The following is a 144,179-nucleotide window of genomic DNA, read 5'->3' as shown; positions in this document are numbered from 1 at the left end:
CACTTAAAGGCCAATGTGCCTTTAAGAAAGATCTACTAGTGTACAACTAATAGAAGGTGAGATATTCTCTCAACCTATTCCCATTGACTCTCGATGAGCTAGTGCATCCGGCTCTATTGATAGACAAACATCCCGCTGCGGAAGCCACACAGAGCTAGCTCCAAGCTCTGCAAAGAGTCTACAAGAGCTCATGCACTCCTGCAAGTATCGGTCCAATACCTGCAAACCTCCCCTATGCTCTATGCCGAGATCAGTCATTGAACAACTAATCAACCCTGCTGCAAATGCTCCCACTACAGTTACTATGTCGGGCCTCGAGATCAGCATCTCGTACATGAGGACACCGAACGTTGATGCAACCCTGGCAAGCTCTACCACCTCCAACTCAGAACTCAACTCATGGCAATCCTGTCCCCTATCATAGAGACCATGGCACTCTGACTCCGAGCTTTGGAGTGACTCCTCATGCCCACCACATATCACATGTGTACCAAGAGTATCCATCTGTCCTGAATCTGCATCAAGCTCTAGCATAAGCATATCAAGAAATGACTCCACAATAGCCGACATCTCAGCATCCATGTGAGTCATCTCTGTCATCACCTCTGATGACTCATCCTGCTGTGACTCACTAGAGCTGTCCCGCTCTACCTGTGCATCCGTAGACGCAACCTGCACAACAAGGTCACTGCTCTGCACTCCATGCAAAGCATCCTACAACCCACAAGCAAAAGAGACTCGCTTGCTCTCTCGCTCTCTACCTGGCTGCATGATCATAGAGATAACACCGTCTCTAGCATGATCCACATGCAATGGGTAACCTGTACCACTCCTGGCACCTCTCGCAATCACTAGCGAACCCAAATGCATCACAAAATCTCGCTCTCGTAGCGAAATCTGACATCCACTATCCCGTAACTGTCTGACTGAGATCAAATCCCGTCTCAGATCTGGCACATAACGCACATGACACAGGGTAAATCTCATACCACTGGGCAAGGACAAACATATGTCTCCTACACCCTCAATGTCATACACAAAACCATCAGCCATGTGCACACAACCAAGTCTCCCACTAGAAAACGTGCTAAACCACTCACGATGCGACGTGACATGGAAAGTAGCATCTGAATCTAGTAACCAATGTGAAGACAATGTGCAATCCGATATGCAATCCATAGACATAAGATCGTCTGAAGACAAGCTAGATGTAAATGTGACATCGCCGTCACAAGCATACTCAGTAACCACCGTACTGATCTCACTAGCATCTGTCATGCCCAAATTTGCATCACGCATCTGTTGCCTCCGTTGTCTCAAACACCTGAAACATCGACACCTAATGTGCCCTCTATGTCCACAATGCCAACATGTCAAGTCTCTATGCCGTTGAGACTTGCGTGTGGGACCAATCTCTCCCATGGACATAGAAGTGGGACTAGACTCCCCTGTAGACATGGATGTCGCGTACATAGCATGTAAACTCTGCCATAAAGTATGAGTTGTAGTCTCCCTCGATACCTGACAGTAAACAGACTCAACCAGATGCAAACAAATCGTAGACATGGCTAACTCATCAAGATCCTGCCAATCATCATCACGCATAGACTTGGGCTTCGCCGATAAACCACGCAAGGGTTTATCCTGCCCCAAATCTCTCAATGCAACAAGCATATGCTCCTTCCAAGGAACAAAATCTGCACCATCAAACTATGTCAGACCATAACGCTGGAAGTCAAATGAAAAATCAGCCATAATGCTCGCAAAAGAGCAACCAACAATGAGTAGCAAATGCCAACCAAATCAGCCCTAAACTGGCTCGAATCGCATCAACAAAAGTCTGCAAATATGGTTGTAAAATATGGCTGCAAATCAGGCTCAAAACAGCCCCAAATTTCAGCTCTTAAACAATTGCATAAACAAGTCACAAACGTGTCCCAGATCAGCCTACAACTGAGCCATACATGGACACCTGCAAAGAGGAAACAATGGTTGAAAATTCAGCGCCCAAATAAGCCCTCAAACCTGCCTGTAAACTTGTAAACCTATAGCTGAAACCTGCTGAAAAACCTCAAGCCATTAGTGCTCGAATCCGGCTACCTAGCTCGTAGCCACACAAGCATACATCACAATACTCACTCCTGTGAGTGTGCCAAGATAATTGTACGCCTGTCAAACCGTGAGCTAATCACCAAGCCCACACTGTGCGGTAATCACCAAGCCCACACTATGCGGTATCGATGCATATACACGCATAAATCTCCCACCTGCAGAGAACACCGCACGCAAATGCTGAGTGCAACCCGCAATCTCTACCTAGATCGCATAAATGATGCGCATAAAACTCCTTGGAAAATTTAGCCAGAGTTTCGTCAATAAAACAGCCACAAAACCAGTAACCAAACTGACTGCACGCTCAAAACCATGAGCAACCAAAGCGCATCAAACCGCACTCCAAATGCATACACCAATCTCCACACTTTGCATACATCATTGCAAACACCTGCAAATCTAGTACACAAATATCTGCTCTATCTGTGACTGCCAAAAAACATGCTCGAGGCATACATTGCCGAGCTCAAAATGCAATCACATTAGTCTCCCTAAGCATCAAACCACATAAGGCATACATCGTATCCTCCCACCTGTGAGGAAACTTGCAGCAAATATCACTCTCACATTTGAGAGCAAACCATGTGTGGAATCCTCGACACACAATAAACAACTGCTGCTGCAGAAAATTCAGCATTCAGAATTTTAAAATTGTGATATGACGAGCGCGTCCGAAGCATGCCAAAATCCCAAGGTAAACTCCTGGATCACGTGTATCCGAGTCCAGGTATGAAAGCTATGCCAAAAAACGTTGTTTTCGGCCCAAAAACGCAGCAAAAACTTGCTGCTGCTGCAGAAATTTCAGAGGTTAAAATCAGCTCAAATGGACATCACCATTGCGTCCGGAGCGTGCCAAAACCCCAGGTTACACCTTAACCTTACATAAATCGCATTCCGTATGCAAAAGTTATGCAAAAAACACTGTTTTTAGGGCCCGAAAAATGACCTGCAAAAATGAAAATCTGCATTTTTTCTGCAAGTAAAGCTGCAAATAACCATACACACTTGCAATACACTCTTCCCTCAAGCTTGGGAATGCCCCTCAAGCCTCCATGAGCACAGATCTGGTGGTTGCTCACCGATCTCAAGCTTCCACCGAAAGCGAGCTCACCAAAGCCGAAAGCTCACTCCTCTATAGCACTCCATCTGTTGCGAAGCCAAAGCTCTGATACCAATTGAAGGGGATCGGGGAGCACCACAGACGGAGAGTGAGAGAGAGAAGGAGACACACACACCATGTGGGTCGGGAGGCTGTGAAGTGTGGCAGCTCCCCCTATACAGTATACTCACTATAAGTATAGGGTAATAGTGGGCGGGCCCGCCCATCACCTGGGCGACCGGTCAAGGCACATAGGCCTTAACCACCACACGGTCCCCCCTCCAATAGGCATTTGTATTATGATTTCTCCCATTAAGAGAGACTTGTTACAATACAATCTTTGTGTTCCTTGTGACCTAGGTGATGCAATGAAGATGGAAAGCTTCATGCATCACAAAAATAACATAAACTTGAAGAAAGCTTTAACTATCCCAAGCTTCAGTCCCAAGACCTCAAACACCTTCGAAGGTGGAGAGAGCTAGCAGGGAATGAGGGTAGGGAAGAAGAAGAAGAAACATTTCTTAGGAGAAAGAATTAGTTCCTCACTTATCATAACTCTTGTTGCTAGCATACATAATAGCATAGTAATGAAGAAGAAGGAGATGGCAAGCTTAAGCATTGAAGCAAGGCTCTTGGTTGGATTTGCACTCCATATCCAAGAGTGTCGGTGTAGGCTCTCAACCTCTACTTGCTTGGAGAAGGAGAGGGAGCTCTTGCACTTTGCATAGCACACAATGAGAGTGTTTGTGAGTGTGTGGGTGAGTATACCCCCTAAGCAACCCCCTAACTTGCTTGGGTCGACCCCCCCTTGTAGCTCATTGGACCCCTCCAGGCCTAGCCAATCACAAGCAGGAGGCCTTACAAGCAGCAAGGGTAGCCTTGAAACAAGTGTCCCCCTTTCCCCTTTGAGAGAGAGGGCTAGATAAATGCTAAATCATTTAATTAAATCTCCTAAATTATTATTGGACCCCTTGGGTGGCCAACCAATAGACTTTAGGCACACCGTGAGGGCAACATGAGGAGGAACTTGACAAGTGTCCCTTTTGCTTTATTTGTACCATGCATGCCTTGTGTGAGTGTGTGGGTGTTCTCTCTCATCCCCCCTCATGTAGGGCTCGCCCCCTCCTTGTAGGGATTGAATCTTTTACTTTTTGACACCTCAAGCCCCTCATGCATAGGCCCGGTTCCCACCACAAGCTTGGCTCATAAGCACTTTAAGCTTGGGCTGGGTTCTCACCTCAAGTGCAACCCTAGCATCTCAAGTATGTCAAGCACCTCAAGCATCTCAATAATTAAGCACCTCAATCATCAAGCACCTCAGGCACCTTAGTCATCAAGCATGACACGCAGGAGAAGCACCTTGAGCTAGGTCGGGTTCCCGCGCCTCAAGCTCAGCCCTAGCTTACCTAAGGTCAAAGGCCTTTTACACACATTATTGGAGGTCTTCAATGAAGCTAACCCTAAGGTCTTATGCTCCATGTGTTAGCCTTGCTCTTTGATCGACCATCTCTCATTTGGGCCCCTTTACCATTGGCCCCGTGTTGAGATAGATCTATAAGCACATGTCTATATCTTAACACTTGTTCCCGTTTATTCTCCCACATTAAGTGATCAATTTAATATGAGAAAATCATTTGGGTTGGTTAGATATGAGATATTTGATTTTATGACATTACCTCTCTCTTGAAATCATAGTCGTCCTCGACTATGAGGTAGAAGAGATAAAGCCTTAGTCATTAGTCAATTTTACTTAGCGGGTAGAGGATCCCTTTTTACCCTACGACATCTTTCTAAGATGGATGACTAATCCATTTGGTGCTTGGGAGACATAGCTGCCGCAAGCATGTCTGCTCTTTAGTCCATTTCATTCTCCCAAAGTAGAGTGACAAATTCTACTTGGTGTTTGAGAGACGTCGTCATCACAAACATGATTCTAAGCATGCATACTAGTTAAATTTGTGCACAATTAAAAAGAGGACTAGTCTTATAAGACAAAAACATGAGTCATTTAAAAGAAATTTGTACATTTGCTTACTCTAATGTAGCATTGTAAGCATTGACAAGGTTCATACTATCCTTAAGTTGTATTCCTTTCATCCAGCTAGCATCTTCAAAAGGATAATTTTTGAACTTCATAAGATACCATCGGATAATCTTACCATGTCGTAGTACCTTGTCTTCATGCCAAAGAACAGCTTCGGGTTGTAGCACCTCTTCTTGGTCTTCAACGTCAGGAGGGTCTTCAATAATTGGTTCAGTTGGTGGCTCTCCTTTGTAGGGCTTGAGTAGGCTTACATGAAAGGCATTGTGTATGAGCCAATGGTTGGGCAACTTGAGTTGATAAGCCATCTCATTGATGGGCTTCAAGATTTGGAAAGGACCATAGTATCTTTTTGATAGTTTAGCATAATACTTTTGATGGCCCGTAGGATTTTTGCCCGTCATTTGCCTTAATTGAGCCTTAGTAAACTTGAGATAAGAACCAATCATTTTCTTTGAACATTAAGGCTCTTCTGTGCTTATCAGCAGCAGCTTTTTTTCCTTTGTTGAGAGATCGATATAGCCTCCTTAATCTTTTGAAAAGATTCTTGTAGGTCACGTCTATACTCATCGGCGGCGAAGATCTTCCCATGTACTTTGAGTAGCAATGGACTTTTAGGTCTTCCCTCAATGATCTCAAAAGGTGCTTTTCTCGTAGAAGTATGTACAGTATTATTACTCTACAAGAGGTAAGTACTTTTCCCATTGTGAGCGTTGATCTACTTCGGTAACATAAGTCTTGAGTAGATCGAGTATCGTAAGATTGGCTATCTCACTTTGGCCATCCGTTTGTGGATGATAGGCCGAAGAGAAATTCAATCTTGTTCCTAGATTTTCAAAGAGACCTTTCCAGAAATTACTGGTCATTCTAGGATCTCTATCTGACACGGTGGATGTGGGTAATCCATGGTGCTTGAAAATCTGAGATATGAAGAGAGTTGCCATTTGATGTGCCTTAATAGTCTTTTTGACAGGAATAAAATGTGCTTGCTTGCTAAACCTGTCGACTATTGTCCATATTCCTGTATTCCCATGGATAGACTTGGGTAATCCAAAGATGAAATCCATGGATATACTCTCCCATGGTGAATTTGGAATAGACAATGGCTGGAGTAATCCAGGTTGCTTCCCTCTATCATACTTGGTCTTTTGGCATACTACACATTTTGAAACATACTCTTGTATGTCCACTTTCATGGTAGGCCAATAGAAATACGTCTCTACTCCTCGGAGAGTAGGTTGAATACCTCTATGCCCTGCATATGGAGGAGCATGGGATTCATACATAACCTTCGCACGAAGGGAATGGGTAACACATAGCCTATTGCCATGGAGAAGATAACCATCCTGCAAGGTGAATGGTTCCTCTTTCTTCCCCAAAGCAAGGGATGACATTATGTCTCTAAAGTCAGGGTCAGTAGCATACTCATCTATCATAGAGGATATATCATTGTGAGTAGCTATAGACACCGCATTAACTTTGGGTCGTCCCTAAAGTGCATCGGCCACTTGATTGTGCTTACCAGCTATGTGAGCAATATGGAAATTAAATTGCAAAAGAAAATTTGCCCACCTCATTTGTTTGTCGGAAAGCTTGGTTTGCGTCATGAAATACTTGAGACTTTGGTGGTCAGTTTGTAGGATAAATGGAGTCCCCAATAGGTAGTGCTTCCATGTGTCTAGGGCATGTAGAACAGCTAAAAGCTCTTTCTCATAAATGCCCAAGACTCGTTCATCAATATTGAGCCTTCGGCTCTCATATGCTATGGCATGCCCTTCTTGAAGGAAAACTGCTCCAAGGCAATCACCACAAGCATCACATTGGACCTCAAATGGCTTTGAGAGATCCGGAAGCACAAGGACTGGTTAGGAAGTAAGCTTCTCTTTGAGCTTTTCAAAAGCATTTTTCTCCTTAGCAGTCCATACAAACTTAACGTTCTTCTTAGTTAAGTCGTGTAGTGGTCCTGCTACTTGAGAGAATTTTGCTATGAAGCGTCTATAGTATGCGCACATACCAACAAAGCTTCTTAGCTCATGTAGATTTCTTGGGTTAGGCCATGCTTTTATTACCTCTAACTTTGATGGATCCATTTGGATACCTTCTTTAGAGATAATATGACCTAGGTATTGAATCTCTTGAAGGAAGAATTCGCTTTTCTTTTGGTTGAGAAAAAGCTTGTTCTCCCTCAATGCTTGAAAAATCACTTGGAGATGTTGCTTATGTTCCTCCAAAGATTTGGAGTAGATGATGATATCATCAAAGAATACTCCAGTGAATTTGCGGTATGGTCTAAAAATTTTCTCCATCAAACGATTGAACGTAGCTGGTGCATTAGTCAAGCCAAAAGGCATGACTAGATATTCATAAAGACCAAACGTTGTGCGAAACGCGGTCTTTAAGATATCTTCATCCACTATCCTTATTTGATGATAGCCACTCTTAAGGTCAATCCTACTGAATTAGGTCGAGCCTTGTAGCTTATCAAACAGATCTTCTACCCGAGATACGAGAAATCTATTTTTGATAATTATATGGTTTAGTGCTCGATAGTCCACACACATACGGTATGTACCATCTTTCGTTTGCACTAAAAGGACTGGAGAACAAAAGGGAGAGGAACTAGGCCTCACCATCCCTTTGTCTACCAGCTCTTGTACTTGCCTCATGATCTCCTCTTGTTGAGCTTGTGAGACTCGATAAGGAGGCTTGTTAGGTGGTGAGCTTCCAGGAAGGAGCTCAATATGATGGTCATCATCCTCTCGTTTTGGAGGTAAGTCCATAGGGATATCATCGATGAACACATCTTGGAATCCTTTTAGAAAATTAGACAATTCTAACTCTTCTTGATTCCTACCATTTACATTTGATGAAACATTAATATCTTTTAGAGACTCTTTGACAAAAATCATGTACGCAGAAACTGAGCTCTTCATTGACTTATAAAAAGCAAGAGGATTTACAAGTGGAATAGTGCGACCACGCTCACTAGCATCTATATACATGTTCTTTCCCCTGTAGGTGAAGTAGATTCTCCTTTCAGGGAACTTCATGTTGGCAGCCATGCGATCAAACCATGGTGCCCCGAGGATAACATCCTCATGTTGGAGAGGAGAGATGAAGAAGTCTTCCTTCTCGACATAGCTTTGGACATGAAGCCTCAACTTCCCAATCAAGGGAGTAACGGAGGCTCGTTGTCCCTTGAAAGCTGTATCAGCCACTACTATATCTCCCATCTCAAAATCTTGAATGCCCAACTTGGTGGCCAACTCCATTGATATGAAGTTAAGAGTAGAGCCACGGTCAAACAAGATGAAAGCATCATGCTCTCTTACCTTTCCCCAAGCATAGGAAAGTGATGATCCTTTGCAATGAGCATCCTCTTTTGGAGTTTCGATGGTGGAAGCCCTAGGAGTCTCATTGCAAGTATTCTTCTTGGGGCAAGAACGATAGCCATGTCCTTGCTCCCCAGACTTGAAACACTTATGGTCCTTGTGAAAAGCTTCAAGCTCTTCAGGAGAGAGTTTGTTTTTACCTTTGTAAACTCCCTTCTCCTGGGACCAATTGTTGTTGTTGTTGGAATTGACTTGGGAAGTATTTTGAACATTGGTTTTCCCCTTTGCATCATTTTTGTCTTTGTTTTCCATGGGCTTGACATTACGTCTAGCCCCTTAATGGAAATTGATGCGTGAAGCAACCATGGTGTGATGGATTACTTCGCTAATAGTACTAGGCCGTTGAGAGTTGATGTATTCGGCCATCTCTTCAGGTAATCCCGCACAGAATTGATGCCTTTGCTCGGCAAAGTCTATCTTTTGAAAGACAGTACCCTTGAGATGTAAATCCCAAAACTTGTCTACATATTTGTGGATAGACACATGGGAGAGAAGCTTCAAGCTGCGCCATTCGGTAAGCACTTTGTCCTTTGCATCAATTGCAAGGAATTGCTTCAGATGGAAACTCGTAGAGTTTTCCATGTCTTTGGGGCTTCACCATTTCCATGAAGGCTAGCCCACCATTGACGAGCTGATTTTTGGAAGTGCATAGCTACATGGTGTAGCTTAGAGGATTCTGTGAAGCCCTCATCTCCAAAGGCCGCATGAAGTTGCTGGATGAAGGCCAACACTTTGTCGGTAGCACCGAAGGTTCCATCATAGGTGAGAAAAGAGATACTCTTTCCTCCCTCCTTGAACTTCTTTAGCTTTTGTGACCTTCACCATGCAGGAAATGATTTGCGATGTCCTCCCCTCTTGTACTCTCTAGGAGAATAACCATAATTTTCGTCAGAAGAGGAGGAATGTGAAGAAGAAGGAGAAGAGGGTGACCTCTTCCTAGCCCTTTCCTTCCTTTGTTTCCTCTCTTGCCTTTCAGAGTGATGAGGAGAAGGACTATGTGTTGATCTTTTCCTCTTGGGAGGAGTGGGCGATCGTCTAGATCGTCGTCTTCGTGGAGCCACATCTTCAGAGGAACTTAAACTTTCATTTCTTTCTTGCTCTTTGGATTCCTCCTCTCAAATGGGATAGAGTCTTCTTTTGGGGGTCTCTTCAAGAGGCCTCCTAAGCTCTCTCTCCTCTTGGAGAGGAAGGGAAATTCCATAAGCACGAAGTTGTTGAGTAACTTCGGCTTGCAAAGCAGGGTTGCCCATAGCTTGCTGCAACCTAGTGACGAGATAATTCACAAACATGGGAGCATCATCATTAGCACCTTCATGTGCAAAATCAAAGCTATCAATGTTCATTCTACTCTCTTGATTATTGTCAGCCATGTTAACAAAATTTATGTATGTACTTAGTGTATGCTTTGGCAATTCAAAACCTTAGTTGCCACTTCTCTTAGCCTTTGAAAATCGGCTCTTAAGTATCTACACCCACGTCTCGAAGTGGTTAATTATAGAGAGTAGAGGAGTAGGTCTAACATAGCAGAGTTTCCAAGGGCTAGCTCCTTTCGGACTTCTTATGGCTCAATAATGGTAAAGCCGTAGGCAAGTCTAAAAAGACTCCATTATTAAGTCCAAAGCTCCCAAGGTGTGCACCATCCCCCACATAGTGGGCTCCACAAAACCGATAATAGATCCCAGTTCCACTTACCCTAATATAATTAACAACATCAACCATTTATACGCTACTTAAGGACCTCTTTTCTTAAGCAAGAAAAGGAAATCAAATGCTCTGATACCAATGTAATGAAATTGGCCTATTTAATTTCAGAGTGGCGGAAATTAATGAGAGTACTTTTGAGAACTGACTTTGTGAGCATAGCGGGTGAACATAATTGAAGATAGCAACATAATCATAGAAATTTGTTAACTTGGCATGAACAATACTTTTGCAAGAGAGATAATTTAGAGAACATGACAACAGTTGAGGACCGGATTTATGTGGAGCCGGTCCCCCCTCCAATAGGCATTTGTATTATGATTTGTCCCATTAAGAGAGACTTGTTACAATACAATCTTTGTGTTCCTTGTGACCTAGGTGATGCAATGAAGATGGAAAGCTTCATGCATCACAAAAATAACATAAACTTGAAGAAAGCTTTAACTATCCCAAGCCTCAGTCCCAAGACCTCAAACACCTTCGAAGGTGGAGAGAGCTAGCAGGGAATGAGGGTAGGGAAGAGGAAGAAGAAACATTTCGTAGGAGAAAGAATTAGTTCCTCACTTATCATAACTCTTGTTGCTAGCATACATAATAGCATAGTAATGAAGAAGAAGGAGATGGCAAGATTAAGCATTGAAGCATGGCTCTTGGTTGGATTTGCACTCCATATCCAAGAGTGTTGGTGTAGGCTCTCAACCTCTACTTGCTTGGAGAAGGAGAGGGAGCTCTTGCACTTTGCATAGCACACAATGAGAGTGTTTGTGAGTGTGTGGGTGAGTATACCCCCTAAGCAACCCCCTAGCTTGCTTGGGTCGACCCCCCCTTGTAGCTCATTGGACCCCTCCAGGCCTAGCCAATCACAAGCAGGAGGCCTTACAAGCAGCAAGGGTAGCCTTGAAACAAGTGTCCCCCTTTCCCCTTTGAGAGAGAGGGCTAGATAAATGCTAAATCATTTAATTAAATCTCCTAAATTATTATTGGACCCCTTGGGTGGCCAACCAATAGGATTTAGGCACACCGTGAGGGCAACATGAGGAGGAACTTGACAAGTGTCCCTTTTGCTTTATTTGTACCATGCATGCCTTGTGTGAGTGTGTGGGTGTTCTCTCTCATCCCCCCTCATGTAGGGCTTGCCCCCTCCTTGTAGAGATTGAATCTTTTACTTTTTGACACCTCAAGGCCCTCATGCATAGTCCCGGTTCCCACCACAAGCTTGGCTCATAAGCACTTTAAGCTTGGGCTGGGTTCTCACCTCAAGTGCAACCCTAGCATCTCAAGCATGTCAAGCACCTCAAGCATCTCAATAATTAAGCACCTCAATCATCAAGCACCTCAGGCACCTTAGTCATCAAGCATGACAAACAGGACAAGCACCTCGAGCTGGGTCGGGTTCCCGCGCCTCAAGCTCAGCCCTAGCTTACCTAAGGTCAAAGGCCTTTTACACACATTATTGGAGGTCTTCAATGAAGCTAACCCTAAGGTCTTATGCTCCATTTGTTAGCCTTGCTCTTTGATAGACCATCTCTCATTTGGGCCCCTTTACCATTGGCCCCGTGTTGAGATAGATCTATAAGCACATGTCTATATCTTAACACTTGTTCCCGTTTATTCTCCCACATTAAGTGATCAATTTAATATGAGAAAATCATTTGGGTTGGTTAGATATTAGATATTTGATTTTATGATAGTTTGACTTTGACCAAGTTCCAGAACGTCATCTTTTGCACTGCATTGATAATTATATATGCAAGAGGACTTGAAATCGGCACTACTTCAGTCAATATCTATGTCATCACTGTGCATTGGCAATGCTTTAATTGATATGTGTGCTCTTACAAAAGCACGAGCAGTTTAAAGGGTTAACAACTATTGGAGATCATTGGTTGCGGGGAATGCTTGATATGGTTGTGGCAGAGAAACTCAGTGAAGTTTTAAATGAATGCAAAGGGAATGCCTTCCGGCAAATCCAATCACCTATACATGCATCTTAGAAGCATATGGCATTATACGAGATGTTGATATGGGAAGTAGAATTCACGATAGATATTTTTTAAAAGGGTTTGCCTTGCCATGCCTTGGCCGATACGCATGTCCAATGAGGTGCCTTTATGAAAGCATTGAATTCTTGATGAACTTTGGTATCGAATGTGTTGCTATCATTGCCTTGGCCGGCATGTATACCAAATGTGGTGCCACTACAAGGGCTAAGGCCGCCCAAGGGGGTGTGGCCGCCCAAAAAGTAACCCAAAGGACCACCCACAAGCCATTCAATGGCCACCCTATACATGTGAAGGGGGGAAAAGAGAAGACAGATGGCGGGCAGGGCAACGAGCAATGGCTGCACAGGGGAATGAGGAAAACGTAGCAGCTACAGGACAACTCAAATGAGCACGAGGAAGAAGTGGAGTTGACCAGTAAGGCAAGGCGTCCCTCTTCGATCCTGTCTCCGTAGAATTCGACTCTCCTGCCAGGCCGGCCTGCCACATCAGCAAGGGCCCCTATTTATGCCCCTAGCAATGACGGCACCGTCGTTGCTTAGAGAGACAAGAGGGAGCTATTTTAAGAAAGTGTAGGGGGAAATCAAGGCATAAGTTGCATAAATAGGAGGTCTCCTAGGACCAAGAGAGGAGGGGGAAGCTCCCCAGAGCAAGGAATAAGGCACTCTCTCTCTCCCTCTCTCATGCATGAGCAAGAGGAGGAAAGGAGGCTATCTCTCTCTCTCACTCTCGGATCTAAGCTGTTAGGAAATAAGACGTAGCTAAATAGATAATTGAGTAGATTACTTAATGGAGAGAGACAGATTTATATACACGAGATTATAGAGTAGAGAGAGAGAGAGAGAGTACAAACGATATACATGGTTCACCCAATGTGGGCTACGTCCACGGGAAAGCAGCCACTCAATGGCTTTAGTACTTCAAAACAAGAAGTAGTTTACAAAGGGATTATACCCTTAATGGAGCTCCCGCCTTGCTTCACTCTCACCACCTCACACTCACCTTGTTGCATCAACTTCACACTATGAAATGTGTGTAGAAATGGCCTCCTTTTATAGGCCAAAAGGGCTGCCCTCTCTTATGACAGACAGCCATGTGTAGCCGCCCTTGTGCGAATAAGTCCAAATCGGACCCTCCAATCCACCCATGTGTGGCCGCCCTTGAAAAGACAAGTCCGCTTTTGAATTCAGCCACCGGCCATTGAATTCGGCCACCAGCCACAGGCCATTGACTTCTGACCACCGGCCACTGGCCATTGACTTCCGACCGCCAGCCAACCGACCGGTTGTTTTCCGACCACTTTCCGGCCGCCGTCCGGCCATAGTATTCCGGTGAAAAAGAATATTCCGTGATTCTTGTCCGTGAAAATTTTGGTTTCCGTGAGTGATTTTCCTTCACGCACGATGGCTTCTCCTCATAATGGGGGCCTTACAAATGTGCGCTTTTATCACAGAAAATTACAAGGGTAAATGAGGCTCCATACTTAACAATCTCCCACTTGGAGACTGATCTCCAAACCAAACCTGTGACTGCTTTCCATTCTGGCTTCTTATCCTTGAATGCCGATTGAAGATGAACAAAAGCTCAACTTCTCCTTGTTGACCACCTTTGTAAACATGTCTGCAGGATTTTCACGTGTATGCACCTTTCCTAGCTTTAGTTGTCCCTCTTCCAAAAGAGTGCGTATGAAGTGATATCTCACCTCAATGTGCTTTGTCCTTGAATGAAAGGCTGAGTTCTTCACAAGATGGATAGCGCTTTGGCTATCACTGTACAAGACACAATTGTCTTGTTTGAATCCAAGCTCTTCTAAGAATCTGTGAAGCCACAGAATTTCTTTGCTTGCCTCCGTCATTGCTACATACTCTGCTTCCGTGGTAGAAAGTGAAACCACTTTCTGCAGCTTTGAAGCCCAGCTTACTGCTGTGCTTCCAACCGTGAACACATAGCCACTAGTGCTCCTTCGAGTATGTTTATCACCTGCCATATCTGCATCAGCATACCCTTCTAGAAAAATATCAGTGACTCCAAAATACAAATCATTTGTTGTTGTCCCTTTTAGATACCTAAGTATCCACTTCACAGCTTGCCAATGCTCTTTACCTGGGTTGTCCATGAACCTACTCACAACTCCCACTGCATGTGCAATGTCTGGCCTTGTCCAGACCATAGCATACATTAGAGAACCTACCGCTGCAGCATAGGGAACTTTAGACATATAGGCTATCTCCTCTTGTGTCTTTGGACACATATCCTTCGTTAGTTTAAAATGACCATCCAAAGGTGTAGAAACTAGTTTTGCATTTTGCATTGCAAACCTTTCTAGTACCTTCTTGATGTAATCTTCTTGAGATAGCTTTATTGTCTTCTTTGTCCTGTCCCTTGATATTTTCATACCAAGTATCCTCTTTGCAGCACCTAAATCTTTCATTGAAAAAGATTTGGACAGCTCCTCTTTTAGGTCTTTGATGTCCTGCATGTTAGCACTTGCAATCAACATGTCATCAACATACAACATTAGGATGATGAATTTCCCATCTCCCAAATTCTCCGTGTAGACGCAGTGATCCGAGTTGCATCTTGTGAATCCATGATCCAACATCCATCGATCAAACTTCAAGTACCATTGTCTTTATGCTTGCTTTAAACCATACAAGCTCTTCTTTAATCTGCAAACCATTTTCTCCTTACCTTTTACTTCATACCCCTTTGGTTGAAGCATGTAGATTTCCTCCTCTAAGTCACCGTGAGGGAATGTCGTATTTACATCCATTTGCTCGAGATTTAGATCATGAGCAGCCAGAAGGCTTAAGACAAGCCTAATTGAGATCATTTTTACACAGGAGAAAATATTTTATTGAAGTCAATACCTTTCTTTTGAGAAAAACCTTTTACCACAAGCCTAGACTTGTACCTTTTCTTCCCACCTTCTTCTTCCTTTAGCTTGTACACCCATTTGTTTTGAAGTGCCCGCTTACCTTTAGGCAACTCAACCAACTCCCATGTTTGGTTGCGATGTAGTGAGTCCATCTCCACTTGCATGCTCTTCATCCATTATTCTTTGGATTCATGTTGCATAGCTTCTTCATATGATTCCGGCTCTCTAGAATCTGAGATCAAGAGATGGTTGAAGGAAGGAACAAACCTTTCTGGAGGTCTACTTGCTCTTGTAGATCTTCGGGGAATAGGTTGAGGCTCCTCATTTGGTTGACGTTGTTGCACATTGTCACCGTTTGCAGTCCTTGAGTCTTCACCGTCCTCAAGCTCCATGTACTCATCACTTGTTTCTTTTGTTTGTTTTCTTTCCAAGTAATCTTTGTACATATTTTGTTCGTTAAAAATTACATCCCTACTCCTTAAGATTTTACCATCTTCAGGATTCCATAGGCGATACCCAAAGTCTCCTTCTCCATAGCCAATGAAGAAAAACTTTTTGGACTTTGCATCTAGCTTTGATCTTAGGCTTCTATCTATGTGCATGAAAGCCTCACACCCAAACACTTTGAGAAATGCATAATTCACCGGTTTACCTGTCCATGCCTCTTCTGGAACTCCCCCATCCAATGCCGTTGAGGGTGACCGATTGATTAAGTACACAGACGTACTTACAGCTTCCGCCCAAACCTCAAGCGGTAGGCCTGCATGTAGCCCCATGCTTCGTGCTCGTTCCATGATTGTCCTGTTCATCCTTTCCGAAATCCCATTTTGTTGAGGTGTCCTTGGGGTTGTCCTTTGCCTCCGAATGCCATTGCTAGCACAAAAGCTTTCAAAAGCTTGGCTGCAATATTCGCCTCCATTGTCGGATCTGAGGCATTTAACCTTGGTGCCTGTTTCATTCTCCACACAGGCTTTCCACCTTTGAAATATGGAAAATACATCGGATTTATTCTTCATGGAAAATGCTTTACTTTGCAAGTGGGTATACAAGAAGAAGTATACAGCGGAAGATCCCGAGCCTAGATACAAGGCTCGTTTAGTTGCCAAGGGTTTCAAGCAACAAAAAGGTGTGGATTTGGATGAGATTTTCTCTCCAGTAGTCAAGATGACTACACTTCGCACCGTGCTTGGCTTGGTTGCTATCCAGGACATGGAACTTGTCCAAATGGATGTTAACACAGCATTTCTTCACGGGGATCTAGATGAAGATGTCTACATGAAACAACCAGAGGGCTTCGTATGTGAAACCCAAAAACCAATGAGGACATAATTGGTTTGTAGACTTAAAAAGGCACTCTATGGCCTCAAGCAAGGTTCAAGCAATGGTATCAAAAATTCGACAAATTCATGCAGTCTCAAGGTTACATAAGAAGTCAAGAGGATCACTGCTTATACACAAAAAGATTGAACGATGGTTCTTTAATCATCTTAATCTTGTATGTAGATGATATGCTTATCGCAGGCAAATCAATTAATGAAATCAATCAATTGAAAAAGATGCTAAGCACTCAGTTTTCCATGAAGGATTTGGGAGATGCCAATCACTTTCTTTGTATGCACATCAAGAGAGATAGGCAACATGGAATTCTTGAATTATCTCAAGAAAAGTACATTCATAAAGTCTTGCAACGTTTTAGTATGCAGGGGGGGAAGTCATTGAGTACCCCAATGCAAGCATACTCCAAAATTAGCAAGGAAGACTCTCCCAAGACAGTGACTGAGAAAGAGAAAATGACCAAAGTACCATATTCTTCAGCAGTTGGCAGTTTGATGTACGCTATGGTAGCCACAAGACCAGACATTGCACATGCAATGGGAGTGGTTAGTAGGTACATGGCAAACCCTGGCAAGAAGCATTGGGAAGCAGTGAAGAAAATCCTCAGATATTTGAAAGGTACAGCTAACGAGTGTTTACGCTTCGGAAACAGTGATGCATGTATTGTAGGTTACACAGATGCGGATTATGCGGGTTGCATGGATCGTAGAAGATCCACATCTAGCTATGTGTTCATGTTTGCTAGAGCAGCTATCTCTTGGAGATCGTGTCTCCAAGATTGCATGTCTTCATCTACCACTGAGGTAGAATATGTTGTTGCGTCTGACGCCAGCAAGGAAGCCATATGGTTGGCTCGTATAGTGGGAGATTTGGGCATTCACGAGGTTCCAGTACTACATTGTGATAGTCAGAGTGCCATTTGCTTTGGCAAAGAATCCAGTGTTTCACTCAAAGTCGAAACACATAGAGGTCAGATACCATGTCATACGAGATGCATTGGCTGGCAAGCGTATCGAGCTTGTCAAGGTTCACACTGACGACAACCCCGCAGATGCTCTCACAAAGAGCCTAGCCTCGGAGCGATTTACACATTCTATACAACTTAAGGGTGTAGGATGAAGCCTCGGCAATGCTTCATCAATTTTGTGCAGACTAACTATACTAATGCCACTATTGGCCACCATGACCTTCAAGTGGGAGGTTGTTGGGGTGTAGGCCAGGTGGCCGTGGGAAACCGCCCCTACCTATTTACACTTTCACCTAAATGAATATAGGGAGAGAAAGGGAGAGAGTTGACCACTCTCTCACTTTCCTCTCCACTAACCCCAAACCTGTTGTGTACTATGCTTCATACCCTTCCCCATTCTCTTCTTCTCCTCTCTTGCACACACTCCGTACGCGCGCACAACAAAAGTGGCTATCATCAAATAAGGATAGTGGATGAAGCTATCCTAAAGACCGCGTTTCGTACAATGTTTGGTTTTTATGAATATCTAGTCATGCCTTTTTGCAAATTCACTGGAGTACTCTTGGATGATATCATCATCTACTCCAAGCCCTTTGTTGGGGGCAATCGTAGCATAGCCTAATCAACCCAAGACCAACAAAATTATCAATCCTAGGATCGGCAACCCGGCTAGGGCATGAAAGCACGAGCATCATCGGATGTATCGAATGAGAGGATTCAAGAGAATGCTCTTCCAATGCAAATAGAGATTAGCCATGAATCACTAACTTTAATCACATTATCAATCAAGCATCACCTACACACATTAAGCCCACCAAAGTACGACTTACCATAAACTAGAATCCCAAAGCACACTCATGACAAGCACACACTAATTGCATTGGTGTTGGCCTCTCCAATCACCACATGCCAATCAAGGCACTTCATCAAAAAGTACACACACAATGTGAATGGTGCTAGAGTTTCATTAAACCCATCCACACACAAGCAAACAATAGGGTACATACACTAAACACAAGATTAAGAACCAACTTAATCAACCTAATTAGAGATGTTAAATATCGCAAATCGAGTGCTCATAGAAGGATAGGAGTGGTCAATAAGCAAGAACTCATCACACACACTCAAATCTAGAATAATGAGGAGGTGAAATTACTTCTGACATAATGGAATATAAAAGAATTAGTCTAATGAAAAAAAGTAAAGATTAGATTAAGAAATGTTTCTCTAATTACAATGGATTAGCACTAGCCTCTTAAGCATAAGCATTAAGCTCAAGGCTAGGCCATCCATAAAGTGAACACTCAAGAGAGAGAGAGAGCTCCCAAGAATGGATCTTCAAGAATGACTACTCAAGAATGAAACTTCTTTGCATGAAGGCTTTCTTATAAAGGCTTGCACCACAATCCTTTCTACTATGGGTTTAAGTTGAGCCCTCTAGCATATAGAATTTGGAACTCCCAATGAGCCCAAGACCTTATACAATGTGGATAGGAAATATTGTACACATCCGTAGAAAATCTCTAACTTGGTGCATAATCAGTGTCGTATGTATTATTCGCTACTAACATTCCCCGCTTCCTCATTTGGTGCACGTCCTCGTGTGCCGCTGAAGCAGAGCACGATGACATAGGTGAAAGCAAGTTCGTGGAAGAATGTTGAGCTGCCGATCATAAGAACAAGTAATGAGTATCAAAGACTGTTGAGCTAGCAGAGGATCACACCCACATTTTTGCTCACACCCATCATTTTGTAACCATTGATTGTAATAAATGTCTTTCCGACATTAATTTTGATTTGAGCCATTCATTAAGTAACGGAACTCAATTGAGTTTCCAGCTTGTAATCCCGAAGTAATTTCACCTGTTAATGTAAATAATTAGAGATGTTCTCACCTCCAAGGCTGAGGTATATAAGCCAAAGTTTTGTAACCTAAGGAGGATTCAATTATTAATCAAAGGGAGTTTTTGAGCGCCGTGACTGTGTCTGAGAGAGAGAGAGAGAGAGAGAGAGAGAGAGAGAGAGAGATAGAGAGAGTCTTATCTCCTTGCTACGCGAGCTACGGGACCGCCATTGGAGAAGCGACACCGCCATTGTGTTAGCAACGGTGAGAGCTACGCACAGATACCAAGAGTGCACGCTATCGGCTTCTACGTGTGGTAAGTTCCTACGAGCTTCGGTGTGAGTTTTCTTCCAACTCGTGTGTCGGAATAGAGCGTGTAGCATATCTATAGAACCACAACGAGTAGAGCTACACATTAGTACCATCGGGGTCAAGTTTCGGTCACCTGTATTTTTCGGCCTGTCTTCATACGCGTTTACCGCACGGAGTGATTATAGGTTGATTTTACAGTTCAAGTCTTTAGGGTGTTGTTCTTACCTAGTGCATAGACTTCCCCTTGAGTTTGAGATCGATTCAATGATTGTAGATCCTGTTTCGTATAGCATTCGTTCGTAGTACGGATTTCAGTCACTTGCGTGTTTTAGAACTTAGATTTGATTTCCTTAGTAGTGATTGTCATTAGAAGGTCGAGTAGGTGATTTGACACCCACCTAGTTGTTTCCATGCGCCTGCGGGTCAAGCTTCGTCCTCGTCTGACAAATTCTGTTGTTGGTTGAGTTCTCGCTATTTAGCTTCCGCTAGCGGCGTAACCGCCTTAACATTTGGCGCCGCTGCCGGGGACGAGAGCCCTAAGTAGGTGACCTTAGACTAATCCTACGAGGTGAGTCGTATAAACTACTTTGTATACTTTAGTTAGAAAAGATCTAGGAGTGGTGGACTCCGAAGGTCTCGAGAGATAATAGGAAGTGGGGTATTCCTGGGTCTTCCGCGTTGACAGTATTTTTAGTTTAGCTTAGATTAGATTGTTTTTGATGGTGTTTAAGTGGTTGTTGACATAAAAAGCATTTGCTACTCCTTGTGTGGTAGTAAATCTCTTTATATTTTCAATTGCAAAAAATCCATTTTATGATTAGAAGTAGCTTAGGTAGGGCCTGATTTGATCCTGATCTAGAGCTATCAATTGGTGTTCTATTTGCTTGATGTGTTTGATTGCATGTTAGATCACTGAAAAAAAGTCTCTTTGGTAGTGAAATATGCAATAAACAAAGTTCAGAAAAATTTTCTGTGTAACTGATTGTTGCTGAGCACTTAAAAGAGCTATTGGAAGAGTTCTGTGCTGAAAAACTGGAAATCTGCAACTTTAGACATCATACGCGTATGATGTCTTAGGACCTAAACAGAGACTAAAATTGAAAATTTGACATTGCCAGAGTGTTTAGAAGGGGGGTTTTACCCTAAGATCAACTTAAAACAAGAGCATTAACACTCAAAGAAACCCAAAAAGACAAGTCGGAGTCCAAGAAACGCAAAGAATAGGAAATTTTGGATTCAAATCTTGTTTTTACATTCAAACCTGACAAAAACACTTGAAACTCAATTATAAACATTGGAGAAGGCTTAAAACCAAAAATAGTCAAAATCTGGGACAAAAGACATCATACGCGTATAATGTCTTTTGGCACATCCACTACTTATTTTTGAAATCTGACCTGACAAGATTGTCACAAACACTGTTGAAAGCATAAATATCAAGTTTGGACCCAAATTGATGAAAAAGACATCATACGCGTATGATGTCTTTGACCTAATTTTGGACATATTTTGATACTTTGCTAACACAGATCCATTGTAATAGCTGTCTAGAGGTTATATTTCAAGTTTCATACCATTTGGATCACAATTGACCCAAAAAACAAGTCAAAAGCGGGAAATTGCCAAGAAAAGCCTGAACTAGCCATAACTTGCTCAAACAGAGTTCAAACTGAATTTTGTGAGTGAACAGAGCATAAAGGGGCCACTGAGAGTGAGCATAACCAAAATAGTCAAAATCTGTGAAAAAAGACATCATACGCGTATAATGTCTTTTTCAGCATAACTGCAACAAAATTCTCACTTGATGAAACAGAAGTTGTCCGACTGACAAGATTAAACAATTGACCAAGTATCAATCAGTTTGGATCAATTCTGACCACAAAAACTTGGGGAAAACAAATTGCCGAGACGGAAAAGTTACAGTCCTTTAGGGGAATTGATGAATTTGAGATCAGGCAGGAATCTCCGGAATAATCAACCAAAACAAGGGGAACCAGCAAGTGTCATATCAACCGAGGGAAGTGTAAACCAAATTTGGGTGCAACCATTAGAGCCGATCTTTGAAGGAAGTGTTTCTGATACTTCTTCGGAGAGATCTTACGAGATTTTCACCGAAAACTTGGAACACTTGAACCTGAACAACAGAGAAAATATGGCAGCAGGATCATCAAACCCTTCCGCCACCATGAAGCTATTGTTCATAAAATACCAGTACGACAATGAGCAAGGTGCCAAGATCTACAAAGATGGAATGGACCGCTATTGTGTAAAGATAGAAGATAGACCTAGTGAGTTCAAGGACTTAGTGCATGTGAGCTATAGCGGAGATAGATATCTAGATGACGAGGGTACCATGTACTTGGTAGTCCTAAACCCTAACATTGTGGACAAGTGGGGATTGATGGGCACCAAAGCCAAAATAGATGAAGAACTCGAGGAGAAAGCACCAATAATGAACTTCCCTAATGCGAGGTTAAGAAGAGAGAATGAAACTACAAGGATCAACACTGATAACATCTATGTGGGGCTGTACAAATATGATAATGGGGAGCAAGATCTCTATTATAGATGTGAAGAACCCTACACCGGAGAGTTGACAGACCAAAAAAGACTTTATGTCTTTACCTACACAGAGGGATCGGAAGTGAAAATTGCCGCTTACGATAAGTATGGCAGGCAATACTCAACAATGGGCAAGAAAGAATTAGAAGGATATACATACTTTGGGGGACCACTACATCAGTATTATGTTACTTCTAGCTCACATAGACCAGCACCAACAAATGGAGTGCGAAACTCAATGACAACAGGAGGACAAAGAACTCAGGTTGCTGACTCTTTCAGTCAACCTTGGGACTCGAAGCTCGGACCAATGGGATCATTACATTCCAGAGAGTCAATGGAGACGAATCGAGGTAGTGCTGTTCCAATCCCCACCTATACCACTCCAGGTCCAAGGTTTGAAGCGGAACCATCACATTTACCTCCCAGTAGTAGATTCACGGCAGAGGAACCGACAAGGGTAACCCATGAAGTCCATGATGCTAGAGAAAGCTTTAGCCGAGACACAGGAGCAATGAGATTGGTAGCAGATCATAGACGTATGAGACCATCTCAAGTAGCCAAGTGTATGCCAAAGAAGTATGGTGGTTCAGGAGATCCGTATGCACATGTGTCACTCTTTAAGCAAGTCTTAAGAGCTGAGCAGATAACAGATTTCCATACACAATACGAGGGATTTGGTCTTACTCTAGAAGGTACTGCATTGACATGGTTTCAACCAATGAACATAGGGGGATTCCATGACATTGACCATTTGCTAAGAGAGTTTGCTGAGGAATTCTCAAAACGAGGGATTAAGCACAATATGGTCTCACAAATATATGCTTTTAAACAGAGAGAACACGAAAAAGTGAAGGAAGCTTCACTTCGCTTCAAACAATACATTGAGAGATGTCCAGTACATGAATGACCACAAGATGACAGACTATCTGTTCTCTTTATTGAGGGACTGAGGAACGACACTCTCAAGAAGGACTTGCACTTGAAAGCTTGTACAAGTTTCGAGCAAGTAACGAGAGAGGCATTGTACTTAGTGGATAACTGTACGGTTTATGGAGAGGCGTCAGCGGATACAGATTTTGCATCCAGTAGCTCCTCCTCCGTAGCGAGCGAGACTACCACTAAAAAGAATGTTCAAACAACAACCATGCCAAATGTAGAGCAAATGATAGAAGATGCTCTAAAAAGGATGGCACCATACCAAAAACCATTGCCAAAAACACTGAAATGGTGTGCTATTGAACAAAAATGGACAAATCATCCAACAGAGGAGTGTTATTACAACAAAGGGTATGTAAGGGAGCGCCAGTATGCACCTCCTGCTCAATTAGCACCACCTCAGATACATCCAGTACCTCGATACCCAACGGGAAATGTACCAGGACCTATGGGGATAGAAAGACCTCAACCGGTATTGGGACAACAACCACCTTTACCAGGAGCAAGACCAGTGGGCATTAGATATGCACCAACCTTAGAGAATCAGGAAGAACAAGCCTTAGTGCCTGTTCAAGCCTATTACGAAGAATCGGGTGCACACATGTCTCCGACAGTGTATTACCCACCAGAAGAACCAAAACAACCAGAACCATGGGGCATGATGGGGAATGTTGGAACACCAACAGTTACAAGTGCTTCTGATGAAGAGAGATACAATATGGACGCAAGAACCTTGATGTTCATAGCTCATGGAGGGTTAGCAGGACAGAGACCATCCTATCCACAAAGGACGAATCAAATGGGACCAAGACCAGCATTAGGACCTTGTTACAAGTGTGGAGGTGACCATCTGATGAATGTTTGCCCACATACGGAAATCATTAGAATTAACGCTTATTGCACTGAGTGTGGGGTTACTCACTTCATTGAGGATTGTTCAAAGAATCCAAACAAAGTGCAAAAGACGACATTGAATATGCTAGAAACTATTCCTACCAGCAGTGGGTCTGAAAATGAAACTCTGATACCAACGCAAGTTGTTACTAGAGCTCAAGCTAAGAAAACCACTAGAGAACCTGAGAATGGAAAGTTAGCGACTGAAGTGGTTAGTCAAGGACCGCGGAGTCAGAAAAACACATGGAAAGCTAGAAAAGCACGCATGAAGTTGAGAAAAGAACGTGAAGACGCTATTCTAGCTGAGGAACTAAAGCAAACTAAAGCTAGATTAGAAAAACTTGAGAGTCAAAACGGGAAACGAGAGATGAGCCCGGAAAGAACGAAACAAAAGAGTATCAAAGAAACAACGAGCTTAAGCTCAGGGGGATCAGTGCTAGTCGACAAAGTACACGAACCATTGGACGCACTGATGAGAGCTTACGAAGCTAGGTTAAAGAACAACCAAACACAAGAACAGAGGTGGATGACATACCCAAACGCAGAATTGGAAAATCAGAGACTTGAAATGTGCCAGAGAATGATCGAGACTGCACAAGCTTTATTAGAACCACCAAGAGAAACAATGAATTGTGGAACGGAAAACCCAATTCAGCAAGAGACTATCGTTTCACGGGTAGCTGAAAAGACTCCCAGTGCACAAAAGCCTGAAAATACACACAAGGATGACCGCATAGTGTTGAACACAACCGATCACGAGGTCGAGAGTTTTCATCCAGTCATACAGAGGATTTACGGAAAAGATGAGGATTACAATGAATTTTGGAAACAAGTGAGAGAGGCAAACTTTGCAAACGAGCTAAGTTGCCAAGCTAATCAGACAAATTGGGAAAAGGACATCAGGAATCCTCCCATAGTGGAATTTGAGGCAGGATCTCAAGTGGACTTGGATCTGCAATCTTACTGGGGAGATGGGGGCTCTATTAGAACAATGGAGAGCAAACCTCATTCACTGAAAACCTTACCTTCATACTTAGGAGAGTATGAAGCAAAATCCGAGATTAGAGCACTTCCCTCACGAAAAATCTCATCAGAAAAAGTCATGGACTCGCAAGGATTGATAGAGATTTTGTCAACACCAGTGACATGCACTATCACTCTAGCTGAGCTTTTGAGGCTAAGACCACATATGTGGACCACTGTAGGAAAATGCTTGGAGAAATTCGGGATAAAAGATCCAACATCGAGATTGCAAGAGAGCATTGAGGAGCTGAGCAAGCCACAAAAGAACGCTAAGCATGTACCCTTAAACAAGGTCGGAGAGTATTGCGAAGGTGAAGAGGGGAATACAACCTTACCAGTTGAATTCCAAGGAGTGAACACAATGGCAATACTAGACAGCGGAGCTGGGGTAGCCATAGCTACAAAAGAAATCTGGAAAAAATGGGGGAAACCAGCAATAAGGAAGACTAGGTTGAAACTCCAATTAGCAGATGGACACATGGAGAAACCTATGGGGTTATTAGAGGAAGTTGTAGTGACTTCTTGCGGCATTGAATACGAACATACTTTTGCTATTGTCAATTTTGGCAAGGAGAATAACTATGATATCATACTGGGAAGACCATTCATGAGACAATTGAAAATGGTCCAAGATTGAGGCTACGATCACATATACTTGAGAAATATGGAAACCACTACACGTGTGAACCTGAAAGACCATAGCTACAAAGATGTGAACCGAACACCGGTAGAGGAGTTTGATTCAGCTACTTTGGCGGGATCCGAATTTCCAGCTTGGTTAGGTAAACCCAAGGAGTTATGGATGTGTGGAGCTTCGAAATGTGGAAGTCTGAAACGAGAAGAATGTGTTTTAGAAAGGGCTATCGAAGACGAAACTTATGTAGGAGAACCCTTTCCAGAGGACACGTTTGAACCATTAGAATGGACACACATTCTAGCAACCCTAGATGTTTGTGCAATTCCGGATGGTCCCACAACGAAATTTTGCGACAAGGACGGGTACGACGTGGTTCCGTATTTCATGTTGAGAACTGTGCTCGAAAAAGAAACTGAAAAGAACGATACACTGGAAAAGGAAGATGAAGAAGAGGTGTTTCACGACATTCCCAATCATCCAGAGTGGGGAAATGAAGCAGACAACGAGTCAACGGACAATTCAAGCGGAAACGAAGAAACTATAACGGATGTCCGATTTTATGATTTTCCGAACCAAACTAAACAACGCCAGAAACACTATAGAGCAAAGAAAAAAACAAAAGGGGTTAGAACCAATCCGATGCCTAGAATAAGAGGAAAAAATCAATTCCTAATGCTAGTAAAGGCTGAAGATTGTGTTAAGGATAAGATTTCTGGAAGAATGAGAGGCAGTGATCAAAAGAGCTTACGAAAAGACAAAAGAGGCTCAAGAAATCAAGTTCAAAATAATGGAACGAAAACTGAAACAGAAAAATCAGAAAAGAACAAGCGCAACAGAGAATACACGGAGTCAAGTTAGAACGTAGAAACAAGTACAGAGAGCTCAAGAAAACTCTGAAGGAAGTTTGGACGACTGAAATTGAGAGTGGAGAGGACGAAAACGTCAAAATCAAGGAAAACATGGATGTTCCCTCTCACTATAGGAAATTCACAATAGAGGATAGGAAGGTGATATTAACCCCACCTATTCGAGAGAGGAAGGAGAACGAATCTTATGACGGACCGGAGGATGCAAAAAAAGTTGATTTAGCAGCTCCAGGTGAGACGCCTAGACCGGTGTACATAGCCACAAATTTGTCTCCAAGCGAGGAAGAGAGACTTTTGAGTCTTCTCAGAGAGTATAGGGATGTGTTTGCATGGTCTTATAAGGACTTAAAGGGAGTTGACCCATCGATATGCCAACACTCAATCCCACTGAAACAAGACGCAAAGCCTAGCAGACAGAGACCATACACATATAATGATACTTTTGCTAAGCGAATCAAGGAGGAGATAGATAAGCTAATGGAAGCTGAATTCATATACGAGATTGAACACACTGATTGGGTATCTCCGATCGTGGTAGTACCTAAGAAGAACGGAAAACTCCGAGTGTGTGTCAACTTAAAGAAAGTGAATGCTGCAACAATCAGGGACAATTATCCCCTGCCGATAACTGATCATGTTCTAGAGCGTGTATCAGGGAAAACAGCATACTCCTTTCTTGATGGTTTTTCAGGATATAACCAGCTAGCCATAGCACTGGAAGATCAACATAAAACAACTTTTGCAATGGAGTGGGGAATTTATGCTTATCGGGTTATGCCTTTTGGTCTAACCAATGCTCCCGCAACCTTCCAGAGGCTGATGACGCATGCTTTCAAAGAATACTTAAGGCTGTTTCTCGAAATATACATGGATGACTTATGTGTACATTCTCTACTGAGAGATGAGCATCTAGAACACCTAAGAAAAGTATTTGAGAAATGTAGGACATATCGCATTTGTCTCAATCCTGAGAAATGTGTGTTTATGGTCCGACAGGGCAGAATTCTGGGACATATTGTCTCACAAAACGGAATATCCACGGATTTAGAGAAGATAAAAGTTATAGTGGATATGCCTAGACCAACCAATGCGAAACAAGTACAGAGCTTTATGGGACATTGCGGATATTATAGACGATTCATTTACATGTACGCTATAATAGGCCAACCACTTTACAGGCTAATAGTGAACTTTGAATGGACAGAGGAGTGTGAGGAATCATTCAAGAAATTGAAAGAGGCACTCATTACTGCTCCAGTCTTGAAATCACCAGATTGGGAGAAGATATTCCATGTGCACATAGATGCTTCTGCATATGCAATAGGATGCATTCTGGCTCAGCCAGAAGAAGGAAACATGGATTTTCCTATCTGTTACGCCAGTCGACAGCTCAACCATGCAGAGAAGAATTACACCACAACAGAGCGAGAGGGATTAGGAATGATATATGCTGTGAAGAAATTTCGGCATTATCTTTTAGCCAACAAGTTTGTGTTTTTTACAGATCACCAAGCCTTGCTCTACCTAGTGAATAAACCATGCAATACCGGGAGAATAGTGAGATGGTTCATTATCTTACTGGAATTCGACTTCACGGTAGTAGTAAAGAAAGGAAAAACACATCTTAGAGCTGATCATCTTTCGCGATTGACGAATGGAGAAGACCCTATAGGAGTAGATGACGACATGCCAGACGCGTACTTGTTCAACATAGAAATGATACCTAAGTGGTCTCAAAATGTCGTTGACCTATTAACCTATGGAGGAGAGTTCGATAGAAGAGAATACAACCTGAAACATATTGCTATTCAGCAATCCAAGAATCTTCAATTGATTGCAGGAAGGTTGTATCAATTGGGAAATGATCATGTTTTACGACTATGCATCAATCCTGAGGAATATAATATATATCTGTGCGAAGCACATGTTCAGGAATGTGCATTTCATTGTTCAAAAAGGAACACATATAGGAATTTGTTACAATTGGGAGTCTATTGGCCAGGAATGAAAGAAAGCGTACATGAATATGTCACAGTATGTATTGTATGTTCATCAAAACCGCCAGCCGAGTATTCAACATTATATCAGATAATGATCGCTCCAGAATGGAGTCAGTATATTGTTGAATATCTCACAAATAGAACTTTCCCAGAAGGAACGTCAAAAGCTCGTCAGAAATCTGTAGAGACAGAAGCTAGAGATTACGCTTTAATAGGAGATCAACTCTATAAGAGAGGTAAAGACAACCAGCTTAGGATTTGCGCATCAGAGTCTGAGTATGTGATAATCCTGGAGCAAGCTCATGGAGGAGTAGGTGGAGGCCATTTCTCAGGTGATAAGACAGCAAAACTTGTCTTAGCCGCAGGAATATGGTGGCCAACATTACATATGGACGCTGAGGAATACGTTAAACGGTGTGATGACTGTCAGCGGACCAAAGTACCACTTAAAAGAGATGATATGCCGCTTAGACCAATGATGGGGGCAAGAGCTTTTGCAAAATGGGGGATTGATTATGTCGGACCCATTTCACCTCCTGCATATAAGACTCATGCACAATACATCATTGTGGCTACAGACTATCTAACAAAGTGGGTCGAAGCAAAGGCAACTCAAAAAACAGATGCCAGGACCACGGCACAATTTCTATATGAATACGTCTTTGTACGATATGGATTGCCAATAGAAATTGTGAGTGATCGAGGCACACATTTCATAAATGAAGTGATAGAGATCCTTCTAGATGAATTCATGGTAATCCATAGGAAATCAGCCCCGTATCATCCACAAGCAAACGGACAAGCTGAAGCAACAAACAAAACCATATGCACGGTCCTTACGAAGATTGTATCTAAGTCGAGAACTGACTGGGACCAGAAGTTGCATTCAACATTATGGGCATATAGGGTAGCATATAAAACATCAATAGGAACGACCCCATATAACATGGTTTTTGGGCTAAATGCTATCTTGCCAATAGAATTCTTGATTTCAACCTTAAGGGTGGCTAAGGATCTAGAATGGACAGGGCGCGAGCTCTCTGATAGATTAGATGACCTGGAAAAGCTAGATGAGCTTCGCCTAAAAGCAGTAGCTTCCATCTACGCTCAAAAAAGGCGACAAAAGGAATTTTTTGATAAGCATGTGCGGACTAAAGAGTTTAAGGTTGGGGACTATGTCCTAGTTTACACTCTGAAACAGCATGCTAAAAAGCTTAAAAAGCGAGGGATGGGACCTCTGGTGATTAAAGATCTATCACCAAGTGGAGCCGTCAAGCTTGCTACATTAGACGGAGAGCAAATGCCCAATTGGATTAGTGGATGCAGAGTGAAAAAGTATCTTTTGCCGCTAACCCAAGACATGCTTCTCAAAATACATCAAGAAAAGTTGCGTGTCCAGAAAAAGAAAAAGATTGAGGAGGAAGCGCAAGCCGAGGCGAAGGAAAGAATGGAGAAAAGAAGACTACTGCGTCAGAAACAGCGCAATGAAGGAGCAATACGAATAAACGCAGTTAGTATAACAGAAATGGGGAATGACAAAGAAGAACCCATCATTGAATGCAAAGTAGGAACCAACCAAATCAAAGCCAGAGCACTATTGGATTCAGGAGCTCAAGCTAACCTACTGTCACTCAGTTTGTATAGACAATTGACAAATGACACTAAACTACAAACTGCTAAGCAAGAGTTAAAAAGTTACTCTGAGAATTCAATCAAAACTGTCGGATGCACAGTTTTACATATACAGATTAACCAATATGTGTATCCTCATATGTTTTACGTGGTTGAAGACCAAGCTACACAACATCCATTATTGCTAGGACAACCATGGCAGAAGCAATACAATGCAATGATTGACTGGAGTTCTAAATCAGTGCTTATCAAATACGAAGGTGAAAGTCAATCAGTTAAGTTCACCAAAGGAGCAGAGCCAACTCCAAAGGAAGAATCCACGAACAAGGTCAAACAACAAACAGAGAAAAAGAAGAAGCAATGGCAACCAAAAGTTTCTACACAACTGGATTACTCTTCGACGAGGAATTCTCAACAGTGGATAAGGAAGACAAGCAATAATATAACAGCTCAACCTTGGAAAAAAACGGAGTCAACGTTGGTATGGAGACCAAAAAAGGCTGTGCCAGAAAACACAAACAGAGTCTTCAACACCAGACAACAGAGTGATCCCCGACAATCAAGGACAGTGAAACAGATCTGGATTCCAAAGCAGTTCATGACAGCACAAAGCTATAGCAAGCAAATTTGGATCCCAAAGATTTGTAAAAAGGAACTCCCTTCAATACAATCAACGGAAACTCCTAGGTATTTCAAGCCAAGGAAATCAACACACAGAACAAAGCAGGTTTGGGTCGCAAAGAGTTTGTGGCAAGCACAAGCAAAGCGGAAGCAGATTTGGATTGTGAAAAAAGACAACAAGGTAACGAAGAATCCATCTACTGATTCTACTACCAAATTGCCAAAACCAACCCAAAACCCGACCACCAATCCATCAATCAAACAAAGAGCAGCTTTATTGGAAAGACTGTTGTATCATCGCTCTACAATTGCATTGGGAACTTATGACCAAAACAACTACAATGCTTCACCCACAGACACTTCATAGTCGTCCGGGAGGACTCAGACTCGGAGGGGGGGAGGTATACAGGAGCTACAAAGCAGCTACAAGCGGAAAAAACAAAGAAAAACAAAAATTATATTACAAGGGCAGTGTCTTACATGATTTTGCAATTTTTTATGGTTGATTGCGGATATTGATAATATTTATGCCCTTATATACCTTGTTTTGCAACAAAGAAGAGATCAGATGATGAATTTGGGTCTCTAGATGTGTAAATATCACTAAATAAGAGTGTTTTTGGAGCTAAAAAGTGGAAAAAAGTGGTAATCCAAGTCCAAAAATCACAAAGAAGTGTATATTCATATACACAGGGTTACCAGCTATTTATCGTGTATGTTTGGAATTTTTTGGCTTCAATTTACTATTTTCCTTTATTTTTTATGATTTTCTTAATAAAAGTAAAAGAAAAATAAAAAAGCAGGTGAAATGAGATCGGAAAAAAGAAAAGAATAGACGGCGATGATCCTAGTGACAAGGGCAACCCATGGTAAAAATGGGGTACAATTCTAAAAAAGTTGCGGAAAGCCCGAAATGACAGAATTTTGGCAAAGTGGACAAATTTCTCAGAAACAGGTCAAACGGAGTCCAAATTGAGAAATTTCAAATCCTAAAGTGCATTTCACGACGAGATAGGAGCACATGTCAAATTTGGTAACAAGTGATCCGGGAAGCCCGAAGTTAAGTATTTTTCACTTCACTATCAAGCTCATTTCCACTATTACCTTCTTGGAGAGAGTAAAGAGCACACAGGAGCATCCGACCTTCTACCGCCTTCTACGACTGCTACGAGAGCTCAGAGGACACCAGACATGAGAGGATCCATGGATTCCGCTAAGTCATCGGCAACTAAGAGAAAAAGACCAACCATCAAGGATGCTCTTGCAGAAGCAGAACCTTTTGATATTCCAACAGAAACCCTCAAGCCAACCAAGACTTGGGTGGAGGAAGCAGTACTAGAAAAAGAGGGAATAAAGATCTACCAGGGGACTTTCAAAGATCCTCAAGGGCAATCGGTCGATGTGCCTATGATCCCACGAGAATTAGTGGATTATAGCAGATCAGAGAACATCAGCAGATACCTGGAAAAGGCTGACTTACACAGGTTCTTCACCTCGAGACCATCAGGTGTAGACACAAGAAGAGTGTATGAGTTGGCAACATCCATTCAGAAGGATGGGAAAGCCACGTTGACAGCCATGGATGGAGGAACAGTTGAAGTACAGATCACTCCACAGCTCATTGCAGATGCATTGAAGCTGCACAACAAAGGGAGTTCTGTCAGAGAAAGAAGGGAGGCCATAGAGGTCTATGGATCAAAGAAATAAAATACAACCTACGGAGATATGGCAGATCAACGAGCTGCAACCCTTTGCCGATTATACAACCAGTTTTTCCATGTGTGCAGTAAAAGACCGCAGAAGTATACTACACCACCCCATGCCATTGCGACAACCATCACATGGGCACTAAAGAGCAACGTGCCAAAAGAGGTGAATTATGCTCAATACATCCACGAGCAAGTAATCGCCATGCACAACCAGAAACCAAAGTACATAGGAGGAGGAGAAATCCTAACAAGAATAGCTTATGAAGCTATTGGAGCTAGAGATCAAGGGCCACGGATTCCCTCCCAGAATGAGTGGCTCAGAGAAGCCGATGAGGAGGAAGAACAGCAAGAAGTATCCAAGAGGGCGTCCACAAGAGCACGCCGAAAACTAGAAATAGTTTCAGAACCTGAAGAGGCTGTGGACGAGCCGCTCAAGAAGAAAGTGAAGAAGAAGGCCGATCCCAAGCAAACCAAAAGTCAAAAAGCCGCAAGAATGGAAAGGCTGGTGGAGCAGTTTAGAGCGGAAAGAGCTCTAAAGGGGGACTTTGAAGAAATGTGGGTGCCGGACCCAAGTAAAGTCGGAACCAGCTCAGCCAGGCCACATGTTGATCAATATGATCAATATATTAGAGCTTATGAGGAGTCGGAGGCCATAATTGAGCAGCAACCTGTCGAGCCTTATACTGAAGAGGAAGTACAGCTTTTAAAAGCTGAGCTGAAAAAGGACGACAAGGGGAAGAAGAAAGTAGATGAGTCTACTGAACCTCAAGAGAAAGACGGGCAAGCAAACAAAGGGAAATCCAAGATGACTGAGGACAATCAGCCCTCTTCTACTGTTGTACCAAGCCCGAAGAAGATGGAAATTATTGTGGAGGAAACCACAATAGAAATAGAAACAGAAATTATGGAAAAGCCGGAGGCCGGGACCAAGGAAAAGGAGATAGATCCAGTTCAGCAAAAGAAAGATGATTATGAGGATCTGGTAGTGATCGGATACAGTGAAGAAGAGGCCCTGGAGGCAGTTTATGGGATATCCCTACGGAAACAAGATGATCGAAAAGGGACGAAGGAAAAGACAAAGGGTACAATGGAGAGTAAAGAGAAAATGGACGAGCCGAAGCCATTGGAGGTGGTGGCAGAAAGAGCTGTCAAGTTGACAGATGAAGATGGAAAAGACATGCACATGGTGCATGAACTGCTCAGCAAGATTAAAGAAAGATCCAGAGCAAAGGAAGTAGCACTTGAGACAGCAAAACAAAAGGAAGCAGAGTTGCAGAAGAAGTTAGAGAATGCTATGACTGAAGCTGAAAGTCATAAAGCATCACTCTATGACGCAGAAAACGAGAGAGACGGCTTGATACTCCAACTAGCCGAAGCTTCAAGAGAGGTAACAAGTTCACAGGAAGCAAAGAAGAGAATAGAAGATGAGCTGGAGGCAGCCAAGGATGAGGTCATTGAGCTAAGGGAAAGAGTCGAACTTCAAGAAAGGACAATCACGAGACTCAGGACCACCCCTAGAGCTAGCAGAGCAGGAACAGAACAAGAGGGAGCCCTCGTACCAGCTCTGGAAGAGCAGGTCAAAAGTTTGCAAAGAGAGCTGAGGTTAGAGCAAGTACAAAGATTGCACATGGCGGAGGGATCATTGGCTGCAGAGGAGAGGCTCACATCAGAAAACCAAACACTAAGGACAGAAAATGAGACCCTCCGCAAACAGCTCCAAGACCTCCAAGAGCAACAAAGAAGAGAAACAGAGCCACCACAAGAAGAAGCAGGGGGAGCAACCACAGAGCTACCTGAAACTGGAGAGGCAACCACAATTGAAGATCCAGCCCCAGTTCAAGAAGTGGCCTCGACTTCAGGAATCTCTGAAGAAGAAGAACAAAGGCTCCAGGACCAAATAGAAAAGTCAACAGAGGAAAGTGCCAAGGCGGAAATGGAATGGGAAAGGAGACTCCTCATCTCCATTAGACTTCAAGGTTTAGACACAAAAGTGCTCCATGAAGAGTGGATGCAACCCAGCCTGCCTTTCCCTCTGATGAAATTTGAAGTGATAAAGACGAAAAAGAGAATAGAGGAGGAGCAGTATGTCGCTCTTTACGAAGGCGACATCACAAAGGATGAACAATCAAAGAAGATTGTAGATTCTCAACCTAGATGGAGGAAAGGTTGGCTGAACAAATACCCAGCCTACCTCATCTACTTGGTAGAGGCTCCAAAGGAGATTCGGGAGGATGCAACCTTCTGCCCGGTGCCAAGAGTCAGAAGCTGGAAAGAGCATGGCAGGATTGCAGAAAAGAAGCCAAATTGGCTTAATTACCCAAGGATGCCAGGACCAAAGGAAGGAGAGAGAATAGGTAAAGCCTACATGGTGAAAACCCTAACGGGCACCATCAAACTCTTTACTGGCTCTCCTGACCTTTCGTGTCAGATGCTAAAGAAAATCTGCAGGACTCTCTTAGCATGCATTGAAGTGTTCGTGCCAGATAAAGCCACGACCTCGAGTCTACTATCGACGGCCGACACAGTGACGGATATGATGTATGATCTTTCATTGCAGCCATCACCAAAGGTGTTACATCTCTTATACCAAAGAATTATGTTTTTGCCTAGCTTCCACATGCAAACATTCGAAGAAGCTTTCTACACCGGCTTTTTCACTCACGAAAGCAAAATATTCGGCCCAACCTTGACCATCGGCAACCTACGCTACGAATCACATTTGCAGATGCTCAAGACGACAGGACTCTATTGACCAAGCCTAAAAGTCATGTCAGGGACGACATGAACGCGGAGGGGGGGAGTGTTGAGCCAGCAGAGGATCACACCCACATTTTTGCTCACACCCATCATTTTGTAACCATTGATTGTAATAAATGTCTTTCCGACATTAATTTTGATTTGAGCCATACATTAAGTAACGGGACTCAATTGAGTTTCCAGCTTGTAATCCCGAAGTAATTTCACCTGTTAATGTAAATAATTAGAGATGTTCTCACCTCCAAGGCTGAGGTATATAAGCCAAAGTTTTGTAACCTAAGGAGGATTCAATTATTAATCAAAGGGAGTTTTTGAGCGCCGTGACTGTGTCTGAAAGAGAGAGAGAGAGAGAGAGAGAGAGAGAGAGAGAGTCTTATCTCCTTGCTACGCGAGCTACGGGACCGCCATTGGAGAAGCGACACCGCCATTGTGTTAGCAACGGTGAGAGCTACGCACAGATACCAAGAGTGCGCGCTATCGGCTTCTACGTGTGGTAAGTTCCTACGAGCTTCGGTGTGAGTTTTCTTCCAACTCGTGTGTCGGAATAGAGCGTGCAGCATATCTATAGAACCACAACGAGTAGAGCTACACATTAGTACCATCGGGGTCAAGTTTCGGTCACCTGTATTTTTTGGCCTGTCTTCATACGCGTTTACCGCACGGAGTGATTATAGGTTGATTTTACAGTTCAAGTCTTTAGGGTGTTGTTCTTACTTAGTGCATAGACTTCCCCTTGAGTTTGAGATCGATTCAATGATTCTAGATCCTGTTTCGTATAGCATTCGTTCGTAGTACGGATTTCAGTCACTTGCGTGTTTTAGAACTTAGATTTGATTTCCTTAGTAGTGATTGTCATTAGAAGGTCGAGTAGGTGATTTGACACCCACCTAGTTGTTTCCATGCGCCTGCGGGTCAAGCTTCGTCCTCGTCTGACAAATTCTGTTGTTGGTTGAGTTCTCGCTATTTAGCTTCCGCTAGCGGCGTAACCGCCTTAACAAAGACCAACGAGTATAAATAAACCATGAAGTACAATGAACAATCATGCAAAGTGAATATTTGCTTCTAAAAGATGGGTCAATCATAGTAAAAAACTAAACAACATAAAGCAAAAAAACACCTAAACTATTATGACGATTAAACCACTTGAGATTTCAGTTTTATGCATGAAACACAAGAAATCAATTATGACCCTATGCTAATGCAAGTCATAAACGTACTAGCCTAAAAACTATATGACCAATCTTAATAAAGCATCCAAGTCTATCATGTCTATGGGTTATAAAAAAGCTCATAATCTATTAGTGCATTGTCACAACCTTTTGAAGCTCATGGAAGTTTGTTTTTTACCATTTCATAGAAAAAAGTAAAGCACAATACAAGGCTACCACCCCAAGGCAAGTCTAGCTACTACTCTTGGCTCCTTGAAGCCTCAAGGAGGTGTTCCGAGAATCTACTAGCCTACCAAGGTGACAGATAACCCCTATCAGCCCAGGGCATCGATTTAGGGCCTTGACCAAGCGAGCCAAGGTGATTTCCCTTCCCTACCAAGTGCCAATAAGGCGGTAGGCTATTAGGAAATAAGACGTAGCTAAATAGATAATTGAGTAGATTACTTAATGGAGAGAGACAGATTTATATACACGAGATTATAGAGTAGAGAGAGAGAGAGTACACACGATATACGTGGTTCACCCAATGTGGGTTACGTCCACGGGAAAGCAGCCACTCAATGGCTTTAGTACTTCAAAACAAGAAGTAGTTTACAAAGGGATTATACCCTTAATGGAGCTCCCGCCTTGCTTCACTCTCACCACCTCACATTCACCTTGTTGCATCAACTTCACACTATGAAATGTGTGTAGAAATGGCGTCCTTTTATAGGCCAAAAGGGCTGCCCTCTCTTATGAGAGACAGCCATGTGTAGCCGCCCTTGTGCTAATCAGTCCAAATCGGACCCTCCAATCCGCCCATGTGTGGCCGCCCTTGAGAAGACAAGTCCGCTTTTGAATTCGGCCACCGGCCACCGGCCACCGGCCATTGACTTCCGACCACCGGCCATCAACCATTGACTACTGGCCACCGGCCAACCGACCGGTTGTTTTCCGACCACTTTCCGGCCGCCGTCCGGCCATAATATTCCGGCAAAAAAAAGTCTCGGGGGCCTCCGCCCCCGAGGCCTTTAAAGTTGCCCTTGATTCTTGTCCGTGAAAATTTTGGTTTCCGGTGAGTGATTTTCCTTCATGCACGATGGCTTCTCCTCATAATGGGGGCCTTACAAATGTGCGCTTTTACCACAGAAAGTTACAAGGGTAAATCAGGCTCCATACTTAATAATCTCCCACTTGGAGACTGATCTCCAATCCAAACCTGTGACTTCTTTCCATTCTGGCTTCTTATCCTTGAATGCCGATTGAAGATGAGCAAAAGCTCAACTTCTCCTTGTTGACCACCTTTGTAAACATGTCTGCAGAATTTTCACTTGTATGCACATTTCCTAGCTTTAGTTGTCTCACTTCCAAAAGAGTGCATATGAAGTGATATCTAACCTCAATGTCCTTTGTCCTTGAATGAAAGGCTGAGTTCTTCGCAAGATGGATAGCGCTTTGGCTATCACTGTACAAGACACAATTGTCTTGTTTGAATCCAAGCTCTTCTAAGAATCTGTGAAGCCACAGAATTTCTTTGCTTGCCTCCGTCATTGCTACATACTCTGCTTCCGTGGTAGAAAGTGAAACCACTTTCTCCAGCTTTGAAGCCCAGCTTACTGTTGTGCCTCCAACCGTGAACACATAGCCAGTAGTTCTCCTTCGAGTATCTTTGTCACCTGCCATATCTGCATCAGCATGCCCTTCTAGAAAAATATCAGTTCCTCCAAAATACAAAGCATTTGTTGTTGTCCCTTTTAGATACCTAAGTATCCACTTCACAGCTTGTCAATGCTCTTTACCTGGGTTGTCCATGAACCTACTCACAACTCCCACTGCATGTGCAATGTCTGGCCTTGTCCAAACCATAGCATACATTAGAGAACCTACCGCTGCAGCATAGGGAACTTTAGACATATAGGCTATCTCCTCTTGTGTCTTTGGACACATATCCTTCGTTAGTTTAAAATGACCAGCCAAAGGTGTAGAAACTAGTTTTGCATTTTGCATTGCAAACCTTTCTAGTACCTTCTTGATGTAATCTTCTTGAGATAGCTTTATTGTCTTCTTCGTCCTGTCCCTTGATATTTTCATACCAAGTATCCTCTTTGCAGCACCTAAATCTTTCATTGAAAAAGATTTGGACAGCTCCTCTTTTAGGTCTTTGATGTCCTGCATGTTAGCACTTGCAATCAACATGTCATCAACATACAACATTAGGATGATGAATTTCCCATCTCCCAAATTCTCCGTGTAGACGCAGTGATCCAAGTTGCATCTTGTGAATCCATGATCCAACATCCATCGATCAAACTTCAAGTACCATTGTCTTTATGCTTGCTTTAAACCATACAAGCTCTTCTTTAATCTGCAAACCATTTTCTCCTTACCTTTTACTTCATACCCCTTTGGTTGAAGCATGTAGATTTCCTCCTCTAAGTCACCGTGAGGGAATTCCGTATTTACATCCATTTGCTCGAGATTTAGATCATGAGCAGCCACAAGGCTTAAGACAAGCCTAATTGAGATCATTTTTACAACAGGAGAAAATATTTCATTGAAGTCAATACCTTTCTTTTGAGAAAAACCTTTTACCACAAGCCTAGACTTGTACCTTTTCTTCCCACCTTCTTCTTCCTTTAGCTTGTACACCCATTTGTTTTGAAGTGCCCGCTTACCTTTAGGCAACTCAACCAACTCCCATGTTTGGTTGCGATGTAGTGAGTCCATCTCCACTTGCATGCTCTTCGTCCATTATTCTTTGGATTCATGTTGCATAGCTTCTTCATATGATTCCGGCTCTCCAGAATCTGAGATCAAGAGATGGTTGAAGGAAGGAACAAACCTTTCTGGAGGTCTACTTGCTCTTGTAGATCTTCGGGGAATAGGTTGAGGCTCCTCATTTGGTTGACGTTGTTGCACATTGTCACCGTTTGCAGTCCTTGAGTCTTCACCGTCCTCAAGCTCCATGTACTCATCACCTGTTTCTTTTGTTTGTTTTCTTTCCAAGTAATCTTTGTACATATTTTGTTCGTTAAAAATTACATCCCTACTCCTTAAGATTTTACCATCTTCAGGATTCCATAGGCGATACCCAAAGTCTCCTTCTCCATAGCCAATGAAGAAACACTTTTTGGACTTTGCATCTAGCTTTGATCTTAGGCTTCTATCTATGTGCATGAAAGCCTCACACCCAAACACTTTGAAAAATGCATAATTCACCGGTTTACCTGTCCATGCCTCTTCTGGAACTCCCCCATCCAATGCCGTTGAGGGTGACCGATTGATTAAGTACACAGACATACTTACAGCTTCCGCCCAAACCTCAAGCGGTAGGCCTGCATGTAGCCCCATGCTTCGTGCTCGTTCCATGATTGTCCTGTTCATCCTTTCCGAAATCCCATTTTGTTGAGGTGTCCTTGGGGTTGTCCTTTGCCTTCGAATGCCATTGCTAGCACAAAAGCTTTCAAAAGCTTGGCTGCAATATTCGCCTCCATTGTCGGATCTGAGGCATTTAACCTTGGTACCTGTTTCATTCTCCACAAAGGCTTTCCACCTTTGAAATATGGAAAATACATCGGATTTATTCTTCATGACATAAACCCATGTTTTTCTAGTCGCATCGTCTATGAATGTTACATAGTACAATGAGCCACCAAGTGATGGTGTACTTGTAGGACCCCAAACATCAGAATGAACCAACTCAAGTTTTTTATTTTTTCTTTCATTTCCCGAATTTTGAAATTTTACCCTCTTTTGTTCACCATAAACACAATCTTCACAGAACTCTAAGTCCACTTCTTTCAAACCTGGTAGAAGCTTCTTTGTTTGAAGGATTTGCATTTCTTTGGCACTGATATGCCCAAGTTGGTAGTGCCACACCGCACTGTCAACTTCTGTAGTTGCTGCACAAGCTGAAGGTTGCGTGCTAACAGTACACAAGTAAAGTGTACCGACTTTTTCACCCTTGGCAACCGCCAAAGATCCCTTTGAGATCTTCCACCGTTTGTTTCCGAATGCAATGTTGTGACCTTCATCGTCCAATTGTCCTGTAGAGATCAAATTTTTGCGAAGAGAAGGAACATGCCTAACATCTTTAAGCTTCCATTCATTTTCGTTAGCAGTTTTGACAGAAACTGTACCTTTGCCGACAATCTCACAAGCTTCATCATCTCCCAAGTATACATACCCAAAATTACCTTTGGTGTAGTCTTGGAAATGTTGCTTGTGTGGTGTCGCATGGAATGAAGCCCCGGAATCTACTATCCAGGAATTAGACACATTGTCTAATCAGAGAATTAGAGCATCTTGCTCTACTTTACCTGCCACATTGGCCTCCGATGTTGGCTTGTTGTCTTGAGACTCTGTCTCCTTCTTCTTCTTGGACCTGCAATCCTTCTTGACGTGGCCCTTCTTGCCGCAGTTCCAACATTCAAGAACTGACTTTGTGTGTGACTTGCTCTGCCTTGAGCGATCACGACCCTTATGGTTTTTGAACCTCTCCTTAAGCCTTCCTCTTGTTTCCACTGATAGTGCAGCACTTGATGATTCTCCTGTGCTTCTCCTTCGCATTTCCTCGCTTAGGAGAACAGCCACAACATCATCAAACTTAAGAGTATTTGAGCCAGAGATAGAATTACTTACATCCATCACAAGGTTGTCCCAACTATCCGGTAGAGATGATAGTATAAGGAGAGCTCGCACTTCGTCATCGAAATTGATTTTTACTGACCGAAGTTGACTTATGTTTGTGTTAAAGTCATTTAGGTGTTCTGCAACTGAACCATTCTCTGCCATCTTTAGATTGAACAAGCGCTTCATAAGAAATACCTTATTGGACGCTGATGGTTTCTCGTAGAAGTCGTCAAGTGACTTCATCAAGTCCTCCGTGGTCTTCATCTCCGAAACATTGAAGGCCACCGTTGACGCCAAGCTTAACCGGATTGTTCCCAGTGCCTTTCGATCAAGGACAATCCATGCTTCATCTGCCATTGTTGCGGGCTTCTTCGCAAGACCGCCTAGTGGCAAATAGAGGTCCTTCTGGTAGAGATAGTCTTCAATCTGCATCTTCCAATGTTGGTAGTTTTTGCCGTTGAACTTCTCAATCTTGAGCTTCCCTTCCTCCGCCATAACTCCCACTCAATTCAAGGAATCCTTTCCTTGAGATAATTTAGCTACGAGCAAACCTTGCTCTGATACCAGTTGTTAGGAAATAAGACGTAGCTAAATAGATAATTGAGTAGATTACTTAATGGAGAGAGACAGATTTATATACACGAGATTATAGAGTAGAAAGAGAGAGAGAGAGTACACACGATATACGTGGTTCACCCAATGTGGGTTATGTCCACGGGAAAGCAGCCACTCAATGGCTTTAGTACTGCAAAACAAGAAGTAGTTTACAAAGGGATTATACCCTTAATGGAGCTCCCGCCTTGCTTCACTCTCACCACCTCACACTCACCTTGTTGCATCAACTTCACACTATGAAATGTGTGTAGAAATGGCCTCCTTTTATAGGCCAAAAGGGCTGCCCTCTCTTATGAGAGACAGCCATGTGTAGCCGCCCTTGTGCGAAAAAGTCCAAATCGGACCCTCCAATCCGCCCATGTGTGGCCGTCCTTGAGAAGACAAGTCCGCTTTTGAATTCGGCCACCGGCCATTGACTTCCGAGCACCGGCCACCGGGCATTGACTTCCGACCACCGGCCATCGACCATTGACTACCGGCCACCGGCCAACCGACCGGTTGTTTTCCGACCACTTTCCGGCTGTCGTCCGGCCATAATATTCCGACGAAAAAGAATATTCCGACGAAAAATTTCCCCTGATTCTTGTCCGTGAAAATTTTGGTTTTCGGTGAGTGATTTTCCTTCACGCACGATGGCTTCTCCTCATAATGGGGGCCTTACAAATGTGCGCTTTTACCACAGAAAATTACAAGGGTAAATCAGGCTCCATACTTAACATAAGCAAGGAAAGGAGGCTATCTCTTTCTCTCGCTCTCAGATCTAAGCAAGGAAAGGAGGCTTGCTTTCTCTCGCTCTTGGATCTAAGCAAGGAAAGTAGGCTATCTCTTTCTCTCGCTCTCGGATCACAAGCAAGACTCGCTCTCTCCCTCTCGCATCACAAGCAAGACTCGGTAAGGGGAGTTGTTGAAGGGAGTCAAGCTCAACAAGCAACAGAAGAAGGAAGTCAACGACGGTAACCGAAGACGTAAAGTGAACGATGATCAATTTTGGAAATCCAACACAAAAGAATTTTTGTTCACCGGCGACGACAGCTTAGGTTTAGTTAATCTTTTTGATGGATAATGAGCCGTTAGCGGCCCAAAATTTTTGTAAAGGCAGCTTAAACTCCTAAACCATTGCTTGAATTAATTAGCACGTGTCGTTAACGGCACTGCTTCAATAATCATGCATCAATTCGTCAATGTTAATAGTCTTCAAGCGGTTTTTGTGCATCGTTAGCATTACCAGTAAGTAATAACTACCTTATTGTGTGGTGCGGCAACTCTTGGTTCTCAATTTTCCCACAGTCAGCAGCCCGGTGCTGACCTGGCTCACGTTCCAAACCCATATCGTCAACAGCCTGTTGAACCCGACGCGAAAGGTGGGAAAATAGTTGAAGACTATGTCTACACCGCAAGAGGTAGCCATGCAGCAAATGATGCCGCAATTTGCAACGTACATGCAGCAGCAATAGGCTGCCCAACAACAACATACTCTGCAAGAGTGGATTTGTAAAGCTTCACAAACTATTACAAATAAGTTGCAGCAGTTTGAAGGCCGAGGTATGTCAAAATTTTGCAATTTTTATGAGTAGTCTATGGAATATAATGGAATTGAAGACCGAAACTGAGTGGAAGGGTTTCATCTGATTGCAGTGCCAGAACTTAGGGCCCAGATTATAGAAATTCAGGCGGCTCAAGGACCAAATTGACAGGACTTCAAGAAGGCACTGCAAGAGGAATATTTTCTCAAAGATTATCAGAGAGTGACGAGATAGAGTTTTATGAAGTGGGGGCAAAAGAGTGAAAATCTATCTGCACCAAAGCTGTTACAAGAATTTGAAAAGAAGTTTGATCAATTGTCATTAGCAGAAGAATGTTCCTTGAAGGATCAGAAGGTGGAATTGTTTATTCAAGCTGCCGATCCATGACTTCAAAAGAATTAGGTGCAATTATTGGAGGACCCGACAGGAAAACTGGGATTGACGTCTGATTGGAAAATAGTCCGATGAAGCGGTGAATATGATTGTAAAATGACATACGCAATTTGACAAGTAGATCGTGGTCGAGGTAATAGATGACACTAAAGATGAGATTAAAGAGAAATCACCCTCGACAGTACCCAAGGTGGAGGGACATGTTCTCGACGATCTGGTAAAAGGTATACAAGAGCTAAATTTAAATTTCAAAACTGTTGAATTTGAAGCGTTAACTACAAATGTGTCTACTTTTGAGCCTAAGCAGCAGTAGCCACCATGTAAAAATTGGGATAATCGATGCATGTGGTGCGATAGTGAAGACCATAGGTATGTGAAGGAGTGTGATGAGTTTGATGAAGCTTACAAGAAGAATGTGGTTTTATGGAAAGACGGGAAGATTCATCTCAGGGCAACAGGAGAGATGCTTCGCTTAAACTTTGGCAGGGGCGGCATGAAGAAGCTAGTGGAAGAACTATAGCATAATTTTGCTCTTGTGGAAGCAACTACATATGGGTTGCAAGTTTGTGGTAAGGGAGATGATGAAGGTACAGGTGCAAAGGGCCAACTGTGGCCGTATGTTTTAAAGACAACAGAGGTAGGTAAGGTAACATATGGGAAGCTACGACAGGTAGGGAATTCAATTTGGGAAACTACTCGGTGGACCGATCCAATAGATTCTCTTTCAGTATATGCATTTATTGCTAGGGCTCAAGCCAATGAAGCTATGGTGGAAGAGAAGCGAAAAAGGGATGAAGATGTTGTTGGGACATCAAAAAAAAGGGCAACGAGATCCAGCAGCAAGAAAGAGGAAGGTTGCTCCCGAAGTGGTTATGGAGGAGGCACGAAAGGACAAAAAGCAAGGTAAGCCCAAGGGACCCTCGTATAAGCTTAAATCAGATATTGATTGGCTAAGATCTAAAGAAGGTTTTTGAAGAGAGTATCTTGAATAGTAAAGTGGAGCTCACATTGAGTGATATTCTATGAATTGCCAAGCGCGAGTTGTTGGAATTAGGGTTGCAGAGAAACACACACAGCTTGGAGAAGACGAAGGAAGCTCAAGGCACACAATAGAGAGTGTATTACTTAGTGTGCTATGGAAAGATAGATAGCCCTAGAGTGATGGGCGTATATACAATGCACGGGGGAAAAAACCTCCTAAAGAGGGAAAAAATGCCCCGGCGGTCCTAGTGTGTTCACACACATCACTACCACATGTATATGGTAACAAATCCCCCCCCGGAGTGATGTGGTGAACGAGAGCTGGCACATGAGTAAAGGGAAGTGCCATGCCCTGAGGACATGATCAGTCCACAAAGGGGAGTAAGCCCAAAGCTTTGCGGAAAGCTTCAAGCTTCTCACGAGACAATGCCTTTGTGAAAAGATCTGCAAGGTTGTCCTGTGTTGGCACATAAGCCAAGCTGATCTCTCCTGCTGAGAGCCTCTCCCTGACATAGTGGTAATGCACCTCAATGTGCTTTGTGCGAGCATGAAAAACTAGGTTCCTCGCAACTGCCAATGCGCTCTGACTGTCAGTGTAGATAGTGCTGGCAGTGTCCTGTCCAACACCCAAATCAGCCATAAGGCGTCTGAGCCATACACACTCAACCGTAGCTGTGAAGACTGCCCTGTACTCAGCCTCACAACTAGAAGTGGCCACAGTAGGTTGCTTCTTGCTCAACCATGATATACATGAACTGCCAAGCATGAAACAAAAACCACTTGTGGACACTCTCGTGTCAAAACAACCAGCCCAATCTGAGTCCGAAAAAGCATGTAAGTCTGGCGGCAATGATCCCCCCTTGGGATAAAACAAGCCAAGATGTAAAGTGCCACTAAGGTAGCGGAAAATCCTCTTGACAGCCTGCTAATGCTTAGACCCTGGGCTATGCATAAATCTGCTGACCTGTGAGACTGCAAACTGAATATCCGGCCTCGTGTTGCATACATAAAGGAGGCAGCCAACAGCAGTTTGGTAAAGAGTGACATCAGCAGGATCACCAGCATCATGTAGACTCAACTTCAAACCTGTTTCCATGGGAGTGGCAATAGGTTTGCAATCCTCAAGTCCAAACTTACATAGCAATGTCTCTATGTAACTTTTCTAACACAAGGCAATACCACCATCACACTGCTTAAACTGTATACCCAAGTAATGATGCAACAGCCCCAAATCTTTTATCTTGAAAGTAGCATTCAAATCAGCCTTAAATTCAGCAATATGTCTCTCATTTGGTCCAGTGATCAGCAAATCATCGACATAAAGAACCACAATGAGAAGTACATCACCCTCACGCTTTACATACAATGTGCTTTCTGTTGGACTGTTACGAAAGCCTTGTTTGACCAAATGAGTGTCAGCTTTCTCATACCAAGCACGAGGAGATTGCTTCAACCCATACAAATCCTTGTTACATTTTCACACTTTGTCCTCTTGTCCTTTTATGACAAAACCGCGAGGCTGCGTTACATAAACTTCCTCAAATATGTCACCATTCAAGAAAGCAGTAACAATGTATGATTGATGTACATCCCAACCAAAATGAGCTGCCAATGCACATAGAAAACGCACAGTAGTCATACGACAAGTGGGAGCAAAAGTCTCTTCATAATCTATGCCTTTTTGTTGTGCATAACCCTTTGCAACAAGTCGAGCCTTATGGCGATCGATCTCACCATCCGGCTTGCGTTTCAACTTGTAAACCTACTTCGTACCAATGGCCTTTTTGCCAGGAGGCAAATCACATAAAGTCCATGTGTCATTTTCTATAAGTGCATCATATTCTGATTGCATGGCAGCCATACAATTTTCTAAATTCTGTGCTTCATCAAAAGACAGAGGCTCCTCAACATCATGTAAACTAGACACAGCCAAAGCATAACAATCTGATGCATAAGATGCATGGCGAGAGCCTGAAATGGTACGACGTGCATCCAATTTACTGTCACGCAAAGTGTGCACCAGCCATTTTGGCATACCTCTAGCCTGCTCATTTTCAGCCCTTTCCTCATCAACTACATCATGTACATCTGCATCAGTAATAGGCTGATCTAAAACATTTTCAGAAACCCCCATAGGCTGTACATTTTCCTCATTGGAACTTACATTCGTATTTCCACCACTGAAAAGAGGCAACAAACTGTCATAAATGTCTTGTGAGCTTACATTACTGTCTCTAGAACATGACAGCAAGGACTGAACAGAATCTTCCACAAACACTACATCCCGAGAAACCAGAATACGTTTTGTTTGCGGATGATACAACCTGTAACCTTTGCTTTCAGCACTGTAACCAACAAAAATACATTTGACAGCCTTATCATCCAATTTTCTGCGCTGCACTTGTGGCACCAAAGCATATGCCAAACAGCCAAAAACACACATGTGCTCAATAGAAGGCTTTCTATCATGCCATGCTTCATATGGAGTAATAGAGTGCAAAGCTTTCGTAGGACACCTGTTAAGTACATAAGTGGCACACATGATGGCCTCAAGCCAAAAAGAATGCGGCAAAGCTTGACTTTTGACCATACATCGTGCCATTTCCGTCAGTGACCTGTTTTTCCTCTCAGCAACACCATTTTGTTGAGGCGTATAAGGCACTGTACATTGGTGTTTTATCCCACGACTAGCCAGAAATACATTAAATTCATGAGACATATACTCCCCCCCTCGATCGGAACGGAGGGTGCCCATAGTACATTTCGAGACATTTTCAGCCATAGCCAGAAATTGTTTAAAGCACATAAAAACTTCGGACTTCGCTTTAAGCGGAAATACCCGTGCATGCCTGGAGTAATCATCAATGAAAGTCACGAAGTACAGGTAATTGCCCAAGGACGGAGTTTGCATGGGCCCACAAAAAGCTGCAACCTGCATGTGGCCCGAATTGAACCATCCTTTGGAAATTTAGAACGCTACATCTTACCCAAAATACAGCCTTCACAAACATGTTTGACAGGTGCTTCAAGAGGTGGCAAAGAAGCAACCATATCAGATTTCTGCAAACGCAGCAAACTAGCAAAATTCAGATGACCAAAACGTGCATGCCAAAGTTTTGCATCTGAAATAGCCCTTGAATCTGCAACAGCATTTGCAAAATTTTGTCCACACTTGTCATACAAAGTGAGCTTATACAGCCCACGGCACAAAAGCCCAGATGCAACAATTTCATCACCAAAACTGAGATCATGAACTGTACATCTGTCATCCACAAATTTGACTACATGTCCAAGTCTAGCAAGTGCGGATACAGACAAGAGATTTTTCTTGATCCCAGGTACATAAAGTGCATCAACAAGTGTGAAGGAACTGCCATTAGCAGCAGTGAGCACAATCTTTCCAACTCCCTGAACTGGATAAGAGGCGTTGTTGGCACAAGTGACTGAATTCCCATGAGGGACACACTCGAGAGAGGTAAACAATTCACGATGTGAGGTAATGTGCTTTGTAGCACCACTGTCGAAATACCACACATGTGAATCTGCAGCAACTGACAAGCATGCATCATGGACAGCAGGATTGTAAGTGCACTCTGCGCTAAAAGCCCATTCTGCATCAACATCAACAACACAGTCTCCTTTCACAGAAGACTCAACAATGGCTGCATTTGTAGTGGAACCAGCATTTGCAGTGGAACCACCCTCTTTCTTCTTAGCCTCTTTGGCCTTCAACTTAGGACACGACTTGATCAAGTGATCATTGGCTTTACAATAATGGCAACGCATCTTCTTTCTGCCCTTATCACCAGAATTTCCAGACGAATTGCTGCCAAAAGAAGCATTAGGAACATAATTTTTGCCACTCGCAGCAGAACCATAAGAAGTGGCTGCATTGCTGTTACCACCCTTTCTTTGAGAAGCAATAAAAGCCTGTTCAACTGCACGCTGTCTAGTCCTGTTTTTTCTGGACAGTGACTCTTGCAACAGCAATGTGCATAATGCATCAAACTTGACAACTTCTAGATTTCCTTGGGTCATCAGTCTCCAAGTACTAGCAAAAGTCTGGTAGGAATCTGGTAAGGCATCAAGAATAGTCTGCACAAGGGAACTGTCTGAAATGACTTCACCTGCATAAATAAGCTGCTCATTGATATCCTTGACACTAGTAAGGAAAGTGTCCATATCATCCTCCTCATGCATAATCTTCGACTCCAGCTCTTTACGCAGCAAAGCAATTTTAGCCTCATTGCGGCTTGCATAAAGACCTACTAGAATATCCCAAGCCTGTTTTGCAGATTTTGCTGAACGGATCTGAGGAACAATGGTGCGCTTCACAGACAACGCAATCAATGCATGAGCCTGCGCATCCTTAACATCCCAACGAGCTTGTTCTGACGTAGGCAAAACAACTCTAACAGCTGCAATCCTTGCAGCAAGACCTGCAACATCCTCAACATCGCCTACATCCTCAGAACCAGGACGTACATCAATGCCCTGCACAATGTTCCAGACACCTTTTGACACAAGAACATGTTGCATCATATAAGCCCACATAGGGTAGTTGTCCCCATCCAACCTGTCCTCAGCAGCAAACATCTTGAACACATCTGTGTTATTGTTGTCAGCCATGGTAAATGCTGCACCTAATGTGAAAACTGCCCGAAAATAGGAGAAATGGAGCAGGAACAACCTGTGCTATATAGCACAAAGCGTAGAAGACTATAAGGCACCTGTTATGCAGAAAACGGCACTGACAGAAATTCTGCACAAAATGACGAAATAGCCTGTGCATTACTACTTGTAGTGGAAACGGAGGCCGAAATGAGCCCAAATCAAAATTCTGAGCAAACCAAGCTCTTTAAGCTATCCCAAAATATTTGTCGACCTGCGAACGCTCGCCAAAGCTCACTGCAATCAGAGAAAGTGAGCAGGCGTGTGCTGGAGCAGCTAGCGACTAACCCCGAGAGGATATGACCTACTCTGATACCAATTTTTGGAATTAGGGTTGCAGAGAAACACACACAGCTTGGAGAAGACGAAGGAAGCTCAAGGCACACTATAGAGAGTGTATTACTTAGTGTGCTATGGAAAGATAGATAGCCCTAGAGTGATGGGCGTATATACAATGCACGGGGGAAAAAACCTCCTAAAGAGGGAAAAAATGCCCCGGCGGTCCTAGTGTGTTCACACACATCACTACCACATGTATATGGTAACACGAGTTCCATGAGGAGATCATCGATATTATAAAAAGGAAGCGACATATACCGAGTGAGCAAGAGCCGTAATTAGTTAAGAGCCAGATGATTAGACACATTGAAGCAATCGTGGATGATTATGAAAAATATTTGGCAGATCTTGAAGAAGAAGAGTCGAGGTCTGTGGTGGTTTCAAACCCGAATGTACCCGAGGTAAGAAACATGCATTTTAATGACGGGGAAGACGATGAAACTATACCCAAGAGTCATTTTTCAAGGACTCATTGGGCAAGAGCAACGACTAAAACTGTGGTAAAGCTTGCCGACATTGAGGAGTCAGTCTTAGCCCTTACAAACCATGGTTCAAAAATCAATCTTATGGCAAAGAGTTTGCACCAGAAGGGGAAGTGGCCTATTGATGTGGACCATGGGTGGCAGATTCGATCTGCCAACATGCTTCCAGACGATCTTTATGGTGCATGTGCAAACATCAAGGTAACTATTGGGGATGTCTGTGATGAGCAAAACTTCTTTATAGAGGAGCATTCCTCCTACCCACTGATTTTGGGACAGTCCTACATTACGGTTGTGCAAATGGAAACCAAGGTTCTAGATGATGGCTCGGCCTATGCCAGGGTTCGGAGCCGAGATGGTGCGCCTATTTGCTCTCCTAACCAAATACATGGTCAAAAAACTATTTTCTTTGACCAAAATCTGGATTTGTCACCAATACCCTCTATTCTACCTCTTCTCTCTTCTCTTTCTCCTTCTGCCTCCAACCTTTCCATAGTTGCAGCACATGAGGAAGCTTTCCATAGCTTCACCACTTGTCTTTCCCTTTCATCCACACCATCCCTTTGAACTACTTCTTCTCCCCTTGCTCCCCATTAGCCACTTCTCCCCCTCCCGCCAAGATTTCCATAACTGCATTACAAATGGAAGCTTTCCATAGCTGCATGACCTGTCTCCCCCTTTCATCCACACCATCCATTTGAACTACTTCTTCTCCCTTTGTTTCCCATTCAACCATTCCTTCTCATTTCATTCCTGAAACAACAGGCCTCTCTCTCTAACACCACAACTCTTCTTCTTCTGGTGCTAACATGTCAACCCCCTCCACTTCAAGATAGCCAAAGTATGAGATAGAGGCGGTTTGCTTGTATAACACTAGGGATTCTGATGGGGAATGCGTGCCGCAGGTGTTTTCTAAAGGATCTTGGATTTCATGCAACCTGCAGCTATCAAGCCTCATCGAGTTCGAATCCGTGGCAACCTTGACGAACATTGGAAGGGGACACTTCTTGGTTTCAAAAACCATAGAGTCAATGGCACAGTGGCCATTGTTCAACACGTGTACGCTTGGCATTCCATGTGCTTGAGGAATGGAAGATCAAGAGATTTCCCAATACATTGTCACTCGTAAAACATTGTTGGTTTCTGATTGTAAACGCTTGTTTTTTTCTTTATTTAATAGTTTTTGGTGTTGTTATAGATATATTCCCATCCGACCTTGTTAAGGAACAACCAATCAAGAGTCTCACAGGAACCTTCAATGTTATTCATGCGAACATTGGTGTTATGATGTTTCCCAACTCACCACCTTCGATTCTACTGCAATGCAGAATCTTCTTCTACTCACACACGTATGTAGTGCAGGCCTCGAAGGATGGATATGGTAAGATCATTACTATTGACAAACCTTCATTACTGAGTCCGAAATGGCCACAACCCGATGCGTGGTCACTTTTCTCAGTGAAGGAGAAGATGCTTTTTTATATTTGCTCCTCTTTAAAATTTGGGAAGGCTTCCAGATTAGTAGGGCTTAGTTGGTGCTGCCTCGTGCATGTTTTTGTACACATGTTCAAGACATTGCCATTCTATGTCACACCTACTATGTTTTGTAGCAAGAATGTCATGTATGAAGCACTAAAACTGGTATTTGGAGATAATTGGAGAATGGTTGAGGGAGGGAGTGCACCAAGGAGATAAATACAAGTGTAAGGTGGGCGCTTCAGGTCCAGGGATACGATATTTGAAAGTGTGCACTACTTTGTACTTACGTTTTCACTATGAGCGTTGGATGTGTAAGAGTGGAAAGTGGATGCCCTTACAATCTAGTGTTGCTAATTTTGTGACATTTGACATGCCCATTACTTTGTCAAATGTTGTTTCTGAGATTGTGCAAGTCAGTGAACACTGGACATTCACCAACATACGGGAACACTTAATTATCTTGAGCTACGAAGAAATCAAAGATGCTTACTTTCGTCTCAATCGGCAAAAGGCCAGTTTAGTTTATATGTTGTCTACATGTGCCAATTATTAGTCCTCTTAGAAGCATTTTTATTGTTTTAGATTGGTAGGTGGATGGAGGCAGCCATGAAAGTGCAAGAGGAGTGGAGGGTGGGCGGTGCACTGTCTTTAAGTTGATTTGATAGATCAATGTAACCGGCTCTAAGCCACGTTGTAAAGCCTTCTATTTAATGGAAATTCAAAACTTTTTGTCATTATAGTATCACCTTTGTTGATTAAGTTTTTTAGATTTTGTTTGGGTGTTTGTGTGCGCACCCATGTGTGTTGTATGTATATCAAAGAGCTTTGGGATGGTGTCTTTTTCTGCAGCGGGGGGGATGTATATAAAGGGGAGGGGGCTTCTTATTTTTTTGTCAACACTTGAGAGAGACAAAAAGAAGACACACACACACACACACACACACACACACACACAGCCATGGCAGCACATGCTAGCGCATCCTCCTCCCACGCAGTAGCAGCGTCGGAAGAGACACATACCCCACTTTCGCGGTTTCTTCTTTTCTTAGAGGACACCAAATATGTTGGACGAAGTGATCTTCATGGCTTCTTTACCCGCACAGTGGACTTAAAACCATGCAAATCCACAATGACACTTTTCACGACATCATAGAGTATATACATGCGCATATACTCAAGTATGATATGAGCTTTGAAGACAACACCATGATGTGGTTGTCCTGTGATGTGCTTCGCTACATCCACAAGGGAGACACAGCATTTTCAAAGAGACTAGCTCGCTTTGAAGCGATTGCAAAAGAGGCGAACCACTTACGTCAAGTGACAAAGGAAGTTGCAGACTCCTTTAAGAAGCACAAAATTGGGCAATCTTTCTTGTCCAATATTTCCACTCTCTTCTTCCTCGTCAATGAGGAGCCCTCCTTGGAGGAGATGGGGATCCCGCATTTGGCAGTGGGTGGGGTGCTGGCAGATCGTAAAGATCTCAAGGCCGCGCCTATAGATGTCCAAAGTGAGCGACAAGGCAAACTGTTTGAAATTCGATTTTGCACATTAAAAAAAAATGTCCAAAATATTGCTTTTTTAGTACTAGTTGTGCCCTGAAAATAACATTTCATGCAATTTTCAATGTGTCCACAAGGCAACAAGATTTGGCCCTGCAAGGCTGCTGTCTGACCAATTCTCGTTGTCTTGTGGACAACACAAATTTGCAAGCTTTGCACGTTTTTGGCAAATACAAAGCAAAATATTTACCTAATGGACAATTTCAAGCCAAACAAAAAATTTATTTATCTTTGGTTGCTAGTTGATTAGCCTTTTGTACAGTTGATTAGCATCTCACCTTCAACCATTTAACAAAATAAATGTAGACAAATAGACAATAAAATTGGACAAAAAGAGACGGATTGTATTTGTTGCAAAGTGAAAATACATTGAGTTCTCAAGAAAACTTGAATCCAGTACAAGGGTTCTAAAGTAAATTGATTCCAATACAAAAGTTAGTTACAAAAAAAGATTTTGACATCAACGGTATCAGTCCTGCCTTAGGCAACATGCAAATTGCATATCCTTGGCCATGATTGTTACACGCTTGGCATGGACAACACATAAGAATGTGTCTTCAAAGAGACTGACCAAATAAGCCTCTGCAGCCTCCTGAATTGATTCGAGGACAATTGCAGACATCTGAAGCTCTGTGTTGTAGCTTTGTAGCACTTCTTTACATGTCCGTGCAAAAGACGCTTTCCTAATAAGCAGGTTTGTTGTCTTCTGGTAATGCCAAATCTCAGCAAACGCTCGACAAAATCGTCTTGTTTTTTGAGGTCGGCGTTGTGGGGCCCTCTAAGCTCCTTGTGGATTTTCTCTTTGCGGCTTCCTGTAGAATTTTGACTTTTGACGGGGCTTGGGAGGTGGCTGGGAAGCATCTTCATCCGGATCATAATCCTCATCTTCACTGCTATGCTTATCATTATTGGGTGGCAGTGACTTGTCGGCCACAGTGTGGCGACCTGGGCCAGATGGCATCGGGCCCATTTGGCCTGGCAATGCCTTCCCACCCACCCTATGGTTCACTGGAATGTCCTCCGCTTCCCACAGTAGACGTTCATCGAACGTGTCCGTCTCTGTTCGATCTGGGTCTGCTAGCGCTTTAGGTTGTCGATTTGCATGCATCTTTTGTTTTCTATGTGCTTCAATGGTCTTTGGATTCTTCTTTGCAGTCTATTTTGTCCTTGCCATCGTGAAAGTGCGTTTGGGGGCCTTCTTAGAGCTTGTGGTGTTCGGTGAGGGAAGGAGTGTTACGTGTTTGAGAAGGGGGGGGGAGTTTACCTCTTTATATAGGGTGGCCATATAAGGGCGGGTTCACATGGTGGAAAAGAGCCGCTAAAATCACGAGAAAATAATCGTTTGAATTTTAAAACCACATGAAATTGGAGAACTATTCAAACACACAGAGTGAAACGTACACTTCTAAAATTGCGTAAACAATAACAATGCAAACGCTTGATCCAAAAAAAGGGAGCCTCCAAATGTAGTAGATTTTTCATTTTCTTGAGATTCTAAATACAACTACTACCACCTGACCCAAACTTTTCCAACCCTAGTCCTTGATGTTCGCCACACTGCATGCCGTGTTGGACCTTATGAGGATCTCCAGCGTTCTGAGGAACGAACATGGGCCAGTCGATGGGTTTTGTTTGCTAAGAGCGATGACCTTGCACGTTCAATCGCTCTTGGCAAAGGTGGTGCGATAAAACCAGTTGAACATTTTCTGAAGATAGCATGAGTGCACTAAACCTCCTCCATGTCTTGTATTCGTGAAGTAGACACCCCTGGCACAAAGTGTGACTTCTCCATACCTTGCGTGCTCCAAAGATCCAATGAACCATACACGTTCATAAAATATGCACCATGGGCATAGAGGATGTGCTACCCAAAAAGCCACTACACATTGATGATCAAAACTAAAGCATAGTACAGACCAAGTCGGAATAGCAAGCACTCACCATATAGTGTGTAATTTTCGATTCACCCCATGCAATGACGACTGCCTTTGTAAACTCCACCACCAAATTTTGAAATTCTTGTCGTTGCTCACTGGTTGTGCTTGCAAGCCACAGTATCTTCATCATCTTGTCGAATACCGCCCAAACATGTTGTCGACTAAGCACAACAGTTACATTGGTATCATTGTCCATTGTATACTTGCAGAAATCCTTCCACAACTCCCATCCACCTTCAGATGTTGATATTTCGGCAGCAGCACCCCTTTCCTTGGACCAAACCCTCTTCAAAAAATGCCTTGCCTTTAGTCCACTCATGGACACTGGTTAGGCCACTTCCTGAGCACTTGCATTGTTCTTCTGTGAAACAATGGAGGTGTTGGTCCCATGACAACCTTTGAATTTAAGAGCCCTTCCACTTTTGAGATAGCGTCAAACGACCTCTGTTAGGAAATAAGACGTAGCTAAATAGATAATTGAGTGGATTACTTAATGGAGAGAGACATATTTACATACACGAGATTATAGAGTAGAGAGAGAGAGAGAGTACACACGATATACCTGGTTCTCCCAATGTGGGCTACGTCCACGGGAAAGCAGCCACTCAATGGCTTTATTACTTCAAAACAAGAAGTAGTTTACAAAGGGATTATACCCTTAATGGAGCTCCCGCCTTGCTTCACTCTCACCACCTCACACTCACCTTGTTGCATCAACTTCACACACTATGAAATGTGTGTAGAAATGGCCTCCTTTTATAGGCCAAAATGGATGCCCTCTCTCATGAGAGGCAGCCATGTGTAGCCACCCTTGTGTAGATAAGCTTAAATCAGACCCTCCAATCCGCCCATGTGTGGCCGCCCTTGAGAAGACAAGTCCGCTTTTGAATTCGGCCACCGGCCAATGGCCATTGACTTCCGACCACCGGCCAACCGACGGTTGTTTTTCGACCACTTTCCGGCTGCCATCCGGCCATAATATTCCGGCAAAAAGGAATATTCCGGCGAGTGAAAAAAAGTCTCGGGGGCGGAATAAAGTTGCCCCTGGTTTTTGACTGTGAAAATTTTGGTTTTCGGTGAGTGATTTACCTTCACGCACGATGGCTTCTCCTCATAATGGGGGCCTTACAAATGTGCGCTTTTACCACAGAAAATTACAAGGGTAAATCAGGCTCCATACTTAACAACCTCTCCGCAGGCTTCATTGTAAAGGCATAATCAATATGAAGTTTTAATAAACGATAAAAGATGCGCATAAAAGCATGAAGTGTGCAAAAAATACACATTTTTGAGAGGGAAGCTAATTATAGGGTTCCATTCACTGTCTTTTGCGGCATGATTGGGCTCCTCCAGCATAGGACATCGTAGAACCGAATGCTCTCACACACGTGTAATTTGTTTGTCGACCATTGCGATCTTGCGTGCATTCCCCTTATAGCTCTTAATGAAAAATGGACAAGGATATAGAGCTCTTGCCCCTTGTTTGCACCCTAGAATGCACTTGATTGTTTTCAAATCGCCACCTAAGTGCCAGTCAAGTTCAAACTCCCCTATTCCATCTACTTGGATTTTTCCCCAGCTAGTTGTGCCTTAATGACATCTATTATCCACGAAATGAGTACAAAAATCCAAGCAAGCATTCCATGGGTCTCCTTGGGAACCTCAATAGCACCAAGCCACCAAATTTTTTCTCCGACTACACATTGAATGATGGTGCACAATCCTCGTTCATAGCTGTACATTTTTCATGAAATAATGCCTCGTTCATGAGAGTAATACTTATCCTTTCTAATCTTCCTTTCTTCACAATTTGACGCTCATCTAGCTTGAGCACAAACACCCACTTTGAGCCTAGCACTGAAAAATGTCCAAAATAACATAAGGCAAACCATAATTGAAAAAAAAAGTATGCATTACTATAGCCTCACCTTTAGGTGGTACACCATAAAAATGTATGATTGCCATTTGAAGTCTTCTCAAATCAACAAAAATATTATTTGACATTGAGTAAGGAAATCCCTTGTCCACCCTGTCTGCACCTACGCTTGCATTGGTACGTTTCTTAACTCCTTTGGACTGCTTGGTAAAGATGGATGAAGGCATTATCTCCTCTATGTGCAAATAGCCTCCTATTCGAAAGTACACATCTTCGTTCGAAGCCTTCTTAGCAAGATTGACCTTAAGTGGTATAGGAAAAACATTCTCAATAATTCCTTTTTCCCTTAAAGCATCCTTAAGGAGACCATATAAGGCAATGTATCCCTTAGTACTAATTCCAACTTCATCACAAGCCTTGTGTACATCAACATTGCTCACAAGATTTGAAAACTTTTGCATCACCTCCTTTGTGACAGCGTTGTTTAAATGTTTTGCATTCGGTGCTCGTAAAAGGGCTACGACATCCGATTTCTTGAGGCACAAACTTAACAAATGGATGCCATCCTCTTGGTTCGGGCCACCACACAGTTCTTGGATAAAATTCCTACAAGAATGAACAAAAACATTATTACAAAATTCCTAGAAGAATGGATATTAACATTACCACAAAAACACAGAGTGGAGCGTAACAAATGTACCTTGTAGCTGTAACCCTTCTTTTTCTAGCACCACCTTCGGGGGCTAAAGTCTCTATGGCATTGAAGCTCCTCTTACGTTCCCTTGCACCTAAGGGCGTCTTTTTAAGATGCAGGATCTTATCTTCAAGCTTCGCAATCTTAGCATCCTTCTCTTCCACCTGTAGCTTAAGAGTTTCCACTTCCTCCTCCGCATGAAAGATCCTTTCACGCAATCCACTAGTGGTATGGGAAAGAAGTTGACATTGATGCAAAGACCATTGTACACTATTAGCTCCAATAGTCGACAATCGTATGCAGTATCCAAGAAGACCTTGCTCCCCTCGGTCTACATATTGTAAGAATGAAGCAAGGCTATTAAAAGTTGGGTACACATTGATGGCTGGATCATTAGGGTAGAGGCAACCATGCACCCAAAAGTCCACATTGGTGTGACCTGCAGCACGGTGTTGTTGTGGAGTTTGCAAGTAATGACGCTTTGAGGGTGCGAAGTCCTTTGGCAACCGAACATGTAGAGAAAGGTTTGTAATGTCACCTAGCTCCTTGGCAAGGAGAATAAAGTTGGCCTCAAGAAAATGTGGAGAGCTGCAGTAGAGGCACGGAGTGAAGAGATATGGGATGGAGAGCTTCAAGAGAGCTATGGGGTGGAGAGGAGAGCTATGGAGTGGAGTGCTACAGGAGAGCTACGGAGTGGAGAGGAGGGCCATGGAGTGGAGAGCCATGGGGGGGAGAGCTGCAGCAAATCTATGGAGTGGACCCACATCAAAGAGAGAGAAGGAGGAAGCTATGGAATGGAGAGCCATGGCGGGGAGAGCTGCAACAAAGCTATGGAGTGGACCTGCAACAAAGAGAGGGAAGGAGGAAGCTATGGAGTGGAGAGCCATGGGGAGGAGAGATGCAGCAAAGCTATGGAGTGGACCTGCAACAAAGAGAGGGAAGGACGAAGTGTGTGCGGAAAAGTAAGAGAGAGAAGAGGGAGGGAGAGGAGTGAGAGAGGGAAGGAGGTGGAGTGTGTGCTGAAAAGTAGGAGAGAGAAGAGACAGAGAGGAGTGAGAGAGAGAGAGGAGTGATTTTGGACGAAAATAAAAAAAAGGTGGGAAGTTTCATATTTTGCAGGTCTAGCTGTGAGATTTTGAGAGAGAAAATTGATTTTTGAGTATATATATAGGTTGGGGAAAAGTTTTCTTGCTCAAGAAGGGAGGTCCTCAAGCTAGCTATAAATTGTTGGTATTATTAATTGCAATTCAGTAAGTAGAATAGGGATTTTCAGCCTTGCAGTGCGCTTGTCTTCATGCAGATAATTGCCTACGGCTTAACCACTATTGAGCTATTAAAAGCTTGACAGGAGCCGGTACTATTTTGGTGTTGAAAGACCCTCTCTTCTATTCCTTGCAATAAATGATATTAAAGCCACAGGTACAGTAGCTTGAATTCTTTTCTAAAGGGGTAAAGAGGAGCAACAACTAGGGCTTGAAGTGCTAAAGTACACCTAAAAATATTACACCTAAAAAATTGTTAGAATGGCTGACAATAGTAAACAGAGTGAAATTAATGTTGATACTTTGATTTTACTAATGAGCAAGCTACTAATGATGCCCCTATGCTTGTTAACTACCTTGTTTCTAGGCTTCAACAAGCCATGGGAAATCCATCCCTCCAAAGTGAAGTGCAAGGGCAGCTACGTGCTCATGGGATTCTCCAAACTCCCCACCATGATGAGAGAGTACCTAGGAAGCCTCCTTGGGAGACTTCCAAAAGAGGCCTCTCTCCGATTCGAGAAGAAGAAGAGGATCCGTACGAAGGGCTCAAAAATTTACTACTTGACGACGCATCTCCTTCCCAAAGGAGAACTCAAGAGCCCCCACCAAAAGAACGAGAAAGAAGTGAGTCTCCTGCCACCTCGGCGGAGATAGCTCCACGAAGACGGCGGGCAAAATGCTCTCCATCACCTCCTAAATGGAGAAGACCATCACACACTTCTCCACACCATAATTCAAAGAGGGATGACAGAAAACACAAGAAGAAAAAGGCGAGAAAGAGTGTGAGTGCGCGGATGTGGTGCGCATGTGCAGAGAGTGCGAAGGGGAGAGAGAGAATGACATAGGATGTGGGTGGAGCTCCCAAATCTCACTGTGTGAGCACCATGTGAGAATGTCAGTGAGAGCTTCTTATTCTTTGTATGTATAAAGAATAAGGAGATAAATGTGGGGAGCCGGACACTAGCTGACAGACACGGACAAAGCACGGTGAGGCACACCGCCTTTACCTAACATTCTCCCACTAAATGCTGTGTGCCGATAAGTGGTGATAAGACTAGCCTACAACTAGTATATACAAGAGGTGAGAGAAGACGACTCTCAACCTATGCCACTGGCTCACTCTGTAACTGCTCTAGTGTAGATGCAACATGCATACCACTAGGACTAGAGCTACGATGACACTCATGATGCAGGTATCGAGTGACAACCTGCATGGCTCCACAATGCACAATGCCAGTGTCAGTCATTGCACGACTGACAACTCCCACTGCAAATGCACCAACTGCATAAGCAAGATCAGGTCTTGAGACCAAAAGGTTAGCCATGAGAGACCCGAAAGCCGACGAAACATGCACTATGTGTGCTAACCTATCTCTGTCAGCAACCTCAGTGCCATATGCATCCTCATTAGGAACCACTTGACTATGCATCACCATGTCAGCATCATCTGGCAAAGGCATGTCCGCTGAGAATGACTGCAAAACCAAAAAATCAGCACCACTGCAATCACACACAGCTGTCTGAAGGACACTGTCGCCCTCAAACGTATCAGATGCATCATAGAACAATGCATCGGTCTCTGGCGCAACTGATGTCACCTCAATTGATGACTGGCAAAGATGTGCATCCCCAGAGATACCACTGTCTGCGTGAACATCACCAAGACAAATGCACAACCTGCTCTCCATGCAGCACATCCGCAAAAGAGACGCGCCTCGTCTCTCACTCCAAACATGGCTGCAAATACACAAAGACTACACCGCCTAGTGTGTCAAAAATATGCAAAGGGTATACCAGACCACTCCTAGCACCTCTAGCTATCACCAGTGATCCCCTATGCATCTGAAATGACCGCTCTCCAAGCATTACACGATGTCCACTACTCTGCAATTGACGCACTGAAATGAGACTCTGACTGAGTCCTGGTACATAACGTACATCTCGTAGCGTAAGCAATGCACCGTTAGGTAAAGACATGCATACATCTCCAGCACCCTCTATGTCATATGCTGAACCATCAGCAAATTGCACACACCCAAGTCTCCCACTAGAGAAAGAGCAAAACAAATCACGACTTGGCATCACGTGAAAAATTGCATGCTCGTCTAGTAGAAAACGCGTAGACAATGTGCTATCCCAAGACACGAAGTAGTCTAAAGGCAAGCTAGACTCAAAAGTGACATGCCCGTCACATGCACACACTCTAGCATGTGTCCTCATAGTAGCACCGTGCATCTGCCTCTTCCATTGCCTCATACGCCTGAAGCAACGATGCCTAATATGCCCATCATGGCCACATTGCCAACATGTCAGTCGCGATCGTGAACGAGAACCGCCTCTAACCTGAAGCGTCTCCATACCAAAACTATGGCAAACAATGCTCGAGATCACAAGACTCTCCTACCCGAGAGCAAACCACTGTCTGAAGCAAAGAAGGATACACAACTCCTCACTCTTGCGAGAGTGGATACAAAAACACAAAACTGTGTCCAAACTGACAAAACCTGTCAAAGTGAGAGTAAACACTCGATCACAAACTATGGCGAGAATCTGGGAAAAATCCGGCAGAGTTTCCCCTGAAAACTAAGGAAAAACTCAAGTACAATCTCTACCATAAACCATAACACTACTCAATGCCAATGAGTAGAAATGTCAAAATGGCTCCACATTTTCACATACAATGGCAATCTGCACTCAATGTACATCAACGGAGTGACCGCGCATAAGCAAGCGCCAAAAGAGTTGCAATCCGGAAACTTGATCGATGCGAAAACAATGCTCTCAAGAGAGCTCACCGGCACTTGAAAGTGCTCACCAAAATGCATATATAATGGGCATCAACTATGCACCATAACCATATGCAAACCCATTCACAAAGACCATGAATCCAAGCACAAAATCACTGCCAAAGTATCCTGTGAAAACCACTGAAAGAAGCTCCACCTGTGTGCTTCAAAAAACTGTGTCTCTCAAGAGACCGCTTTGGTGGTGTGTAAACGCCTCCGTACTTCGTTGCCCAAGTCTACCAAAAACCCTCAAACCATAAGCTTAACACAAGCTACAATTACATCTTCAGCTCAGAATTTATGCACTCAACTTCAAGCATCTCTCGTGCTTCCAAAAGTGCATCAAACTCGCACACAATGCGACAACAGAAAATCTGGAATTTCTACATACAGTCAGTTTGAGCTGAATATCAGCAAAACGGTGAGGAAGTTGCAAAATATTTCTTCTGCAAAGTTGTAGACCACGTCGAAGCGAATGGGCATATTGAAGCCAGAATTCTCAGATCTGCATTCTACAAGGAGAAAAACGAATCTAAAAACAGTGCTACTGCGCACACAGTTTTTAGGACAGTACCTTCACTTACACACAATCTTCCACACTCCTTTCTGAGCTTCCACAAGAGCATACATCACTCTCAACTGAGCTCACAAGCTCCCATTGCATTCTCACATAGCTTGCGAGCTTTCTTAATCCCTCCACCACCAAGAGCGAACGAGCTATCGCCTCGAAGCTCTCAAAGCCGTCGTGCTCTCCGCGGTCACCATGGCTCTGATACCAATTGTGAGTGCGCGGATGCGGTGCGCGTGCGAAGAGAGTGCGAAGGGGAGAGAGAAAGAGAGAGAGAGAACGACACAGGATGTGGGTGGAGCTCCCAAATCTCACTGTGTGAGCACCATGTGAGAATGTGAGTGAGAGCTCCTTATTCTTTGTATGTATAAAGAAAAAGGAAATAAATGTGGGCAATCGAACACTGGCCGACGGACAAGGACAAAGCACGGTGAGGCACACCGCCTTTACCTAACAAAGAGGTCACCCTCTTCTCTATCTTCTTCATCCTCTTTCTCTTATGAAGAAAGTGATGGTGCAGACAAGGAGGAACAAGGCAAGAAAAAGGCAAGAAATAGGTCACCCTCTTCTCCATCTTCCTCAAATTCTTCATCTTTTGAATAAAGCGATGGTGCAACTTTTGAACCATCAGAAAAAAGAGGCCTATGGAAATCCTATGCCGCATGGAAGAGATCATCCAAGCTCAAGAAGTTCAAAGAGGGAGGAAAGAGCATCTCTTTCCTTACCTATGATGCCACCTTTGGTGCTACGGACAAAGTCTTAGCTTTCATCCAGCAATTCGATGCGGCGTTTGGAGATAAGGGCTTCATGGATTCCTCTAAGCTACGCCATGTAGCTATGCACTTTCAAAAGTCCATCAGGCAATGGTGGTCTGACTACGGGCAAACGGTGAAGCCTCATGAACATGGAAAGCTTTAAGAGCTTCCATCATGAATCAGTTTTTGGCTACCGATGCCAAAGACAAAGTACTCACCAAATGATGAAGCTTGAAGCTCTCTCCCTACAAATCCATTCACAAATATGTAGACAAGTTTTGGGACTTACATCTCAAAGCCTCTGTCTTCAAAAAGATGGATTTTGGAGAGCAAAAACAACAATTATGTGCGGGCTTAACCTGAAGAAATGGTGAGTAGTCAACTCCCAAAGGCCACGCACCATATTTGTGGTCATACACCATACCATGGTGGCTTCACGAATCAATTTCCAAACAGGGGCTAAGAGAAATCCTAAGCCCACGGAAAACAAGGGTTCTAATGACCCTAAGGGGAAGGACAATGTCCAAAATTCTCCTAAGGGCAATTCCAATAACAATAAAGCTAAGGAGAAGGGAGTTTACAAAGGCAAAAACCAACTCTCTCCTCAAGAGCTTGAGCATTATCGCAAGGATAACTGTTGTTTCAAATGCAGCGAGCAAGGGCATGTGTACCATGCTAGCCTCCAAAAGAACACCCGCCATGAGCCTCCTAGAGCTACCTTGGTTGAAATCCAAGAAGAGGAATCTCACCACAAAGGATCTCCTCTATTCCATGCTTGGGGAAAGGTAAGAGAACATGATGCTTTTATTCTCTTTGACCCTGGTTCTACTCACAATTTCATATCCACAGAGTTGGCCACCAAGCTAGGCATACAAGTCTATGAGATGGGAGATGTCCTACCCGCCGATGGTGCTTTCAAGGGGCAAGAAGCTTCAGTCACTCCCTTAATCGGGAAATTGAGGCTCCATGTCCAAAGCTATGTAGACAAAGAGGACTTCTTTATCTCTCCTCCCAAGCACGAGGATGTAATCCTAAGGGCATCATGGTTTGATCGCATGGCTGCCAATGTGAAATTCCCTGAAAGGAAAATCTACTTTAGGTTCAAGGAAAAAGATATGTACATAGATGTTAAGGAGTTGGGTAACACCATACCCATTGTACATATGCAAGCTTTCAACAAGTCAATAAAGAGCTCTATTTCCGTGTACATGATTTTTGTTAAAGATTCTCAAAATGAACCTAATGCTTTAGCAAAAGAAAATATAAACAATCACAAAGAATTAGAGTTATCCAATTTTCTCAAGGGATTTCAAGATGCTTTTATTGATGACATCCCTTATGAACTACCTCCTAAACAAGCCAATGATGACCATGCAATTGAACTTCTCTAGGAAGTTCACCACCTAATAAACCTCCTTATAGAGTTTCTCAAGCTCAACAAGAGGAGATTATGTGGCAAGTGCATGAGTTAGTTGAGAAGGGCATGGTTAGGCCTAGCTCATCTCCGTTTTGTTCACCCATACTATTAGTGCAAAAGAAAGACGGCACATCTTGTATGTGTGTCGACTATAGAGCACTAAATAGGATCACTATCAAAAATAGGTTTCCCATTCCACGGGTAGATGACCTATTTGATAAGCTACAAGGGTTGACCTACTTTAGTAGAATTGACCTAAAAAGTGGCTACCATCAAATTAGGACAGTTCATTAAGACATTGTAAAGACCACATTTCACACTATGTTTGGTCTTTACAAATACGTTGTCATGCCTTTTGGCTTCACCAATGCACTAGTCACATTCAACAGCTTGATGGAGAAGCTATTCAGGCCTCACCGAACCTTTACTAGAGTGTTCTTCGATGATATTATCATCTACTCTTCTAATTCATTAGACAAACACAAGAAACACCTCCAGGTAATATTTCAAGTCTTACAAGAGAATAAACTTTATGTTAATCAAAAGAAAAGTGAGTTTTTCTTACAAGAGATTTAATATTTAGGTTACATTATCTCTCAAGATGGCATCCAAATGGATCCATCAAAGCTAGAGGTAATAAAAGCATGGCGTAAGGAATCTTCATGGACTAAGAAGCTTTATAGGTATATGTGCATACTATAGACGCTTCATAGAAAAGTTCTCACTAATAGCAGGACCATTACATGACCTAACAAAGAAAAGCGTTAGGTATACATGGTCTGCCAAGGAGAACAGTGCTTTTGAAAAGCTTAAAGAAAAGCTTATCTCTCAACCTGTGCTTACACTACCGGATATCTCAAAGCCATTTGAGGTCCATTGTGACGCTTGTGGTGATTGCCTTGGAGCTGTTTTGCTCCAAGAAGGGCACGCTATAGCCTATGAAAGTCAAAGGCTCCACCCTCTTGAGCAAGCTCTAGGCATATATGAAAAGGAACTCCTCGCAGTTCTACATGTCTTAGACTCGTGGAAGCACTATTTATTGAGGACTCCTTTCATTCTGCGAAGGGATCACCAAAGCCTTAAGTACTTCATGACGCAGACCAAGCTGTCCAACAAACAAATGAGGTGGGCCAATTTTCTTTCACAATTTCATTTTCATATTGCTCACATTGCTGGCAAGCATAATCAAGTAGCCGATGCACTCTCAAGACGGCCGAGAGTTACTGTGGTTTCCATAGCAATTCACAACGATCTATATTCTATGATAGATGAGTACACCATTGATCCCAATTTTCAAGATGTGATCCCAGTCCTTGTACTAGGGAAGAAAGAGGAACCATTTACTTTACAAGGTGGTTATCTTCTTTATGGTTATAGACTATGTTACTAACTCACTACGTGAGAAAGTAATGTATGAATCTCATGCTCCTCCTTCTGCAGGGCATAGAGGGATTCAGTCTACTCTAAAAGGGATTGAAACATATTTCTATTGGCCTACCATGAAAGCAAACATACAAGAGTATGTTTCTAAATGTGTGGTATGCCAAAAGACGAAGTTTGATAGAGGAAAGCAACATGGATTGCTTCAACCTTTGCCAATCCCTAATTCACAATGGGAGACTATATCCATGGATTTTATCTTTGGATTGCCTAAGTCTATCCATCAAAATACAGGAATATGGACGATAGTAGATAGGTTCAACAAACAAGCTCATTTTATACCTGTCAAAGAGACTATCAAAGCCCATGAAATGGCAACCCTCTTCATATCACAAATCTTCAAGTACCATGGCTTTCCAATGTCCATAGTGTCGGATAGAGATCCTAGAATGACCAGTAATTTCTGGAAGGGTCTCTTTGAGAATTTAGGACAAAGCTAAACTTCTCTTCAGCCTATCACCTGCAAACGGATGGCCAAAGTGAAAAAGCTAACCTGACAATTCTTGATCTAGTAAAAGCCTACGTAATGGAAGTAGATCAAAGGTCCCAATGGGAGAAGTATTTACCCTTAGTGGAGTATTCCTACAATAACAGTGTGCATACTTTCACGGGAAAAGCACCTTTTGAGGTAATTGAGAGAAGATCCAAAAGTCCCCTCTACTTAAAGTACATGGGAAGATTTCGTTGCAGATGAGTATAGCCGAGACCTATAAGAATTTTTGCAAAAGGTTAAGGATGCTATCTCTATCTCACAGCAAAGGCAAAAGGCTGCTGATAAGCACAGAAGAGCCAAGCCTTTAAAGAAAATGATTGGGTCTTGCTTAAATTTCCCAAGGCTCGATTAAGGCACACGACGGGCTAGAATCCTACGGGACACCAAAAGTACTATGCTAAGTTAGCAAAAAGGTACTATGGTCCCTTCCACATTCTTAGACCAATCAATGAGATGGCCCAGTCATTGGCTCATACAAAATGCTTTCCATGTGCGCCTACTAAAGCCTTACAAAGGAGAGCCACCTCAAGAACCAACTATTGAAGACCCACCGGAGATCGAGGACCAAGAAGAGGTGAGCAGCCAGAGTCCATTCTTCGACATGAAGACAAGGTATTAAGAGGCGGTAAGACTCTCCGATGGTATCTTATTAAGTTTAAGAATTATCCTTTTGAAGATGCTAGATGGATGCAAAGCATGCAATTAAAGGATAACCTAAACCTTGTCAATGCTTCCTAGAGTAAGCAAATGTACAAATGTTTAAAGTGAACAAAGTTTTTTTTGTCTTATAAGACTCTCTTTTTGCTATTTGTGCACAAATGTTAAGTAGTATGCATGCTTCGAATCAAGTTTGCGGAGACGTCTTCCAAACACCAAGTAGAGCTTGTCACTCTATTATGGAAGATTGATAGGACTAACGCGCAGACATGCTTGTAGCAGCCTTAGGCTCTCAAGCGCCAAATGGATTAGTCATCCATTTTGGAACGATGTTGTAGGGTAAGATAGAGATCCTCTACCCGTTAGAAAAAGGACTAATGAATAGGCTTTATCTTCTCTACCCCATAGTTGAGGACGACTATGATTTCAAAAGAGAGTTAATGTCATGATAACTAATATCTAATTCTCCTAAATGATTTTTTCATGTTAAACTGATTGGAAGTACCAATGGAGAAAAAGCTAGATTATTGGTAAGGCCAGCACACTGGTCACAGTAGGGATCCAAAGGAGGGAAAATAGGGATCCAAAGGGGGACCATCTGCAGAAGAGCAATGTGCAAGCAATGGCTTCAAAGACCTAAGGTTCAACCCATTAAGACTTACAAAATGCTAAGGTTCCAAAATTCAAAGGTTAAGTCCAATGGTCAATGCTTAGGAAAATTGGATGCTTGATAGTGTACAAAAAGTCTTTGCAAGCTCCTAAAGAGGAGGGGGCGAGCCCTTTTAGTAGGGGATGAGAGAGAAACACACACACACACACACACACACACACACACACACACACACAGACTCATGCAGGCCCCTTTACACAAAGGGCATAGTGGACACATGTCAGCTTCCTAGCCCAGTTGCCCCCAAGATACATTCAAATCCTATTGGATGGCCATAGAGGTGGACCAATGAGATTTAGGCTAGAGTACTTTTAGTTTATTCATTTAAAAACACTGAATAAAAGAACCAATAAGAATTAAGCTCTCTAGAAGACTATTGGCCAGTCTCCCAAGGGGTCCAATGAGCATTCAGCAGCCCAATGGCTTGCCGGATTCCTATTGGCCAGAAGACTAAGAGGTCCAATGAGAGTTTACTTGCATTAATTAATTACCTAAAGCTCTCACAAAAGGGGAAAGGGGGCACTTGTCACAAGGCTATCACTTATGCTTCTCAATTTTCATTGGCTAAGCTAAGCTTTGCAAGGTCCAATGGGGTGCCAGCATGAGTAAATTGCAAGAGGGGTCGACCAAGAGAGAGAGAGGGGGCTGATTTTGGAAGGCATTATCACACACACACACACACACACACACACACACACACACACACACAATCTCATGTGTGAAGCAAGAAGATTCTCTCTCCTTCTCAAGCTTTAATGGAAAGCTCATCATCTACTCCAAGGTTGGAGAAGGGAGGCCTACACCAACAACTCTTGGCTTTGTGATGCAAATCCAACCAAGAGCCAAGCCTCAATGCATGCTCATCTTCTCTACCATGCTAATTACTAAACTATGATGAGTGATTATGAGAGGAGATATACTTCGTTCTCGTCGTAAGGCTACTCCTTCCTCTCAATCTACTCTCATACCCCGCTAGCTCTCACCATCTTCGAAGGTGTGTGAGGTCTTGGGTCTCAGACCGTGAGGGAATTGATGTTGTGTTTTAAAGTGTTTGCTTAGTGCTTGAAGCTTCTATCTTCATTGCACTAGCTAGTGATTGAAGGAACACAAAGAATTGTATTGTAAAATGTCTCCCTTGATGGGGGAAACCTATAATACAAAGCCTTTTGGAGGGGGACTGGCTCCAGATAAATCCGGTCCTCAATTGTTGTCAATAACTTAATTTCTCTCTCTTTTAAAGTATTGCTCATGCCTATCTAACTAGGTGTTATGCTTTTTGTTGCTCTCTCCATCCAAGCACTCTTGCTATGCTCATTAGGAATCTATTCTAATGAAATGCTCACTATGTTTATGCTATTTTCCGCTACACACAAGTTACTAGGCCATTAAATGTTACATGATGTGGATACAAGAAAGCACTAGGTTTGCTATCATGTGGACCTTGACCATGGTTACACCCACATTCTCAAAGTGTTGGATACAGTGACTTTGGCTTTCCCAAGGTTCACTTCAAGGATTTCGTCTCCACAAAAGGAAATTAGTGTGTCCAAATGGTGTTGCAAGCCTTTAGGTGAATCTAAGAGGAGGATAACGTCAGTGTCATACAACAATATCCATATCAACACTCCTACCAAGCTAGCTCCACGTTCACCTCCCTATTCAATATAATTTGGCACCTTATCTTAATCCAAAAAGCATTGTACGTCTATGGTATCGTTTGTCATGTCTCAAAATTCAAGAAGTGTGGGTAAGAGCAAGCAGCCATGTTTCGTATTGTTTATCCTATTTATTCAAATGCGTACTTGTGCCACTGTATACTCTCCAATACTCGAATGTCTTGTAATCTCTACATGATATGTGCTCAAGGTATTGTATCAAATGCTTTGTAAAACTCCACAAAGCAACAACAAGCCTTCTCATGTAAAGTTTAGCCTTCCTAAATAACTACCCGGGTGTGAGGATATGGTCTAATGTGGTATATCCACATGTAAATCCAACATGCTTGCAAGCCTTGACTCTCAACCCAAGCACCAAGTTCATGCTCCAAGATGGAACCATAAATTGGCTAACATGTGGCCAGTCATGATTGTGCTATAATTGAATTGGACCAAAGAACCCCCACATTGCGCCAGCATGTGGTCCTAGGGAGGCCGCATAAGTGATTGTCATAGCACATCAAAAAGCTGTCAAATATTTTTTTGAAAATGAAAAAGAGAGTTTGAGGGGTGCCTTTCAGACTCTTTGTGGCCATAGTCATGTACTTAGGAGACTCTTGCCAGACTTTTGAGTATTTCAACAAACAAATAAAGTCAACCATGGATTACAGCAATTTTATTCATGTGAACTACTTATGTGATGCTTCTAGGTGGATGCATGTCAAGCTGGCCTACATGGGCCTGAAGGGACGCATGTTAAAAGATTTATTTAGGTATCCTTGTTGAACTTAACATAATCACACTATAGTGGGTATCTCGGATACTTCAACATGAACGTTTTCTTGGTTGTGATTGCCCCTGTAAAACGAGTTAGAATAAGAATGTTTTAAGACCACATACTAGAGACTTCTCAATATGCAAGACGTTTAGCATGTCCTTAATTAGAGCAAATTTTTTCAAACCTCCAGGAATTGCTCTAATCTACCATATCAAGAGTTGAATTGTGCAATTGTGCCCAAGATTTCCCAATGGACCTCTGCAAAAAAACATCTTCATTCAACAATTTGGCTACGGTGTTCATAAATTATCCACCACTTCATACAACATGACCACCGTGTTGTATCCTTGAACGATGCTAACCAAAAGAAATAGATAATATTTTTTATTATGCATTATGGTTAAGTACATCCTACCTACCTGAAAAAACTTTGATCTAAACATCGAAGAATTAATCAGAAATCATAAACGCATCAACTGTATACCACTCTTCACATGATGTGCATCATGTAAATTTAATATCTAATTCAAACTGTTCTTAGCACACGCATTCTGTATGGGCTACGCCAGTCACTCATATTTAGCGGCATGCTTTCTTATGATTGTTCGAGTAAATGCAAATTTATAAAATGGCTTCATAAAGATATCCACCTGACACTATCAACAATTTACACAGCAACAGCACAGATCGCTATTTGCAAACTCAACAATCATCCATGTGTAGACTTGCTTGCGCATGATTCCCCATTTCTTCTTGAAACAGTTTTTCAGTAATGCTACCCCATTTCAGCAAACACCTTGATTTGAGAGCTCAATAGGACAACTTTTGATGGATGGAGACACACAGATGATCATGACGACCTGAATTCTTATTATAATTTAAGGCGTTTTCTTCATTAAGGCAACCAAGACTGTTCATGACAAAATTAATGCTTCTAAACCCTCATTTCACTAAGAAATAGCACCAGACCAACTTGAAATAACAAAGACAAATTAATATCCCTTCAAGGCCACATTTTGAATCAAAAGTCCATCGTAATACGACAGAACCATGACCCCACGAAAAGAACTGCAAGACTCACCCAAATAGAGCCCATCTTTTATGTTTTTGGTCAAAATTTTAGCTCTCATCACAACATAAGAACAGAACTTCAGACATAGTTGCGAGTCCAAAATGCACTCAGTAAAGTCACATTGAATACCATACCCTTCAATACTCTCTTACAAGGCACCCAGGCAATGAAAAAATGTGCCTCATGTACTAATCGAAATTAAGGAACAACATGAGCATGCCTAACCTCTGATAATGACTTAAATCTACGATAGAATAATGTTTAAGTAAAGACTCCTAGAAGTTTTGACTTCTATGCTCTTAAAGGCAGCACAATTACATGCACCTATCCAAGCTTGTCAGCAAGGATGTTTTACAAAACTTCAGCTCCTGGGAAAAAAAAAAAAATCGGATCTCCTTTCCTCGCAGCCACATTACGTCTGTAAGAGGAGGTCTCACAGTTAATAGCCAAGCCCTTGATCTTTTGCTCCTGATTGCTGAGCATTAGTCCCACCATAAATTTCACCTCTATGTGCACATCGAGTTTAGGAATCAAGCCCTTAAAAGAAATCCTCTATGCAAACATCAACACTAAGGTTACCTGAAATGTCAAGATGAAAAATGGAAATTCAAAACAGCTGTAACAAACATGACTCTCTCCGGCACAACAATAAACTCATCAGTGAGCGCGCGCGCATATACATGTGCGTGTGCATGTGCGTGCGCGTGTTATACATCTATATGCTCCTCCAAACACTTACAAGAGCATATGCTCGTACAAACATCCATGCCGTAGAATCTACCAATCAATAAGCTGGCAAAGATTACTCACCAAAAAATCCCAAGCTATTTCTCGGGGTTTTTCTCGAGGCTTTTAGACCTGCTTAACGAGCTATCTTCTTGTGATGATTCTTGACTTTGTGGCTGTCCTACTGAGCTTTCGGTCTGCGCTGCTTCCTGAGCTACACTGCTGTCCTGAATATCTGCCGATTTTAACAAGGTTTTGCTTTGGTCCAGAGTTTCGGCAGATCGATTCAAGGCTGCATCTTGTGATGTGCTTGACGATGCAATGCTCTGAGGCGGCCTCTGATCCTGCTCTCTGCTGACACGATGAATCACCTGCAAAGGGAAAGTCCCGTCCAAACTTGACAGAGAGAGAGAGAGAGAGAGAGAGAGAGAGAGAGAGAGAGAAGAAAGAGAAGATAAAGAAGTGAATTTAACATCGTAGGAAACTATCCCAAGAGACCTTAAAGATCTCTCCGACGAGTAGAGTTGAACTCAAGACCTGTGTGTGTGTGTGTGCACGCGCGTGGGCGCGCGCGTGCGTGTGCGTGCGTGTGTGTGTGTGTGTGTGTGTGTGTGTGTGTGTGAGAGAGAGAGAGAGAGAGAGAGAGAGAGAGAGAGAGAGAGAGAGAGCTTTTAACGTCGTGGAGCAAACCCAAGAGACCTCAAAAATCTATCCAAGGAATCTTGAACTCAAGATCTATTACTTCAGAGGGACCTTCGACCACCGGATAGAAAGGTTATTCACGTTTCCTCTTCTTACTCACACATACATACCCACACACTCACACACTCACACACAGACGAGAGAGAGAGAGAGAGAGAGAGAGAGAGAGCGAGAGAGAGCGCACCGGCTGATGCTTCAGATTTGTTTGTTTCCTTGCCCTATTATCCTGCATGAACTTTTGACGTGTTTCATAAAATTGGAAGTCGTCCAGAATAGATGTCTTGAGACTGTAATTCTTAAAAATACTAAGCATTTCCGACCCCTGGCTTGGTGGTACCTGTATGATCACAACAGACTTCAATGCTAAAACCAGGATAAATGTATGCTAAAGAAACAAGAGAGCCACAGATTCATGTAACCCAATAAAGCTATGCATATCAACTGTCTAACATGACGTGCCATTGAATCAAGCAAACCATCTAATTCTGCATTACACACAGACCCGAACAACATTAAAGCCTAAATAAAGAACCCAAAAAGTATGCCCACATTCAGCTTGGAAAAAATGTGCAGTTATAGACTCGCGGTACGCTCCATTGTGTCTAGTTGTGTTGACTAAATACTATCCATTCCCGACAACATCAGTGCCGAATATCGGGTGTAGAACTTGGGTATTTGCAAATATGCAAGAGAAATTTTCAGGCACTAAAAATACGAAGATGACATCCCAAAGACGCATATACCTCAATCAATCCAGGATAGGCCTTGAAAGGAAAGTGCAGCTTATACTATATAGACGCAATGGCAGTCATCCACAAGACAGTAGCTCCATCAAGCATAGTATTGCCTAAATACGATGATATTCCCAAACGTGGACATCCGCAATGGTCCATAAAAACTTGCAGACCCGAGTGTATAGTCTTACGAAGTGCTTTTAGCTTTATCTATTCTAGAAAATAACAGAGGAAAAAGTTTGCAGCTGATAGAAACCAGATTGGATATTTAGACGGCATCAAGGCATAGATCAACGAGATGTTCTTTCTTGGATATACTATGGGGCTATGTTGTATAATAGTAAAAAACAGCACTAGATTGATGTTCTAGGTTCAAAAAAACATATCCTCTATGTGGACGATCTTGTGATTACAGGTAGCCATGTTGAGAACATACGCAGTACTTTGGAGACCTTGGAAGTTGGCTAAGGAGTTTGAGATGACAAACCTTAGCTTGCTTCGCTACTTTCTTGAATTGGAGATATGGCAAACAAAGGGGGGCATCTTTCTCTCTCAAGACCGCTGTATCCAAGAGTTCAAAACTATCTCAACCCCTATGGATCCCAATCAGAAGTTGTGTAAGGATTCTAGGTACTAATCCTTTATTAAGTACTTAAACTCATGATTAAGACTTAAGAAACTGAAATGAACTCAAAGAAAGACTCAAAAGACTCTGTGTTTGATTGATTGACTGCTTGAAACCGAGTACAATAGACTCCTTATATAGGAGACGAAGAGGCACAAATGGAAAGACACGTCTCCTGGTGAAGAGACATGACTTTAGACGTAAAGACACATCCTTTCGGCGAAGAGCTGCAACCATTGGGCGAAGAGTCGCACCCGTAGAGCGAAGGGGTGTGACCAGTCGTCAAAGGAGTGTGGCTTTTGACGAGAGGCACGTCTTTTGGGGGAAGGGGTGTGGCCATCCAAGCGCAGGGGTCCTCCTTGGCATGGCACTTCGCGTATCTGCATCAAGGAGTAAGTATTGTAATGTAGTTAAGTCACAAACGTGACATTCCCTCCCTCTTTAAATAAAACCAGGGGTAGTTGTAGAAACTCCGGGAAGAAGGAAATGTATTGTTGTTGTGCTTCTGCATCCAAAGCTCTTTCTGTTAAGTCCCATGTCATGGCACTGTTATTGACCATGACTATTTTGCCAAACTGAAAACTGATCATATCTGCAACTTGATAAGTGCCTTTGTCACAGTTATTTGTAACTTCGAGCTTTGTCCAATAAAAGATTGAGTCTGTATCTGCTTCGAGTGAAATTATTGGTAAACTGACTTGAGTTTTCTGTTGAGTAATGACCATTGGTTGAAAAACTGTAAGGGATTCCATTGGTTTATCTAAAACAGTAAAATCCTTTTGAAGGGATGTCGTAGACTGAGACAAAGTAGTGTTTGAAGGTATATCCATCTGTAAAGGTTTATCTGTGGACCAAATTGTGTCCAACGATTCAATTGCAGCGATTGAAGTCGTGCTGCAAGAGTCTGCATGTCTTATCCTTTGCACCTCTTAAGGCAAGGACTGGAGTCTGCAAGTTTGAAGAATTAACATTCACCACTGCATTTGGTATCTGTTCAAAATCAAAGACTGTATTCTGCAAGGGCGGTGATGAGGCGACTTTTTTTGCTTGGATCATGGCCATAAAAGGGTTTATGTGCTTGTCCGTTGCCACACAAGAACCTGAATCTTCTGAATCTTCAGTTGTTTCAACGGGTATTAAGGCTTCCAGTTGGGAAGGGGGAGGTTGAGGGAGTTGTTTCCTCTTAGACCTCTGCAGAATCCTCTTGCACAAAGAAAGGATCAATAAATCTTCAACTTTACCACCATCAGATAAGAAAGACTTAAATGTAGGGCATGGCTCGCGAGGGGGAACTTATCCAACGTCGCGGCGTTCACGACCGAGTACTTGACTAGGGTCGGATATATGTGCCACTAAGTAAGCCCATCTTGATATTGCTGACGATCCGTTGGAAGCTTCATATTGCTGCTTTTGTTGCTGATGATTCCAATAAGAAGTTTGCTGCTTAGAATTGTAACTTTTCCAAGAATATTCATGCTGAGACTTTTGCTGCTCGGACGAAGACACTTTGTCTCTGAGAAACCATGCTTTGGGTGAGAAAATTTGAGTTCCAAAGGCTTTTGTTTAAGTGGTTTTTCCTGGTCGACCACTGAAGCGTCGGAAGAAGATGCATGTATTGTCTGAGAAGCTGTTGAGTGACTCCGAAAAGAGGTTTGCGTCTGCATCTGATCCAAGCGAGTATGAATCGATGCGAGGCTTGTTGAAATTGCTTCCATCTGCTTTTTGAGAACCGCTATCGGATCCTCGGGTAATATATTGTCGTCGCCATCTTGTGATCCAGTCATGCTGACTGCTTATAGAAAATAAATGATAACTTGGAATAAGTTCACGAACTGATACTTCGAGAGTAGTAACTCTTTTTGGAGTGGATTCTGGCTCTTGCGGAGGCTCAGGAACAGGAACGGGAACTGAAGCCGGGTCAATGCCCTTTCCCGGTGCACGAAGTTCTCCGGGTACACCGCGCACACACATCTATGTTCTGTCTTTACTTATAGAATTGGAACAGAAAAAATTTCAAGTTACCTCATGCTCGTATGCACATGTGTACCACCTTTCTTCTACTTCCATGCAACTCTCGGAAGGGGGGGGAGAGGGTAGCGGCGAGGGTGAGAGGCTCACAACCTTCAGGTCCCGGGAAAAAATTTGCTCTGATACCACTGTCAGGATTCTAGGTACTGATCCTTTATTAAGTACTTAAACTCATGATTAAGACTTAAGAAACTGAACTGAACTCAAAGAAAGACTTAGAAGACTTTGTGTTTGATTAATTGACTGCTTGAAACCGAGTACAATAGGCTCCTTATATAGGAGACAAAGAGGCACAAATGAAAAGACATGTCTCCTGTTGAAGAGACATGACTTTAGACGTAAAGACACATCCTTTCGGCGGAGAGCTGCAACCATTGGGTGAAGAGTCGCACCCGTAGAGTGAAGGGGTGTGACCAGTCGTTGAAGGAGTGTGGCTTTTGACGAGAGGCACGTCTTTTGGAGAAGGGGTGTTACCATCCAAGCGCAGGGGTCCTCCTTGGCATGGCACTTCGCGTATCTGCATCAATGAGTAAGTATTGTAATGTAGTTAAGTAACAAACGTGACAAGTTGTCACTCTATGACCCCTCACATGTAGCAGATGCTACACAGTATCGAAAACTCATCGGTTCTCTTATTTGGGTTCTCAACACCCGATTTGATGTCAATTTTCCGGTGGGACTTCTCAGCTCTTTCATGAAGAGACCTGCCAAGTCACATTTGAAGCACGCCCTTCAAACTCTACGGTATTAGACGACCGAGTCATTACGCATTCACTATGCGGATAAAGATACAGACTCCAAGATCATTCTACGAGGATGGAATGATTCGAATTAAGGACGAGATCCAAATAGATGACGGTCGACTACAGGTTACACCTTTTATTTTGACTCGGGAACACTTCCATGGAGCAGCAAGAAACAACCGACAATTGCCTTATTCTCCACAGAGGCAGAGTTTGCCTAAGACAGGTAGAACTGCATCTATCGGTGGCCCATTTCCTCGAGCGTGATTCCAAGTAGAGCCGCCAATTCAGTTGAAATGAAGTTGGCCTTCACTCCTCCATTGAAGAAGATAAGGACTCCCTAATCTCATACTTTGCCCCACGCTCTACAAAGCTCTGTACTTTCGTCCATCTGTTTTGGCCGATCCCCACAAAGTCTGGAGCCATACCTACCTTGGTCTTTCCTTTCTTGGCTCCCTCCTTTGTCGCTTTGGAATTCTCTGGCTTGTCGTCGGCCTTATCATTGGACGCTTTTTTTTACCCCTCGAGAAAAAGATCCTTCTATTAGTTAATGAAACTGCCCATAACCACCTCTACAAGAGAGGACTACAACAATCATGATGGGGAGACTCTCCCAATGAAAAAACAGCAAATGTACAATGAGGCTAAATCAAGAGATGGGAGGAGGGAAAAGCCACACAAGTGGACGGTAGTGCCATATGAGCACACCTTGGACCATGGTGAAAAAAGGCCCACGACGCCAGAGCCGAAGGAAAGCCTCTCTGCCCTCCTGCACGCGGTCGGAGCTGCCCTGGAGTCTCTCAAACTGTCCTTTGAGAGTATGGATCAGCTCTAGCCAAAGATCCCGAACAGTCTCTGTCACCAGCGTGTGACTACTATCTATCCTTTTTGTTGATTTCTTTCTTATTATTTATTTACTTTCACTTTTTGGAAACACCCCTCGGGAAATCTAACTGCCCTGCATTGCATAGCTAGTGTGGAACTGTCCAGAGGGAGTCCAGACCTGAGGGCAAGAGAGCACTAAGGTTGGACAAAGACTATGGTTAGCCAAAGTGGGGTCATTGACTAGCCAAAGTGGAATCCTTTGCTACAGAGGCTACATTTCAGTTTTGGGTGTGGCTGCAGTGTACAAAGGGGGTCAGATGACCTAGAAAGATACAATGGCGGCATCTCCTAAAATTTAGGGAACTGCCATTTTTGGACCTGAAAATGTCTACGCGTCATTACGTGCGTTTGACATGGGGATCATTTTGTTACTCTGTGGCCAAGTCAACAGAGGCTGCAGGTGAGATATTTTTAGACCCGAGGGTCTAAAGCGGGAAAATGCACAAATGAGTGACACTTGGCACTTTGAGGCCAGTTTACTACTTATAGAGAAGGCAAAAACGTGATTTTCAGCTATGAGCACATTTTCAAGTTTCCTGTCACAGGTTAAGAGCTATGGAGTGCTTGCTTTCCCTCCTATGTACAGTGCGGTGCCAGGAGTGATGCCCTGCACGCTACGCACTGCCCTCTCTCTCCCCTATGGCAGTATGTTATGCCCCTCTAGTGGGCTTTTCAATTGACCAATGTACAGTTGTGTGGGTTCATGCGCGATTGCTGAGGCAAGAGCCTCTTGCACAGGTACTGGATTAGCTAACGGCTAATCCCCCCGTAGGTACAGGTGAATTCGGAGAGGTTTCACACCAAAAATCTCGTCCGATTCAAAGGGCAAGTACAGGTGCGGGAGCTCGAGAACTTGCTACGGATGCGACCGGCACGCGAAACGGAGCCCGAAACAGTGAATTACAGCCTGCTGTGTATTTTTGCAGGTTTAGGGTTTTGCCCCTAAACGGTCCCTAATACCCCCAAGAGGTTCGGGGACGCGAGGGGACCGCTGTACAGGTGATCTGGCGCATTTTCGGGGCTGAAAACAGAGAATTCAGCGTGCTGCAGATTCTCGTCAGGTTTTGCAAAGTGCCCGTATGCGTCGGGAAAGTCATTCAATGCGTGGGAATACAGACTGTGAAGGATCCTAGTACAGTTATGCTGCCAAAATCGGGCTGGAACAGTTGAAATTCAGCCGAGCTTGTGCGGGGCAGCTTGTAGGGAACCACAACGTTTATTCCCTCTTGTTAACAATAAAGAAATACCGAAAGGGGCGCCTAAGTTAGGGGCCAATCTGGTGTCGGTCTACTCATACAGGTGCAATCTAGCAGCCTGTATCCCTCTCCCCTTTGTTGTGTCGTGAAAGTACAGGTAAAGTAGACGACTAATAATGGGTGAAAGCTAAATCAAGGTTTGAAGTAAAGTCTACCGCCCTTTTTTGAAAGTAAAGGCCGGTTTCAGTCTCTACTGGTGGTACAGGGCGAGCCTCGAAGATGCGGAAGCAACGGGCCCGCCAAATGAACCAGAGTGTCAGGCCGCTGATTAGCTCCCAACACTCCTCTCTCTCACTGCACCACTCTTGTGGAGTAAGCTCTGTAGTAGGCTGGAGTATAGGACGACCCCCTTGCATCACTATCATCCTCCTAGTGGAGGATTAGCTCAAACTGAAGTGTCGAGCCAGTGGAAGTGGACCAAGCAGCTGCCCCCCAAGTGTACTGCCGAGCTGTAGAAAGAGTTGGCACCAGCCGAAGAACAAGAAGCCACACCTGGTGTGCCAAAGGACAGTCCCAAAGACGGTGGCGCTGACTCTCCACAAGATGGTCACAAGCTGCACATGCGGCCGAGAGAGCACTATGTACAAGCCAGCTCCCAACTGCTGTAGCTCGGTGTACAACTAGCCACTGGAACAAAGTGACTCGCCTCGACTGTCTGGAGTCCCACAACCTCTCCCAAAAAGCTGCCAAGAACTCAGATGAGACCCTCCTCCTGCCAATGATGTGTTGCAGCAGGACAAGCCTCTCTCAGTGCTGCCAGTATGTGACGTCCCAGTCGAACAGTGTACTGAAAGAAAGGGACACCTGGATGGTTTACTGAGGAGAAAGGGTCCCTCCAAAGCCACTCTCCAGGATCCCATTGTACTCGTGCTAGTGGACAGCTCTCCCGCTGGGTCGGGATCTATGATACAAGTCCTCCCACAGATGCCCACCACACGGATCCTCTGAAAACAGCACTCTGCCACCTGTGGGGCCTCTACTGCAACTCGGTGTAAGCGTCCCTCACCCTGTAGCTCGAAAAACAGGGAGGGTCTAGTCTCTGAGCAAGCCCGAACTGAGATGAAAACCTCCAGTCACGTGAAGGCCCCCATCTATCTGAGCGCTGCTAACTCGAGAGGTGTGAGCCACTCAGCTGGTACTGCCTTTGAGATGTCTTGACACATGCATTGCACCCCTCTCATGCCCTGTAGCTGAATGCCCTCCTCTGACAAGCCTGAAAACTGTAGCCAGTCACCTAAAGTGCATGGTGGACCCTTTGCCATGGGACCCCAAGAAACATTAGGCCGACTACCAACCAAGTGGCCTCTCTGAGTGCTAACCATGGGGTTCCAAACAAGGGGCTGTCTCATGCGCTCCTCCGTGCAAGTAGGCTGACACTGCTCCAGGCCTCTCCGCAATTGCTCCCAAGATCGGAGCAGACTCACAACGAAGCGGTCCTCCAGTCTGCTGCTCAAGCCAACTCTGCACATCTCTGCGAAAATCCATCTAGTCAAGGGTCGCCAGGGGCCTCCAGCCGGAGACACCCTAGTACTAAGCCGCTGAAGCAAGAACTCCTTCCGGGGCTCCTCTCTTGGAAGAAGTCCTCTGACGATAAAATTCCCAAGAAGGGCTCGGCTCTGCTCTGCTGTGATGGGTCTATGATCCCTAATCCTCCCTGAGAACGAGGAAGAATGATGACCTGCCATGCCACTTTGGCTCGGGCTATCTGAGTGTCATGTCCTGACCAAAGGAGGTTCCTAATCACTCGAAAAGATCCAACAAGAAGTGATGTACCACGTAGTAGCCAACAACACCTGGTTCGCCACTACAACTCTGTCTGCCAGAGAAAGTCGTGCAAAGCTCCAATGTAACAACTTCCTCCTATTAGACAGGAGGAGGGGAGCGATTTGCTGCTCAAGAGACAAGTCCAAACCAACCTGACAGCCCAAGTACCGAACTACAGTCCCTTGGGGAATCCACCTAAAACCCTCACCTGGCATCCAATCAAGCATAGGAGCACTACCAACCGAGAAAGCCACTGTCTTTCTCCAGTTGATCAGTGCACCTGATGTACAATAAAAAGTCTCCAAAGCCTGCTCACACCTTTGAAGGTTGGCCTCCTGGCCATCCAAGTAGAAGGCTTAGTCGTTTGCAAACTCAACGTTCAATAGCTCATCTCCCCGAATAGGGAGCGCTAAGCCACATAAACCAATCTGTTGTGAAACCAAAAACCTGCTCATCGCCTCAGCAGAGAACAGAAAGAGGAAGGGGACAAGAGGGCAGCCCTGTCTGACCGAACGTGTGAGCATGAAACGATCACCTCTACCTCCTGACAAAAATACCTGACTGTGTGCCCGTCTGTACAAAGTTGAACCCCTTTGATCCAAGCATCTAAGAAGCCCATCCTGCGTAGAGTGCCCTCCAAAAAGTCCCAGTCAACTCTGTCGTAGGCCTTCTCAAAATCGAGAAGAAGAATCACCAGATCCTCACCACGAAGCCGCGTGAGGGCAAAAGCCTCCCAAAAAGTAAAGATGTTGTCAAGGATACTACGCTCCTTGACAAAACCTGTCTGTGTCCCATGTATAATGCTCTCTAGAAGTGGTTAAATCCTCAAACTCAGAGCCTTGGCAAGAATTTTGTAGGGTGAGTTGAGGATGGTGATGGGGCGCCACTGTCGAATCTCATCCAAGGAGCCACCCTCCTTGGCAATGAGGTAGATCAGGCCCCCACTCATGCTGTCAGGCATCTCTCCTTTGTGTAGGATGAACTGAAAAGCACTGCAGAGATCTGTGCCAAGCAAGTCCCAGTACTCCAAGAGAAAGCTCGGAGTCAAGCCATCCTCACCTGGACAGCTACCCCAGGGGAGTGCTCTAAGAGCCGTGTGTAGCTCCTCTAGCTAAAGAGGTAGCTCAAGCCTCTGGCACATCTCCTCGATCACAAGACAAGGCATATGTGCCCACACATGCTCTCTGCATGCATCTTGACGCTCTGCTTGAGGCTCTGCAGACTGTAGATTACGGTAGAAGTCAGTAGCAACTACACACATGTCCTCTGGCTCTAAAGCAACCGACCTGTCGGGCCTCCTCAATTGGCTGACCTTGGCATGCGTATGCTGGGGTCCCATTGCCTCAAAGAAAGCGCATGTCACTCTGTCACCCACCTGGGTCCACTGAGATGCATGTTGATAGAAAGCAAACTCATGGCGCCTCTCCTCTGTGCTGACGAGCTCCTGGCGAGCCTGCTGTAACCGCTCCTCCAACCAAGGACTGTCAGGATGCTGCTCCTACATCCTCTGCAAGGAAGCTACGCCCCGTCGGAGACGCTACTCCTCCTCTCTCGCTGCAGCCAGGCGAGCCGAAGACTCTTGAAGAAAGAATCGACTAAGCTGAGCAAGTCCTGAGGCCACTCTGTCAGTAGGAGAATCCTACATGTCTAAGCTCTCCATCCAAAGAGCCTCCAGTCCAGCAAGACCCTCTCAGGGATGTGTAGCATCATGCTCCCCCTCCCCTGCCTATCACTCACTGTAAGGATCACTGCTGCATGGTCCAAAAAGGAAGTCCCTGCCAAAATGCCAATTGTCACCCAAGTCACAGAAGTGGTCACTAGTGTAGAAGCGATCTATCCGAGATAGATTCACGCCTCCCACTCTACGGTCTGAACGAGAGAAGGCCAAGCTGTTTGGGGGCCTCACAAAGCTAGAATGCTGCCACACATCTGAAACCCGCAATCATACAAAACCTCTCCCAAGCTGCCAGCTCAACTCCATGCACAGTAGTATAGCTGCCACCAATCCTGTCAGAGGGTTCCTCCGACATGTTAAAGTCACCCCCTATGCACCATTGCTCTGCCTGCGGCAGAGACTCAACAATCTGAGACCAAAACTCTACACGTACGTGCACTCGCCACATTGGGCGCATAGATGTTCAGGAAGCCCACGAGACAACCCTGAATCTGCATAGTGATCCACTAAGCCCTGCCTAGCATAATAATCTCTCTGCCCACAATGGCCTGCTACAAAGAATCCGCAATAGTCATGCATACCCCGCCTTGGATGCCTCCAGCTCCAAATGCAACTGACCAAAAAGTCTCACATCGCCCACGCAAAAGCTCACCACAACGTCTAATGGGACTCTCACACAGATGATGCTCCTGTAGCATAAGAAGGTCAATCTCTCCTCGCACAAGGCATTGTTGAAGCTCCTAACGCAGCAGGCCCCTAAAACTGGGGCCCACCTAATCCTTGTACGTTCCATGAGACGATCCTCACGGGGAGCGAGAGAGAACTGATGCTACCGCAACAGCTAACCGTGCTATCTTCGAGGCAGGTTGTGGATGGGGAGTAATCAGCATCCAAGCGTCCTCGAGATAGGCGTGACTGCAAAGTGTATCTAGCCCAAGCCCAAGTAGACCGAGCCGTACGTAAAGCAACCTCCTCTTGTCCAAGAGTCCTCATGTAGGTGTACATAGCATGGCGAGCCCTGCGTGTCAACAAAAAAGTGAACCACAATGTGTCTACATCCTGCTGTGTCTGGAGGTGTCACAACAAACTTGGCCAATGGCCAAAGAGTCTAAAGCAAGTCTGTAACCCCTAGGTCTCCCATGTGGTGAGAGAACTCTAGGGCCTGTGTCTGCAGCCACTCTAACACTGAGTCAGGGAGCAGGACCTCGTCCTGCTAAAGAGGGTCGAATCGATTCCCCGTGGGAACCGACTGCCTGCTGGGTAGGAGCCTGAGGACCACTCTGAGTGCCGGCCTGGCGCAATGGTCCCTGCTCGACCACGAACCTACTGCCAGTCCTCCTCTGCTTGAGCCCCAGGCTCAGAGGGTGGCTCTGCCTGCGTACTCTGTGAATCTGCCTGCTGCTGCTGCTGCTGGCCAGCCCTTGAGGGCTGGGGCTAGGGCTGTGCCTGCGGTGTAGGTCGGGTCTCCTCCATGGACAGGCCTTCGCAAGATGGCCCATCTGTCGACAAATGAAACACTGATTCGGGACACCCGAATACTCTACGCTCTGTCGGAACCAACCCCCACTCACCCGAGGAAGTAGTATGACCTTCGGGAGAGTGTGGGTGTCCCTAACCAGAACTCGTACTAAGGGAATGCCGCCTGCCGTGCGAGGTGTCTCAAGGACAGTCCCAATCTCTGAGCCTATCCTGGACAAAAGTGGTAGGTACTCCCTCCTCAAACGAGGAGAGCAAACGGAGATGGAAAGGTCTGCCTCCTCTACACGAACATCCGAAGCTGGGTCAAAATCATGTCTTCTTAGATACAACGGAATGATTGTTTGCGCTTTGCTCAAGATGAGTGCTCCGAACTGTGCTCAAGGTTCCTTTTGTTCTTATAGAAGGTAAAGCCTTCCGTTCTTAATGAGAGAATGCTATGATCACAAACAAAGTGAATGGACACTGTGCGTGCAAGTGTATGAGACTGAGAGATAGAGAGAGAAGAGAGATACGACACCAGAGACGTTGTAAAACCCTCCTCCGAAGGCCCCACTCTCGTCGGCGAGAGTGGTCTACTATTGATTGCACAATCTGGTACAAATGGTATACATGAGACTGATGCAAGTCTAGGCACCGACCTAAGGGCTGAAATCTGCAGTCTTGTATCTGCTGTCCAAAAACGCTATGGGCTGAAATGTGCAATTAGTCCAAAACGCTGATTTGGGGGGCTGTTTTCTAGGGGTCTTTGTCGCTGAAAATCTGCAGGTTTAGGGCTGAAAACTGATGATCTTCAAGGCTGAAAACTGAGGTCTTCTGGGGCTGAATCTACAACCTTTTTAGGGCTGATCTTGATGGACCTTTAGGGCTGCAAATCTCTGCATGCGCCGGATCTGCAAGGCTGAAGGTAAAACCAAAAACGCCAGGCCTTTGTGTTCCAAAAACGCTAGGTCTGATGGTTTTTCCAAAACGCTAGGGAATGGAGCTGCTGGCGATGATGCTTGGGAGTGGAAACGCTAGATGCAAGAGTGCAAAGCGATGGTTGTCTCTTGAAAAACGCCAAGGGGAAAGGATGGCTGGTGAAGAGGAAAACGCTAGGTCTTGGGTGCTTGAGGGTTCTTGCTGAGAAGGTGCCTGTTGAGCGCGGAGCTCCTGCTTCCTCTTCTGCCATTTAGTGATAACTTTGGTTTGCTTATATATTTTCTTACCCAAATTGCCCTACCTACTTTTGTTGGAAAGTCACTTAAATTAATAAGTGAAAAATGCCAAAAATAGGTAAAATAGGCTAAATGCACTGGAAAATTCCCCTGAAGGATTTTGATGGGAATGCTTATGATCATGCTGTGTGCAACCAGAGAATATGCATCTACACTAAGTGACTGGGCATGCACGGTCTACGAATAGACTCACAAAAGTGCCAGATCACTTCTAATCTAAACTGACTGGACTGACTAAAACTCAATGATGTAGCTTGTCCACGGACACATAGGGTTGGATGTGTCACGTGACATCCCCTCCTTTTCAAAGTGAGGTACTAGTACCGAACTGTATGGCGTCGAGGGAGATCGCCAATAGCATCCGGAATCCTGGAAGGGACTCTTTACCGGCCCACTATGATGTGTGGGTCGTGCGGTACTTGAGCTTCAAAAAGGTCTGCAACGCTTGCTTCTTTGGGCCGCGCCGAAAACGACACAAAGTCTTTTGTGGCTCCTTCAATGCTTCAACTTCGTCGAGAGTCATGCTTCTTTCTTCTTCAAGAATCTCCATGGCTGAAAATTCCTGAAACCACTTCCAACACAATAACATGAACATACCCATTCCATGTAAAGTGAGTGAAAAAAATCTTGTCTTCCTCAAAGATTGTGCATGCAATGTAGATGAACAAAGAGACGGAGTGCCAAACCGTTCACCACACACACGCAAACAATGAGATCGAATCTTTCTCTTCTGATCGAAAGCAATCAATGTGGCAATTCACAACGGAAATGCCCATGCTTGGTGCTCATACTTTCATGTGCTCTTTCTATAAATATGTCATGCCAAGGAAGAGACATGGAATGTGACTTCCTTATATACATACTTTTTAGCTTTTCATGAATAATCCGCATACATTCGTGCTCATTCATGAGTGAAACGTGCTCAACGTACAATATGTCATGCCTAGAAAAAGGGATCACATAAAGACGCTGACTAAAATACAGGAAACGATCACGAATGAAACATTCGAACAATGCATGCGTATCAATCATGTGAACACATAATACTTCCTGTGAGGGTTCTTTGGACCTATGCTCGAGAGCCAAGATCGCTTCTTTTTGAATGATCGAATCGTCCTGTGGGGGTTCTTTGGAGCTCAACTCGAAAGCCAAGATCGATCCTTCGTGATTGATCGAATCTACAACGAGGTTAGCTTCGCTAGAAAAAGTATCCACAAACACATTATCCTTGTGAACAATCCCATCATCTTCATGCAACTCATCATGCTTGTGAGAAATCACATCTTGATCATGCAAATCATCATGCTTGTCATTGTTATCCAAATCATCATGCAAATCATTGGCATTCAAATCATCATGCTTATCATAATGCAAATCCTATGTATCATACTGTGGAGAAGAAGAGACTGAAAGAGTCTCCTTTTCCTGAATCTCTTGCATCTGTGCCTGCATTTGAGAAAAGAGTCGCAACATCTCTTGCATTCTTGCTTTGGTCCCGCGATCAAATTCTGCTTGTCTTGCTTTGTTCTCACGATCAAATTTTTCTTGAATTTCTTTTTCTTCCAAGTCGTACTGACGCTCTATGGCTGCCATTTCTTCTTCGTAGTCACGATCTATGGCTGCCATTTCTTTTGCGTAGGCCTTTCTTTCTGCTTCTCTTTCTTGGTCCAACTCCTCCATAGGAGTTACCGCAATCCTTGACGTAGATGGGGAAGGGGGAGGGTCGGAAAAACCTCCTGGTGGGGAAAATTCTTCTTCGCCTCTCTCATGCTCATCACCTCCAAGCGAAGTATCCATTCCGCTTCGAGTGATGACCATCCACTGAAGTCGTGGGTTCTTGTGGGTTCTTAAGTTCACGAGGAACTTGGGTTCTTGCGGGTCTTGGTTCTTGGGGTTCTTGAGTTCTTGAGGTTCTTGAGGTGCTTGAGGGGTCTTGAGGTTTTGAGGTTTTCTTTCGCTTGCGAACCGCGTTTGAGAAGGATCTTCTCTTCACCCCAGTTTTGCTCTTTTCCGCTGGTGCACCCCTTGGCGGCCTTGCGCTCACACCATGGTTGCTTTTTCCCACCTCACGTCGACTAGCCGGCCGCTAAGTGCACGGTCCGCTCTCAATGAGTGAAAAGAGACACAAGGGGAGGCTGGACAAGCCCTTCTTTCCTGGGATTCCTGTCACTCTTCAAAAACACGATTAGGAATCGACACGCCCAAGCGAACTTGGGTTCAACCGCAATAAGCAAAAAAATTCTTGTGATTCTTGTGGTTCTTTCTGTGAGTGATACACAACACTGCCAAAGCTCTGATACCAATGTTAGATGCAGCGGAATGATTGTTTGCGCTTTGCTCAAGATGAGTGCTCCGAACTGTGCTCAAGGTTTCTTTTGTTCTTCTAGGAGAGAATGCTATGATCACAAACAAAGTGAATGGACACTGTGCGTGCAAGTGTATGAGACTGAGAGATAGAGAGAGAAGAGAGATACGACACCAGAGACGTCGTAAAACCCTCCTGCGAAGGCCCCACTCTCGTCGGCGAGAGTGGTCTACTATTGATTGCACAATCTGGTACAAATGGTATGCATGAGACTGATGCAAGTCTATGCTATGTCGGCGATGACGACGAGACCGACCGAAGGGCTGAAATCTGCAATCTTGTATCTGCTGTCCAAAAACGCTATAGGCTGAAATCTGCGATTAGTCCAAAACGCTGATTTGGGGGGGGATGTTTTCTGGGGTCCTTTGTCGCTGAAAATCTGCAGGTTTAGGGCTGAAAACTGATGATCTTCAAGGCTGAAAACTGAGGTCTTCTGGGGCTGAATCTACAACCTTTTTAGGGCTGATCTTGATGGACCTTTAGGGCTGCAAATCTCTGCATGCACCGGATCTGCAAGGCTGAAGGTAAAACCAAAAACGCCAGGCCTTTGTGTTCCAAAAACGCTAGGTCTGATGGTTTTTCCAAAACGCTAGGGAATGGAGCTGCTAGCGATGATGCTTGGGAGTGGAAACGATAGATGCAAGAGTGCAAAGCGATGGTTGTCTGCTGAAAAACGCCAAGGGGAAAGGATGGTTGGTAATGAGGAAAACGCTAGGTCTTGGGTGCTTGAGGGTTCTTGCTGAGAAGGTGCCTGTGGAGCGTGGAGCTCCTACTGCCTCTTCTGCCATTTAGTGCTAACTTTGGTTTGCTTATATATTTTCTTACCCAAATTGCCCTACCTACTTTTGTTGGAAAGTCACTTAAATTAATAAGTGAAAAATGCCAAAAATAGGTAAAATAGGCTAAATGCACTGGAAAATTCCCCTGAGGATTTTGATGGATTCTGATGGGAATGCTTATGATCATGGTGTTTGCAACCAGAGGATATGCATCTACACTAAGTGACTGGGCATGCACGGTCTACGAATAGACTTACAAAAGTGCCAGATCACTTCTAATCTAGACTGACTGGACTGACTGAACCTTGATCATGTTGTAGCTTGTTCACGGACACATAGGGTTGGATGTGTCATGTGACATGTCTCCACTATCGAAAGTGGGCTCGAAGTGCTCGGATGGTCAAGGGGCTCATCACGATGACCTTGGACGCTATCTCGGAGGTCTCAAACTCTATCTGATAGTAGCCGCGTCCGAGGAACTAAACGTCCAAGATCTTGACCACCTTTGCAAGAAGGCGGGCCTGGAGAAGATCACGCAGCTCTCCTCTGCTGGGTCTAGTGCCGAGAATCTTGTAGATGACGGAAGTCGCCTGCAAGCGTTCCACCTTTGCGGCTAGGCTCGCTTGCTCGGTCGGTGAGAAAGCAAGTCAGATGGTGGGCTTAGCGGGGTCGGGCGAGGGGACTTCATTGGAGTCCCCCTGTGGCGGAGCTTGAGCCTCCATCTGTGTCTGCTGCTGTGAAGAAGAGGCGGAGAAGCGTCGACGAACGGGGAAACTCCTGCTGGACCAAGCAAGTCGAGGGTGCTGGCGAGGCCCGACAGGCAGGAAAGGAGAGGCGAAGGGCTAAGGGTAGTGTGCAGGCGGGCGAGGCAGTGGGCAGGCAGGCGAGTAGGGCAGCGACAGGGGACGGGCGAGCAACGGGCAAAGTGACAGGCGGGGTTGGGTAGCGGGTAGCAGGGCAGCGGGCAGGCTGGGAGGCGGGCACGGGACAAGCTGGGTAGCGGGTGGGGCAGGGGGCACGGACGGGGCCGAGCAGCGCCTGGGGCAGGGGGTGCATTGGGGGACTGCGCGCAGGAGGTGAGGGCTGAAGAATAGCGCGAGGGCAGAGAGGGGCAGCGATAGCGAGAGGGGGGTTGCGGCAATAGCAACGCAAGTCCTTGCATCAACATTGTCGTCTACCATGTAAGCACATTGCCTTTTTATCATTGGACGCTTTGTTAGGGCACTTGGCAAGAACGTGCCTTGCTCCCCGCATCCATGACATTTGCCCTCTCTATTCAGATCGTTGCCCGACTAACAATCTAGGGCCAATTGGTTTCTTCATTGTTGCTTCCCCTTCTTCTTGTTACCTTTGGGTTGGTTTGGCCCCCGTTGAGCAGACACTAGTGTGTCGACGTGCATACCAAATCCTTGCTTGGCATGACCCATGAGCCGCTGAATGGAATCCACCTTCTTTTGCAAACAATATTGTAAGATCTCTCTAGGCAAACCGCAACAAAACCGATCAACATGCTGCCTAAGGTTAATTTTCTTGAAGGATGAGGCTAGTAGAACATTATCCCAAAATCTCTAGCAATAATCGTCTAGAGTACCTTCTTTGGTCATCCGAAGATGGTTCCATGTTGTAATAATATCCTCTTCGTATTCTTCGGAGAGTCATGCAGAGGAGAAAACTCATTTGAACTCCTCCTCTCAACGCTCCCACGTAGAGCTGAGCAAAAGTGAGGCCTTGAGCATACTTATAAAGACCCTTGGCCAAGCTCAAAAGTTGTTACATGAAAAGATGATGTTCTAAAGGCTTCTGGCTCCAAAAGCAAGCGCCTCATGGGCTATTCAACGTTGTTGCCATGTCATCAAGTCTCTGCAATTCCGCCGCAAAACCGGGCTCTCCGTACAACCTGCCACGTCATCACCCTCTACTCAAATTTGGGGTCCTGCTGTAAAGGTTTTAAGCCCCTCGGCCAGGTTCGATAGTTGGGATAGGTTACGTTTTTAAACCTAACCCTTTCTGGGCCACTCGGCCATAATTTGCAAGTTGGTAAGACTTCTTTTTCTTCTTTAATAGTGTTTCAAACACCCTTTGTTCGAGCTCTGTCCTTAAGGCCATGCCACGTCATCACTTTGTGACAACTTCCATTATTCGAGAAAAAGTGACAATTCTCTTGAATTTTATCCACGTCTTAGGTACTTCTCTGAGCAACAACAAAGTAGACCACCATGTATGTGCGTTTCCTTTCAAGTAAGATGCCGCCCTTCGCACCTTGGAGCATTCCGAGAAACGACCTCCCAAGAAGGCAACGTCAAACTGCTGTATGAATTCAAGGGCTCAATCCGTGTCCTGGTAGCCTGAAACCGTGTCAAACTTAATTGCTTGACCCCCATCCTTGAACTCCTTGGTCTTCTTATACATTTGTTCACTGTCTGAACTGCCAGTAGAGGATGAAGTCTATTCTGTTGAACTACTAGTTGACCTCCTATGCCTTCTAAACTTTTCAAAATCTGCATTTCTTGCTTTTTCTCTGCTTGTTTCGTTTTTTCTCATCCTCTCTAGAGCTAGAGGACGACAACCTGTCGAAACTCTCTGAAGACGAAGAAAATTTTGAGTTATCCACGAAAAACACACACTTCTTGGATCTGCTTACCACCTCAAAAGTTGACTTTTGGCCCAATAACCAAGCAGATCCGTTGATTTCTTCTTCTTCCAATAGTGATTTAAGCTTCTCATCAATCAGTTTGTCTTCTTTTCAAGAGCTTTGTCAAACTCTTTCTGCCAATCCAATTTCTGCTTTTCTGCTTTTCTGCACTCTTGCTTCCTTGCCGTCTTGATAGAAGAATCGACAGCCCTCAAGTGAAACTCATCAATCACGTAATACTCTACGCGATTTACATATTTCAAGTCTTTGAAGTACTTAATCAATCTTTTCGCAAACGTGTCAACCTACATTTGACATTTGTACTATACTCTGTCAAGATTCCCCGCCGGAAGTTTACCAAAACCTCCATTGGTTTCTTCTGTTCCCACGTTGGGATTCAATGTCAGAGCAAGGTCTTCTCAATTCCTTTTCTATACACACAGCCAATTCTTGGCAGAAACATGCCCGTCATGGCAAGACAAGTTGAAGAGCTTGAGCGGTTCAGACAACAAATGGCAAAATTGCAAGCCAGCAAGAAGTGAAGTTGTCACGTGCACAAGGCTCTATGTGCCACGTGAACATGCTTCATCGACTTCCACAACCAGTTTTCCCCTTCTTCCTAGAAGGAAGTGTCTAGAATCCTAGGAGGATTAGTACCAACAATTTTGTGAGCATGTTCGCACGACTTGCATGTCTGATTGAGTCCATTAGATTAGGTTTTCCAGTTTTGGAACCCTCTTGTATAAATGGTTTGTACACGCGTTTTGACAAATGTTATTGCACTATGATGGGCATCTGGCATGACGTGCATATAGTTTTAGGTTAGCGGAATCCAACAAGCCATCAATCAGAATCCTTATGTCACAAAGTGATGATGTAACAGACTTGGACACCCCAAGTCAAGAATTTGCTACAATTTTGTCAGAGCAAGCACTGGAAGAGAGAGAGAGAGAGAGAGAGAGAGAGAGAGAGAGAGAGAATGGCAATGTGTCACAAGAGGGGCACCACGTGCCAATAGAAAAGAACAGACTGAACAGACTTTTAGCACTTCAATAACAAGTGAACTAAGAGAGAGAGAGAGAGAGAGAGAGAGAGAGAGAGAGAGAGACGACACGCGACACGGAGCAGCGGAATTCCACCCCAGAGAGTATTGGTCCCAAACCTTGGTGCCCCTTTCGGTATTTCTTTATATTGCATCAACACTGTACAAACCGGTACTCCAGACTCTGCACCTTCTACAAGAAGCATGCCAGAGAATGAGCCCATGGTCTCATATTTAAAGGCCCTAGGCCCCAAAAGCAATTTACATGAAAACCCTTCAAACTCCAAAGCTCCTGGTCCAAAAGCAATGCCAAAAAGCTGCCAGCGTAAATCACAGAATTCCGCAACTGCCACATCAACAATCAGCGCAAAACGTGAAAATCCATACAGCCTGCCATGTCATCATGTCAATGCAATTCACGGGATCCGTACAGTCTGCCACGTCAGCAGGGCAGTGCAAAATCCGGGTTCATCTTTTGCTACTTCTGCCTCTTCACTTAGGGTTTAGGCCCCTCAGCCATGATCTGCAAGTTGGCTCCATTCTTCAGGGCTTGACACGTCAACAGTTTGTGACATCTCCCCTTCTTGAAAGGGAGTAATCGTCCACGATTACAACATATGTGCAAAACAACTCAAGTTAGCTCAAAATTTTCGAGGGTCATTCCAAGGGACATTGCGAAGTTTGCTCTTTTTGTTAAGAAGTTAGCTTCTCCTTTCGGCTACTTTGATCAAGGAGTTGGCTTCTCCTTTCGGCTCTTTTGATTAAAGAGTTGGCTTCTCCTTCCGTCCAGATTGGAACTCTCGATATTCCAGTGTAGTAAAATTAACCATCACACCCAAACCGCACTGATCTTCCACGGGTGTCTAGATACACTAGAATTACATACCCAGGCAATCTCATCCAATTAGGAATATTCAGTGGTTGGCACATCACAATGCAACACAAATGCTCACATATGCATGTTACGAGGCATAGAAACATAAAGCCGCCGGTGAACACTCCTCCCGCATAACTAACAAGGTCCGAGCCGCGAGATTTCAACGACTCCCTCATCACTCCTCCCGCATAACCTAAAAAGGTCTGGGCCGGGAGATATAGAGGCCTTTTACAACCAAACGCCCCCCAGACCGCAGCCAGCGTCGTTTGGAGGTGCTGAGAGTAACCACTGCTCAGACTTCTTAATACTCCTCCCGTATAACCATCCAGGTCCGGGCTAGGAGTCACAACAACAATACTCCCCCCATAAATAACCACAAATGTCCGGGCCATGAGTAAAAAGAACACTTTTCAATCATTCAATACTCCCCTTGCAAATAACCACAAGGATCCGGGCCATGAATATGAACAAGCATTCTCAAACATCATTTCTCACAACTCCACCCGGGAGTAAAATCACCAATCATTGAAACCAATATTAAAACCACAGTCAAACAATTCAAATGGGCACCAAAACGGTTCAAAACAGATACCATCCATTTCAAACAAATTTCAAACAGGATCACCAAACAAGTTCTCAAACAGAACTCAAACTTTAAAAAAAACAATCTCGACATCAGTCGAGCTCGAAAAGTCGACTGACTTTCCATCCTGAAACCTCCACCAAAAATTAGGGTTAGGTTCATTCCATAAGGTCGTAGCCGAGCATAGCATGGTCCATCAGCTCTTGGACAGACAGTGTTTCTTTGGCAGCGATGGTAGTCCCAAGATAGCAATCGCACTGGACCTCCAAGGTCATCTGCTCGTGAAGAGACATCTACTGAGAGGTCGAGAAATTTCAAGTTATAATCTACCAGTGTTTCCATGGCAAGCATTTCAGGATACCCCACTCTGCCAGAAGTTGCACTCCGAAGGAAGATGTCAAAACCCATATTATAACTTCGAGCAAAAATTTTCTTGAAAGCTTGCCAAGTCCTTGGAGTGTGCGGCTTGGTAGCTAATGACATCAACATCTGCATGGCACTGCTTTTGAGAAAAACAGTGACTCGAAACAAATCTTGGATCCTTCTCTTGCAAGTGATCTTTATGGCTTATGCCCTGTAAGATATGAGCGGTGAAGACAAGAGCACGCCCGATGCGCGATGAAGTAAGGGTGGAAGTGACTAATAAGTCCGGGGTCAAGACTCGAAGATACTTCGAATAAGATTCCAATAGCCTCTGCTTTGCTGTGTCTGCCCTTTTGTAGGACCAGTATGCTTTCAGAAAAGCACACGCCTGATGCTCTGATAACACTGTCACAAGACGCGCACCACGTGCCAATAGAAAAGAACAGACTGAACAAACTTTTAGCACTTCAATAACAATTGAACAGAGAGAGAGAGAGAGATGGAGTGGCGGAATTCCACCCCAGAGAGTATTGGCCCCAAACCTTGGGGCCCCTTTCGGTATTTCTTTATATTGCATCAACACCGTACAAGCCGGTACTCCAGACTCTGCACCTTCTACATGAAGCATGCCAAAGAATGAGCCCATGGCCTCATATTTAAAGGCCCTAGGCCCCAAAAGCAGTTTACATGAAAAGCCTTCAAACTCAAAAGCTTCTGGTCCAAAAGCAATGCCAAAAAGCTGCCAACGTAAATCATGGAATTCCGTACAACTGCCACATCAACAGTCAGCGCAAAAAACGCGGAAATTCGTACAGTCTGCCATGTTGTCATGTCAGTGCAATTCACGGGATTCCGTACAGTTTGCCACATCAGCAAGGCACCGCGAAATCCGGGTTCATCTTCTACTGCTTCTACTGCTTCTGCCTCTTCACTTAGGATTTAGGCCCCTCGGCCATGATCTGCAAGTTGGCTCCATTCTTCAGGGCTTGACACGTCAGCAGTTTGTGACACAATGGACACACAAGAGACAGATGGAAAAGGCAGGCAAGCCCCAACAACTCCAGATGGCAAAACTGTTGTGTACAAGATGGCAAGATATGAATGGGAGAGTGCATCCTCCCCTCCTATATATAGGAGAATAGGGAGTAGGTAGGGCAAACCAGAAGCCCAACGACCATGCACAAAAATACCCATAAATGAGGAAAAAATGAAAAAGAACCAGAATAGGTCTGGTCGGGCAAAGTGCTGAGCAAAACCCTAAATGTGCCTGAAGATCCCTGTCCAGCAAGTGTACGGGTGGCCAATCCACAACCAAGGGCTAGTGCACGTGATGTGTGTGAAGCCTATAGGCAGGGTGCGAAGCATTTGGAGATGAAGAATCTAACACCCCCCCTCAGCGAAATATGCGAAGTCACTGAGGAAGATGCAACACGCCTGGCAAATCTAGAATGTGAAAAGAAGAGGCGCCAGCCAAATATAAAACAGACGAACAGTCCAGCACCAATGTGATGATGATCGAAGCTAGGTCAGGCTGATCAAGTCGCACAAGGAAGCTGATGGAGAGACTAACAACAGAACAAGTCGTTGAAGAGGATATATATGAGGGAAAAATGGAAGACGAGCAGGGAGCTCATCAGTGGAGGTCAGCAAAAAAGAGAGAGACAGAAGAGAGAGAACCCCCCCTCAAGCACAGCACTCTGAAACAAAAGGATAGAAGGCCAAGGTGGTAAACCGGCAAACTCCAAGCCAAAAAGTGATCTTGATCATAAGGGAGAAGAAGGAGGTGGATGAAACTAGAGGGTAAAGCCGTCGGCCTATGAAGAGCTAGAGATGGCGGTGGCAGATGTCTATTGAGAAGCAGTCCCATCCTCAGGATCTGAATCCTTCTTGCGGTCCGCCATCGTTTATAACATTTTGCTGCATAATGACCTTTCTTTGCACAATAGGTACCAGTAATGTTAGGGCGAGAAGGTGTACAACCAGGTCTAGACTGTCCGGGAGCACTACCACCCCTACTGGATGTAGAAACCAATGCAGTACAACCCGCAGAGGCGTCTGAGGTGGCTCTGTCATGAATGCGAAAGCTATCTGCTGCACAGCGGGTAAGAGCTCCTCCCAAGTGATAGGAATAGGACGCGTGGAGGTAGTAAGTGACAAGGACAAGGAATCGTAAGTGTTGGGAAGCTTGAGCAGCAACCAAGTTCCCATGCCCTCGGAAGAGATCTGGTGTCCACAAGCTGCTAGCTCATCACGGAGCAGAAGCATGTGGGATATGAAGTCCTGGATAGTTGCAAATGATGAAACTTGTAAGTCCATCAAAGTCTTTTCCAGAGCGAGGATCCTTCCGGGTGTCTTCGCCTCGTACATGTTGCAAAGGAAACCCCATACCTCATATGCAATGGTGTGAGAATGTAAAGACGTCAACACGCTGTCCGCACAGTTGATGAGTAAGAAAGAGTAAACTCTGCGATGGTTCAGATCCACTGATCCACCATAGCCTGTGTAACAACAGTACATAATCCGACAGAAGCAGTACCATGAGAAGAAGTAGATGAGGAGCCAGCACGTGTAACTACAGAAGAAGTGGTAGTTGATGATGTCGATGTAGGAGCACCAGTGCAGGAGCAAGGCCGAGACACACGGCATTGACAGGATCGGTAAGCCAGTCCCAAAGGTCAACCACATAAGCATTACCATGATCTTGATCTTCAAGACGACAAAGTTGGAGCCGTCTAGCTTTTTTCCGGGGAGGGAAGATGGGCATGGCTGGGAGTGTCTCCATAGATACAGACAAAAAATCAGCAGAGAAGTCTCGTGTGTAAAATCAGAAGCAAAGGTGAGAATAGGATCAAACCACGCCGGATAGAACACCAGAAGACCGCTAAGTAGGGGGTACGTGACGAGAGAGGCAAGGGAAACCCAAAGGGATGCCGATGAAGCAAAGTCGAGGTGCTTTCCTATAACCGGCCTGTACAACGTGGAGGGCGGTACTATTTCAATTACCTGTTAACTTTACACAGAGCATTGAGAACACAGTTGCGTCCAGCAACTAGAATGTCACTGCGCACACGAGACCGACACCCTGTAGGCCCCCAAAGACTGGCACCCCTTTCGGTATTTCTTTATTCAATTAAGGTAGACGATCCGACCACTTAGCACAAGCTTTCACAAAGCTGTCCAAACCTGGCAAGGGCTGAAAACGCAGGTTTTCGACCGGATTTCGGCAACATAACGGCACAAAAACCCCTGTAGGTCAAAAGCACCCGTCTAGGACGGATTCCCTCGCTATCTGGAAGCTTCCTAGTGAGCTGTCACAGAAATTCAGCGGGCTGTAATTCTCTGTTTTTCACTGCCGGGTGCCCAAAAGCCTGTACACGCATCCCAAGGCTCTCACGAGGCCCCCCGAGGTTCCCTTGCAGTTTAGGTGAGAAACCGTAAACCTGCAGAAAAACACAGCAGGCTGTAATTCGCTGTTTTGGATCGTTTTTAGTGGAGCGAACACGCCTACGCGTGTCCCAAGGGCTCCCGCACGCAATGGGACAGTTCCCCTGTGTTTTCACGCGAGAAAACTCTCCGAACTCGCAATCTTTCGCGATGGAATTGTGCGTACCTATGGGGGATTAGCAATTAGCTAATCCGCTTCCTGTTCAGAAGGCTCTTGCCTTGGCAAACGCGCATAAACCCCCAGAACTGTACATGTTCATATGAGCAGCCCAACTAGTGGGGCATTACCATATGTGCCAAAGGGGAGAGAGAGATGCACGACAGCAAGTCATCGTGCTACATGAGACAGAGGAGAAGGCAAGCTTTCCATTAAAGCTGTAGACCTACACCCACTACTCACACACACACACTGTAGGTCACTTATGAGTAAAAAAATCAGCCCCCAACCTCAAATGGGCGCCTCCTCTTTCTGAGGTGTCCTGCAGGCTGCTCTCCTCCTGACAAGTGTCTAGTTTGCCCCTTTGAGTTAATTCCCTAGTTCCCACTGACTTATAAAGTTGTGACTTTCCTCGTGGCCCAGATTTCGTTTGGCGGGCACAGGCTTCCATACTCATTAGAATTCAGTGCTAACTGGCCCGACCAGCCCGACTCACCGACCCAGACTCCCGATGTGAGAAACCTATTCGGCCGCAACCGTTTCACACTGGCCATGCAATGTCCACTTGCACAGGGTCCCGGGAAAAGAAGTAAAAATAAAAATAAATAAAAATATCTAGTACTTATTTATTGAAGGCAACATGAGAAATACACCTCCTGGTGACACACCCCACCCTTGAAATACTGCAAGCGACCTCGCTTGCATGCCAATAATACATGCGGTATCTCTTGATATCACACATATTCTATGATGGGAATCCAAGATATACATGCTTCCGGAATGTAGCGTTGGACGATTAAACAATCCCACCAACCTGGCTACGACACATATATCAAGCATAGAAGTCTTCTAGTGTACTCTCAAGCACAAACTTCTCTAGCTAAATTCTGTATGGAAAGAGTAGATAGAATTGCTTAACTACTCTCTTGAGCATCATGAACCATGCTTTTGCCTTGCTCCAAAAAGGCTACATTAAGTCACTGTGGGTTCCATCTGAAAGGCTTCAAGATACAATTGCAATAGCTGAGGTGAATCAACCAATTCAGACTCTTCCATCCATTTGGCATCCAACGATGGATAGTTCTTGAACTTCACCAAATAGCGTCTTGCAACCTTTCCTCTAACCTTTCTTTCTTTATGTGCCAATATCTGTTCAGGAACAAGGATTTCATCCAATTCTTCCACTTCGGGTTGTTCCTCATCAAGCATATTCTCTGGCACATCACCAACAAAGGGTCTTAGAAGGCTGACATGAAAAGCATTATGTATTTTCCAGCCTTCTGGTAGCTTCAACCTGTAAGCTACATTGTTGATCTTTTTTGAAATCTGAAAAGGACCATAATATCGCATATTGAGCTTAGGAAACAAACGTTCCTTGCCTTTCCTTTTTCTTAACCTAGCTTTTTCAAAGCGCAAAAGCACCCAATCACCAAGTTAAAATACAAGTTCACGGCGGTGACGATCAGCAGCTTTCTTATACTTAGCTTGAGTCCTCTCAAGAGCAATCTTTATCTTCCTGTATGTTTCATCCATATCTTGCACATACTTGTCTGCCTCAAAAATCTTATCGTTAGTTTGCAAAATGGACGGGACTTTCTTTCCTCCTTCCACTATCTCAAATGGTGCCTTACCTGTTGACGTATGCACGGTGTTATTGTAAGCATATTCAACCAATGGAAGATGGTGTTCCCAAGTTTCCTTGTGCTTTGACACATAACATTTGAGCAGGTCCAAGACAGTAGAATTTGCCTCTTCTGACTATCCATCAGTTTGCGGATGAAACGAAGAAGAGAACTTTAGCGTAGTGCCCATGTTCTCAAACAATGCCTTCCAGAAAAGACTCGTCATACGTGGATCCCTATCACTGACAATTGACTAAGGCATCCCGTGATATTTAAAGATATTGCTCATGAATATCTTGACCATGTGTTCTGGCTTTATCTTCTTCCTCACAGGAATGAAATGGGCCTGCTTACTGAACCTACAAATAATAGTCCAAATCCCATCATTGCCTGTTTGCGTCCTTGGAAGATCAAAGATAAAGTCCATTGCTATGCTTTCCCATGGCCTATCAGGGATCGGCACTGGCTGCAACAATCCCGGTTGCTTTTGTCTGTCAAATTTGACTTTTTGGCATACTAAGCATGATCTTACAAATGTGTCAACATCTTGACGCAAAGCTGGCCAATAGAATGCCTCAACCTCTTTTACTGTTGCATCAATTCCACGATGCCCCGCATAAGGTGGAGAATGACTTTCCATCAAAATCTTTGGCCGTAACTGTTTTGTAACGCATAACTTTCAATGCATCAAGAGAAAGTCATTCTTAAGCATATAGTGTTCATGATGTTGCCCATCAACAAGCTGGTCATAAATCCCTGCAAAATCTGAATCTTCAGCATATTGTGTCTTCATTTCGTCTAGTTCACAATGGTATGGAATTGACACTGCTGAAATTTGGGGCTTTCGTGACAATGCATCAGCCACCACGTTCTTTTTGCCTTGCACATGCACAATCTGAAAACGGAACATTGACAAGATGTTTGCCCATCGCATGTGCTTCTCAGACAACTTCGTCTGTGTGAGAAAATATCGCAAGGTTTGTGTTAGGTGCAGCGGAATGATTGTTTGCGCTTTGCTCAAGATGAGTGCTCCGAACTGTGCTCAAGGTTCCTTTTGTTCTTATGGAAGGGAGAGCCTTCCGTTCTTAATGGAAAGTGCTATGATCACAAACAAAGTGAATGGACACTGTGCGTGCAAGTGAAAGAGACTGAGAGATAGAGAGAGAAGAGAGATACGACACCAGAGACGATGTAAAACCCTCCTCCGAAGGCCCCACTCACGTCGGCGAGAGTGGTCTACTGATGACTGCACAATTTGGTACAAATGGTATGCATGAGACTGATGCAAGTGTAGGCTATGACGACGGTGATGACGACGACCACCTTAGGGCTGAAATCTGTGGTCTTCTAACTGATGAATTTCGGGACTGTTTCGGTGGCTGAAAATGACTGTTTTAGCTGCGTTTTCGAGGGCTGAATTTAGGGATTCTCTGCAACCAACTAGGGCTGAATCTGCTACCGTGTCTAATGCTGAATCTGCCTTTTGGCTTAACCAATGCTCCTGCGACATTTAACCGGATGATGGACAAGATTTTTCGAGAGTACAGGCTATTTGTTGGCACTTTCTTTGACGACATCATTGTTTTCTCCAAGAATGAGGCAGAACACAGAGATCATCTGCTTCAAGTCTTTCAGGCATTACGAGATCACACGTTAGTGATTAATGCAAAGAAAAGTGAATTTTTCCTACGAGAGATACACTTTTTTGGGACACATTGTGTAAGCAAAAGCAAGAGTGCAAATGGACCCGGCCAAGATAGAGACTATCCGTGATTGGCCCGATTTGAGGAATGTCCATGAAGTTAGAAGCTTCTTGGGACTGTGTTTGTACTACAGGCATTTCATACGAAAGTTTGCAGAGGTTGCTTCCCCTTTGCATACCTTGACACAGAAAGGAGTACCTTTTCCGTGGGGACCCACAGAGGTGACTGCCTTTCGGACATTGAAAGAGAAATTGACTACGGGACCTATTTTGACTTTGCCGGACTTGCAAAAGTCATTTGAAGTATATTGTGATGCTTGTGGTCGTAGTCTGGGTGCGGTCTTGATGCAAGAAGGCCATGTCATAGCTTACGGGAACCGTTTGTTCTCTAGGCCGGAGATGACAGCACAGATCTATGAGAAAGAGCTTTTGGCGATTATCCATGCTCTTACTCAGTGGTGGCATTACCTACTCGGAGCGGATTTTACTGTCTTTACAGACCATCAGAGTTTGCGCTACTTCTTGTCACAGAAGCAGCTTTCGGAAAAGCAGATGCAATGGGCGAACATCTTGTCACACTTGCACTTCTAGATTGTCCATGTGCAGGGACAGAAGAATGTCGTGGCAGATGCTTTGTCTATGAAACCGTTGGTTCTGGCTGTTTCCACGATACATCATAGGAGCTTCGAGGATATGGTTGATCATTATGCCACAGATACAGATTTTGCAAATATTTTCACACGCATACGGGATGGGGAGACAGTAGCTAGATACTCCCTTCAGGAAGGCTACATGATAAAAAAGACTATGTTGTGCGTTACACAGCCGTTGAGGGATAAGGTTATGACTGAATGCCACTGTCCACCTTTTACGGGTCACCGCGGCATTGCTACCACCATGAAGGGGATAGAGAGATACTTCTTTGGGCCGAGACTCAAAAAGGATGTGGAAGAGTTTGTGCGAAGTTGCTTGGTATGCCAGAAGGTCAAGTTTGAAAGGCATAAGGCACAAGGATTGTTACAGCCTTTACCCATACCCACCCACCCCTGGGAAAGTATTGCAATGGATTTCATTTTTTATCTCCCAAGAACACAGAGTGATCACGATGGTTTTCCGATTACATGGCACGTCTGAGACGATTGTCTCCGACAGAGACCCCAAATTTATGAGTTTGTTTTGGAAGGCAATTTGGGAGAACATTGGCACGCAGTTGCAGTTCTCGTCATCGTTCCACTTGCAGACTGACGGGCAATTTGAGATTGCCAATTCAGTGATTTTAGATTTATTGAAGTCTTGTATCTCAGATCAGAAGACTCAATGGGAAAAGAACTTACCTTTGGTGGAATTTGCCTACAATAACACGATACACTCTTCGACGGGGAAGACGCCATGTGAGATTGTTGAAAGTGCTGCGAAGGTTCCATCCTTCATGAGCACGAAAGATTAGATATTTGAAGCGGATGAATATTCGCGAGATTTGGATACGGCTTTTGCCAACGTTCACGATACTTTGCAGGAGTCTCAAGAACGACAGAAAAAGGCAGCGGATCGCCATCGTCGCGACTTGAAATTGAAGAAGGATGATTGGGTGCTCTTACTTTTGAGAAGGCACGCCTACGAAAGAAAAAGGGAAAGGAGAGGCTTTTTCCAAAGCTTAGTATGCGATACTACGGACCTTTCAGATCACTGACAAGATAAATGATGTCTCCTTCTGATTGAAACTGCCAGATACTTGGAGGATTCATAATGCATTGCATGTGAGTCTCTTGAACCCTGTTAAGGGTGATGTGCCTGATGATGGGGAGCCTGATGAGCAACCCGAAGTGGAAGAAAACGAGGAGATCCTTGTTCTTGAATAGATTTTGGCACATAACAATACGAAGAAAGGTAAAGTCCGAAGGCGGTTCTTGGTTAAGTTCAAGAACTTTCCTGCATTTGATGCGAAGTGGATGGAGGAGGAGGACCTAGCAGATACTCCTCGGATTGTGAAACTTTACCTCGATATTTTGGTTTAGCATAGTCTACTCCAAACGGAACCCAGAAACTCGGCTTGGCCGAAGATCTGGTGCAGTGGGATGCACAAGAGGGGAGTTACTCCGCTCCTTTGTCAACAGATGCCTCGATTTTGATACTAAAGTCACTGATGTCTCTTTGAGCTTCAGGGATACTGAGAGCTGACAGTATTCTGTCGGATGACTTTATGAAATGGAATTCCTGATAATGATACTGATTTGTTCTTGACTTCTTGTGAGTGCAGGAACTGACAGACGAAATGACTGCAGCATTTTGGTCTGATTGATCTCGAATAGACATGGTTGCAATAGGGGTTAGTCAATCGGACATCGATGAGGTCCCGACTGGACCTAGATGTGATTGCTAGCTACATTGCCGATAAATCATGGTCTAAGATCCGAATGAATGTTGAATGTCATGTGATGTCCTGTGATGTCTGGTGATGTCCTGTGATGTGATTGTCGATTGCGTACATGTGCTAGATGTGTGTTCCTAGTACGTAGGTACTAACAGTCAGTGTCTGCTAAGACGGTTTATGGCTTTTGTCGGTTTTGCAGACGTAATCGCGGTCGATTACAATGCTTTCAAGAGGGGGGTTTGTCACAAAGTGATGCCGTGGCGGACAGCAGAAACCCTAATTTCTGCCAAAAACCCTAATTTCCGAAATTCGTGGAGGCTGGAAAAAAATTTTTGAAAAATGATGAGCGACGCAAATTTTGCTGAGAAAAGACTCTCTAAGAAAGAGAGAGAACTGATGCTTTTTATTTTAAAAGCTTTTGGGGCTCTGCTTTTGGGCATCCCTTGTAATCTTTAAATTAGTGGTGAGGGCCTCACTTCTCAGAGCATCTGGACGCAGAGTCTGAGAGTGAAACCCTAACCGCTCTCTTGTACTTTGATGATTGATTAATACAAAAAGAAATACCGAAAGGGGAGCCAGTCTTTGGGGCCAATATCTCTAGGCACGGAACTCCGCCGGGCCAGTGCAAATCTATTGTGATCTGTGAATTGTTTTGAAGTGGTTATTTGGTGTTGTCGCGGTTGATTCTTGACTTGGAGTGTCCAAGTCTGTTACAGTGCCGATGGCGATCAAGCAAATCTACAAACGCTAGGTATTGGGGAGGTGCTAAGGGAATCCAAAAACGCTAAGGGTATCTGTGGCGATGAGGGAACACCAAAACGCCAAGGGTTCTGATGGGTTCTTGCTGAGAAGGTGCTTGTTGAGCGTGTGCTCCTGCTGCCTCTTCTGCCATTTAGTGCTAACTTGGGTTTGCTTATATATTAGCTTAGCAAAATTGCCCTACTACTTTTGTTGGAAAGTCACTTAAAAATAATAAGTGAAAAATACCAAAAATAGGAAAAATAGGCTAAATGCACTGGAAAATTCCCCTAATTGATTCTAATGGATTATGATGGGATTTCTGATGATCATGCTGTGTGCAACCAGAGGATATGCATCTACACTAAGTGACTGGGCATGCACGGTCTACGAATAGACTCACAAAAGTGCCAGATCACTTCTAATCTAAACTGATTGGACTGACTGAACCCTGATCATGCTGTAGCTTGTCCACGGACGCATAGGGTTGGATGTGTCACGTGACAGTTTGATGATCCGTTTGGACAACAAAATCAACCCCTAGCAGATAGTGTTTCCAATTAGTGAGAGCATGAATTACTGCCAGCAATTCTTTCTCATAGATTTGCAAGTTCCTTTCAATCTTCAAAAGAATTCTGCTCTCATATGCGACTACTCGGCCATTTTGCATTAGAGCTGCACCAAGACTATGGCCACACGCATCACACTGAACCACAAAAGGTTTCGAAAGATCTGGCAAAATGATTACCGGATCTGAAATCAGCTTCTCTTTCAAGTGTTTGAACGCTAGAATTTCCTTGGCTGTCCACTTGAAAGTAACTCCTTTTTCTTGCAGTGCATTTGGAGTGGAGAAGCAATCTCAGCAAAATTTCGGATGAACCTCCTATAGTAGGAACATAAGCCTAGAAAGCTTCGAATGTCATGTACGGACTTCAAGTCTGGCCATGACCTAATTGCTTCCACTTTAGCGGGATCCATGCGTACCCCATCCTTTGACACAATGTGCCCAAGGAAGTGAATCTCTTGCAAAAAGAATTCACTCTTCTTCGCATTAATGAGTAGCTTGTTGTTACGTAACTCATTGAAAACTGCAGTCAAGTGATCCCTATGCTCCTCTTCAGACTTCGAGTAGACAATCATGTCATCAAAGAAGGTACCCACGAAGTTTCTATGTGGTCTAAAAATTATGTCCATCATTCTATTAAATGTGGCAGGAGCATTTGTGAGACCAAATGGCATGACAAGAAACTCATAAAGACCAAATGTTGTCCTGAACGTAGTCTTATGGACATCTTCTGGCCTAATGTGTATCTGATCGTAACCACTCTTTAGGTCTATTCTTGTAAACAATGACGCTCCCTCAAGCCAATCAAGAATGTCATCTATCCTCGGTACGGGGAACATGTTCTTGATGGTATTCTTATTCAAGGCGCGATAGTCAATGCACATGCGCCATGAACCATCCTTCTTCTGCACTAAGAGTACAGGCGAACAAAAAGGGGATGAACTGGGCTGAATCGGCCCCTTTGCTAAAAGCTCGTTGACCTGACTCATAATCTCTTTCTGCTGGGCTGCACTAACCCTGTATGGTGGTCTATTCGGTAGTCTAGAACCTGGCACAAGATCTATAGTATGATCCTCAGGTCTCTCAGGAGGTAACTCCCCTGGCAAAGACTCCGAAAACAATTACTGAAACCACTCAAAAAAGTTGACTTGTCTTTATCTAAGGTAGACAAATTAGATACAACTTGAGGTACTTCTTTTGCAAAGATCAAGTACGCAGAAAGATGATTCTTTATTACAGATGAAATAGCAGAAGCAGAAACAATTGGAACAGACTCGCCTTTAAGCTTTACATCAAGGACATGAGTCTTTCCTCTATGTACAAGGGTAATCTTTTTGTTGTAAGTATCCACCATAGCATGCAACCTGTAACACCATGGGATACCCAGTAAACATCACAGCCCTCAAGTGGCATAATATGAAATTCCTCCGCATCCACATAGCTCCGAATGTGCAGACGAAGCTTTCCCAAAATGGGAGTAACAAGCTCTGAATGACCTGGGCATGCCAAACCTGCTTCCCCTGTCATACCCATCTCCTCTACACGAATGCCCAACTTTGATGCCAATTCTGGTGATATGAAATTTGCACGGGCTCCTGGATCAAAGAAAACCAGCACTGTCTGGTCTCTAACTTTGCCCCAAGCTCTACACAGCTCCGTGGCATCTATGTTTGGCTGGTCTCCAACCAAATCTGGAACAAGTCCTGCACTTGGCTTTGGCCTCTTCCCTTTATGGTCTGACTTGTCATCCTTATCCTGTGACTTCTTTTGTGGGCGTTCATTTGCAAAATGTCCTTCCTGTTCACAAATATACCATTTCTTGGCCTCTCTAAGAGCTTTCCTTTCTTCAAAAGTTTTGCCAGAAAAATGTCTTTTTTGTCCTTGTCCTCGTCCCGAAGAAGACTTAGACTGCTTCTTGGACGTATCACCTTCTTCAGTGGAGGGCTTCTTTGTGGGAGGCTCAGAAGGCTTTGCTGCAACATTGCCCTTGGTTGAAAACTGTTTGCCCTGGGACCCTTTCTTGTGGCTATTAAATCCATCGGAATCTCCCTTCGACAAATTGCTGGCTACTCTTGCATTCTCTATCAACTAAAACATATTCATGACAGTAGTCTTTGTGCAATAGTCCCTAATTTTCTTGGGTAATCCGCAATAGTACTTCTCAATTTGTTCTGACAATGGCACAAACCTGTAAGAGGTGACTGGCAACAGTGCGGCCCAAAACTGTTTATTGTACTCTTTCATATTCGCACATTGTTTAGCATTCAACTCGTGCCATTCTGTCATCACATCCACTTTAAAAGTGTTTGTCAGCCATGCAACCGCAAAAAGCTGTTTCAATTGGACCCACGTTGTTGGGGCTTGACCCTGGTTCAACAATGCGGTCCACCATTGAAGCGCATTCCCTTTCAAGAAAATGGCAGCCTTGCGTATCTTTGAAGATTCCGTGAAGTTTCCTCCGGCATAAGCTGCATCGAACTGCTCTATGAAGGTCAAAGCCTTCAATTGATCCTCAGTTCCTCTGAAAGTTTCAAACTTCACTCCCTGCCCACCTTCCTTGTAATCCTTAGGCTGACTCAAAGGAGCCACATTATCATAAGCAGGAGCCTGTAAAAGTGGTGCTCCATGATTGTTCATTCCAACACTCGTATCAATTGCTTTTCCTGTCATATTTGCAGTTTGTACGTATGTTGTGTTCCAGGCACTCGAAACTGGCCATAGGCACCCTGAAAACCTGGTTGGACACCCATGTTCGCATACATAGGGTTACCCATGCCTGTTTGCATTGTCCCGAACACATTCCCTGGCATATAACCTGTGGAAGGTCCAGCCATAGCTTGAAACACTGAACCACCTCCAGAATAACCAGGATAAGTAATAGGTAATGGAAGGGTCTGACGCATAGCGTGTTCATTACTCCCTTGACCATTCACAAACGGTTCTTGTCCAGCTAAAGCAAGTTGCTTTGGATCATTGGACACCGCTAGTTGCTCAACCACATGGTCTTTCCCTAGAGCATCGTGAGTCCTCTACACATTGGAAATCTCCTTTTCCTGCAACGACTCAGTCATGCCCTGTGTAGGAGGCTGAAAACCCTGTGTCGGAGCCTGTAAGAACTCCTGCATCCTTGGGTTGTTAGCCAACTGATGAAACATGTCCATGCAGCAACGCAGTTGAGTTCTAAACAACATGTCCTCTTCTTGAAGAGTTGAAGGAATTTTCTCTGTGCCATGTGAGGAAGATCCCTCTTCAGGTACTTGGTCTCTCATCTCTGCCATAACGACAAGCTTTGTGTTGCTTTCACCCACAACAATCCACGCTGCACTTTTTGAAGAAAAAGTGACTATCCCGTCGATGGAACCATATAACCGGCCTGTACAACGTAGAGGGCGGTACTATTTCAATTACCTGTTAACTTTACACAGAGCATTGAGAAGGGAAGAGAACACAGTTGCGTCCAGCGACTAGAATGTCACTGTGCACACGAGACCGACACCCTGTAGGCCCCAAAGACAGGCACCCCTTTCGGTATTTCTTTATTCAATTAAGGTAGACGATCCGACCACTTAGCACAACCTTTCACAAAGCTGTCCAAACCTGGCGAGGGCTAAAAATGCAGGTTTCCGACCGGATTTCGGCAACATAAAGGCACAAAAACCCTTGTAGGTCAAAATCACCTGTCTAGGAGGGATTCCCTCGCTATCTGGAAGCTTTCTGGTGAGCTGTCACAGAAATTCAGCGGGCTGTAATTCTCTGTTTTTCACTGCCGGCTGCCCAAAAGCCTGTACACGCATCCCGAGGCTCTCACGAGGCTCCCCCGGGTTCCCTTGCAGTTTAGGTGCGAAACCCTAAACCTGCAGAAAAACACAGCAGGCTGTAATTCGCTGTTTCGGATCGTTTTTAGCAGAGCGAACACGCCTACGAGTGTCCCAAGGGCTTCCGCACGCAATGGGACAGTTCCCCTGTGTTTTCACGCGAGAAAACTCTCCGAACTCGCAATCTTTCGCGATGGAACTGTGTGTACCTGTGGGGGATTAGCAATTAGCTAATCCGGTTCCTGTTCAGAAGGCTCTTGCCTTGGCAAACGCGCATAAACACCCAGAACTGTACATGTTCATATGAGTAGCCCAACTAGTGGGGCATTACCATATGTGGCAAAGAGGAGAGAGAGATGCACGAGAGCAAGTCATCGTGCTACATGAGATAGAGGAGAAGGCAAGCTTTCCATTAAAGCTGTAGACCTGCACCCACTACTCACACACACACTATAGGTCACTTATGAGTAAAAAATCAGCCCCCAGCCTCAAATGGGCGCCTCCTCTTTCTGAGGTGTCCTGCAAGCTGCTCTCCTCCTGACAAGTGTCCAGTTAGTTAATTCCCTAGTTCCCACTGACTTATAAAGTTGTAAAAGACTTTCCGAGTGGCCCAGATTTCGTTTGGCGGGCACAGGCTTCCATACTCATCAGAATTCAGTGCTAACTAGCCCGACCAGTCCACGACTGACCAACCCAGACTCTCGATGTGAGAAACCTATTCGGCCGCAGCTGTTTCACACTGGCCATGCAATGTCCACTTGCACCTTTTCAAGGGTCCCGAGGAAACAAGTAAAAATAAAAATAAATAAAAATATCTAGTACTTATTTATTGAAGGCAACACGAAAAATACACCTCCTTGTGACATGTCCAAACCTGATATCACAGCAAAAGGGAGCTCAAAACACCGCGAGAACGCAAGGGTTTGAGCAAAAACGCCAAGTGATAAACACCGGATGTCGAGGTTGGTAGGTGAGGGCTGTAACTGCACCAAAATAGGCTGAAAATCAGCAATGGAGAGGTTGGGAAATCGCCGGCAATAGCCACAATTGTTCAGCTTCCAAGCGGGAAGACCAAGGAGCAAGGAGCGGGGCTCCGGCTGTCCAAGATCTACAAGCAAGAAAACGCTGAAGTGACGATGAAAACGCTGATCCAATGGTGTCCTGATTGCCACCAAAAAAACGCTGGTAATGCTGGTTGCTGTCCTGCCCAAAAACACTAGTGCATAGGGCTGAAAAAAGGTAGGTCAACACGCTGCCCTCCTGCAAAAACGCTAGATCAACAGGCTAGCTGAACAACGCTGATGCAAGGGAGTCCCTCCTGCAAAAAATGCTAGGCCAAGGATGGGGAAAAAACGTTGGAGCAAGGAGAGGGCAGGCGGTGGCGATGAGGCAACGAGAGGGATGGCGAGAGCAGAGGGTGCAGAAGAAGATACCGTCCACCAAAAACACTAGGGCTGAAGCAGAAAAAGCTAGATCCCAAAAACGCTAGAGGTAGAAGAAGCACTTTGTCACGATGGAAATCTCCGCAGTGTCCTCCCAGGTGTAAGCGATGGTAGATCCAAGCCTAGAGCTCTGATACCACGTCAGAGTGTCGGTGGAGGGTTTCTTTGTGGGAGGCATAGAGGTCTTTGCTGCAGCATTGCCCTTGGCTGAAAACTGTTTACCCTCGGACCCTTTCTTGTGGCAATTAAATCCATCGAAATAACCTTTTGACAGATTGCGGGCCACTCTCGCATTCTCAATCAATTGCACCATATCAAGGTAGAATCAAAACGTACGTATGTATCCCTTCCGTGCCGTACGGACGTACTGTACGATCCGTACGGTACAAATCGATCCGTACAAGGCACTTTTTAAAAATTTTCTTTTTGGAAGATAAGGGTGGCTGAGGGTTTTTGATGCATTTTTGCTAACTTATGGGCGACCAAACCAGTTCTCATTTGAGCTTTAATATGCCTGTTCAATCATCAATGTCGTCTAAACTTTGAAGTCTCTTGCAGTAGTTACACAGTATGTGGTTGTTTTGTAAAACATGTCTTTAAATGTCTCTAAAAGTTGTTGCCCTCTCTTGTTTTTTATCAGAAATATCCTAGAAAGTTTGATAAATTGAGTTTTTTTACAAGAGTACGTATTTTTACGTACATAAAAAAATTTTCTTGTACGGAACAAGTTACAGTACGTACATATACGCCATGTACAGTACGTTTGGTACCCCCTCAACACAATTTACAGAATTCTGTACAGCCCTACCACGTAGCACCCAACGTGAAACGAAAAAATCCGTACTTCTGCCACGTCAGCCTGCCAATGCGTTTTGCGGGATTCTGTACTATTGCCAGCGAGCCTGTCTGTACAACGGTCTGCCACGTCATCAAGTCGGCCCGAGTGGTCATGCCACATCATTGACACAGCGTAACCGCGAAACGTTTCAGACCCAAAATGTTTCACCCCGAAACGTGGCGTTTCACCCTAGGCAGGCCTCACTGAAACGTTTGATCGAAACGCCAATTTTGTGTATAAAGAGAGTTATGTATAGACAAAATAGGTGTTCACAATGCAGTGAGTAGAGACACATGCTATGTTAGCCTTGAAATAGCATATACATAATAAATAAATAACTTTTTAATGACCAATTCTATAGAGGTAAATTTTTTTTTAAACGTTTCACTCCAAGCGTTTCACCTTGCACTTGAAACCTTTCGACCGTTTCACGTTTCAAGCCTGCTAAAAAGCGTTTCGCAGTTACGTTGTTCCCTCGAGCATCACAAGTCCTCTATGCATTAGAAATCTCCTTTTTCTGCAACGGCTCAGTCATGCCGTGTGTCGAAGCCTGAGAACCCTATGTCGGAGCCTAAAATTCCAGTGTAGGAGCCTATAAGAACTCCTGCATCCTTGATTTGTTAGCCTACTCCTTGCTGTGAGACAACTGCTAAGAATATCATTATGTATATGCCCTCCATAGTTTTAGGTGTTGCATGTATCTCAACCACTATTGTGGCCACTTCCAGTTGTAAGGCTGAGCACACGCTGCTGAAACATTTCCATGCAGAGCTCTAAACAACCTGTCCTCTTCTTGAAGGATTGAAGGAACTTTCTCTGTGCCATGTGAGGAAGATCCCTTTTCAGGTACTTGGTCTCTCTTCTCTGCCATAACAACAAGCTCTGTGTTGCTGTCAACCACAACAACCCACGCTGCTATCCCATCGATTGAACCATATAACCGGCATGTACACCGGTAGAGGGCGGTACTAATTCAATTACTTGTTAACTTTACACAGAGCATTGAGAAGAAAAGAAAACACATAATCGTCCAACCACTAGAATGTCATTGCGTACACGAAGACCGACACCATGTAGGCCCCAAAGACTGGCGCCCCTTTCGATATTTTTTTTTCATTAAAAAACAGACAATCCGGGCACGTAGATCAAAGTCTCACAAAGCTGTCCAAACCTGGCAAGGGCTGAAATTGCAGGTTTCTAACCCAATTTCGGCAACATAACGACGCCAAAACCCCTATATGTCAAAAGCACATATCTAGGACGGATTCCCTCGCAATTTAGGAGCTTTCTAGTGAGCTGTAACAGAGTTTCAGTGTGCTGTAATTCCCTCTTTTGCCACTGCCAGGTGCCCAAAGCCCTGTCTAAGCATGCCAAGGCCTTCCCGAGGTTCCCCTTGTATTCTCTTGCAATTCAAGTGTGAAACCCTAAACCTGCAAAAAAACATAGCAGGCTGTAATTCTCTGTTTTGGATCGTTTTTTGCGGACTGAACACGTCCCAAGGGCTCCCGAACGCACCGGGACAATCCCTTGTGATTTCGACGAGTTTTCACACGAGAAAACTCTCCAAATTCGCAATCTTTCGCGATGGAACTGTGCGTACCTGTGGGGGATTAGCAATTAGCTAATCTGGTTCCAGTTCAGAAGGCTCTTGCCTTGGCAAACATGCATAAAACCCCCAGAACTGTACATAGTCAACTGAGAAGCCCAACTAGTGGGGCATTACCATATGTGCAAAGGGGAGAGAGAGATGCACGAGAGCAAATCATCGCGCTACATGAGACAAAGGAGAAGGCAAGCTTTCCATTAAAGCTGTGAACCTGCACCCACTAGTCACACACTCTGTAAATGCACATTGATCAAAAATCAGCCTCCACTTCAGTTTTGGGCGGCCCCTCTTGGGATGAGACTTCTGGAGAGAGTGAGTTGACTTGCAGTTGCTCTCCATACTCATCAGAACTCAGTGCTAATTGGCCCGACCAGTCCCAGACTAACCGACCTAAACTCCCAATGTGAGAAACCTGTTCAGCCCCGCAGCCATGCAATGTCCACTTGCACCTTTTCAAGAGTTTCGGGAAAACGAGTAAAAATAAAATAAATAAAAACATGTAGTACATATTTAAAGAAGCAACAGGAAAAATACACCTCCTTGAGACATCGCACTCGATTACGCTTGCAGAAATAGACGGAAGCCATAAACAGTTTAGTAAACACCGACTCTAAGTACCGACGCAATACACAACACAAATCCAGCACTTGCACAAAGACGCCAGTCAGTGCACATTCACATCATATTCAAATCAAATGACATAAAATCCATCAAGATCTAAGACCATTATTCCTAGCAACGTATTTAGCGATCGCATCTAGATCCACACTGGACCTCACTGATGTCGGATTAACTAATTCTTATTGCGATCATGTCTATAGAATCTCAAGACCAAAATGTTGCAATCACATTCGTCTTTGAATTAGACAAGATTCATCTTGGAAAATCTCTCTAAATTGTCATGAACAAACACCCACCGCTTTCCCGAGGCTTCCCTAGTAATATCTTGCCGTAGGTGCGAAACCCTAAACCTGCAAAAAACATAGCAGGCTGTAATTCCCTGTTTCACATCATTTTGAGCGGAGCAAAGACGTCTACGCATGTCTTAGAAGCTCCCGCACACAATGGGACAGTTCCCTATAAATTGGACGAGTTTTCACACGAGAAAACTCTCCGTTTTCACATTCTTTCGCGATGGAACAACACGTTTTTCAGGATTTCGTACAGTTGTCCACGTCTCAGTTTGTGACGTATCCCCCTCTTGAAAGAATTGTAATCGCCCTCAATTACGCTATCAAAATCAAACGTAATCCATAAACCAGTTCAATTGACACTGACTAGTACCGACGAACTAGACGACACAAATCAAACACTTGCACAAAGACAACAGTCATTGAACATCAAATCGCATTCAAATCAAATCACATAGAATCCATCCAAATCTAGGACCATGATTCGTGGCGACGTGTTTAGCAATCGCATCTAGATCCACACCGGACTTCACTGATGTGTCGGATTAACTAATTCTTATTGCAATCATGTCCATAGAATCTCAAGACCGAAATGCTCAATCATTTCATCTTTCAAACCTGCACTCAAACACAATCACATGAGTGAGCACAAAAATCAAATTTATTTCCCGGAATTTCAATTTCAAAGTTCTTCACTCCTTAAACATTCAGTCCACAAATCACACACTTAGTTCATACTGAACACACTGTTTCAATCATTCAATCCAATCATCTCAATCGTACGGAAGTCTTGATGCACCTAGATCCCTGTGTAGCCATCTCATCCCTAGGGAACTCTTGATGAACTCTTAATGCGCTCGCCATAGTATCCAGTCATCTCATTCATATGGGAATCTTGATATACTAGAACCATTCATCATCATAGTTCATTAAATTTCAAACAAAATTCATGATTCTTAGCTAGAATCGTGATCATGTTCATTCTTGAGCCATCATTGCTCCCAATTGCATTCATATGCAAATTTCTCACCATCTCATCCTCGATTTCACTTGCAAAACAGGCATAATTTCAAGGAGATGGCTCACCTTGTTGCAAAAGAGTGGATGTCAAGCTCCGTGCTTCCCAATGTTTACAGATGCGAGTTCCTCGCTTCTATTACCTGATACTTGTACACACAGAAAAAGATCTTCCAAAAACATTGATTCCACATAAATTTTCTGCAAAAACCCTAATTTTCCAAAGTTGTTGAATATAAAATACGGTCGCGTCAATGCGGAGAGCTTGTTGAGAGGATCAACTTTGCCTTATGTCACATATACGCATTCTCAAGCGTCGAAGAGATTTTTGAAAGTCTCTACAACACAGAAAAGCGTCAAAAAGCATTTACAAGGCAAAAACGAACTCCTTTTCTCTTGCAGGTGATCTTAAATTTCTTATGGCTTATGCCCTGTAAGACAGAGCGATGAAGACGAGTGCCCAATGCGCGATGAAGCAAGGGCGGGAGTGGCTAATAAGTCCGACATCGGGATACGAAGATTCTTTGATCAAACTTCTTGTAAACTTTGGAAGCGCCGAAGTGCTCAGTCTGCTCTTTGGTAGGACCTGTATGCTTTGAGAAAAGCACACGTCTGAAGCTCTATCTGGCACGACACACGAGAGAATCACTTAAAACACTTCACAAACTTTATCACAATTTAATAAAGTCGACACGGCCCAACGTAGTTCCGTGCCCAGAGCATAGTAACATGGGACAGCATTCGGGGTCAGGAACAGGGACGGGAAGGCAAAAGTTAGGGAACGAGGACAAGGGTCGGAATAGCAAAAAAAAAACACAGTTTTTTTGGCATTTTTTTACCTACACACATGCCACACACATAGTGCATCACTTTGACCACAAATTTATACTAAATAGACCAAAAAACATGAGTCATATGGACGTAAATGCGCTAATAAAACATCGATGGCACGAGAACCGAGATGGATACAAAATGAAAAGTACATTGTCACAAGGGCTCAAAACGAGTCAAATTTCAATGTCATCTCAATGACATGGATAAAAGACCAAGTAAAAGGGGGTAAACAAAAGTGTAAAAGGCTAGGTAGAGAATAGACTCTAGAGTCTATAGAGTGATCATCGAACTCCGGAAGTGCTGGCAGCCTCGCCTACTGAATCTCCACATCAGGGTCGTAGTCGAGGTCGTCAGCACCATATAAGGCCTCGCGGTGCTCCTCTAGCTCCTCCAAAAGTGTCTCGGTCATAGATGGATCCTCTTGTGCCATCTTCCACTCAGTGAAGGAATCTGCCGTGTGTGTGACGCTCTTGCAAAGCATGCGCAAGTTAGCGCTCACAAAAACCAAATCATTCGCCCTCTTGAACCCAAGGTGATCCGTCTTCTTAGAGGCAATGTGGCTGTACACACTTAACAGACTTGGGCACCCCAAGTCTAGAATCTATCGTGACACGAGAGAGAGAGAGAGAGAGAGAGAGAGAGGGAGAGAGAGAGAGAGAGATTTACTGTAAATACTTCATAACTTTAAATCACAGTTCAATTTGAGACGACATGGCCTGGTGTAGTTCCATGCCCAGATGTATTGGCCCCAAAACTTGGTGCCCCTTTCGGTATTTTTTTATTATATTAAATCTTAAGCTAAGTACACTCTCGTAGGGGTCCTTTGCTCTTAGACTCTGCGTCCAAATGCTCTAAGAAGTGAGGCCCCTAACGGTCTATTTATTCTTACAAGGGATGCCAAAAGTAGAGCCCCAAAAGCAGTTAAACTCAAAAGCCATTGGTTCCTCAAGCAATGAATCCCAAAAGCAATGAGTCCCAAAAGCAACTGGTCCTCAAAATCTGCCAAAAGCAGTCAACACAAAGTCCGTATAGTCTGCCACGTCACCATGTCAGCGCAGAATCCGAAAATCTGTACAACGTGCCACATCAGCATTTGTACTGCCTGCCACGTAGCGTCTTGCCCGGGTGGTCATGCCACGTCATCACTTTGTGACATACCCCCCTCTTGAAAGAATTGTAACCGCTCTCGATTACGCCTGCAAAACAAACAAAGGCCATAAACCTGTTCACTAGACACTGACTCTAAGTAACGACACACTAGATGACACCAATCCAGCAATTGTACAAAGACGACAGTCACGTCACATCACATCTAGATCACAATCAGATCACGTCACATCGAATCTAGGACCGTAATTCCTGGCAACATATTTAACAATCGCATCTAGATCCGCACTGGATCTCACTGATGCCGATTTAACTAATCCCATATCGTGATCATGTCCATAGATTCTGAGACCGAAATGCTGCAATCATTTGGTCAATCATTTCACTCAAGCATTGTCGTGTGCAAGTAATCTTTTTCGAGGATTCCATGTCGAAGTACTTCTCTCATAAAGTCATTCAACAAAATACTGTCCTCACATCAATATCCCTGAATCCCAAAGGGAAATCAGTGACCTTATTCCATCTAGGTAATCTATAACAAAGGAGTGAAGTAACTCCCCTCTTGTGCAGTCCCACCTGCACCAGATTCAACCCGCTGAATTGTGGAAGCTCTTGGAATAGCCACAACTAGACCAAAAGCGTCGAGGTAAAGTTCCAAATCTGAGGAGTATTTGCTAGGTCCTCCTCCTCCATCAAGTTCGCATTTAAAGCCGGATGGTTCTTAACTAAGAACCACCCTTCAGTTTACCTTTCTCTCATTCAGAACACTTTCTTGCTTTAAAATATTCATCTTTCTAGTCTTCCGTCAGTCGAGATCGTCTATCCGTTTGTCAGTTGTTTCTGTTCTGACTTGTCGAAGGTTCATATGGTGGATAAGTCAAGTTAGCTGAATGCATAGCGAATCCCCGCTTAGCATGTCCCATCAATTGTTGAATGGACTATGACTTCTTCTCAAGAAAGTAGTCTTGAATTTCTTTGGGAAGTCCACAACAAAACCTCTCAATCTACTCCTTGAAACTGATCTTCTTGAAAGAAGAGGTCGAAAGGAAAGTATCCCAAAATCTTTCACAATAAGCATCCAAACCTCTGATCATCCGAAGGTGGTTGCAATGGGTTCTCACATCTTGTTCATACCCTTGAGTGAGCCATGAAGAAATAAAGAGTTTCTTGAATTTCAGTCATTTGTCAGTGCATCTTTTCGAAACAAAAGAGAGGACCACCATGTCTATACATTGCCCTTCAAAAAGGATGTTGTCCGTCTGATCTTGGAGTACTCGGTATCCAAAAAATGCTATATCAAATAAAGGCTAAAACCTTAGGAGCATCGCGAAACTCTGAAAAGGTTTCAAGCTTTACTGCTTGTTCACCCTCTTTGAATTCCTTGGACTTCTTGCCCTTGTCGTCGAGAAAACCATATTGATTGGCTCTGTAAAAGTGCTTCCTTTTTTAATAAAACGTATAGTCCGCTCGTCGTTTCTTGCCCTTTTGTCCTCATCACTCGAGTTAGAATCAAATGAGCCATCCGAGTTGTCAGAAGAAGATGAGGACGAATTGTACAATGTTTCGAAGCGTACACGCTTCTTCTATTTTCTTGCTTTCTCAAAAGAGAATTTTTGGCCCAAGTAACAAGGGAAGTCAATTCCCTTGTTACGTTTCTTCAATTGCTTCTCCTTTGACCCAAATAGTTGGTTGACTCGTTTTTCGACAATGTCCTCGAGTTCATCTTCAGTAAACAACATCCTTGGGACAGGAGGTTTCTTGATTGCCAGTTTTATTGGTGACTCAATGGCTTTCTGCCAATGAGTATGCACTTCATCATCGGGTGACGAGTCAAAAATTTGGCATTCTAGGCAACCTGAAGCATCGGCTTTGCGCACTCGTCAGTCTGCTATTGACGTTGCATCTCCATGAGTTGATACTCTGGCCGGGGTGGCCTGTACTCGTTCTTTGATAATCCGCTTGCATTTTCCGTATTGCCTCCCACTTCGAAGGTGACAAATGGAGTCATCTGATTCTTTTCGAAATCCATATGTGCCGCGAGAAGGAGAATCGGATTTCCCGGTAGCAGAGAAATCGATCATAATCTAATACCATTGTAACAGGCTTGGTCACCCCAAGTCTAGAATCTGTAGCGACACAAGAGAGAGATTCACTGAAAATACTTCACAACTTTAAATCACAGTTCAATTTGAGACGACACGGCCCGATGTAGTTCTGTGCCCAGAGGTATTAGGCCCAAAACCTGGTGCCCCTTTCCGTATTTCTTTATTATATTAAATCTTGAGCAAAGTACAACTCCCGTAGGGGTCCTCTGCTCTCAGACTCTGTGTTCAGATGCTCTGAGAAGTGAGGCCCATAAGGGTCTATTTATTCTTACAAGGGATGCCAAAAGCAAAGCCCCAAAAGCAGTTAAACTCAAAAGCCATTGGTCCCAAAAGCAATGAGTCCCAAAAGCAATTGGTCCTCAAAATCTGCCAAAAGCAGTCAACGCAAATTACGGAAATTTCGTACAGTCTGTCAACGCAAAATCCGGGACTATCCGTCCAGTCTACCACGTCAGTATGCTAGCGCAGAATCCGGAAATCCGTACGGCGTGTCACGTCAGCATTTGTATTGCCAGCCACGTCAACATCCTACCCAGATGGTCATGCCATGTCATCACTTTGTGCCACACACTCCATAGTTGCTCCAGGCAACTAGTGGTACATGCTTGGCTAAGGACACGAACAGCCAAGCACTGCAAATGTGGGCCATCTCCTCCATAGTCCTCCCACCATAAAACCGAGCCAATCTTGTTGCGATCAACCTGTGCATCTACACATCCATAGAAGCTCTTCTTTTGCCTGTAGTTGAGTAGCTCATCTCTAATCTTGCACCTAATGTCTCTGCTAGGCTCAAGGTGTAACAAACTTACGCACCCCAAGTCTAACTTTTATCGCGACACGAGAGAGATTCACTTAAAATACTTCACAACTTTAAAATCACGATTCAATTTGGTCGACACGGCCCGGTGTAGTTCCGTGCCCATAGAGATTGGCCCCAAAGATTGGCGCCCCTTTCGGTATTTCTTTTATATTAATCATTGAGCAAAGTACAACTCCCGCAGGGTCCTTCCCTCTCAGACTCTGCGTCCAGATGCTCTGAAGAGTGAGGCCCTTAGGGCTCTTTTATTCTTACAAGGGATGTCAAAAGCAGAGCCCCAAAATCAGTCTAACTCAAAAGCAAAAATTCCAAAAGCAACTGATTCTCAAAAACTGGCAAAAAGTAGCCAGCGCAAATTACGGAATTCCGTACAGCCCTGCCATGTCAGGAGCCAGCATGAAACGCGGAAATCCGTACAATAATCAACCACATCATCACTTTGCCGTGTGTGTATCCGGGTTGCACTGCCACGTCATCAATTTGTGACACAAGGCGCTCCAATGCAAGCCGCCATCCTTTGCTCACCTCCTTGTCAGTCTCTTGAGGCCTTCCCTGAAATTCGGGGTCCAGCACAAAAGCCGCCGCATGAAGTGGAGAGTAGTATGCATTCCACCTAGACTCGCACAAGCCGTGAATCTCCGCATAGTGAATAGGGTCAAGCATAAGCTTCTCAAGTGCCTCTATCATCCGATCCATGGTCTCGTAGACTTTGCCAATGCATGGCTGCAAGCTATCCACAACTCGAAGTAGGTGTAGAATGGGCATAACCATGGCGTCGAGTCTTCACCTCCTCTCACCAAGCAGCATCGTCGGCCCATTCTCGGCATTCCAACCCTGTTGTTGATGTAGACTCCGGCATGGCATGGAACTCGTCACTAAGAAAGAGGCCCCTTAAGGCTTCGCAACATGTAGACAAGCGGCCTAGCGTAAGCCAATTGTATGCAAATCTTGTCTCTGAATATTTGAGCAAGGACAAGTGGCTCCTCTTTGAGAACTCGTGGAGCACTTTTTGATGGTTGAGCAAAGAGGACACAATTTGATTGGCATCACTAATGGCGGGGGAAATCCATGACAAGCTCCCTATGTTCTTGAGGAGGTTGTTGAGGCAAGGCGCCATGCAAAATGTGACATGGATAGTGGAATACATGCCCTCAATGATAGCCCCAGCTGCCATATTTGACCGCTGTCCATCTGCAACCATACAAAGGACATTTTCTGGGCCGATGACCTCTATGGTGCTTGTCCACTCCGCAACAAGCATCTCCACGGCCTTGCCAGCGTCGAATGCAATCATGTGACTCCACAAAGTACATCTCCCCCCGTAGCCTGCTACCCTATTGTGCCAAGACTCCTGAGAAGGGTTTTCATACAGAAGATATTTCTCACAAAATAAGACACAAAGAGCCTGGTCTTCTCATGAAGACTGGGCTCAAAACAACTATTGCCGATCCGTAAACCTAAAGATGTCAATCCAACAAGGTCAGAGAACAGCATCCTTCACTAAAAGAAGATAGGCTTTTTGGTCAAAATTCTGATGCTATATCCATCAGCAACCTTTCCTACTTAGAAAGACAAATCAGGTCCATACGGCTATAGACAAGTATGTCCGCACGATTCTTAAAAAATCGTTAAAACTTAAGAATCTTAGGAGATGCCTTCGGAGACGAGCTGGAGAATGGTCGCGACCTGCAGCAAGGGGGGCAGCGTGGCCTGCAGCAGACAAACCAAGCAAGAGAATTTCGCGCAAGCAATGTTGGACAGCAACGAACGCATATGCTGCTGACAAGGGGCAAAGGGGCACCCAAGGCTGCAAGGTAGCAGTGAGAGCATGGTGGTTTAGTGCAGCGACTATTTGCCACAGGCTATGCACCCGGTTCGATTCTTGCAGGCGTGTCTATTTTGGCTGACAGTGCAGCACACAAACGTTGGGATGGGATCTGCTGAGATTCCATCCAAACATAATAAAGAACCCACCAGTATGTCACAAGTACTGCCCTCAATTTCCGTTTCAATATTATACAGATATATAGCTCATGTTTATGCCTGGGAAGCAACCAAATAAACCCTTTGTCCATCCTAGAAACAAATGCTTTGTAGTAATCATAAGCCATTGGCTGATGCTTAAACAGAGAGCCAGAAGTACCGCATATTTTTCATTTTCGAAACCACTTCAATTATTAACAATCTGCCAATTGGATTGATCTCCAGGCCCCACTGTAACGTTTTTCCTTATATCTTCACAATACATTCTCCATCACAGTTTGATGCCACCAAGAGGACAAAAATAATATAGTTCTTGCAAACGCACAACAGCCACTTTTCTGCTACGTTGGTACTAGTTGTCATCAATTTTTGTATGTACATAGGTCAAGATTCTCTTCCCATAACAAAGCGGTAGCATCAATTGTATTTCTGCCTGTCACCACTACATGTTTATACCGAGGACATGCGCTCTCTTCTCTTCACACCCTTAACAAATACGCATCAATCATCTGTCAAAAACTCTGTTCAAAACACTCAAACAACCAAGATTGTAACAAACCTCTTGTGTGTCCCTGCTGTTTGTTACTGGCTTGTTGTCATTGTTCTCTAGAATGATATGCCTAAACTGACTGTTAGGCACATCTTTCACAATGTGCCACTTGACAGGAATTCTGCCTGTCCACTTATCTTGCTGCCAAAATTCCAAATTTTTATTGAAATCCACTGATCCTACCATTTCCGCTACACCGCAAAACTGGCCGCTTGCATTCACCTGAAACAACAATAAAAAATAGAAAGGGGGCTCTTATACCACCCAGATGAATGCCGAAAGATGAGCCAATGTGTAGGAAACCATCGATTGAAGCCTACGTACCGAGAAAAAGAGAAACAATGGACATGCGCCAGTGTGTGACTGAGCTTCACGGTACGCTGCATCAAGTTTCCTGTTTCCATTCACTGTGCTGGCCCAGACACTGTATTTGATGCTTTTATGTATGTCATCTTCGCTGTAAGACTTGATAATAAAATACTTTGCATTCTCATATGCTGTGACAAAGTCCACGCAATTGTATTGCTCTCTGTCCAAAGATGGTTCAAGCATAGTATTAGCAGCTCCCTCTGTACGGACATATCTCACAGCACTTGGGGGAGTCCGCTGATACCGACCTCTTGTTGTCCTAGGCCCTCGGTTTTGCTCATTGAGAATGTCCCAACTTGGACTCCCATTGCTGAGCATCCCCATTCCTCTTCCCCAAGTCTTCTCTCTTTCAAATGGATACCACTGACGCCCTGCTCCTCTAGGCTCCCAACCAGAGGGTAGGCCTAACCTTCCGGCATTTGGAACCCCAGGATACATTCTGGTGGATGACTGAAAACCCCGGCCAAGTGCTCCAGCTCCAGCTGTAGCTGGCCCTCCGAGGCGAGGCCTGTGCTGCTGACTCGTCGGGAAATGAGGCTTCAGCAAACAAGCAAAAGGCATCATAAGGAGGATTCAGCTGAGATTGCACCAAAATATGCTCTTTTTAACTCCCCACCTAAGCTAGATGCACCTAACCAAAAAATTCTAGAATGCAGAAGTATGACTTTAAAATCTGCAATGTGGAAGTCCTTGACAATAATCAGAGCACTCACTAGTAGAGGAGCCAGGGGTCTGACATTCGGACCAGAACTGGACAATGATGACAAACTGTGCCTTTGTTGATTTTCAGCTACTTTGGAAGAATCTGACCATGGAGTACCTATCCTAGTGCCTTCATAGCCTACTCTCACATCTTGAGATCCTGATGATGAGGGTCCACTCACAGGAAGTACACCTCGACCATAAAGACCAGAAGAATAACCCATGTACCCCGCTCTTGTGCCTGATGGCCCATTGTTTCCACTGCCCATAGTATTAGCTGTTCGATCACTTGAAGATTCTCTGGTACTTACCGTTGAGTTCTCAAAATTAGCTGGCCCTGAAGACGGACCAAATGGAGAACTGGATGGCAGTGATTGTTGATACAAATGGGTGGCAGCATAAGAATATCCATGCGGACCATACAACTGACCATCTGCCCTCATTGATGCTCCAGCTGTATAAGGTGCATAGACATGCTGGGGATTATAAGCCAAACCAGAAGGATGAAATACGAGGGGACTGTTCTCATTATATGCTCCCTGCATATCACCAAGCACGATCAAAAATTCAAATCATCGGCATAAACAACATACATAAATCTGTATGGGATACATGCACAAATCATATAATAAAATGAATGTGCGCGTATGATACACTTAACAAAAGATTAAGATGAAAGTTAAACTTTGCATTGAAAACTCCTAGCAAAAGGGATGTAGAATCCCCTTACCGCAGTTTGAGTATCAGTACTCTCCGAACCAGCAGTCCTGGAGTACTCTTCCCAGTCATTCCCTGCATAGTCATACCCTGTGTGTCAACAAAAAGTTGCATAAGAAGACTTGAAACCCAAAGAGCACGGACAAACAGAGCTTAAGTTTCTGTCATAAATGCACAAATAAATAAAACTATCAACACTCACCCCCTAGATAATACCCATGGGAAGGTGGCAAAGCATAATAGATGCCCCCATCCATGCCAACATATCCTGTATGTAGAGTAGACACATCCGCTACACCAGCTCCAGAAGGGTCCAATCCAGCTTCTTGGCCTCCAATGGCTGGATTCGGTTGTATCTAAACACATAAAAGTCCCAAAGTCAGCTTATTCAAGATTGAATTTAGAGAAAAGACAATTATGTTTAATGCCCACACCTGTGCATTGACGTCAAGATTCTGCAGCAGATCTGCCACGTCTAATATCTTGGGTCAAGAACAGACAAGAATTGAAACTTTCATACTCAACTAAACAAGAAAAACTATCCAGTGATCTAGTAGTCAGCACCTTAAATATCTGAAGACATAAGTTAACGGTCTTGCCAAGTTTGACGCCATTCAAAGAACTGCCTCTACAGCAAACAAAAATGAACAATATGCCTTCCATGTAGAAGAACTATTTTCATCCCTTTCCTCCCATTCACGCAGGACTGAGAAATATAACTGGCCCAACCATCCAGCACCCCCTCCTCAAAGTTCATCATCTAGAAATGAGCCTAGGCATCCCTTGGTAGCTTTGCACACGAGAATGAATGAGCCAACCATTGACAGAAAATATGATTTTCACCACATAAACCCTCCTACGGCGCCTTTAAAAGATTGCAGGAATGTCCCTTCCTTAATCTTGACCTCAGAAAAATAAAGCTACCCAAGTCTTTCCCACCACAGCCCAGTCCCCTGTTTCTTACAGCTCTGAATGTCAACTGCACCGCTAGAGTCCAAAGGCACAAGTCCTATGCTTCCAACATTGAGAGAATCATCCAGCAAGGACAGAATTAGGTTCGACGGCATTAATTTGAGCTTCAGAGAAGTCCTAAATCAGGCATGTCTCCTTTCTTTTCGTGTTTGTAGAGACCACCATTGATCATTGTATCACTGAATTTGCCCTGCCTTTTTCTACCCACTGTCCAGTAATATAAATCTGACTCAGCTGCCAATTGTTAGGTGCCATCCACCACAGCCTCCCTGTCGATCTTTCCAACAGCATGTTTTCATAGTGGACACCATCATGCAGCTAATATGTATAACGCAATTGTCCAAAAGAGTCAAAACAAAGAGAGGATACTATCTGCTGTAGGAGCATTGGTGCCCATGACCCAGGGATTCTTCCGAGGAGCTGTTTAGCCGCTTCTTTCTAGGCGCAAGAACTCGATTATGGAGCTGATAAACATATTGATAAATGAACGCGTGAATTCTCGAATTTCAAAGAAGTTAGCGAATCGATCAGGACAGAACCCAAACGTCATGACCGCGTAAAGAGAATACATACCTTGATGCAGTGCTTTGCCTTCGCTGTAGCTCAACTGCAGCTCCTTGCAGTTTGGAGGGCGCGAAAGAATCGTGGAAAAATGGAACTGGATCGGGGGAAAAATTGGACTCAAAACTGCGTCGAGCTAGGGTTAGGGTTTCTGAGAGAGTATAAGAATCAAAATCTGTGCAAATGCAAGCATTAGGGTTTCCGAAATGGCAAGAATCAGCAGAAAACACCGTAACCGGAGAGCTCGAGGGAGCGCAGGGAGGCTTGTCAGTTTGTAAACGAGAATTACAAAACAATGGCCATAACCATCATCAAAAGCACACCTTTCACAATTTTGCCAAATGTTCTCCTGAGTTTAACATTGCCCATTTGTCAGTATCGAATCCATAAATCTCGATCAATGATCATTGAAAGTTTTCAGGCATAGGTGTCCCAAAAGGATCGCTAACTGGCCACCAAACCTATAAGATCTACGACACACAATTCACTTTGAAACCCGAGATCATTAAGAGGCCTTGATCCTTTCCCTTTATGCATGTGGACTTACTTTTTGAAGGGGTGGCCAATATCACAGAAAGGTCCACTCACGGGAAACTACTTCATAGAATGGGAAAGTCCTGTCAGATAAGCCAAAGGTAATCATGAGAAAAAAAGAATTCACAATTTCAAGAGCATGTTGATCTATCTAATAGAGTTTCAACCTGAAACTCTTATGTAACTCTTTTATGATGCGTAAAACACGATTTTCTCTCTTTAAACTGGAGCAAAATGATCATAAGTAGGGCAATGCATTTTGCGAGAATAGCAATGTCTTACTATAGAAGTTCTACAAGCATGCCCATATTGGTGAGGTAATGTTTGCTAACGTGTCCACAAAGTACCCCATCGATTGATGTATATTCTTCTACTCCCACAACTATGTGATACCCATCAAGGCCAGGGGATTGGGTAAGCTTGAGGTCATTAACTCCCCTACACTTCAAAGTTTTGAATGGTCAATCCCTGATGTATGGTCATTGCTTAGCTTCAAGCAAAACATGGGGAATGATCTGCAAGGTTCTCTTAAGCTTAGCAATGCATCAAGGTCGATTGGCCAAAGTTGTTTACCATGTTCATGTGTTTGTGCATGCCTTTAAGACCTTACCTTTTTCTCAAACACCTACTATCATCAAGGATAAAGGGATCCTTTTATCATTGCATCCCTGTGGCTACCAAAACTTTTGCTACCATATCTACTATTACTATTGCTTTTGTTTTGCTCCTCTTCTTTCAACGTAGCCTAATGCTCAAACACCATTTGACTCTCCATTTGTCATCAAGGACAGAGGGAATTCTTCAATCATTGCATCTTTATGGCTATGATGCCTTCTATATTCACCTTCTCTATCATGGTTTCTTTGTCTTTTATAGATTTTGTCATGTCAACAAACATATACCATTAGATGCTTTGAGCGCTATACTAGATGACAAATGGGGGTATGCAAAAAAGTTTCCATAATGGCAAACATTACAAGTGCATTGTGTTCGATAAGAATTATAGCGCGAGATACATAAAACAAGGTCCACTCTTTATATGCAATTTAGTTATGATAAGTGGATATGCAAAAAGGAAAAATGGATTCCACTTCAGGTTTCAAAAGTCAAAACATCTACTTTCAATATGGATATTCACTTGCCCAACGGTCAAATTGAAAGCATGTCGACAATTAAGCATTAGATCCTTGCTAACTTGTGCAATCATTTTCTTATTATCAGTGTTTAGGAGGCTCGATTAGCAAATATCATCCTTAATCATCACAAGATGACTTCAAATTTATGGTTACGTGTACTTGTGCAATGACTGATGTCTAGTCGTTTGGTTTGATTGTTGTTTTCAGTTTGATAATAGGATGAAGTCAAAGGTAAAGGTGTAAGAGTCGTGCAATGCAGAGGATTTTTTGCTAAACTAATGTGTTAGAAGAATTTTAAATGCTTTGCTTGGTTGTATCACTTGCCATGTAAATTTTACGGTAATTTTTGCCTATGTACCAAGCTAACAAAAAGAGGATTTTTTGTTAATCTAATGTGTTAAAAGCATTTTAAATGCTTTTTCTTGGTTGTATCAATTTCCATTTAAATGTTATGGCAACTTTTGCCTATTTACCAAGCAAACAAAAAGAGACATTTAAGGTTAACCATGTTGAGTACATTCTGTTAGCTGTTGTATATTATTTTGCTCCATTTTGTGATACACTAGGTTCAAACTCGTTATCCATTAGAGTCCCTGAGTTGTGTCAAGTTGTGTCGGGGGGGGGGGGTTCATTTTCATTTTCTAGCAGGCCAACCAAGGAGGAGCACTTTGCTACCTTCCTGAAGGAGTCCTGAGTGGAGCACAAGTTAACAAAGCTCAGTGAGCTCTTGTTGCATCTCCCCCACCTCAACAAGACCATTAGACTGCACGATGATACGTTCCGCCACGTCCACGACTACAGCCACATGTACTTGCTCAAGTATGCAATCCCTCTCCCCAACCACACAAGCTATTGGATGCCCATCCATGTTCACAAGTGCACTCGTTTCCAAGGCGGAGCCGGTAGTGTCGGCCACTGCTTCACACTTCACCCCGTGGCGATGATCGCAATGTGCAAGGGAAAGATTGGCCACACATTCCTATCTTGCCTAGCTACATTTCTCTTCATGATGGCCAACAATGAGCCCCCTGCCAAAGACATTGAGCTACTCCACATGCAAGCAAGAGGGGTGCTCAATGGCACCCAAGATGCATGGTTAGGCAATCGTGGTAGGCATGCCAAAGAAGCTCAACTATTGATTGAATTTCAAATGGACATAGAGAGAGAGCACTAGTATCATATGCCGCTCCTAAGGCAAGTGATGCTATAGATGTGGTACAAGAGGCCATTAATGAAGCAATCCTAGAGGTGGAGATTGCAAGGTCTGGTAGTTTTATCATTGATGATGAAGATGAGCACGACATTGAGAATGCTCGGTGCATATAAAAGTCTCTTGGCTAAGCGGGTGTGTAAGTAACTCTACACACTAACTCACTAACCTCATTTACTCTTCATGAATGTACACAATAAAGGCAGCACACACTCACTCCTTCTAATTGTGGTGTTTCCTTGTCTTGGTGTGTCTTATCCTCTTCTTTCCCTTCCCACACACACGAGCACATGACGGTGTCTTTGAGAGCCTTGTAGCACCAGGTAACAGTGAGCTCGAGAGAGCTTGTAGGAGGAGATCAGGAAGATGACATAGGAGAAATTTTATAGCTATGGAGCTTGAGCTCAACATGAGGCTCAGCATGTGTGAAGCTTGTTAAGTATGGAGCCTGATTTACCCTTTGTAATTTTCTGTGGTAAAAGCGCACATTTGTAAGGCCCCCATTATGAGGAGAAGCCATCGTGCGTGAAGGAAAATCACTCACCGGAAACCAAAATTTTCACGGACAAGAATCAGGGGCAACTTTAGGGGCCTCGGGGGCGAAGGCCCTAGAGACTTTTTTTTCCCTCGCCGGAATATTATGGCCGGACGGCGGCCGAAAAGTGGTCGGAAAACAATCGGTCGGTTGGCCGGTGGCCGGTAGTCAATGGCCGGTGGCCGGTGGTCGGAAGTCAATGGCCGGTGGCTGGTGGCCGAATTCAAAAGCGGACTTCTCTTCTCAAGGGCGGCCACACATGGGCGGATTGGAGGGTCCGATTTGGACTTATTCACACAAGGGCGGCTACACATGGCTGCCTCTCATAAGAGAGGGCATCCCTTTTGGCCTATAAAAGGAGGCCATTTCTACACACATTTCATAGTGTGAAGTTGATGCAACAAGGTGTTAACCCTCACGGCTCACGGACACCCCATCACCTACGACGGACGTGTATTATGTATTTGGTAGAGTCAGGTATCGGGCTTGTCAGACCAATAGGAAAAGGGTAAGAGTGATCGTCGATGAGAGGCGCACTCTAACTGGGACATTCAAGGGATTAGTTGGCTAAGCATGGGCGCCCAAGTGTGAATGGGGTGAGCTCATATAAAAGCCAACTAAACCTAAAATTCACTCATTCTCTCATTTGTGCAGTAGAAGAGTGCTCTTGCTCCATCTCCATCTCCATCTTCTTCTTCTTCACCTCCTTGTGTGTGTGTATGTGAGAGAGAGAGAGAGAGAGAGTGCGATCGAGCATTGCGGCGGCACGACGGCGATGAAGCGGTTGAGCGCGACATAGCAGCGTCTCCTTCTTCTTCGCGGCGAGGAATCCTCCACGGCAGGAGCATAGAGCGGTGAGTGACACACCATTGCCCTCTTTTGAGCTTACTAGTTAAGCTAGTTGTGTGCTTGGAGCCGTCTATGGCTCGCACACGGTGTAACGGCAAGTCCCTTGCTTCGACAGTGCGGCAAGGAGCGCACATTTTTGGCGCCGCTACCGGGGAATCGCCCTGTACTAAGCCCAAGAGGCACTTTGTGCTTCTCCTATGAGTTGTTTGTAGTAGGAAAGAAGAGGAAGAGGAAGAGGAATGAGTTGTTTTTCTGTAAGTTGTTAATTTCTGTGTTGTCTGCAAGTTCTGTGATTTCTGCATAATGTTGTGTTTTCTGTTTGCACACAGTCGTTGCACAATTAGTAGTCGTTAGCTTGTTTGCAGTGAATGAATAAGTAGGAAGGCAGTCAGCAATTTCTGTTTGCACACAGTCTGTACACAGTTTTCTGTCAAGGTTTGGCTGCACACAGTCTTTGCACAGCAAGGTAGTGAGAGAGGAAGTAGGTGGACAGTTAGCTCACTGTCAGTAAGCAGTTAACAGATTAGTCAGTGGTTAGCAGCACTGTTAGTAAGTAGATAAGGTAGTGAGCTGTCTGTGAGCTGTTGACTCGGAGGTTAGGTAGGTGAGAGTGTGTGCGGCCAAGAAAGGGTCACCTGAACCGCGCGCGGTCATCGCCAAAAAAAAAAAAAAAAACCGAAAATATTTAAGCGTGAGTGACTGGGGAGCTACACTAAAATTTTGATCGGGATCGGGATCCCAAGCCCAAGCCCAGGCCCAGGCCCAGGCCCAGGCCTCAGTCTTATGATATAAACTAGACTCACTCTTATATATATACCCTACCTCCTCAAGAGGGAATGAGAGCATGTGGGGCAAGTCCTCCACTCTCCTCCCTTCTCTTCCCACTTGCACCCTTAGACTTCCTAATTTGGGCCTAGTTCCCTACTAAAAATTGACGGTTTTAGGGATTCCAAGGACATAAAGTGACCAAACGGAGGGCTGTAAAGCACGGCATGTCCCTCTGACCGAGACGCTCGTTTTGAGCTATCGTACGTTCTATTCTATAGCTAGGTCAGAAAAAAAGGACCAAAAAATCAAAAAATAAATAAATAAGAAAAGACTTGGGTTGCAAAACACCCAAAATTACTGGGTGAGCAGCCTTCACGGGACCTCACTAACACTTCTAGGGGATCCAAGTCATATGAACCTACGCTCTGGACGAGTGTTAGAGCACGAGCATATTGGTAGTGCCTCCATTTACGCGGGCACCCATTATTCCTCCACCCTAGGTTCTGGACCTTCGGCCTGGACTCAAGGTAGCGCGACCCAAGATCCTCATATCGCGTCTAGTGATTCTTCCTCTGACTACGAAGTCATGGAGGGGTATCCTACACCAAACCCTGATAGTTCAAGTCAAGACATGCATGCCATGGGCCCACGGCCCGGGTCCAACGTGTTCAGCCGCTTAAAAGAGACCCTTAGTAGAGCTACTCGCTCCGAACATGCGATTAATGAAATAAATGAAGGGAGTGGGGAAGTAAATTCGTCATTCATGCCTAAAATGGACCCTATGCTTCTTGAGAGTGTGCATGTGAATGTTCCATCCACTGCACCTCCTGATCCTTTAGGACTATCTCCCTCTGAGGTTCTACTACCCGATGGTAGGAGTCTTGCCGAAGTGCAAGAGATCGAACGCTATATGCAAGCAACAAGGGAGAGGGAAATTGAGAACCTACGAAGGCTAGAACAAAGTCGAACCCTGAAAGCAAAGGCTCCTATGACAACAATCATGACAGCCGAGCAACCGAGTGCTCCCAAGGTAGCAGTCACGGAGGGGCAAGCGATGGGGAGCAATAATGCTTCCACTTCAAGGGAAACCTCCAGCACGCCAGGTCTAGATGGAATATTCCTAAACAAAAATTGGGAGTATGACCTACAAGCAGAAGCTTTAACTGATCGGTACACAGGACACACCTATCATGTGGGTTGGTTAGATGTTCTACAATCCACATCGGGTGTTACTAGCATAGATGAGCAACAACAGAAAGTCTGTGATGTCCTCCATAGGATTGTCGAGTTAGAAAGACAGAACACAGGAATCAACAGGCCTAATGAGATTCTTGGATACGGGAAAGGCCAACCAACCAACCCTATCACAAATGGAGACTCCCTCAGTGAGCCCCATTGATCCTCCATATGTTGTTTCGCAAGGAGCCTCAGTACAATCTGAGCCCACAAGTGGCAGCTTTACCTTCCCAGATCTAGCTCATCTTTCTCTTAATGACACTACGGCTACCATGCATATCCCAATGGTGAGCATGACAAGAAGTGCACCATGGAGTTCATTTGTTAACATGGCGCCGATGCCTAGTAGCACAATGCCCCCAACTATACCTATATGTATGTATCAATCATGTGCACCTGTCGTACCTCAGCCTCATGTAGCTCCTACACCTCCGATTATTCCAAGAGCTTACAATCCACAATGGATTTATCCAAGCTCTTATACAAGTGGAGCCATGCCATTTAATAATAACATGCCATATCAGGCACCCCCTATGCCTAGGGCCACGCCTGTAAACTTTGGACCACCGTCTGGTACACCACCATACGAAATTTGGGACCCAAGAGACGCGCGTATGCCAAGGCCAAGGCCAACTCCCATCTCACATGTGGTTCCAGGAGCACATACACCCATTATACCTGCTCAAATAGGAGATTTGGCAGCATTTGCTCAAACTATCGGTCGCTCTATTGCGGAAAACATGCGTAGTGCACCTGATAGAGAGCCTAGGAGCAAGGCAGTTCAAGTAGCTAAGCTCACACAGAAATTCAATGGAGACGGAGATGCGAGAAAGCATATGGAAGTCTTTGAACATGTGTGCGATTCCTTGGAAGAGCACAATGAGCTACATAAGTGTAAGGCTTTGAGTTTGACCCTAAGCGGAAAGGCTGGAGATTGGTATAGAACCTTAAGAGTAGAAGAGAAAACGATCTACTCTACTCTTAGGAGACTGTTCTTAAAAGAATACATACGAGAGGGAGTACTTTGGGGTGTAGCCTCTCAGCTCCAGAAAGCCCAATGAGAAGAAGGTGAATCCGTGAGAGACTTCATTAGTCGCCTAAAGAATTTGAATTCTCGATGCAATCCAAACGAGCGATTCAACAACAACCAATTGCTCGATAGATTCATTAGGGGACTACGACATGAAAGTATCTATAATGGCCTAGTCATTAGAGGTATCACTACGTCTTGGGAAGCAGTCACCATGAATTCAATCCAATTGGAGGATAATTTAATGATTGCAGGAGAAAGAGTGTTTGCCGAGCCGAAGTCAAGTAGCTCGCAAGCATCAGGGCATGAGCCAATGAAGATAAAGCCAATCGTAAAAGAGCAAACGATATCTGATATGACTTTGGCAGATCTCACCAAGGCCATCCAAGAAATCCTTAGGGGTAATCGTGCTCCACAAAACACTCATATGTATCCAAGAAGGGAGCAACAATGGTGCTCAATTTGCTTGGGCCCACATACTACGAGTGAATGCCCTACTTTCAGAGTAAAGTTTAACGGGACTTGTAACGCGTGTGGTAGGTATGGCCATCAAGCGAAGGATTGCCTAATGCTTAAACGCATCATGGAAAATAGACCGCCTATAGCTTGGGCAGACTCACCTCGAGTTCCTGCATTGATGCCTACCCCACCCATGGAGCAACAGTTGCCATAACAGCACATGGTCCCTAGAACCCAAAATGTGGTCCAAACCACACCGTTGCCACCTCCAGTGCTAGGACCGCAACCCCCTCATCCCAGAGTTACACCTATGAACCAAATAGGTTGCGAGTCATCTAGTACTTATGTAGATTGCGAAGGGGACATAGACCCTAGTATCACCTATGGAGTCGACATGCTTGAGGAGTGTCCCATGTACTATATGGAAGACCATTGGGGACAAATCAAACCGGTATATCAAGCTACTGCGCTAGCAGCAAGAGGCCAAAACATTAATAGTTTTGCCAGGAGACCACCTCTTCAGTGCTACGAATGTGGTGGACCACATCGAGTAGCTGAGTGTCCCATTAGAATGCAAAAGAATGTTGCACTAATGCAAACAAGTCAAGGGAGTGCATTAGAAATGCCAATACTCATTTGTAATCGTTGTGGCATAGATCATTTGATCGCACAGTGTCCTAACAATCCAAACGCACCGAAAATCACACCATTGAACTTAATAGAGATTGTTGATGGGACACCACCAACTATAAACATAGCACCAGTGAATGCACTGACACGGTCGATGCTCCAAAAGCAAAATTACATCCTCGAAGAGAGAGATGCTGCATCCATTGGCCGAGCGAGAAAGAAGAAAACACGAAGAAAGAAATCCCTTAATGCTTCTAGCTCAAAACCTAGTTCAAAGACTAACATAGGGACAGGAGAGGATCCCGTGTATATGAATGACCCTGAGGATGAATCAGATTCGATAGAGACCAAGAAGACCAAAACTATTACTACAAAGGAAAAAGCCAGTGAGGAGGATCACGAGAGGGAATTACGACGAACACCAAAAGAGTATTCAAAGTTAAACTACCCAGTTGCGAACCCCCAAGATAAGCCACGAGAGACAAAAAATGAGGATTGCAAGAGAAAGATTGGAACCTATCCAAACCCAACAGTGGAAATTGAACGAGTCCAACAACTGAGGGGCTTGGTGGAAGAAACTCAACGAACATTAGAACCTGAACCCAAACATATCCAGATGTCGGACACAGTGTTTCCCACACAAGGCAAACTTTCATTGTTATGGATTTTTCCAAGCATCCTATGTCATTTGAGATGATCTTAGGGCGTCCATTCATGAGGGAAGCAAAAATGGTGCATGACTGGTCCAAAAACCACGTCTACTTACAGTTCCAAGACTCTGTCATTCGAGTTGATCTTTTAAGTGGTCGAATGCATCCTCTAGGAAATAAATTCATCATTGATAATCGATCAGACACAACAATTCACTCAGCTCCATTACAGTATTGTTACACGTGTAACGAAGACACGGATATTGGGGAGAACTCTCCTTATATGGATATCCTACCCGGAATGGCTGAATCAGACAATGTCGATTGGGTGCACCTAGTGGCAACTATAGATACATGGGGAGCTAGAGGAACAACCTGGGTAACACCAGATGGGGAAGAGATACCACGCATTGCACCAGTAAACATGTTAGGTGTAGCGCATGTAACATCTGATGATAAGAAAGAGGCACACCTACCTGAGAGTGAAACCGATGATTCCTCAAAGGCTTCATGCCAATACACATCAGAAACGGAATCTCAGGGAGAAATGGATTCAGAACCTGAGGAAACATCGAGTGAGCCAAGTATAGAAACTGAACACTCAAGGTCTAGTACGACCATGTATGGTAATTTATATGAGAGTGAAGAAGATACAAGCGAAGACCTATCAAGCGAGTCGAGTTCAAACATTTACCAAAATCAAAACCTTAACAAGAAACAAAGGTCATATAAGAGACGACGATATCGAGCAAATGTGAGAGCTAGGATAAACAAGGAAAGATCTACTGCAGAATGGCTTAGCTATCTAGGGGCATGTGATGCTCATCGAAAGCTAGTAGACAATTGGGGTGAACATCTCCAGAGTGTCATGTGGTGCAGCCCGCGACCCATTGACCTGGCTCAATTGGAGGTTACAGAGCCGAAATTGAGTCGAACTATAAGAAGACGTCAAAACCGAGAGTTAGCACAACAACAAAAGGAGGCAGAACTAAAAGAAAGGTCCCCATCAAGACAAGAGCCTGCTGATTTACATACGGCTCCTGAACATTTTAAATCTTATACCACGGGGGAGCTAAAGGTTGTGTATGCCAAAGCCCAACGAATACCTACCAATGGAAGCAGTGGAGTCTATGATGGTCCAGCGGTAGTTAAAGAGATAGAATTAGCAGAACCAGGTGAGGAGTCTAAACCAGTCTTTATTGCTCAAGACCTTACCGAAACTGAAGAGGCTGTACTTAAGGAGCTCCTCAAGGAATACAAGGATATCTTTGCTTGGACATATCATGACATGAAGGGCGTTCCACCTTCTGTGGTGCAACATACAATTCCCATGATCAACACTGCTAAACCCGTCCAGCAACGACCCTATCCAATGAATCCTAAGTACGCCAAAATTGTACAAGAGGAGATTGAAAAACTTATCCAATGTGGATTCATATACCCTATTGAGCACTCAGAATGGGTTTCTCCAATAGTCATTGTGCCAAAAAAGAATGGGAAACTAAGAGTGTGCGTGGACCTCAAGAAAGTTAATGCAGCCACTAGGAGAGATCATTATCCCTTGCCATATTCAGAACATGTGCTTGAAAGAGTTGCGGGCAAGGAGGCTTATAGCTTTTTAGATGGGTACTCTGGTTACAATCAAATCACAATTGCATTAGAGGACCAAGCTAAAACTGCTTTTATCACAGAGTTTGGAGTGTTTGCATTTCGTGTTATGGCTTTTGGCTTAACGAATGCCCCTGCTACATTCCAACAATTAATAAACATTGCGTTTAAAGAATTTCTAAGGGAGTTTTGTGAAGCTTTCCTAGACGACCTTTGTGTTTATTCTTCTTGGGAGAAGCATTTGTTATATCTACGAAAAATATTTGAAAGGTGCAGATTTTATTGCATCTCATTGAACCCTTTCAAATGCCAATTTTGGGTTAAGCATGGAGTCATTCTAGGGCATATAGTGTCCAAGAACGGGATATCCACAGATGAGAGTAAGATTAAAGCCATTGCCGATTTGCCACCACCTACTAACTATAAAGGAGTTCAAAGATTTATGGGCCATGTTGGTTATTATCGAAGGTTTATTTTAAACTTTGCCGAGATAGCGCATCCATTGTACAAGCTTCTTATCGAGTTTCACTAGACGGAAGAATGTCATCAATCTTATGAGTTATTAAAGAAGGCCCTAACAAGTGCTCCAATCCTGCGAACACCTGATTGGAATGTACCTTTTCATGTGCATATTGATGCATCAAATTTTGCTATTGGGTGTGTTCTAACTCAACCAGGAGAACATAAATTGGACTACCCTATTAGCTTTGCAAGTCGCCAATTAAATGATGCCGAGATGAACTACACTACTACAGAGCGCGAAGGTCTAGCTATGATTTACGCAGTAAAGAAATTTCGCTATTACCTTCTTGCTACCAAGTTTGTGTTTTATGTTGATCATCAAGCATTGCTATATTTGGTAAACAAGCCGTGTTCCACAGGTCGAATTACACGATGGTTGTTAATTCTTCTTGAGTTTGACTTCACCGTTGCTGTGAGGCCTGGGAGGAAACATGTCATGGCGGATCATTTATCTCGTATCCCTAATGGCGAAGCTCCTACGGGGGTTGATGATGAATTGCCTGATACTCCTTTGTTCATTGTTGAGACTATGCCTGAATGGAGTGAAAAGATTGTTAACTTCTTAGTTAATGGTTTTCCACCCAAAGAACTACGAAAAGATATAGCTCAAAAATTAATCAAGGAATGCGAACGCTATTGCTTACTGGCTAGAACTCTCTATAAGAGAGGAAAAGATGATGTTCTTGGACTCTGTGCCCGCGAGGATGAGTATTTATATATTCTACAAGAGGCACACATGGGCGTAGCTGGTGGTCACTTTTCAGGAAAGTTGACTGCCCGAAAGATCTTACAGTCAGGCTATTGGTGGCCCACTCTGTTTAAGGATGCATCACTTTTTGCAAAGGGATGTGATGAATGCCAACGCTTCAACAAGCCACAAAGAAGGGATAGGATGCCTCTACATCCCATCATGGTAACCCAACCATTTGAAAAGTGGGGCTTAGACTTTGTAGGACCGATTAGTCCGGCTGCACGTAACACGCAATCACGATATATCAATGTCGCTACCAACTATGTAACCAAATGGGCTGAAGCAAAAGCAACACGAAAGGCGGATGCAAAAACAACAGCTAAGTTCCTCTTTGAGAACATTATTACACGTTTTGGATGCCCCTTTGAACTTGTGAGTGACAATGGAACTCATTTTATAAATGAAGTAATAAAAGAACTCACATCAAACTTCATGATATCTCACCACAAGTCTACACCCTATTATCCCCAAGCAAATGGCCAAGCTGAGAGTACCAACAAAACTCTCATCTCCATTTTGACAAAGAGAGTCGAGGCTCATCGCACTGATTGGGACCTAAAGCTTACATCACCTTTATGGGCTTATCGTACTGCGTATAAAGTTGCTATTAATTGCACACCGTTTAAGATGGTGTATGGCCAAGAAGCAGTTATGCCATGGGAGTTTGTCATTCCTAGTCTTCGAGTAGCTTCTCAAGAAGGTTGGGATGGTAACCCCTCAGTGGAGCGATTATATATCCTGGAAAGGCTAGATGAAGAGAGGCAATTAGCTGTGCGAAATGCTCTAGTGGAGAAGGATAGGAGAAAGAAGTGGTTTGATAGCCATTTAAAGGATAAAGACATCAAGGTTGGTGATAAAATTCTTATGTACGGGGTACGTAATGAAAAGAAGAAATTGAAATACGCTTGTAAGGGACCATATTGAGTGTGTGAAATTACCCCACAAGGTACCATTTGTGTGGAGACTCTAGATGGAGTTGAAACCATTGGATTCCTTAATGGGAGTAAATTCAAAAGATATTATGATCCTCTAAGCCAGGAAGAGTTGCAAGCCATCCATCAAAAGAAGGCTGCCAAGGAACAAGCAGAGCTTGAAATAAATCCAAGCAAGAGTTGAGGCTCGAGAACGACAACAACGTCTTAGACGCCAACGAGAGGCTAATCTGGGAATCACGCAAGCATTTTTCGAGGACACAAATGACGACTCATTAGAATCTGAGCCACCCCTACAATACCCAATTGAGCTAAATAGCCCCTATGGGAAAATACTATACAATGCCTTATTAGATACGGGAGCTAAACACAATTTGTTATCCTATGGAGTTTGGTGTCAATTAGGGAAACCGACCCTATCCCCGAGTACGATGCAAGTCAAGGGCATTAATAAAAAGAAAACTGCTATTCTTGGAGTCCTTCAGACCCCTGTTGTCTATGACAATGGAAGCATAGTGCAGAGGTTTCTAGTCATGCCCGCAGGAGCTATGGAAGGCAACGTAAACCTGGGACGCACGTGGATGTTGGCAACCAAATGCACTATTGATTGGGATACTAGTAGTGTCACGACGCGACCACCGACTCTTACCCCTATCATTTAAGCAAAGTTGCCTACGTTGCAAACTCTAGCAAAGTTGAAGGATAGCCAACATTCACAAGCCAAGGTGGTTAACTCGTCTTTGCCGGCTACCCATGAATCTAGGACTTCAACACTTGTAGTTGCAGCAAGCAGTAATATTGCAAGTACTCAACCTGCACGACCTAAGAGTACATATCAATGGGTCCCCAAGGCCTTACTTCCAACTACCTCAACCCTCCCATCCATTCCAAGAAAAAATTTCCCGGGAAAACCAAGAGCGCGCCCTAGGAGAGTCAAGACCAAATCATGATGGATTCCAAAACAACTATTAGAAGCCCAAGGCTACTATGATGGAAATGAGCAAATTTGGGTACCTAAACGTAAAATGTGTCCTTCCCTATCGACAACAAACCCCTATGAGTCAAACAGTGTAACGCTAAAGCCAATGGCAGACCGTGGGAAGGGAAAGATCACAGAATGCTACACACCTAGTCCAGAGCTAGTTTGGGCTCCAAGGCAAAACCAATTTATTCCACCTAGCTCAGGAAGGGGGGAGTTCCATAAAGCTTCTAGCTCCTCATGTAATACATCCATAGAGGTGAAAGCTTCTACACAGCCTCCATCTATAGTAGTGGACCTCCATGAAGCTACAAAAGAATCCACACCTCCCAGTGTTCAAGAATCACCTGATGAACCACTTCAAGTTCGATCCTGGGAGAGTACCTTACTACCCTTGCAACTTGACGAGGCACCTAGGGTAATAGAAAACTATTGGCAAAAATCCTCACCTATTACCAACTGGAACAATTGGTTTCAAAGGGTGACGACATCATTTCAAACGGTATGATCTACCCAAGGAAGAGGGGAGTGTTTGTGGACATCCATCATTCACTTGCTTCCCTCTCAACCTTTCTCCCTGACCTCTTAATCTCCGATCTTAGGGAATGTATATATAAAGCCTTATACTCACAAAAACAAGATAAAAAAGTAAAATAGCAAGAGCCATAACACAAATCATAAAGACAAATTATGCACAAGAACACGACCCTTGTAATATTTGCACTCTAACCATCATCTATTTGCGTGTACAGATATGGCTAGTACGCTAGAGTCATCCACTCCTGCCTTGGGTGAGAGGTACCCTCGTTACTTTTCACAAATATTTCACATGGTCTTTCCAGTGCTTGCATGTGAATGGGATTTGATAGATACGCTAGCATGTGAGAGGAATTTTGAGGAGTTAGAATGGCTGATACGTCTCTTGACCACGTCTGATCCATACTTAGTAGAGAGCGTTTCTCCCATTGCACAAGCCTACCCTTTTGACCAAGATGACTTTAGGCACCTAGTGACCTTCTTAGTAAACATGGGCACCTATGATGAAGAAGAAAATTTACACGACTACACGGATGGCACATATGGTCTCATGGATGATGACTTTTTTTATCTCGACGACGAAGATAAGGGTTTAGCCTTAGGGTTTCCCCCCAACCTCTACAATATCCTATTCCCTTGACTCTCTAGGGGGAGTGCAAATAATTAGGTTAGGGTTCCTTATGTTTTTTGTTGTGTTCAATAAGTGTTGGTACCTTTTTCCACTAATGTGCCTCTTAGAGGTATTCCTTTTGTTTCCTAGTGTGTACAGGAGCGTGTTGCTATTATTAGGATTTGGACCTTCATGGAATCTTTATCTCGACTCACTCTTCAAATCAAGCGCGACCATCGACACAAACAGGTGTTTCTTGTCCATTAGCATTGCCCCTTATCTTTTTTGCATCTATGATTGTCAGCTTTAATTGTGATTGGTAGCCTAATATTCACCGCATTTGCTTAGTATCAAACATTTAATTCAATGTAATTTTTTGTCATAATCACTTGTCTAGGTTTAAAAATCAAGCATTCCGACAAACTAGTTTGACCAAGTTAGGTGTTAGAAATCTTCTCTTAATACCATGGGGAATGCCTTCCTAATAATTAATGGTTGCTTAGGTTCTTAATCCGATTTAGGCAGCATTGTGTGAAATGTACTGGGACTTTCTAGTGGGCTTGACCCTATTGACCTTTAGCTTAAGTATTATAAAGGGAGTTTACTAGTGTGATGAGCCTGGGGAGGTGTATCAGTGTTATATGACCCCCCAAAGTTACAAAATTAAAATACTGAAAAAGAACAAACAAAAAATCAAAGTGCCACACTGTAAAATCTTAAGCTGGAAGAGAAATCTCAGCTTGATTTGGTACTTCACTCACTTGTATTGCCTATGGTACTAGAGCCCTAGAGGTTCCCAGTATGGGCGCTTTTACTTGAAAAGCAAAAAACCCAAGGCATACAAAATAAGCACACACATCAAAATTGAATCACTGTGAAAAGACTTTGGGGGGTCAAAGAAAAAGTAATCAGTCAGGCGATGATTTCATGAGAAATTCCTTTTATGGTAGCTTAACTACAAGGTCTTCTAGATATAGCCTCTAGTCAGCCCTCGAACATGAATACTTGGCTCTCGCGATTAAACAACTTAATTGACCACAGAAAATTAAGAAGCTTACCCATGGTATTAATATTCGATCTCTAGTGCCTTTCGACCGTCAAATTAGCGACCCTAGACTTGTTTAATTTTTTATCTTTACATTTGTTTATGCATTTGATTACATTGCAATTTAATGTTCATTGCTGACAAATTGTTTGAAATTCTTTTACCAATCAATTTGTCTACCTAAAATTGCATATGCTTTTTAATCACTTATGAGAATGCAATTACTGTGCCAATGTTCTTTGATTTTGCAGTGACTGAAGAAGGCTAAGGACATTCATCTCAAATGCTCTTCCACCTGGACGAACGAGCTTCAACTCAATAGCTTCCGAGGACGGAATCTACATCAGGAAGGGGGGCATGTTAACCCTCACGGCTCACGGACACCCCATCACCTACGACGGACGTGTATTATGTATTTGGTAGAGTCAGGTACCGGGCTTGTCGGACCTATAGGAAAAGGGTAAGAGTGATCGTCGATGAGAGGCGCACTCTAACTGGGACATTCAAGGGATTAGTTGGCTAAGCATGGGCGCCCAAGTGTGAATGGGGTGAGCTCATATAAAAGCCAACTAAACCTAAAATTCACTCATTCTCTCATTTGTGCAGTAGAAGAGTGCTCTTGCTCCATCTCCATCTCCATCTTCTTCTTCTTCACCTCCTTGTGTGTGTGTATGTGAGAGAGAGAGAGAGAGAGAGAGAGAGAGAGAGAGAGAGAGTGCGATCGAGCATTGCGGCGGCACGACGGCGATGAAGCGGTTGAGCGCGACGTAGCGGCGTCTCCTTCTTCTTTGCGGCGAGGAATCCTTCACGGCAGGAGCATAGAGCGGTGAGTGACACACCATTGCCCTCTTTTGAGCTTACTAGTTAAGCTAGTTGTGTGCTTGGAGCCGTCTATGGCTTGCACACAGTGTAACGGCAAGTCCCTTGCTTCGACAGTGCATCAAGGAGCGCACACAAGGTGAGTATGAGGTGTTGAGAGTGAAGCAAGGCGGGAGCTCCATTAAGGGTATAATCCCTTTGTAAACTACTTCTTATTTTGAAGTACTAAAGCCATTGAGTGGCTGCTTTCCCGTGGACGTAGCCCACATTGAGTGAACCACGTATATCGTGTGTACTCTCTCTCTCTCTCTCTCTACTCTATAATCTCTTGTGTGTGAAATCTATCTCTCTCCATTAAGTAATCTACTCAAATATCTATTTAGCTACGTCTTATTCCTAACAACTGGTATCAGAGCAAGGTTTGCTCGTAGCTAAATTATCTCAAGGAAAGGATTCCTTGAAGTGAGTGGGAGTTATGGCGGAGGAAGGGAAGCTCAAGATTGAGAAGTTCAACGGCAAAAACTACCAACATTGGAAGATGCAGATTGAAGACTATCTCTACCAGAAGAACCTCTATTTGCCACTAGGCGGTCTTGCAAAGAAGCCCGCAACAATGGCAGATGAAGCATGGATTGTCCTTGATCGAAAGGCACTGGGAACAATCTGGGTAAGCTTGGCGTCAACGGTGGCCTTCAATGTTTCGGAGATGAAGACCACGGAGGACTTGATGAAGTCACTTGACGACTTCTACGAGAAACCATCAGCATCCAATAAGGTATTTCTTATGAAGCGCTTGTTCAATCTAAAGATGGCAGAGAATGGTTCAGTTGCAGAACACCTAAATGACTTTAACACAAACATTAGTCAACTTCGATCGATGAAAATCAATTTCGATGACGAAGTGCGAGCTCTCCTTATACTATCATCTCTACTGGATAGTTGGGACAGCCTTGTGATGGCTGTAAGTAATTCTATCTCAGGTACAAATACTCTTAAGTTTGATGATGTTGTGGGTGTTCTCCTAAGCGAGGAAATACGAAGGAGAAGCACAGGAGAATCATCAAGTGCTGCATTGTCAGTGGAAACAAGAGGAAGGCCTAAGGAGAGGTTCAAAAACCAAAAGGGTCGTGATCGCTCAAGGCGGAGCAAGTCACGCACAAAGTGAGTTCTTGAATGTTGGAAGTGCGGCAAGAAGGGCCACGTCAAGAAGGATTGTTGGTCCAAGAAGAAGAAGGATACAGAGTCTCAAGACAACAAGCCAACATCGGAAGCCAATGTGGCAGGTAAAGTAGAGCAAGATGCTCTAATTCTCTCATTTGACAATGTGTCTAATTCCTGGATAATAGATTCCAGGGCTTCATTCCATGCGACACCACACAAGCAACATTTCCAAGACTACGCCAAAGGTAATTTTGGGTATGTATACCTGGGAGATGATGAAGCTTGTGAGATTGTCGGCAAAGATACAGTTTCTGTCAAAACTACTAACGGAAATGAATGGAAGCTTAAAGATGTTAGGCATGTTCCTTCTCTTCGCAAAAATTTGATCTCTACTGGACAATTGGACGATGAAGGTCACAACATTGTATTCGGAAACAAACGGTGGAAGATCTCAAAGGGATCTTTGGTGGTTGCCAAGGGAGAAAAGGTTGGTACACTTTACTCGTGTACTGTTAGCACGCAACCTTTAGCTTGTGCAGCGACTACAGAAGTTGACAGTGCGATGTGGCACTACTGACTTGGGCATATGAGTGCCAAAGGAATGCAAATGCTTCAAACAAAGAAGCTTCTACCAAGTTTGAAAGAAGTGGACTTAGAGTTCTGTGAAGGTGTTTATGGTAAACAAAAGAGGGTAAAATTTCAAAAATCAGGAAATGAAAGAAAAAATAAAAAACTTGAGTTGGTTCATTCTGATGTTGGGGTCCTGCTAGTACACCATCACTTGGTGGCTCATTGTACTATGTAACATTCATAGACGATGCGACTAGAAAAACACGGGTTTATGTCATGAAGAATAAATCCAATGTATTTTCCATATTTCAAAGGTGGAAAGCCTTTGTGGAGAATGAAACGGTACCAAGGTTAAATGCCTCAGATCCGACAATGGAGGTGAATATTGCAGCCAAGCTTTTGAAAGATTTTGTGCTAGCAATGGCATTCGGAGGCAAAGGACAACCCCAAGGACACCTCAGCAAAATGGTATTTCGGAAAGGATGAACAGGACAATCATGGAGCGAGCACGAAGCATGCGAATACATGCAGGCCTACCGCTTGAGCTTTGGGCGGAAGCTGTAAGTATGTCTGTGTACTTAATCAATTGGTCACCCTCAACGGCATTGGATGGGGGAGTTCTAGAAGAGGCATGGACAAGTAAACCGGTGAATTATGCATTTCTCAAAGTGTTTGGGTGTGAGGCTTTCATGCACATAGATAGAAGCCTAAGATCAAAACTAGATGCAAAGTCTAAAAAGTGTTTCTTCATTGGCTATGGAGAAGGTGACTTTGGGTATCGCCTATGGAATCCTGAAGATGGTAAAATCTTAAGGAGTAGGGATGTAATTTTAACGAACAAAATATGTACAAAGATTACTTGGAAAGAAAACAAACAATAGAAACAGGTGATGAGTACATGGAGCTTGAGGACGGTGAAGACTCAAGGACTGCAAACGGTGACAATGTGAAAGAACGTCAACCAAATGAGGAGCCTCAACCTATTC

At 44.1% G+C, this 144,179-nt stretch overlaps 1 protein-coding gene across 5 annotated transcripts; it reads right to left on the bottom strand.

The window, feature by feature from the left end:
• Positions 1-71,273: 71,273 nt before the first annotated feature.
• LOC147422034 (YTH domain-containing protein ECT4-like) lies at positions 71,274-124,774 on the bottom strand. 5 transcript variants are annotated; one of them, XM_086502480.1, is made up of 12 exons: positions 124,635-124,774; positions 124,431-124,525; positions 123,524-123,564; positions 123,292-123,445; positions 123,103-123,179; positions 122,684-122,911; positions 121,626-122,207; positions 121,311-121,523; positions 72,818-72,970; positions 72,152-72,302; positions 72,016-72,063; positions 71,274-71,784 (listed from the first exon to the last, which is right to left on the bottom strand). In XM_086502480.1, exons 2-12 carry the CDS (start codon positions 124,456-124,458, stop codon positions 71,744-71,746), a joined length of 1,716 nt encoding a protein of 571 aa, XP_086358606.1. In that variant the 5' UTR covers positions 124,459-124,525; positions 124,635-124,774; the 3' UTR covers positions 71,274-71,743. The 5 variants fall into 5 exon arrangements, with proteins under 5 accessions (XP_086358606.1, XP_086358602.1, XP_086358605.1 ...); XM_086502476.1 differs by having other exon boundaries at positions 72,016-72,302; positions 122,384-122,911; XM_086502479.1 differs by having other exon boundaries at positions 72,016-72,302.
• Between the last annotated feature and the right edge of the window lie 19,405 nt (positions 124,775-144,179).

This window comes from Adiantum capillus-veneris, chromosome 27 (genome assembly GCF_014529385.1).
Source record: "Adiantum capillus-veneris isolate H3 chromosome 27, ASM1452938v2, whole genome shotgun sequence".
NCBI classification, from domain to species: Eukaryota; Viridiplantae; Streptophyta; class Polypodiopsida; order Polypodiales; family Pteridaceae; genus Adiantum; species Adiantum capillus-veneris.
Note: the sequence above shows the minus strand (reverse complement) of the source record. Positions and strands in the feature narration are given on the sequence as shown.

Bases quoted from the DNA above. Each gene is read 5' to 3' on its own strand.
- LOC147422034 (XM_086502476.1), bottom strand. From the start codon at position 124,458: ATGGGCACCAATGCTCCTACAGCAGATA. The intron at 123,565-124,430 runs GTATCCTCTCTT...CCAAGATATTAG, and splicing joins CAATGCTCCTACAGCAGATA to ACGTGGCAGATCTGCTGCAG. The intron at 72,971-121,310 runs GTTTGTTACAAT...GTGATCATACAG, and splicing joins ACAGCAGGGACACACAAGAG to GTACCACCAAGCCAGGGGTC.